This window comes from Eleutherodactylus coqui, chromosome 2 (genome assembly GCF_035609145.1).
Source record: "Eleutherodactylus coqui strain aEleCoq1 chromosome 2, aEleCoq1.hap1, whole genome shotgun sequence".
In the NCBI taxonomy this organism is placed as follows: Eukaryota; Metazoa; Chordata; class Amphibia; order Anura; family Eleutherodactylidae; genus Eleutherodactylus; species Eleutherodactylus coqui.
Window position 1 is genome coordinate 289,271,852 of NC_089838.1, and position 109,659 is coordinate 289,381,510.

The 109,659-nt window shown below is 45.4% G+C and overlaps 1 protein-coding gene across 4 annotated transcripts; it reads left to right on the forward strand.

The window, feature by feature from the left end:
• Window positions 1-39,777: 39,777 nt before the first annotated feature.
• On the forward strand, window positions 39,778-77,328 carry LOC136612685 (uncharacterized). 4 transcript variants are annotated; one of them, XM_066593201.1, is made up of 5 exons: window positions 39,778-39,900; window positions 56,138-56,293; window positions 69,120-69,198; window positions 70,361-70,407; window positions 72,150-77,328. In XM_066593201.1, exons 2-5 carry the CDS (start codon window positions 56,149-56,151, stop codon window positions 77,012-77,014), a joined length of 5,136 nt encoding a protein of 1,711 aa, XP_066449298.1. In that variant the 5' UTR covers window positions 39,778-39,900; window positions 56,138-56,148; the 3' UTR covers window positions 77,015-77,328. The 4 variants fall into 4 exon arrangements, with proteins under 4 accessions (XP_066449298.1, XP_066449299.1, XP_066449301.1 ...); XM_066593202.1 differs by having other exon boundaries at window positions 39,817-39,905; XM_066593204.1 differs by lacking the exon at window positions 39,778-39,900 and adding an exon at window positions 42,121-42,140.
• The last annotated feature ends 32,331 nt before the right edge of the window (window positions 77,329-109,659 follow it).

The following is a 109,659-nucleotide window of genomic DNA, read 5'->3' on the forward strand; positions in this document are numbered from 1 at the left end:
CATAATCATTATTAAAACATGCATTAGAAATATTTAAAAGGCAGCATAAAGTCAGCTGCCGGCTTGGATATACATAACTCAATGAATATCGTGATACGGTAAGACATTATGGGAATCCTAGACTTGGGTGGTAATATCATAGTTTACTATATCTATGGCTAATTACTACCCTATGCTATGACCTCTGCCATGAAATGTATATCCAAACGGTCTGCGGCTGTTTGCTGCATTATATCTTTCTATGGAGGTTCTCGACAAAGATTATAAATTTACTGCTATGTGCTTTATACTAATTTGTAGGTGCGGTAAGTCACAGTAAGGGTGGATTCACACGAACGTATATCGGCTCGGGTTTCACGCCGAGCTAATATACGTTGTCCTCATGTGCAGGGGGGGGGGAGGATGGAAGAGCCAGGGCCAGGAACTGTGCTCCCGCCCCCTCTCTGCCTCCTCTCCGCCCCTCTGCACTATTTGCAATGAGAGGAGGCGGACAGGGGCGGGGCTAATTCCTGGCCTTTAGCCCCGCCCCGCCCCGCCTCTTCCCATTGCAAATAGTGTAGAGGGGCGGAGAGGAGGCGGAGAGGGGGCCGGGAGCTCAATTTCTGCTCCCGGCTCTTCCATCCCCCCCCCCCTGCACACGAGTACAACGTATATCGGCTCAGCGTGAAAACCGAGCCGATATACGTTCGTGTGACTTCACCCTAAGGGCTCATGTCCATGGGCGTTTTTTTTTTTACCCCTGTGACAGTGCAGTAGCAAAAATGGCCTGTAGGGGGCCTATGAGCACAGTCACTGCTACACCATTTGAATTTCCCCTCCCTCACAAACACAGGGTCCTTGAAGCTGTCAAGCTTAGGTCCATGGAGGCCTGTGGGGCCTGAGGTCTATGGAGACCTGCTGCTGGTCTGTGAGGGACCTGGAAGCATAGAGCGAACAGGGGGTAGTCGGCCCCTCGCTCATCGCCTGTCAGGGAGAAGTCACCTTCCTGGAAGGTCTGCTGGAAGAAGCGGTGTGCGTTGCTGTGAGCACTGTGGTGGACAACAGTGTGCAGTTGCATGTTGTATATGATGTGCTGGACTGTTTGTAAACTGAATGCCTATGCTGAAATAAACGCTGGAGGAACCAGCATTTGGACTTTACCCAGTTTCTGGACATCATTGCGGTGCTGCCACCCCTGGGCAGGGGAAAATAAGCATGAGGTCCCGGGCAAGTAACCCCAACATGCCACACTGCGTATTACATGTGTATTGCATGGACGTATGATACACGGTAAATGGAGGCATTTTCATACGCAACAGAGTGTGTGATACACGGGTATGTGCAGTACACTCGCAGCCATAAGCCTGGGTTCACACAGGGCGGATTTGCTGCAGATTGCCGTTACATATCCGCACTGCGGCAAAACCGCTGCGTTTGCAGTACAATGCAGCACAAATGAGTTTTGCAAAAAAGCTGTTCTCACAGGGCGGATTTTTTCCGCACAGCCGCAGTGCAGAAATGCAACTGCGGCGCGGTTTTCAAAGATGCAGCATGTCCATTCTTCTATCTTTTCCGCGGTGCTTTTTTGTCCATAGACCTCTATGGACACAACAAAATCCGCGGCAAAAAGTAAAAAACGCTGCGGAAAAAAACGCTTGTCGGCTCTCTGCAAGGGAAGGAGGTGGGACAGGGCGGGAGCTAGTGTGCTGAGCTCCCGCCCCTTTCCGCTGTTGTCAATGGGAGGGATGGGGGTGGGGCTTAGCTCTGTCCCTTCCATTGCAAACAGTGGCAAGGGGTGGAGAGAAGAAGAGAAGTGGGATGGAGTTCAGCAGTGTTGACGTTTACATTGCAGGGGTCTAATGAAGTCACAGAGGGAGCGCCCTCCCTCTGTAAACCCTTTAGATGCCACGTTCTACATAGATCGCGGCATGCATTGGGTTAACACAAGGGGTAGCTGTCCTCATGCAACGGTAAGAGCCAGTCACCTGCTGCCGGATGACTCACTTCTCATCCCGCACCATCCACAGGACGTAACCTTACGTCCTGTTGCGTTAAGGGGTTAATATATGCAGCATATATGCATGTTACATACATATTTGCTGGGTACTGAGCATTTTACGTGCGTGAAAAATATTCTCGTAACACGTGGGCGACATTCCTGTATGAGCCCTGTGTGCTGATATACTGTATGTAGCAGGGTTGGTTCACCAATTCATGCTGCTCCCATCGAATTCTGACCATCAGCACGGTGCAACAGAAATCTGGATCCATCTGATCAGGGGATGTTATTCCACTGCTCAGTGATCCACTTTTTGTGCTATTTTGCCCCCTGGAGTTTCGCCTTTCTTTTTCTCTCAGACAGCAATGGCGCCGGTTCTGGTTGTCTGCTGTTGTAGCTCATCTGTGCTAAGGAAAGATGAGTTGTTTGTTCGGACACGTTAGATGGAGCTCCAACGTTGTGTTCAGCTTCAGTTTTCCAGAATGATTCCTGACATCCTCCTCGGACCACCTTTGCCGATGAGTTGTTTATAGAAGTCACCCTGCTATATCTACAGAGTATGAACTGTAAGGTATGCATGACAATATATCTAGGCAGATGAAGGGTGACAATGCTGGGCATCAGCTGTAATCTCCTGGATGGGTGGGCACGCTGCCATGTGGTCCACAGATACATCATATGATATATCATGTTGGACTTGTTGCAGTGTTTAGCACAATGAACACTAGGTAGGAGTCACAGATGTCCCCTGGGGTAAACTGTTGTTACCCGAGGGGCTATTAACAGATGCAAATCCCTGTAAACAAAACCAAGTGACGCAAAGTGAACCTCGGATTAGTAACAGTCTCTAACAACCAGTTCCACGTAATCTAGCACTGCTACCAATTTTCTAGTGATGTTCCTGTTTACCTATTAGTGTAAGGGGACTTGTACAGAGCGAGAAATCATTCACCGGAACGAATAAGCAAATGATGTCACAGTTTAAACACAAAGATCATTCGTTATTTATGTTTTACAGGATCATTCAGTTTGCCGCATTAGTGAATGAGAACAACTCAACGATCGCTGTTTAACCCGAACAATTAGCAAACGAGCCAAAGATGATTTTAACGCTTACATGAAAAATGAATAGTAAGTGAACTAATTAGCTTTCATCGTTTGATCGTTAGCTGTGTTCGCACTAAACAATTATTATTCAAATTCGAACAATCTAGAGATATTTTCGTTTCAATCAATTTTTATTAAACGTTTTCAATTAGTACAGCGCGATATTTCACAATATTGATCTGCCTGAGTTTTTTCAGTCAGTATGTGACCCGATCACATCTCTGCAGGTGTTATTATAATTATAGTAGATTATACTAAATTTTCATAAAAAATAAAAAAAAAGATAAAGAAAATGTGAAAGAACGAACACCTAACTGCGGGGGAAACGGGGGGGGGGGGGGATAGGAGGAAAGGGAAGGTAAGGGGGGGAGGGGGACGTCCTTGCTTTCTCGATTCAACGGACCTCTAGGAATCCAGACGACCTGTATTCAGCTAATTCTCAAAGGCCGCTGAGCCTCTCATGGCAATCCACGGTCTCCACAGTTCGTAGGATCTGGCTCGCTCACTCTCCTCCACTGATCCCTCCACTTCATATCTCATGAGTGTGTTGAGGTTCTCTGTCCATATAATCCTTGTGGGGAGGGGGGGGGGGATGATGAGCGCCACAGGCCAGGAACAGACATCCTAACCGCCAAGAGAACCAATCTCAGCAGTTCTGACTTGATCTTTGCCAAGGACCCTGGTAGCATAAGTAAGAGGGCCATCTTAGCTGTCAGGGACACCGTCGATCTGGTCATGTGGTTATAGAGAAGTTCTACGTTTTTCCACAAGTCTCTAACTGGGGGACAGTCCCACCAAATATGGTGCATTGTCCCAGGACTGCTCTGGCACCTCCAGCACAGAGGTGAGACCTGGGTATCCATTTGATGCAGCCTCGACGGTGTCCTATACCAGCGTGTCAAGGTTTTGAAGTTCTGTTCCTGAATTCTGCTGAATTTGGTACTCTTGTGGCACAAGCAGAAGGCCCTCTTCCAGTCTTGGCTGGTACATTCCACTCCCAGTTCGTGTTCCCAGTGTCCCGTGTAGCCGTGGAGGCTGTCCTCTGTCCCGTGGGTTATCAACAATTTGTATATTAATGAGATCCCGTGTTCCACGGGGGACGACACCATGCATAAAACTTCAAAGCGTGTCAGTGGCAAGGTACAGCATCCTCTAGGCGCTAATGACTCCACATAACCCCTCACCTGAAAATAGTTCAGCCAAGCCCCTGGGGGATGTCTAGTGTCAGTGTAAAATTCTCTTAAAGGCTTTACCCCTGATTGAGTGACTACATCTCTTACCCGTGGGATTGTGACGGTAGGCAGGGATAGGACTGTATCTCTGCCCTTGGAGGCCGGGAACTGGGGGTTGGCCACCAGCGGGGTTAGTGGTCCCTGAACAGATATCGGGCCCATTTTGGGAGCGAATGTGCCCCACGTTCTAATAACTCCCAACAAAAGTGGGGATAGGGTGCGGACCTCTTTCAAGAGTTGCCTCGGGATCCAGGGGGCCCCCTGTATTGTTGCGGAATCTGGTCCATGCTCCATCTCTACCCATAGCTTGGAGCTTCTGCCCTGAAGGAGAGTTAGCACAAAGTTAGCCAGACTTGCCCTGTAATATAGGGTGAAGTCTGGGAGACCCAATCCTCCCCCCTCCTTAGGGCGCGTGAGGAGTGTGAAACTGAGACGAGGTCTACGTCCCTTCCATACAAAATTGATGATCAGGGATCGGATGCTCATCGGGTATTGTCGAATAAGGTGGACAGGCAAAGTCTGGCACAAATACAGGAACTTTGGCAGGGAATCCATTTTCACTGCGTTGACTCTGCCTGTCCAGGACACATAAAGAGGGCTCCATTTTTCAAGGTCTGCCCTGAGGTTGGATAATGGCTTGAAATTTAGCTCGAAAATCTGGGCGGGGTCTGCGGGTAACTGTACCCCTAGATATTTAATAGATGAGGATCTCCATTTAAAGGGGAATTCCTCTGAAAGCTCCTGGGCTTCGTTTTGGGGGAGTGTTACGTTGAGTATTTCAGACTTTTGTAGGTTAACCTTAAAATTGCTCACCCGTCCGTATCTCGCAGATTCCTTCATCACCACTGGTAAACCCACTCTGGGGTTTGACAGGAACAGGAGGAGGTCATCCGTGAACAACGTCATTTTATGTTCCAAGGTGCCTTCTGTTAAGCCCTTAATTTAGGCGTTTTTCCTAATGGCATTGGCTAGAGACTCGATCTAGAGATATTTTGGATGATAACTAGGGATGAGCGAGTATACTCGCTAAGGCACTACTTGCTCGAGTAATGTGCTTTAGCCGAGTATCTCTCTGCTCGTCCCTGAAGATTCGGGAGCCGCTGCGGCTGACAGGTGAGTCGCGGCGGGGAGCAGGGGAGAGCGGGCGGGAGAGAGAGATCTCCCCTCCGTTCCTCCCCGCTCTCCCTTGCAGCTCCCCGCCCCACGCCGGCCCCCGAATCTTCAGGGACGAGCAGGGAGATACTCGGCTAAGGCACATTACTCGAGCGAGTAGTGCTTTAGCGAGTATACTCTCTCATCCCTAATGATAACACAACTTTTGGTGCTTAAAATGTTAGAACAGTTTTTGGATATTTCTGAGTCGTAGATTCTGACAATGGCTTTCGTTTTTTACCCATCAGGTCTCCTTTTCACTACAAACTATTTAATTTAAATATTATACCACCATTAACTATTATTAACTAAGTATGAAGCTTGGAAAATAAACTACAAACAAAAGATTCTTCATTGGGACATGTCACTGAAGCCTTGTTTCTGTGATTTCCTATGATGGACATTCGCGATGGATGCTCCAACAGTAGTCTTCCATCATATGTGCATCCCATCATCCACGGGACCATTCTTCCATGATCCTTATTTCCCAGTGAAATCGTTCCCCCTGTTCGTCGCTGACACCACCAAGACACAATGGAAATTGATCCAAATGACTGTACACATTGATACTTACTCATCATAGTATGTAAGGCAGAAAAAAGACATATGTCCATCCAGTTCAGCCTGTTGACCCTAAATGTTGATCCAGAGGAAGGCAAAAAAAACCAATGGGGTAGAAGCCAATTTTATGAGTGCCCCGTGGTTAGCGGCCTTTTTGTTTCTAAGAAAATTCTTTCAAACCATCCAGAACGAAAACCACGCACGTGCCTCAATATTGTTCAAAGTATCTTAAAAAAGCTGGTCCCTCACTGGCAGTCCATCAAATATACCTGCTTTTAGTTTCTCCATGCTTAGCCCAGGAAATTTTCCACATACGTTTCATCTCTCCTGAGAGCCTTTACAAATTGCTTCATCAAACCAAGTTTATTGTGCAATGGTGGCAATATGACCTTTTCTCTGTCCATCAAAGGTTCTGTGATGATATTGTTCTCTCCAGGAACCATGTTTTCTCTCAAAGCCTACTGTCTTCTCACCCAGTGTTGTCTTTAGCTCTTCTGACCCACAGACATAGAAAACATGGGTACCTTGTGTACCCCCTGCTGCCCTAGGGGAAATCCACACAAATGATCCATTGGTGATTGCGATATGTTATCTTCTGTAGGACTGTGACTATTGTTGCCTGATCTTCCCGCACACTAACTGAGTGACCAATAGGAATTGACCTGAATCTGTTCCAGTTATGTAAAAGTACACACTTTAGGCTACATTTGGAGCCATCTAAGAACAACCGCCATTCACTTGGTGTGTATCCGCTCACATACATTTCATGAGTAACCCTTGCACGTTGGTGCAGAAAACAAAATCTTTTTTTTTTTCGTGAAGAATGGCAGAAACTCTTCTCTGTTGTGGTAAACTGTGATTTTAGTTCACGGTAACAGTAAACTTTTTTCTGCCAGCCGGGAAGTTGACAACAAGTTAACAAAGACACTTTCTTTGGAAGATTTAGGTCTCTTATTAAGTCGTTCAATTTTATTTGATTTGAATTTGATGAAGGTCCATCAAAATTCCTGTCATGTTGCTCAGCATAGCTTTCTTTCTCACCAGCCCGTTCATCTGTTTCTTTGGAGAGCTGTGGAAGGCTGCTACGTGTTGGGATGGGTATAACTTCTGAATGTGGTATAAGGCTAAATCCGGATATGTCCACTCACTCTGTTTTTTCCCATTAATGCCCTTTATATCCACCAAACATCTATCTTTCATTATGTGTTTCTCCTGGTACCTATAGTTCTATGGGTTACAAGGACCATACTTCTACAGGTGTGGGATGATTGAGCTGGCTGGGTGTGTGGATTGCTCAAACCAGCCAATCACCATTGGTCTGTGCAGATATGTTCCAGACTCTTATGCTAGAGGGTGCTGGGCATTTATCCATTTACATCATTCCCTTTCTGAACTTTGGTAGTTTGTGTAATGCATGCTGCTTGTTTGAGTTGCTTCCCCCACCTTCCCTGAAGATGGTCTGGACAATTGATCTCCCTGTCTGTATGTTCTGTGGGCTTCTTCTCCCTTTTATCAGGTGTGGCCTCCAGATATCTGATGTCCTTTGTTCTGTCAGATGGGTGATGTCTGACACCATGTTCCCTGCTGCCGTCAGATGGGTGATGTCTGACACCGTGTTCCCTGCTGCCGTCAGATGGGTGATGTCTGACACCGTGTTCCCTGCTGCCGTCAGATGGGTGATGGGTGACACCGTGTTCCCTGCTGCCGTCAGATGGGTGATGTCTGACACCGTGTTCCCTGCTGCCGTCAGATGGGTGATGTCTGACACCGTGTTCCCTGCTGCCGTCAGATGGGTGATGTCTGACACCGTGTTCCCTGCTGCCGTCAGATGGGTGATGTCTGACACCGTGTTCCCTGCTGCCGTCAGATGGGTGATGTCGGACACCGTGTTCCCTGCTGCCGTCAGATGGGTGATGTCTGACACCGTGTTCCCTGCTGCCGTCAGATGGGTGATGTCTGACACCGTGTTCCCTGCTGCCGTCAGATGGGTGATGTCTGACACCGTGTTCCCTGCTGCCGTCAGATGGGTGATGTCTGACACCGTGTTCCCTGCTGCCGTCAGATGGGTGATGTCTGACACCGTGTTCCCTGCTGCCGTCAGATGGGTGATGTCTGACACCGTGTTCCCTGCTGCCGTCAGATGGGTGATGTCTGACACCGTGTTCCCTGCTGCCGTCAGATGGGTGATGTCTGACACCGTGTTCCCTGCTGCCGTCAGATGGGTGATGTCTGACACCGTGTTCCCTGCTGCCGTCAGATGGGTGATGTCTGACACCGTGTTCCCTGCTGCCGTCAGATGGGTGATGTCTGACACCGTGTTCCCTGCTGCCGTCAGATGGGTGATGTCTGACACCGTGTTCCCTGCTGCCGTCAGATGGGTGATGTCTGACACCGTGTTCCCTGCTGCCGTCAGATGGGTGATGTCTGACACCGTGTTGCCTGCTGCCGTCAGATGGGTGATGTCTGACACCGTGTTCCCTGCTGCCGTCAGATGGGTGATGTCTGACACCGTGTTCCCTGCTGCCGTCAGATGGGTGATGTCTGACACCGTGTTCCCTGCTGCCGTCAGATGGGTGATGTCTGACACCGTGTTCCCTGCTGCCGTCAGATGGGTGATGTCTGACACCGTGTTCCCTGCTGCCGTCAGATGGGTGATGTCTGACACCGTGTTCCCTGCTGCCGTCAGATGGGTGATGTCTGACACCGTGTTGCCTGCTGCCGTCAGATGGGTGATGTCTGACACCGTGTTCCCTGCTGCCGTCAGATGGGTGATGTCTGACACCGTGTTCCCTGCTGCCGTCAGATGGGTGATGTCTGACACCGTGTTCCCTGCTGCCGTCAGATGGGTGATGTCTGACACCGTGTTCCCTGCTGCCGTCAGATGGGTGATGTCTGACACCGTGTTGCCTGCTGCCGTCAGATGGGTGATGTCTGACACCGTGTTGCCTGCTGCCGTCAGATGGGTGATGTCTGACACCGTGTTCCCTGCTGCCGTCAGATGGGTGATGTCTGACACCGTGTTCCCTGCTGCCGTCAGATGGGTGATGTCTGACACCGTGTTCCCTGCTGCCGTCAGATGGGTGATGTCTGACACCATGTTCCCTGCTGCCGTCAGATGGGTGATGTCTGACACCATGTTCCCTGCTGCCGTCAGATGGGTGATGTCTGACACCATGTTCCCTGCTGCCGTCAGATGGGTGATGTCTGACACCATGTTCCCTGCTGCCGTCAGATGGGTGATGTCTGACACCATGTTCCCTGCTGCCGTCAGATGGGTGATGTCTGACACCATGTTCCCTGCTGCCGTCAGATGGGTGATGTCTGACACCATGTTCCCTGCTGCCGTCAGATGGGTGATGTCTGACACCATGTTCCCTGCTGCCGTCAGATGGGTGATGTCTGACACCATGTTCCCTGCTGCCGTCAGATGGGTGATGTCTGACACCATGTTCCCTGCTGACGTCAGATGGGTGATGTCTGACACCATGTTCCCTGCTGACGTCAGATGGGTGATGTCTGACACCATGTTCCCTGCTGACGTCAGATGGGTGATGTCTGACACCATGTTCCCTGCTGACGTCAGATGGGTGATGTCTGACACCATGTTCCCTGCTGACGTCAGATGGGTGATGTCTGACACCATGTTCCCTGCTGACGTCAGATGGGTGATGTCTGACACCATGTTCCCTGCTGCCGTCAGATGGGTGATGTCTGACACCATGTTCCCTGCTGCCGTCAGATGGGTGATGTCTGACACCATGTTCCCTGCTGCCGTCAGATGGGTGATGTCTGACACCATGTTCCCTGCTGCCGTCAGATGGGTGATGTCTGACACCATGTTCCCTGCTGCCGTCAGATGGGTGATGTCTGACACCATGTTCCCTGCTGCCGTCAGATGGGTGATGTCTGACACCATGTTCCCTGCTGCCGTCAGATGGGTGATGTCTGACACCATGTTCCCTGCTGCCGTCAGATGGGTGATGTCTGACACCATGTTCCCTGCTGCCGTCAGATGGGTGATGTCTGACACCATGTTCCCCGCTGCCGTCAGATGGGTGATGTCTGACACCATGTTCCCCGCTGCCGTCAGATGGGTGATGTCTGACACCATGTTCCCTGCTGACGTCAGATGGGTGATGTCTGACGCTCTTGTCCCTTTCTCATAGTGTGGACAATTAAACTAGCTCCTGTTTATCTTTGCATGATGTTCTGAATGGGGTTTCCTTCTGTTTGTGAGATGAGCAGACTTTAGGGATGAACAATGACTTGTGTATTGCAAACAAAAATTTAGGGGGCTCAAGGGCCCACTAGGGTTAAATTGTAACCAATTCCACCACAGCCTTTCGCATAAGCTGAAATTCACAGTTCGGTCCCCTCAAAAAATAATGTTTATTGCTATGTAGTAGAATATATTACAGCAACAATGAATTAAAAAAACAGAGTCTCACGTAGTCTATCCTGCTAAGTATATTTCATCTGGCATCTTATCATGCATGCTGGCAGTTCATGCAGGGATCTGTTTTTAATACATAGCAGTGTATGGCTGGATTCACATGGGGTGGAATTGCTGCGGAATTTCAGTGCAGGCTTTCTGCATGCATTCTAAAGTCCGAGCCTAAGCAGCAAAGTGGATGCGCTGTGAACAGTGTGCTGCAGGCAAGTTGCACATAAATGGACATGCCTCGCGGAATTAAAATCTGCGACATGTCAATTGTATCACCATTCCCGCTGCGGGCTCTCCTCTCTATGGGGAGAGATTCTCGCAGTGGAACACAGGCGGACGAGCTGCTTCAAACCCGCGCCAAACCACGCTAGTTTTGAAGCTGCCTTTCCGCTGTGGAAATCTTGTGGAATTGCCGTGCGGTCCCGCTGCGGACATTCTGCTGGATTTCCGTCCCGCGAGAACCGGTCTATTGCTGTATGGTAGCGCCAACCGATTGCAGCAAATCTTACAGTCTTGACCCTGATGTTTGTATATAATTGTATATAATTAGCAAGGCAGGATAGTGTCTCTCTTAAAGGGGTTGTCCCGCGCCGAAACGTTTTTTGTTTTTTTTTCAATAGCCCCCCGTTCGGCGCGAGACAAACCCGATGCAGGGGTTTAAAAAAAAAACCGGATAGTACTTACCCGAATCCCCGCGCTCCGGTGACTTCTTACTTACCTTGTGAAGATGGCCGCCGGGATCTTCACCCACGATGGACCGCAGGTCTTCTCCCATGGTGCACCGTGGGCTCTGTGCGTTCCATTGCTGATTCCAGCCTCCTGATTGGCTGGAATCGGCACACGTGACGGGGCGGAGCTACGAGGAGCAGCTCTCGGGCACGAGCGGCCCCATTCAGAAGGGAGAAGACCGGACTGCGCAAGAGCGTCTAATCGGGAGATTAGACACTGAAATTAGACGGCACCATGGAGACGAGGACGCTAGCAACGGAGCAGGTAAGTGAATAACTTCTGTATGGCTCATAATTAATGCACAATGTACATTACAAAGTGCATTAATATGGCCATACAGAAGTGTATACCCCCACTTGCTTTTGCGGGACAACCCCTTTAAGGCCTTTTACACACAATGATAATCGTTGTGTGTAAATGCTACCATCGTGCATTTTTCGTTTGAACTATGAACTATGACCGCATGCTGGGAGCAGGAGATAACATTGTATTCTCTGTGCAGCCCATGAGAGAAGGATTACATTTGGTGAGAACAATGACTTGTTTAGTGTATCATTGAAAGTGTGGACTACACTAGGTGTGAACAAGGTCCTCTCCAGTTTATGTTTGTAGGTATGGACTACATTTGGTATAAACAATGTCTTGTTCAGCTTATGTCTGTAGGTGTGAACAATGACTTGTTCTTTGTGTTGTTCCCTTCATGTTGCAGTCACTTGGTGTGAACAGAGTCATGTTCTGTGTATGTCTGTAAATGTTGACTACATGTATTATGTTGTATTTCTCTTGTCTGGTGTTCCTGCTTATTACCATCAAGGGCGAGATAATTGTCCCCTAGATTCCAGTGTGGAGCCGTACCTAATGGGATGATTGCCCCGCTTGTAGGCAGGATCCCCCTTTCCTTTGTTGTAGTTGTCTTGTTAGTGTAGGGACTCACAAGACCACAAGGACCCTTGACGTGGGCTTGTGAGCTTACATGTTTTGGCCAAAATACAAACCAATACCTCATACTTACTTATAGAAATTTCCACCTGTCGAGTTGCTTAGTACATTGGTAAGTATGAGGCCATCCAGTGTGTTGTTGGGTCTTATGACATCTATCTATCTTAAAAGTTACCCTTACAATTAAAGCAGAGAAAGCACCAGATGTAGTGAGTGTATAGAACAAGGTGATTTGTAGTCAGGATCCTTTTATGGCCCAGAGTCTGTCTATATTGCCCCATATCCTAAATGTGTTTATAGGGAGTGAGGCTCCCACTAATGAGTACAGCTACATTATATTCAGACATATTGTCCAACCAGAAGCTGGACCTCTGGGTGATAAGTGATATCTCCCGGATGTGCATGAATAATTCACTTAGCTAATTATTTAAAAGAGGATCTATTGATTATGTGTCCCATAAAGATGTGATCACTGCATTCCGCAGCCCATTTTTCCATTTATTTTATGTTGCCCTTCTTGCAGAGACTAAGAAAAGCAGTGGTGTCTTCTACCCATAAATGGTGTTATATGGCTTATTACGATATAGGATTTATTACTTTGAATTCAAATAACTATATGTCAAATCCATTCAGAACCAAGCCATTTCTGACCTCTAGAACCACATGCATTTTTCAGCTTTTTATTTCAGCCTCCAGGAGCAGATTACTTTTTTAGTTTTGCATTTTCTACGTGCATTATTTTGGGATACATACATGTAATAGTTAAATTTTTATTCCTTTAATTTTAGTGCCTAAAGCAAAAGCAAAAACATATAACTTTTTTTTTCATGATATTCAATGCTGACCTAAACTTAATGTAGGGTATATGTTTATGGTACACCACTGAAACAGCAATAGAGATACTGTACCAAGTATGTGCGGTTTATATAAATGTACATATGTTTTAAAAAATGTATTTTAGATAAGAGAAAAATTGGGCCTATTTACTAATACTATCTAAAGGTTAGAAATTGCAAACTTAAGGCCCTTTTACACGCAACCATTATCGCTCAAAATTCGTTCAAACGGCTGAACGTGAGCGATAATTGTTATATGTAAATGCGGGCAGTCGTGAACTATTCGTTCTATTGCCGTTTTTACACGCAAATGAAGCTGAAAAAGTGTTAATGGACATTAGTGTCCATTAACACTTTATGCAAAACGATCGCTAAAACTGTCAATCCTTCAATTGTTTGAAAGATTGTCTTTGCGTATAAATGGGCCTTTAAGGATGGATTTGTTTGCCTTGCATACACAATGAGTGCAGGTTCTAAAACCCTATTTAGACGAGAAGAATGTCGGGCAAAGGATGCCCAACCCTCGTCCCCACATATACACGCTCCCGTGCTTCTGCATGGGAGCTTGTATCGCTGGCTCACAGCGGGCAGGCAGGAGCAGATTTCAGTTCTCACTCCCCCCCGCCCCTCTCCATTCAGTTAACATAGTGGCCGTTCAATACTGAATGGCTGCTATTTACACTGCACTGTCATAGTTAAACTCATCGTTTATGCTGCAACAAGACGTACAGTTATGCCCTGTGGATAGCGCAAGATCAGAAGAGATCTTGCGCTGTCCAGGAATGGGAGATGGCTGTCACCAATAGCCAGCCTCTCCCTGCAACAGCAAGGGTGCATTGGGACAGTGACCCCTGCTGTTAACCCCTTCTCTGCCACGATCTATGTGATGTCATCAGACCCCTGTGTTGTAATCACAGGGGGACGACAGGTTGCCATGGCATTGCCAGTGCCTATGATTGCTTATACAAGTGGTAAGGCATTGCAGGGCATAAGTCTTGCAATGCTTTTTTATAGCGATCAAAGCTGCTATTGTACAAGTCCCCTACAGGGACATAAAATAATGTAAAAGAAAACCAAAAAAAACACACCTTTTTTGTGCTTTTTCCCATATAGGCATCAAAAAATTTTTAACAGTTAAAATTCCACACATTTGGTAACGCCATATCTGTAACGATGCGTACAATAAATTGAACATGCTTTTTATCCTGCATGGCAAAAAGCACAAACCCCCCCCCCCCCCCCCAAAAAAAAAAAAAGACAAAATGCTTATTCTTTTTATTTTGCCTCCCAAAAAACGCAATAAAAGTGATCAAAAAAGCCATATGTAACCCCAAAATGGTACCCATAAAAACTACAGTTCATCTCGCAAAAAAATAAGACCTCACAGAGCTCCGTCCATGGAAAAATGAAAAAGTTATAGGACTTTGAATGCAGCGATTTAGAAAAAATAATTTCCAAAAAAAAGGTGTTTTATTGCTGAAAAGGGAAAGACCTAAAAAAAAAATAACAATTTCGGCATCGTTGTAATCTTACCGTCCCACAGAAAAAAGATATTGTGTCATTTATGCTGCCTAATTAACGCTGTACAAACCCCCCCCAAAAATCTATGGCAAAATTGATGCGTTTTCTCTTCCTGCGATCATTAAAAAATTAATAAAGGTTTTACAATATAGTCTATGTACCCAAAAAAGGCACCAATAAAAACTACAGTTCGCCGCGCAAAAAACAAGCCCTTTTAAGGCCATGTTGATGGAAAAATAAAAAAGTAATCGCTTTTGAAAAATGGAGATGAAAATCCACAAAAAATCGTTGTGCCTGTAGGGGTTCTATAGACAGTTTTTATTGATGACATATATTTTCAGGATTGGTCATCCATAGTAAATTGACTGTGTTCGCCACTCAGGACCTTGACCGAGCAACTTTTGGAGTGGAAGTAGATAGCGCCGACCTCTGGCCGATGCTATAGGTGCAGCTGTCATTGATTTTAATGGGACCCCAGCCTGCAATTGACAGAGTTGTCCGATATGCAGGGGTCAGAGGAATCTTCTTCCACTCAGTACCTCGTGTTTCGCCAGTGACAGCGGTCACTGGAACCGTTTGTACGGTTAGGGTCCTGAGCTTTGGACCCCCGGTGATCCACTATTGATGACCTACCCTGAGGATACGTCATCAATAAAAATTGCCCTGAAAATCCCTTTAACTTTACACTACTATTTAAATAATGACATTATGGCATACTTCTGTTTCTTACTACACTATACCTGCGACTATAAATCTGCACAGGCAGTGACACGTTTCAATGGAGAACTTGAAGAGAACTTGTTGCTTGAATCGTGTCAGCAATCACTGCGTGCGTTTTTAAGCGTCTCACTAAATAAAGCTTCACTTTTATTAGAAGCCTGTGCCGTGCCAGATTTTCCTTCTAAGATCCATGTCTTTGATGTCCCCTGCATATCCGGGCACGCACACTGCCAGCTGTGCATAATAAAGGTGTAAATAAGGAAGATGGAACAATACCTCTGCAGCGCCACCTACTGGATGACAGATTTCCTGCAAATCAATGTCCGACCCTTTATACAGGTCTATGCAACAATGATTGGGAATTGAAATGAAGGTGTTGTATATCCTTGCACTCTGCATTTGTTACTGTACTAGCAAACACACAAGTGTTGGATGGGCAAACCTACTGACGGTAGAGTGATGGGACCGTTGCGTGGAGTTGTGTCATCCCCGTGTTTGGTGGGCTTCCTTTGGGCACTTCCTATTTCCTTACAGCGTCTGTAAAGAAGTTGATAGCATTAGTTTCCCTTTTTTTCCTAATATATCTTATAGCATGCAAATATTATTATGATACAATCCTGACTGCCTGCTTTTCGCATGCCTATACAGCCAACTCAATTTTAAACCAGTAAGTTGCAAGCCAAATACAACGCATTTCGACTCAAGACTCGTGTCTTCATCAGAGTTCGTCATGTAGTCAGGTTACTAGTTGTCAGGTTCAGCAGATGTAGAGCCACTGTGCTACACACAAGGGCTTAGGGCCACATCCAGAGCTGTCACCTGAGAAACCCAGATCTTCACCCTTAAACCCCAGCAGTCAGAATGTGGACTTCACTGTGGGGTCCCCAAGCCTCCTCTTTGGATGAGTCGATTCTCATTCGCACGAGCAAACGACATCACTGCTGGAATGTTCACTCTTGTGCAGCCTGTTTAGATGTGCAAATTCATAGTTGACTCGTTCAACAAGAATCGTTCAGTCTTTCACATTTGCTAATGTGAAAGACTGAACAATCAGTGTTTAAACTGAACAAAAAGTAAATGAGCCAACGATGATTTTTATGCCTGCATAAAATCTACGGCTATTCTTCTTCGTCATTTAGTCATTGGCTCGTGCTTAGACTGAAGGTTTATTGTTCCGTCTTACTCTTACTCTGGAGGTGACTCCTGTATTGTGGCAGCTAACGCTGCAATAGACAAACATAATAACATAGTATGTTAGGCTGAAAAAAGACAAATGTTCAGCCTGTTTCCACCCCCTACGTTGATTCAGAGGAAAGCAAAAGGTGGGGTTCCTGAGGGTCATCAAAATAGTAAGCAGTGTCAGCAGCAGAACCACGTATCAATATCAGGGAATCCGTGTATCGATGCATACTCAATAGAAGGATTTGGACCCAGAAATCCACAACAATGTCCCAAAGAAAGGCAATACAAGCAGCACATGTCAGGTGCAAAAACTCTTCACATCAGAAAGGATAGATCTTTATTATCTCCACATCACAAGTGACGTTTCAACCAAACCTATTGGTCTTTATCAAGCCAGGCAAAAGGTGGGGTTCCTGAGGATGTGACAATCCAAGCCGGGGTAGGCAGCACAACTTCAGATTGAGGAACAAACTGCGCATCAGAACACACCGAATAGGTTCAGCATGGTACAACAAGCCAGAGGTCAGGACAGGCAGCAGACAAAAGTGTGGTCAGTGTAACAAGTCGAGGTCAAGAGTGGAGAATAGAGCAAAGTGAGGAATAGCTAAAGTCAGGAACTGGAGAATCAGAACACATTTAAAGGGGTTTTCGAGGGAGAATACTATGGATGACCTATCCCCAGGATAGGTTATCAATAATTGATTGGCTGGGGTCCGTCGCTCGGAACCCCAACTGATAAGCTGATTGTGCGCCCGTTGACAGTGCCGCAATTACACAGAGGTCGGAGCAGATGCAGCAGAAGTCTGCGCCGACCTCTATGAAGTGGCCGGCACTGGTAACTGCAAGTGCAGCTCTCATTGAAATCAATGCGAGCCGTGCCTGCAGTTACAAGTGCTGGCCGCTACACAGAGGTCGGCACAGACGTCCACTGCTTCTGCTCCAACCTCTGCGTAATTCTGGAACTGTCAGTGGGCGCACAATCAGTTGATCGGTCGGGGTCCCCCAACCGATCAACTATTGATGACCTAACTTGTGAGGACAGGTCATCCATAGTATTCTCCCTGGGAAAACCCTGTTTAGCAGGACCAAAAGATCTCAAGTAAGGCACCCTCCATAGGAAGGGTATAGCCATGGGTAACACATGATTGGTAGGGAAATAATTTGCAAGTGTGCACTGGCTTTTTAAGAGCGCGGACATGTGCCTGCGTGTCCTCCGAGGCGTTGTCATAGATCGGGCAGACACCAGAGCAGGTCATGTACTGAAGTAAGCAACAGGTCACTTGCCAAAACCGCCAGGAGAGGTAAGCCATGCCCATAACACTGGTTTTATGTCAAAATGTGTTCTGCTGCTATTTGATCCAATAACAGTACCAGTAACTGCCCCTGCAGCAGCAGCGACACTACACCTCCACCTTTCAATCCATCAAATTGGTTGACAGTGACATGTCCAATGTTAAAACGTTAGAGTACGGTTCAGATAGTGGAGACTCGGTGAACATGATTGTACCGGTGCAGGTTGACATGGTGTCCTCTCGTCTTCACCTCATACAATCAGCTGCTCTTTACACCAGACCGTTCTCTGTAAACCAGACTCTGGAACCAACATGTCAGATGATACGTCAAGTTCTGGGCTCATAGACTTTTAGTATATTTGTCTTCTTTCCAGCCGTACAAGATCAGACCTTTTCCCATGCACTGTGAGATGTCACTAGAACTAACTCCACCTGCTAATTTTCTTAATTAATGAGCATCTTCTCTAGACTTCCATGTATTTACACAGCATGTCAGATACATGGTTGTAATTACTTTTATAGTATACCATTAGCAGTAATTATTATTGTTTACCAGTGGGTGCATCTTGCACTGGGAAGTAATAGGAAGTAATGGGATATCACTAGTGTACCAGGTTGTATTTATAATTAATCACAATAGTCTACAACTTTAAGTGCTTTTCTTCTCCTTATCGTGATCCACTTGGCAAAAAACTTCCTCTACGCCTTGCTATGAGTCCCGAAGTGCAAGCAATCAGGGCTCCAGGAAATTGTGAGGATATGCTGCCATAGTAGTGGAATGTATGAGTTGTAGGGGAGCACGATAGATCCGCTTAAGTGGTCTTACAAGGAGCATATCAGTGTGATGAAGGTCAAATACCCTGAAACAGCTGTCTGAGCATGGAGTCTGGCTTTGCTTTCAATTCTCAGTCATTGTTACAAGGCTTTTATAAAGAGTCTAACTTTGGCTTGATGGAATGCTGCCTTCGAATAGGTGGTGCTGTGGAGGTATTTATTATTCCATCTCCCTTATTTGCATATTACCCAGAGGAGCATGAACGGCCTTTTGAGTCTCCTCACTCACCATCTAGGTGCTCTCCCTAAGGAGAAAAGATAGCGATTCTGACCCAAGGATAAATCTAGTTTGGGAATAAAAGGAGTACATATTTTAGAAACTGTGTCACGGCGCTGACAGTGCCAACAGGGACTGGGAGCAAGCGCAGGCCTGGACCATATGATGCAGCTGCCAGCACATACACAGTGTCATCTAGCGCTGGAGAGAGAAGCATTGTCCTTCTGTCATAACACTGGTAGGCTGGCTGAGCTGTCTATTGTCACAGTCAACCTATCAGTGGTTTGCTTATAGTACAAGGTTATTCATAAAGAAGGAGCAGATGTGGGGCATTTATTACAAAAGTCAGGTACACAATCCACACATCACTGAAAAGAGGAAGGTTCAAAGTTTATTTTATGCCATACCAATATGTTCCATTTTCTGCCACACCGCAGCACTGTTTCTTGTTGTTTATAGGAAAATGGCAACAGCACAGAATAAATTATTTTTCTGTGCCACCCGTAAATTTGCTTGCGGCGAGGCAGTTGTTTTGGGAATTCATGCTGCACTTGAACAATGGATTCACACTTGGAAAACTTAGGCACACAAAACAATTTCTCTTATCGCGTCGCCATTTTTCTATAGACTGTAAACAACAAGAAGTAGCAGTGTGGCAGAAAATGGAACTTACTGGTGTGTCCTAAGAAGGACTTTGAACTTTCCTCTTTTCAGTAATGTATGGATTGTGTACCTTTCTTTTGTAGTTTTTAATAAAATCCCCAACTCTGCTCCGTCTTTTTGCATAACCCTGTATTTATTCCAGCTCTTCTTTGCAGAGGATGCTGGTGCAGCGTCTCAGAGGGTAACTCCAGACACAGGGCATACGTTCAGGAGTTTGGAGGGTAGAGTGATCACTTGTCACGGTGGTAATTACCAGGCTTCCCCCCGGAGGGACACACGTAGCCTCAGCCAGAGCAGCGCTAGACCTCTTTCCTAGGAGAGGTATGGCCAATAAGCATAAGAACAGGAGATAAAGTTGTCACGGGTGACGCCAACGTTCCTTTACCCATTGGTATGATCCTCGGTGGTAATAAAGAAGCTTCAGACAGTGTTAAAGTACCTCAGACCCTGAGAACAGTCAGGGCCTGTCAAAACTTTACTTGAAGAAAATTTGGTACAAGGCACAAATGCAAAAGACGGCCGTGCAGGCAAAACAGCAGATATGAGGTCAGGGAGGAAACAAAGGATGACACAGGTCCTGCAGTCTAAGTTATCTGACAGGAACCGCTCCTGGCAGGGGAACTCTGCAGAGGAGGATAGGGGTAGGGTCGCTCCACAGACACTCTTGCAGTGCAAGATCTTGGCCTTTCCTTTTCACGCTCACTCTCAAACTCTCTCTCTCTTACTTCTCTTGCTTTCTCTTCCTCCATCACCTCATCACATGAGGGTTTAAGGTACCCCCATGTGACTCTCTGCTGAAGACTCTATGATGGAACTCTCACTCTAGACTCACTACCACACCGAAATCACTCATATTTATAATCTCTCACATACCACGTGGTAGGACATGAATTGATACATATACAGACATCTCCCAGTCTCATGCAAACATTAACCTCTCACTTGCTGCAGTTGTGCAATACACATAACAAGAGACTAGACAATTTACACAGTAAATCTACAAAAAAGACATGACATGTATGACATTTATGGAGGGGCCACGAATATACATTCTGGGCCACTACACTGGTAATACATTTTGTATAATGGTCTTGCTCAAGTGGTCTTTGCCTAAGTGCTTCTGATGTTTCTTCTTGTATCTTCCTTTTACAGACTTTCAGATTATGTTGTTTTGGTTGTTTGTTTTGCACTTTGGAACCGACTTTTCTTGCTATTGAATCATTTGTTTGTCTATTCTGTCCTCATATATTTCCTCTTCTCTCTATCACATCTAGGAATGTATGGGGTATCTATTTAGGGTCCAGCCGTGGGTGTCGCTCTTTTAGGGGCAGGTGCTCTGCTTTCTTGGCAGGTCCAGTCAGAGCAGGTCAAGGGAAAGATCCTAGGTTTTGCCTCCGTTTCTACCACCGTCAGTTATATTTCTTTCGCCTAGTAAACCAGAAAACCCCTCCCTTTAACACTGTCCTCTGTCTCTAAATTGGTTGGTTGGTTTCCCCAACAGCACCGGATGGATGTGACATGCATCTTCTATCGGGTTCAAGAATAGAGGAGAGCAGCCTTAGTTGGACCATCCCTGTTGCGGGAACTGAGTGGCAAAACCTTGTGCTATAATGAGCAATCCATTTTGATAATTGCTATCGGTCCCTGTCTTCTATATACGCTATGGCTGCAATTGGTTGTATTCGTATTTGAACGATAATTGGTCTGTCAAAAGCAAACAAATGACTGTCATTTCTACACTTCAACGACTTTTCTGAACAATAGTTGCTCTGTGTAAATGTGCTTTTATATGGTCAGCCCATTGATCTCATGTGATGCTTCATTTGCCCTATGGTGGCACTGCAATAGAATTAGACACTTGCTGCCAGGTTCCACTACTAAATCACATACACTTCAATGGCTTATGAAATAGAGTAGGAGAGCAAGTAAATGTCTATGTAAGAAAACATTGGTATGGAATACTAATGTAGTTACATCTTTTATACTTTTGGTAATTTGAGTGTTTTATTTCGGGTAACCATTGAAAATAAAAATAAAAAAACCTTAAGACCCAATGTCTGCGGGCGGGTTCGATTTGTGGAATTCCCCGCATGGAAGATCTGCCAATCAAGTCACCCATAGGAAAACATGGGCGTCCGCAGATGAAATAAAGCTTGCGGATTTGACTTGCGGACCTTGTGGTTCGGGAAAAAAAAATTCCGCAGCGTGCTCCATTTCAGTGCGGATCCCGCATGGGCATCTTACATTGAAGTCAATGGAAGCCGTCCGATCCGCTATTGAATTGCAGATGGGCCGTGGATTCCTCGGGAAAGCATGCGTTTAAAAAAAAAACTCCACTGCGCATGTGTAGCGGCACACGGCCGGCGTTCCGCACACATCCGCAGTGAAGAAGATAGAAGACCCGGATGGGTAAGCAGAAGACCTGTAGTGTCCTTGGCCATGGGCAGGTTCTGATTCTGCTGCAGGCTGCTGCATGCGGAATCCGATCTGCCCGTGGACATGGGGCCTAAATGCATCACTTTATTTTGACTGTTTTTTTACTGCTAATTTGAAAAGTTCCAAAAACTCATCAATTTTTCACATATTCGTAGAATTTTTGTAACATAATAAAAACTATACTCTGCCCTTTGCTAATAGATATCTGGAGAGTGGACTTGTGCCATTACCTGACTTACAGAAGGTCATAAGAAGCTCTTTGCTTCTGTACATTACAACAACAAAACAACCACAAAGAGAGTCGAGGTCTGGAGCCGTTTGTCATAACAGCATGAGTTATGTTTTAGTGGTTGTAGTCTCAGCCCAATCATAGCAATCAATGCCAGGCTGCTGTTCAGTAATTACTTTTAACCCCTATGACGGACAAGAATGAAACGCGTGGAGAGACAGATGTGAAGTGAAAAGAGACTCCAAATGATTACTATCACAAAGTACAGCAGGGTAGCAGTATTGTGCAAAGAGTGTCTAGGCCCCTACACCAAAAATAATTCATTACATACAAGGGTGAGTCAAAAATGAACCGCACTCTGGCTGTAGAACTAATTTTAATCGACTTTTAGAAAAGACAAATATATAATTTTTCTACATAATCTCCCAGTTTTTCAATATATTTTGTTCATCCCGTCAACAAGCTTTCGTTTATCCTCACTAAAAATGTTTTAGGCTGAGCTGTGAGCCACGAATGCACCTCTTCATCAGACATGAATCTTTGTCCTCTTAGGGCTTCTTTCAGGGGACCAAACAGGTGATAGTCTGATGGGCAAGATCAGGACTATAGGGAGGATGCTTTAACACCTCAAAACAAAGTTTTCGGAGGGTGTCAGCAGCATGGGCAGCGGTGTGCAGACATGCATTGTCATGCAACACCACAACACCCTTGGATAGCAGCCCTCTGTGTAAAGGTTGGGACATCGAAAACCGATATATCGAAATATCGATATATCGCTATTGCTTTGGCGATACTTTTCATCGATATTGTTATGTCCGATATATCGGTAACATCGATAGTTTAAGGCGATATATCGATTTTTGTAAAGAAGAAACGTGTCTTGCGGTCTGGTGACCAGATTTTCTTTCTTTACATTCTGCCCTTTACTTTGTGTTGGCACAGAATGTAGTTTTGCTCGAGGCAAAACGACTCTTAGAAAAATTGGGGTCTTTGGCCCCTCCTCCACATGCGTTTGTTCATCGCGTTAGACGCAGGCTCTGAATGCTTGCGTCTAACACGATGGCTGTGGGCAATGCTTTCTAAATGAAAGCATTTCCACATGTAGATGGAGGGCTGCGCTGAACACACGAAGGTTGCGTCCAGAAAAGGAGACGCGATATGTCGTGCGTTCAGCATCTAACACGAACGTAGTGCCCATAGAAAAGATAGGAGACCCATCTAACACAATTACAATTGCGTTCGGGGCACTGCGTTCGCGTTACCAGGGCCTGCATTGTTTACAAGTTGCCATGGAGACTATTAGTCCCTCAGCGGCAACTTGAAAAAATGCAGGGCACGCAGCCCCACAAACACACAGAGATCACGCTCACATCCTGTAAGGTCCAGCGGCCATCTTCTGGCTTCCTTGGAGCTGGCAGGACCTTGTTTCAGTGTGTTTGTTGGCTCATTAGATAACGATTATTGGGGCCAATGATAAAAAAACTTCTTTCCATATACCTCATTTTATTATATGTTTCATCTGTAATTTTTTTATTTCCATTTGTAACTTTAATCTATTTTCATGTTATTAATAGATAGAAGTTAATAATAAATTCAACAGTTTAAAGTTTTAAAAGAAAACTATATATTTTGTTGATTGTTGCTTTATTAACCCGAGACCTGTTTTATTTTTATACAGCATTTAAAAAGTCGATATATCGAAATATCGATAGTTTTCCACCTATATTTTACAATAATCGATAGTTTGTTCAGCGATAGTTGATACTATCGATATTTTTGAGTCGATGTCCCAACCCGACTCTGCATTTCATTTGAATTTTAGGCTTCAGCTCTTCAGTGAGAATCTTACTCTTAGGCCGGCAGCACACAAGCGTGATTCGCTGTGTGCCGCCTGCAAGTGACAGTTGCACATCACGTAGCATGTACGCAATGATATTGTGTACTTGCTGCAGGTTGCCATTTGCCATGTACTATGTTGGCGTGTATGCACGCGTAATACGCTCCAAGGTACAACATGCTGCGATCTTTATTACAGACATATATGTCTGATCGGCAACATGGCAGGTAGGTACAGCATATTATGCGTACAAAATCGTGCACAGAACATGCTCTGACAACATGGTCGTGTTAAGTAGCACTAACGAACACTATTGATTGTTGACCCTTTTCTCTGATAATATTCGAGCTCATTTACTAGCCCCATGTAAAAATTCAGATAAAGGCTCGCTTTTCAGGCGACTCACGCAAGCAAAGTGTGCCCTTATCCTTACAAACTTAGGAATAGTGCGACAAATAGTTAAGCACCTATATGTTACCCCAGAACAGACACTAAAATAATATCACATACTATATACAGAATGTGCAAATACTGTTATAATTGATACTACCTCCATACTGTCACTGGACAAAACCCACTATACCAAGATCGCTGCAGTCATTCTCCAGCCTCGGTGTTAGCGAGGCCAGGGAAAGTCTGCAGCGATCATGTGCGTGTCATATGATCTCACAACCCGTAAGTCAGCGGGGGACAGTGGTGCCAACTACAGCGGCCGGGGACAACAGGAGGAGGCGAGTAATCGGAGTTTAAATAAAATTAAAATCATGGGGCCCAACTTCTGTGCCTTACCCATCAGCCCAGGCCACCTCCCCCCCCGTGCAGCTGAACTGGCCATACATGTGGTATGTGCGCCCCTGCTGTTGGGCATGTGCATGCATGCTACTCTTCCTGTAACTACAGCTCTGGTTGATATCAGTGTAAGTTCAATAAATGACCAAATCCATGAAGCAGGCTATAAATTGCTCTCATGTTGGTACTACCGGTATGTACCCTCTAGGCTAAATAAAATACATCCTTCTTCATCCCCAATATGTTGGCACTGTTTTATATACAATTTGGGATTGCCCACACGTGAGGGACTTTTGGAATGATGTTCACACGACCATTTGCAAAATTCTCCACCTGCATATCCTCAATTCTCTAGCCATGTTCCTCATGGATCTTTTTGACCTTCTGCTACAGGTCTACTGTAAGTCAATACTCGGTCTTCTATCCCAGCTAACTGGAAATCCGCCTTGCCACCCTCCCTTGCCCACTGGATACATAAAATTAAAGATATCAAGTGGATGGAGGAGCTTACTGCCTCATAGTATGACAGATCTGTTCCGGGTCTATGTGGATAGCCTTCAATGCTCATATGAGTATAGACCAATCATTGGTTCTGGCTAGGTGTTCCTTGGCTTTCCCAGCTTTGACAGGAGTGGTCTTGGCTGAGGCCTCTAGCTACCCCTTTCCCTCAAGTGTTGCCCTCCATCCTCGTTGTGTTTTTTTTCTTTTCCTCTTTGTATCCTTGCTGACCTAATTGGTTAAGTTATATTATCAGTGGTGACCTCCGAAGTTGCAGACCTCTGAAGTATTAGCTTCGTTGGTAAAATGAGGTCCCTTCTTCCTTTGTTCTGGTATCATTCTTGGACCTTTGCAGTTGTGATGCTAGTTCGGATCTTTAGAAGATGGTTTCAAACATGGAAGCTCTCTCTTTCTACTAAATAGCAAAACCTCTTTGAGGCCATTTTTTTAATCAAAGTTTTTATTCGTTTTTCAGTCTTACATCATTAGTAATGCACAGGTCAGCAAATACAAGAACAATATAACAAAGAAAGGAATAGAGTCGGGGGGGTAGAGGGAGGCACTTCCTTATGGGGCTCTTTGCTTCGATTTTGATTAAATTTGACTTGTTGTCTTCTGTAGGTTTTATTGCTCTAGTTGTGATTTGTTCTTCTGGAATAAGTGTAAAACTGTGTAACGTAAAGAATTGCAAAAAAAATTCCAATCCCAATTCCAGCAATTGGGATAGTCTTTATATACAGAACCAGCCTATATCATTCTAGCTGTATAATCCGGTATCAGAGATAGCTCCATGAGTCACAAGCAATCAGTATATTCTGCAATATAAAACATTGTCCCATTCTATAACCCCCAAATGTTCCTAACCGCAGTGGGCTCTGTGCGCACACTGCCATAGAGATGAATGGGAGTGCACGCACTGGCGTAACTATAGGGGATGCGGTTGCAACAGTAAATGATACAAGTGAATAAAATATTTGAATTTTTGGCCGCGTTTATACTAAGAAATCATTCCATTTCTCATGAGCCAACGATTACCTGAACGCACTGGCATAACTATAGGGGATGTGGTTTACACCCGGGCGCAGAAGCCTTAGGGGGCCCATAAGGCCTGTCTTCTCCATATAGGGAGCCCAGTATTATGAATAAAGCATTATAGTTGGGGGCCCTGTTACAGGTTTTATATTGGGGCTCAGGAGCTTCAAGTTACGCCTCTTCGTTAAGGGGTTAAGAGACATTCGGGGGCCCCAAGATAAACTTTAGCACCCGGGCCCATGAGCCTTTAGCTATACCCCTGAGCACGTACACAGCCTTCTGAAAAGAGTTAAGCTGTCTGCACATGCCAGGGGGACACCGCAAGAATGCAGGTCTGGGTGAGTACCAGACACAGCTCCTCGGACTCTATGTCACCTAAACTTTAATGGCAGATTACCATTAAAGATGAATATATAATCAGAGAATGACCTGTTGTTTAAATCAAGATTTCAAGTTAAATATTTTGGATTAATTTTTTCAGATTTTCCATGTCACAATCTGTAATAAAAAATTCCAATATCTTTGTATTGTCACATAGGGCAATGTGCCGGCATGCTGCGCTATTTTGTTTGCTTTTAGAAGGAATTCAGCAAGGGAGGTTCTGACACTGATGAGAACTAGCCATCACATTCTGCGGCCACCAAAGTGCAGATATGTATTGCTATAATAGAAATTCATTGTGTGTATCCCTCGTCAGATACTGTACCACTGATTCCACATATTAGCCAGTAGGTGTCAGTATATACTAAGCTCTTTGTGATTGTTCTCAGTAAGAGAAACCAAGTAATCTTGTAAATATGAGGCCTTTTAATGGCTAATAAAAATGCATGATGTTACAGCGATCTTTCAAACTTACTCAGGGTTGTTCTTCAGGTTCCCCTGAAATAGATCCAAAGAGGCATGCATATATATACACACCTACATATAAAAAGGCACAGACATGGTGGGTTTAATTTGCACTTAAAACAATACCAGAACAGGATGAGTAGAGAAGTGAATATTTAATTAGTCCACTAATACGGGGTGTGAAAGTTTTATGGTCTGTAAATTGGTGTTAGGGGGTCACGAGGCCAGCATGTTATCTCTGCTCCAGACTTCTCATATTCTCCACTGATGTAAGAAGCCGCCTCCAAGGTGCTTTCCCTTCTGGTTATAAACTTGTACTCCCAAATTCTTCTGAGAGTTGAAATTGCCTTTTAATATAGTAACTTTCATATGTTCTATGTTTTGTTCGTGACTGGAAAAATGCTCCTCCACAGATAATTCTGTCTTTTGCTCTTTAATTGTGTGGCGGTGGGACCTCCTCCTCACTTTAAATTTTTGTCCTGTTTCTCCAACATAAAGTCCCCTAACAAGACATTTACTGCACAGGATCAGGTACACAACATTGTGCTAAGCTCTTCACATGCCCAGAAAAGGGCTGAAAACTGAGCCCAGTAGCATGCACAATGGACTTTCATGTATTAACCCCTTAGGCCTCATGTCCACGGGGAAAATCAGGCCCGCCGCGGATTCTCCATGCAGAATCCCACAGCGGGTCCCTCCTTTCCCGCGGACATAAGGCTAAAAAGAAGATTAAACGTACCTGTCCGGACGCTGCAGATCTTCCCTCCGTCGCGGCCGGATCTTCTTTCATCGGCACGCCGCCAGCATGCCGCGTGCATGCGCCGGGCACTCCATTTTTTTTTTAACTCCTGCTCTCCCGCGCTACCGTCCTTGGTCGTGAAGGGGTTAAAGAGGATCTATCAACTCTTGTGTAGTGCAGAGTGTTAAGGTAGCAGTATGCCGTCCTAAGCTCTCGCTCACTACCTGAAGGTTGCAGGTTCAATCCCCACTTGGTTCAGGTAGCCGGCTCAAGGTTGACTCAGCCTTCCATCCTTCTGAGGTCAGTAAAATGAGTACCCAGCTTGCTGGAGGAGTAATAAATAAACTATCCAAAAGCGCTGCGTTATAAGTTGGCGCTAAACAAATAAGTCCCCCTCATGACATTTCTGTTTTAGTAAATACAGTTATTACTACAAAAAAAAAAATCAATTCTGGGGCATCTTTTTTAGTACTCTAGGTTGTGCCGTTCTGTTAATCTTCCTGGAAAGATATGAATGAATTCACAAGTGGGTGTTACCGTTTCGTTTATCAAAGGGGTGTGTTCCTACACTCTTATTTTCTGAAGAATACAATTATCTACTAAAACCGATGGGTTAGGAATGGTGACAATCCCTCTTTAAAGGGAACCTGTCACGTCACCGCAGCACTATAAACTAAGTTATGGTGTTGTTAGTGGACAGGACAGGGAACCGTGTTAGCCGTGTCGGCACAAAAATGTTACTCTTTTCGCAATCTATGGGAGGACGCAGGCATAGGACTCTGAAAAGAGTCAGATTTTCGTTTGTCGCCAGGACTTCAGAGGGGACTCCACTGGATTGCGGAAGCAGGTGAGTATAAAAAATACATCGCCCGGCTCCCGGTTATGTCCCCTAACCATGCAATAACTTAGTTTATGATGCCGCGGGGACGTGACAGGTTACCTTTAAGAGGTCAGCCTGATTTCCCTATTATGAACAAACCGAAATTGCATATTTTTTCATCTCAATGGTGGAACGATCATATTAGAGTCAACCACGTAAAATCCGTCTTGCCTGGTCCATGTTAGGATGTATACACATGACCGATAGCAAGTTGTGCCTAAGATTCTCGGACGCAACTTGCATCACACAGCACATGGGCACTCCATACATTACATGTCCTATTCTCATATGAGACTCACACAAGAATAGGATGGGCAGCGATATTTCGAACCATCCGTCCGAGTGAAAGATCACCTGTGTGCATGAACCCCTTCAAATGAATGGGTTCTTTTCCCCTACAAATTCTGTCCATATCACAATCGGATGGAACTCATGCGGGAATATCACCCATGTGAATTAGCCTCCAAGCCACTCAGTTGCACGACAGCTCTGAAGCCAATGAATGAGAGATCTCCTCTCTCTGAATATACATTCACACATCTTTGTGGTCACATGTATGGCCCACCGCCAGGGTAATACAGGACAGCAAGTCCCATAAAGATGCCTTCTGCATTATGTGAACCAAGCTGAAACTCATGTTAAGTGTATCCTTGGGTTTCATTTCCGTTGGCCTCATTTATTCCATGCTTTGTGAGTTGGCACATGCATTCTTTTATACGTGGCGATTACTTTGCACTTCTCTCATTCTTTGGCTTACTGCCAGGACTAAGGATTTACCTTGTCACTTTAGACTTAAAGGGGTTATTCCATGTCTAAGGGCGTATTCTCACTGCATATTATACTCGTGATACGCAGTAAATATGCATGTAACGTGTATTTTCTGCATATTTCAGGCTCCCATAGCAATACGCACTAAAATAGGACACGAAGAAATACACATGTGAGAAAAACACAGGTATAAATGGCCCAATGTAAATAATACGCAGTGACAATACACCCGTGTGAGTGCGCTCTTACTATTGATGACCTATCCGACAATGTACCAAGCTTTTGTGTTGCTGGAAGCAGGCATCTCCGTACATTGTGCAGTGGCCTGGAGTGGTACCACTCATATCAATGGGGGAGAGCTGCACTACCATACAGGGCCACCGCAGAAGGGTCAGCATTCTGAGACATCCGACTGGCCACAAGCTCCTTCACATCAGCTGACCCCCGCCAATCAGGGAGCTGTTGTATTGTATAGAGCAGCTGTATTGCTGGAAGCCGACATGTCCATACATTGTGCAGTGGCCTGGAGCAGGACGAATCCCATTCACTTCAATGGAAGAGAACTGCTCTACCATACAGAGCTACTGCAGAAGGGATGGGGTTTTGAGACTTTTTGCCAGCCGCAAGCTCCTTCAAATCAACTGATTGGTGAGAGTGCCCTGCTGATCTACTATTGATGATGGGGAAAGCTCATCAATAGCTTTAGATCAGAAAATCATTTTAAGTTGTACACTCTATGGCCAAAAGTATGTAGACACCCCTCTTGACTATTCAGTTCGGAAGTTTCAGTACACCTATTGCAAGAGGTGCATAAAATCAAGCACAAATCCATGCAGTCTCCATAGACAAACAGTAGTATGGGTCGTATTGTAGAGCTCAGTGACTTTAAACATGGCACTGTCATTAGATGCCACCTTTGCCTTGTCACTTTGAGCAATCTGTAATCTGCTCCAGTCACCCGTAAGTGCTATTATTGTGATATGGAAGCGCCTAGGGCAGGGGTACCAAACTCATTTTCACCGAGGGCCACATCAGCATTATGGTTCCCTTCAAACGCCTGTATGTAATTGTATGACTGTATTTTAAAGGACATATTAAAAGGTGTGTGGGCCTACGGGGGACAGACAAATCAGAGCAAGGTTATAGTCCAGAAAAATTGGGGCACAAGTCCTCCACCACAGACACTTGATTCTAAACTACCAAGTAGTCAGACAAAAGGAAAAATTATGGGAGCTAGCCAAACTTGGTAAAAGGTTCCCAAATAATTTCTTAGGGCAGATGTTTACTCACTGGGTTGAGCGGCAATATAACACATCCTCTATAATCCGTGTAGCAGGCTCACAGGATATGGACAGGCAGGCTGGAACAGACCATTCTCTGTACAATGGTAGTGAGGACCAGCCAGGATGTACAAGTTGTCTCACGGTCTCAGCCATGGCAAGTAGCCCTGTACTGCAGAATAAGCTCAGCGGGAGAAGCAGACAGGGGTGTGCACAGTAAAGGCTTTGGGGGCTGCAGTAACAGCCTCAGTGCTCATTCCACATGCACCTGATATCGCAGTGTAGGACCAAGATGGCAGCAGATATCCCAGTACCCAGTGGCAGCCCGCAAACGAGTCCACAGTGCGCCAGAGGGTCTTCCTGGCACAGCTGAGGACCCTCCCATCTAGAAGAGGCTTTTTTGGGGTCCAGACCTCGCGGACTTCATAAAATGACGTTGTGGTCTGGATTTGTAATGCGTACTGTTAGTTTTCACAAGTGGACAAGGGGTAGCAGTAGACCACGTAAACTCACAGAGAGGGACCACTGAGTGCTGAAGTGTTTGGAAATTAATATTGCCTATCATCTCTTGTATCACTCTAAACTACCTCTGGAATTGACATCTGTACAGAAACTGCATCGGGAGCTTCATGAAATGGGTTTCCATGGTCATGCAACTGCACACAAGCCAAAGATAACTATGCACAATGCCAAGTGTCAGCTAAAGTGGTGTAAAGCACGTCATGACTGGACTCAGGAGAAGAGGAAAGGTTTTCTCTGCAGTGATGAATCATGTTATATTCTTCCAGTCTGGTGGATGATTCTGGGTTTGGAGGATGCCTGGAGAACGTTTGCTATAGGAATACAGGGGCAGATTTATTAAAACTTGTTACATTAGGTACTGGCGTAAAAAAGTCACAAAATGTCTCTGCAAGCAGGTATTTCTGCAAATAGTTGGAACTTTTCTTTTCTACTTTTTGAAAAGTGGGTGGAGATTGTCGGGAGGGGATCATATTGCCGACCGACCGATTTATTTATAATTTACGCCAGAAACTGGTGTGAATTATACCAGAAATGTATGGCAGGTTGGACCTGGCGTACATTCCTGAGAAAGCACACAGAGATACCGGGATGCGCTCAATAATGAAGAGGCGCGGCTAGGGGAATCATACTAAGCCTGGCGTCGAAGATGTCGCGTTTAGCAAATTCCCCACACAGTGTCTTAGAGACCTTTTACATGGGCCAATAAATCATTCAGATTCCTGCATCCAGTGATGATCTAAATGATTAGCGTTCAGTTTAAATGCCCTGACCGAACGAAGAACGAGAATTTGCAGTCTCTGCATACATAAAATTGGGCGAAGGATCGGCCCGTGTAAGCAGACAGCCGTTCATTTATGGATGACTGCCTGTTTAGTGTGAATGGGGGTGGGCAAATTAGAATGATCCTTGGCTCGCTATGCCTCCCTTTATTGAACAATGCTCGTTCATGTGTAAAAGCATAGGAGCGATTGTTGGGGTGACCTGTCGGGCATCTGCATCCAACAGGGCATCCTGTGTAAAGGCACCCTTATTGTAAAACTTGGTAGAGGTGGTATAGAGGTATAGGGCTGTTTTTCTGGGTTTGACCCGTATTTCCATTGACAGGTGATCTACATGTACAGCATACAAAGACATTTTACAGAATTGTCACTTGCAACTTTGTGAGGAATACAGATTGTGACCCCACAGGGACAGAACTCTTAATATCAAGTGATTTACAGTGTAATACGCATTGGCTATATAAATAAAGGTGGGGGTTTTTTTTGGGGGGGGGGGGGGTAACAGGACCCTGGCATGTATATGTTTACATATGTTCATGTTACAAATACTAGGGTTAGGGCGCCCACCCACTGGCGATTTTTTTCCCTGCGAAATTCGCAGCATTTTTTTCTCTGCAGGGGTCTATGGGACTTGTAATGTTAAAATCGCGATCGCGCAAAATCGCAATTTACCGCGAAATCGTGATTTTGCGCGATCGCGATTTTAACATTACAAGTCCCATAGACCCCTGCAGAGAAAAAAATGCTGCGAATTTCGCAGGGAAAAAAATCGCCAGTGGGTGGGCGCCCTTATAAGGCTGTCATGGGATGATGAACAACAGATTGCGGTACATGCATTGTTTGCAGTGAGTTTGAAGCAAGAACTAATGGGGCAGAAGCTCACAAAAACCCATGGGGATTACAACACACTTGTCATCCCTACTTTACGGTGTACAATGGGGTCCTGGATTCCAGGCTGACCAAAGCAACACCTGCAGAGCGCTTGCAGAATCTAGATGTTAATCAGTTGCTGGCAGTCATGTTGTGATGTGTGAGTGGCCCAAATAGCATTAGGGATGATGCGTTAGGGCTTGGACATCCCAGTGTGCAATAGTCTGAGAGATTAAGGGACCTTTCACATGGGACAAAATTACGCAGCTGCGGAATTACACACTAAAGCCGCAGGTTCTAACTGTAAATTTTGATGCAGAATTGCAGGCAGGTTTTAAGCTATTTTCAATTCCGAATCAAAATTCACGGGCGGCCTGCGGATTCTGCTGCGGAATTCACCGCGGCTTGTGGTGCGCCGTGCGGCCTATTCTGTCCCTTCTGAGAGCTTCCCAATACAACATGCGGCCATAATGAAGGCTGGCTGACTAATACACAGGATTATTAAGACATCATGATCACTATTACAACCTACCGTACTAAGGAAGTAGGTTACTGGCCCAGAAAGTGCATAGAAATATACAAGGATGAGCAATGGATGGGGAGGAGCTGCAGAGTATTTGTTGGTACCTAGGCATGTCATCACTGAGTGACAATGAAATGATGAAAGGGATTGCCCAGGCAGGGGCGGGTGTGCCGTTGGTTTTGGAGGAAAGCAGCCATGTTTTTCTAATCATGGAAAACCCCTTGCAAGGCTAGTTTCACAGGAGTGCTCTTAGAGGTGAGTTTATACGCTTGTAATACGGACAAGTGTCCTGACCTGTGAGGGTCAACTGGCCCGCACCCTCAGCATTATGTATTATTTATAACGATGTACATCAGATGTTGTGAAGTCATAACTTTTGCACTAAAACTAGCCACTTTTTACTACTTTAGCCTCTTTTGAAAAGGGGCAAGAAAAGTGTGTTGGGTTGGGATAGAAGACTGGGGCCACCATCGGTATATTAGATTTACTATAATTTATGCCAGATATCGGGGTAAATTATAGCGCATATTTCCATCCCTGGCATACAAAAAGCAGAGATGTGACTCTTAATAAATATGGGGATTTTACTCCAAAAAACTCTGTTTTGACACTGGCCAATCATAGAAAATTTCCTTCATTAGATAACCGGATATATTAAAGGGGTTGTATCAGGATCACAACTTGCTGATCAGTGGGGGTCTCACCATTAAGACCCCTACCGTTCTCAAGAATGGGGGTCCCGTGTGCCCCTCTGCTTGTTACTATTGGGTCACTTCTCTTCCTGCAGTGACTTCAGAATGAAAGGAGTGATGGCAATGTGTGTGCAGTCGGCGCTCCATTCATGTCATTGGGGCTGATGGAAATACCATATAAGCAGAGAATTGTAACTGTTTGAGAGGATTGTTTAGAATCTGTTAGCATTATTTGCTTTTTTTGGTACACTGGACTTAAGGCTGCTTTCACACGGGCGGCCTGAATTTTCTCGCGATGCGACTGCGCTACAAATCGCATGTATGTGAAGCCCGTGCTTTCCAATAGGTTCTTTCACATTAGTGATGTTTTGTAGCCTGCGATATTGTGAGAATACAAAATTGCAGAATGCTGTATACAGCTGCGATTTGCGCTGTTTTGTAGCCCATGTTTCCCTATTTAGTGTGATGCAACTTTTACAGTTGGAAGTCCTACTGTTTGAGCCCTAAAATAAGCCCTGGCTACATTGGCTACTACCTAAGAGGCGCTGTCTGCTCCGCCACACTTCTCCCAAAGCTCCGGCACTTGTCTGTAGTCTTCTGTCAGCGATTCCTGGTCAGGAGTTTCAAAAACCCCACCTCCAGGAACCGCTGTCTCTGATTGGCTCTCAAGTGCCGCGGCTCAGCCAATCACTGCAAAACTTGATGAACCAATCACAGCCATGCAATGGAAAACTTTGGCCCTCCTGCAGTACCCAGCATAGTGAGATTCTGCAGCTCAGCTCATTCAAATGAGTGGGGATGACCGTGATTGAGCTGCAGTACCAGTCAGAGCCACTCTCCAAGAAGCATTGCTGCCCCATCGTTCTGTCTTTCATTGTGGGTCTCAGAGGTTGAACACCCACCGCTCATGTATTCATGACTTATTCTGAAAAACGTCTTTTTTTTTTTTTTTAAACTTTTGACATTTCAAAGCAACGTGTCAAAAGTTTTAGGCCCAAAAGTCCACATGCGGATTTGATTTGCAGAATCCTTGCGGGAGATCCGCAGTTCAAGCCACCTATAGAGAAGCATGGGGCATCCACACTTCATTTAACCCTTTGCAATCCAATTTTGGATTCAGGGTTTCCTAGGGGGTTTTCTCTTTCTGCCATTATACAATGGCGCAATCTGCTGGCTAGAGCCAGTACAGCGGTATGGGACCTGCTGGAGAGGCTTCCGACAACAGAGCGGCCAGTAATGTACAGTAAGAATAGCCTGCCGGACGTCTTCCGACATTAGAGCTGTACAGCCCACAATCAGAATATCTTCAGACGTCAGACAGTGGATTGGAAAGGGTTAACACCTGCGGATTTGATTGTAAATGGTTTGCGGATGTCACATGCGGATAATAAAGCGCAACATGCTCCATTTTACTGCGGATGTGGCTCCATTCATCTCTATGGGAGCTTACGATCCACAGTGCATCCGCAAATACATTTGAATACATTTGCGGGTTCACTGCAGATTTGAAGGTTAAAATCAATTAAGGAGGTGGGGAACAGGCTGGGAGTTGGGGTTGCAGATTTTTTTCCGCGCAGAAAAAAACCACAATCCGCGATCTCTTGCAAGCAATAAAAAATCAATTTACTGATGACTCGCAGTGCATCCGCTGCGGAAATCCGCATGAAAAATCTGTGTGTGCCATGGACATGAGGCCTTAGGCCTCCTGCACACGACAGGGTCAGATCTGGCATGCGGGATCCTGCAGCAGGATCCGACCCTGTGCCCGGCCGGTGACTTCGCTCACCTGTCCGGATCATTCTTTTTCTGTACCGGCCAGCGTGCATGCGCAGTACAGATAAAGCCACACCATCGCTAGGCGATGACGCGGATCCCGCGACCCTTCTGCAGTGCTCTCTGCGGAAGGGCCGCAGGACGGACAGCTTCCATTGACTTCAGTGGAATCCGTCGGTGTGGAAAAACCACACAGAATGGAGCATGATGCGATTTTTCTGCCACGAGTGGAAATTTCCGTTCGTGAGTAGGAAGCAGCGGGTCTCCCTAGGAGGCTATGGGCGGTATTTGCTGTGGAATCCAGGATTCTGCAAATCAAATTCACCCGTGTGCAGGAGCCCTAAATCAGTTGAGGTCTGGGTGCTGAAACCTCCCTCTGATCACTGAAATCAAGGCAGACCCCCAATGATCAAAACGTTTGACACATCACTCTGACATGTCAAAACTTTTTTTCTTAAAGTGCAGTTACTCTTTAAGGCTATCCCTGCTGATCAGTTTTGTCCTGCCCAGTCCACTGGTTGCTCTCGTTGTGCCATTGGCGAGTGGATGAGTCAGAAAATGAGAGAAGTGGTAGCCGATGGCACCAGGAATCGCGGGGCATGGAATAGGCCGAGGTTAGTGATGATAGTTCCCTGTCGTTTGATATGTGCATCCACCCTGTCTGCCCTCTAGTCCTTGTATAACTGAAACAGTCACACTGTCCTCTGGGCATCTGCCCGCTGCGGGCACTGGCAACATATTAGCTCTAGTAGAAAAGAACAGTGAAGCCTGCAAAACAGCAGCAGCTGCAGCAGGAAGACAATGTATACAATTAGCATTATACCAGCCTGTCCGGGGGCACCTTCCTGCTGAGCTGGTGGATCTAATCCCATCAAGGACAATAACCTGAAGTGTACCCAACAGTACTGCCCCCCTGCAAGAAAATGGGCTAAATCCTGCTATAAATTCTGTTCATTTACATTTTAATTAGTTCTGTAAATTAAATATTGCATTTGAACAGCCTTTGTGGGAAGGGAGATATATGAACTAGTCTTTCCTGCTCTTAAAGGAATTTAGATGGCATGAAAGTGATAACGTTTATAGTCATAACTTTCCATCCAGTTGACTCAGTGATAAAAGGCATAGTGTTGTAGTACATTAGTGCTGTAATGCATTAGATGTAGCAGAGCGAAGAGTATTAGATGCAGCAGAGCGGAGCGTATCAGATGCATTAGAGCTCAGTGCATTAGATGTAGTAGAGCAAACAGTCAGATGCAGCAGAGCGGAGCGTGTCAGATGCAGCAGAGCGGAGCATATCTGATGCATTAGAGCTCAGTGCATTAGATGTAGCAGTGCGAAGAGTATCAGATGCAGCAGAGCTCAGTGCATGAGATGTAGCAGAGCGTATAAGATGCAGCAGAGCTCAGTGTATTAGATGTAGCAGAGAGCGTAGTGTCAAATGCAGCAGAGCTCAGTGCATTAGATGTAGCAGAGCGGAAAGTATTACACGTAGCAGTGCAGAGAGTATCAGATGTAGCAGAATGGCGAGTATCAGATGCATTAGAGCTCAGTGCATCAGATGCAGCAGAATAGATAATTATAGCGTTAGAATTATAGCATTTTCAATGGGGTAGCAGCAGTGAAAACAATGGGAAAACATCATTATCCCCCGCTGCGGCTGTGACAGCCATGCCAGGGGATTCCTTAATCCCTGCGGGGAATCCCTTCAAATACAGCGGGGAAATCCCTTCAGCCACAGCGGGGGTGAAAGGATTCCCCACAGTCACTGGCGTAACTATAGGGGATGCAGCTGCACCCAGGCCCAGTAGCCTTAGGGCACTGTTGTATCTTGTCTCCACCTGAAATATAGGTGGAGACCTGTAGAGTGACAGGTCACGCCTTGTACCACCCCCCAAAGCTACGGATTGGCTGACATTCTGCTGGAGGGCAGAGAGGGCGTCCAGAGCTTCCCTATGCTGCTACCCTTGGAGGACAGGGCCGGCGCCTACGCACATCGGGACATGGTGCTACAAGGCCCCTGTAAAGCGGCACTGCAGGAGGACTTTAGCGCAGCAGGGGCGAGAGTGTTCTGGCAGGAGCGCCAACAGAACCTGAGATAGCCATCTAGTCATGCTGCTACCGGGGCCCTGTAAAGCAGTGCTGTAGCGGCACAGCAGGAGGACTCACAGGCGACAGTGGCAGCGCAGGAACGGCGATGTGGAACAGGCAGAGCGTCGGGGTGGGTGAGTGACAGCTGTCGGCCGGAGAGTATCAGCGCAGGAGCGGCGACGGGACGAGGCAAAACGCCAGGGGTGAGTGACAGCTGTCGGCCGGCTGCCTGGGGGAAATTATGGCACAGAGAGCCTCAGGAGCGGCATCTGCACATCTCCCAGTCGGGCAGTGCCTAGCAGCAGGAGACAGTCAGACACAGCGGGGAGCAGGGGGCCGGAGAAACTGAGCTCGCGGAGAAGAACATACTTGCCAGAGGTTTCGGTCCAGGTGTGTGTCTCCGGCAGCCAATCTGGAGCTGTGGGTGTTCCCTCTAGCTCCAGCAGCACAGCCCATGTCTCCACCCATAACTGTGGTGGAGACAAGATACAACAGCACCCAGCCTTGGGGGCCCCATTATAGTTGGGGCCCTGTTACAGGTTTTGCATTGGGGCCTAGGAGCTTCAAGTTACGCCTCTGCATTAAGGAGAAGTTGAGGGGCCCTAAGATACATTTTTGCACCCGGGCCCATGAGCCTTTAGCTACGCCCCTGCCTACAGTGATATGAGGCTGTTTTCACATGAAAACACTTTGCATCCAGGGATTTCACATGGATTGCGAGGGCGATATCTCGCCGGGAATCACGGCCCAATATCGCCCTCGCCATAGCAGCAATAGCAGCCCTAAGGCTAGTTTCACACGGGTGATCGTGATTTTGCTGCAAGGAAATCGAGGCAAAATTGCGTTTTTGTTCCTGTGATTTTTGAGCGCCAGCGATGCTTTTTCTTAAAAACCGTCTCGCATAGCTGCCGCCCGCGCTAACAGCACACGTTTTTTTATCGCAAAAGTCAATAGGACTCTTCAAATGTTAAAAATGTATCGCACAAAAACTACACATTTGCGATAAATTTGCAAATGCGATAAAAAGGAGGAAACATGGGCGATAAAAAAAATCACACATCGCAGAAAGATTTTTTTTCTCTCGCAACATCGCATCAGTAAAAAACATCTCAAATGCGAAGGAAATCATTGAAAATCATTGGTTTCATAACTCTGCTTTTTTACTCACTCTCACATCGCGCAATTTTATTGCCCGTGTGAAGGCGGTCTAAGGGTGCATTCATACGGGCAATTTGCAGGTGAGTGCGTTATCACACTTGCAAAGCCACGAGTTTTATGTGAGTGCGCTGCGTTTTGCGAGAAACTTACGTGAAAATCACATGTTGTTCCAATCTTAAAAATAGCAAAAGATTTTTGTAAAGGTCCATAGAGAATAATGGGCAATATCTCCCAAAAATTGCAAGTCATGGGTTATTTTCCAATGTAATCTATGTACATCTTGCAACACACAGAAATGGTTCGGGGGAAATCGCCGGAGCAAATGCAACCTGAATCCCAGGAAGGATCGCTGACCCTAACTAAACAGACTATTTCCCTGGAGCCTTATCAATTTCTCCTCCTGCCCATTATATGAGGCGCATTGCCATGGAGATGCAAGGTGGGGGCAGCACAATGCTCTGCAGGGGTTAATGATCACATCTGAGACATGGCCTGACAGTAGAGGACAGCACTGCCACCTGCTGGCTACAGACAGGAACTACCATGCCTGTCACCTTGAGCAGGGAGGGACAGGGTCTGTAGATTATGGGTTACTCCTGTGTGTGTCATTTTTGTCACCGTATGATATAAATGCCAACATGATGTGACAGGTTGTGTAGCTGAGCCTGTTGTGTGACCCACTTCAGCCATAGGTGGAGCTGAGGGGAAGACGTGCCGTTGTGCTCGCCGTACCTGAACGCTGTTTACCTGGAAGGTATTGCAGTATATGAGGGGGAGCTGATGATAGGGTTGGAGGAGATCAGTGCGGTGGGAGGGGGTGACATCATGTCTATATCTGGTGGTGGCACTGGGAGTGGGCGGTGGTTCTGTGTCTTTTATTACATGACATATTATTTATCTGCCTTATTAGTATGTCGTATACGATTGGACGTGTTACTGCAGTCTACATTTTCCGCTGTTGCCCTTGGCATATTTTTGTTCGTCTCACTTATATATATTTTTTTTCTTAATGCATTCCATTTCTTGATTGACACAGTATACAGTGGGGTCCGGGGATCCGTAGCGCTATGTCATAGGTTTTATTTTGCACTATATGTATGTAAATGTCATAAAATGTTTGAGGGAAGTCTGTCTTACCTTTAGGCCGCTGACGAGCGATCACATTCTGGCGCATCCGTAATACAGAGGGGTATCCTGCCTGATAGCGGGTCTCCTGAATCTGGGGTGCTAGTCGTTTGGGTTGGGATACCCGCAGTCCGGCCGGGACACTTATCCGTATTACAGCTGCGCCAGAATATGATTGTTTGCCACCGGCCTTACATATATGCTGCCATATTGTGACTAATGACTCCTTCTTTGGAAACTGAAGGCAGTTGGTAACTGGGGGGGAAATATAATGTGGTGCATTGATAATATACAGCATATTTCAACCTAATTTTTACACAATTTGCTTAAAGGGGTTGTCCCGCGAAACAAAGTGGGGTTATACACTTCTGTATGGCCATATTAATGCACTTTGTAATGTACATTGTGCATTAATTATGAGCCATACAGAAGTTATTCACTTACCTGTTCCGTTGCTGGCGTCCCCGTCTCCATGGTGCCGTCTAATCTTCAGCGTCTAATCGCCCGATTAGACGCGCTTGTGCAGTCCGGTCTTCTCCCTTCTGAATGGGGCCGCTCGTGCCAGAGAGCGGCTCCTCGTAGCTCCGCCCCATCACGTGTGCCGATTCCAGCCAATCAGGAGGCTGGAATCGGCAATGGACCGCACAGAAGACCTGCAGTCCACCGAGGGTGAAGATCCCGGCGGCCATCTTCACAAGGTAAGTAAGAAGTCACCGGAGAGTGGGGATTCGGGTAAGTACTACCCGTTTTTGTTTTTTTTTATCCCTGCATCTGGTTTGTCTCACGCCGAACGGGGGGGCTATTGAAAAAAAAACAAACCTGTTTCGGCGCGGGACAACCCCTTTAAATAGTGTGGAAATTATTGTAAGGGTTTACAAATTGTTTTTGCTGAATTTTTTCCAAGTCCATTTCGCTGTGGTTTTGGCTAAATTGCTGCAAGGACCTCGATATGGCAGCAATGTGCGAATAAGGCTTAAAGGGGTTATCCCAAAACTGGCTTATCACCTATCCACCGCTGAGACTTTCACCAGTCCTTAGAACAGAGGACTTATGTCCCACTCCTCCTCCTTGCTGGTTCATGGCATTGCCTGGAGATGGAATGGAGCAGCGGTCGAGCATACATAGTGCTGCTCCACTAATTTTCTATAGGGCTGCCGGAGATAGCTGAGTGCTTGGACTCTGTCTGATTTCTCTCAGTTCTATTTCAGGGGCTGGAATGCCACATTACAGGGCAAATTGCTGAGAAAACTGTGGGAACAGTAATGGCGGACAAATTTGTTGCCACTCAACTTTTAAGCTTTTGCTCCTTCCCCCCTTAGTGTATTCAGTACGGTGTTCTACCTACAAATCAGTTGACTTTTAAAGGGTTTACTCACTAGAAAACAAAAATTCTATACTTACCTATTCCTCCCCCGTCAGTCTTCCTACCAAATCTTCTCCTCACCGATCTTCTCCTGTCTCCTGCAGTCCCCCGGGTCACATCACCTCCAGACGATGGATTCTTTGTCTTCTGGTGACGTGACGAAGCATCCATTCTCTGCAGTCTCCTTCCTGCAGGGCAATGTACCCAGTAACTAGTGACATAGCGTTCATAGCCTAGCAGGGAGTGCCGAGCTGTTGCCAAGACTGTGCATCCACATTGTCTGTCTGCAATCTCGGCAATAGATCGGCATTCCTTCCTAGGCAGTGACCGTTACGTCACTAGCGGCGTAACCTACACTGACTGACCTGCCGGAAGAAGAATGCAGAGAACGGACACATCATAACAAGAAGAAGAGGATCCAGCCGGCTTGCAGTGAGGTGACCTGTGGGACTGAAGAAGATCAGCGAGAAGAAGATGCTTGAAGAAGGCTCCCTGGGGAGGAATAGGTAAGTGTTGATTTTTTTTTTACATGACAAAACCCCTTTAAGCTTGGGTGACTACTATTATTGTGGCCATACATGTAAGACAAAGTAGGTTGATGTGTGAGAGCTGGCGTGGGGGGACGTCCAGCTCACCATGATCGGCTTATGGATGTTGTGATCTCTGCGGGGTAAGGTGCCTATCTGAAGCCTGGGTGTCAGGCCTTCCAGGGAGAATCTTACATTTTTGTCTCCCGCTGTTACCAACTGGTCCTCATTGAATTCAATCTCAGTACCGTGGGAATGAACGGAGATTACATCCATAGTCCAATCAACCAGTCTATTAACTTAATGCGGATCTTGCTGTCTTCCTGAGTGCTAGGGGAACAATCAGTGAACCTCAGCAGCACGTCTCTGCTTCTCTAGCTGGAGGCTTTAGGGCTCCTGTCCATGGGCGATTGTGCATTGCGTTACTTGTGGCGATAATCCGTCCGCGGGTGCCGCAGGGCACGCTTTCCATAGCAACGCTATGGAAAGCGCAGTCTTCTGTCCACGAGCGGAGAATCATAGCGATTCTCCGCTCGTGGGACTCAAATCGCGGCATGCCGCGATTCTCTGCGGTGAGCCTATCTGCCAAAGTTGCAGAACCACTCACACACCTTCCTTATGTTGAGGGGTGGCTACTTAGTACTATTCTTGGACAAAAAGGCATATAAAGGGTGTCAGGCCACATAGTATGTGTAGCGCACCATGCAGGCTTACAACCTATTAATATTTAAATCCAGCAGGCTGCCCTCCACCTCATAGGTGAACCACACTGGGACCCCGGTTTCTCCCAGCGTTCAAAGGCGCACTGCATGTTACTGATAAATACGAGATATAAGTTAATATTTTGGCCAAAATACACAAGCTCACAACCCGCGTCAAGGGTCCTCGTTTACCTGCGAGTCCATACACTAAGGCCGGCTGCACATGAACGGGTTTGAATTGCGGAATCCGCGATTAGCACCAGTGTGAACGATCCGTGGTATTCCACACACATTACGAGAATAGAACATTCACATGAGCGGAGAGCGATTGCGATTTCCGCGAACGGAAATAAAATCGCAGCATGTTGTATTTTTGTGCGGGTTCTGCACAGACGGCTTCCATACAGCAAAGGCGAAAGCCTGAACGATTTCTCGTCTGAACAAGCCGACGATGTATCTACCCGCCTCAGAGAGGAAAGCGCGGTAACGCAGTGCGTACGTATGTGGATGGATCTGGAGGTAGCGCAGAGAATACTCAGCAATGAATAATCTCGTAATGTTGAATGCTGTTACTTGTTGCTGAAGCGATCCTGCCAAGGGTCAAGCGCCCTCAGTGCCAGTCTCCTGTCTTCCCTCTATACCAGCCCATACCAGAGTTTGAGTGCCACTCCACAATAGGGCACATTATGGCTGCATACAACCTGTGAGGTGGACTGAGCATATTGGCCCCATTGTTCGTCCAACTTCATATGGGGGCTTTTTCTATCAGACTCTATACAAATGCGAAAAAACAGGTGTTGTAAGTGGCTTATGATACAGTAGGTGGAGGCACTATTACAGATTTGGGATTGGGGCCCAGGAATTTCAAGTTACACCTTTGACAAATTATTTAGGAGCCGTCATAGGCACGCAGAATTTTAAAGCTCTTGAGGAAGTGAGAATGACTTGTATAAGGTGATTGTTTTTAACTTAAGTGAAAAGTTTTAAAGACTGTGACACATCACTTTCAGGCTCGCTCGGTAACACGCCCGATGGGTCACTTTTAGATTTCGGGCTTTTAAGTGTCTGTGATCAGTATATTCAGGGTTGGGCATCAGTGTTTTGTTCCCCAAGGAGACACCCATAATGGTTTCCCTCCCATCCTTTATACAAACTACCGGTATGTGAAAGTCCAGTAAATATAGGAGTAATGGAGGAATCTTCACCTAGTAGAGCCCTGATCATCCAACTAATTTAAACCAGATAGTGAAACATTTCCATTTTTCTTCTGCTTTTATTTGTTTGTTATTCTGCTGTCTGTACATGACTATGGTGGCGACCATCTTATCTGAGATGCTTTTAACAGCGTTTAGAGATGCTTTACAGCAGAAATCATGGGACATTCACACAATGGACAGGAGGGGACGCATTGACTTCTAAGGCAGGGTGTTATGGGCAAGCTGTGTGACATGTACAGAGGTCATTGTGCAGGGGAGGGCAAGAGCTGATTTCTATATAGGTGTTAACCTTCATTGTATGGGTGATTTTACACATAACTATCGTCATCTCATTTACTTTCTGGAGCAGCATGTTTAGACAGGCAGATTCGTCCTTGACTTGTTCAGTGAGAATCGTTCAGTCTTTCACATAATGAATGTGAAAGACTGAACGATTACCATTTAACCCCTAAAGTACTAGGTTATTTGGGTTCTAAAGCATCAAACACTTTTTATAGATTTTACCTATGTGGTGTTTTTTTTATATCTTTTTTTCAATTACTTTTTTCTCGCTTTTTTAATTTAATGAGAGGTAAAAAGCTAAAAAAATTATTTTAAAAAATTTATGGTTGTTTATTTGTAAAATTAGTATATTTACACCAAAATAAAGTATGGGAATGGGTTCCTCGTTTTGTTTTGGAAGTTTTTATATGTAATTTGCATAGTTTTGGATTACAGGGTGCATATGGCATCGGTTCTGTTTGGCGTCGCGGGGGGGTCATTATCTTTTTATTTACACATATATATATAAAAAAAAATTTTTTGAACAATTATTTTTATTGAGTTTTCTTTTATACATACAAAGGTACAGCAGTATGGAAAGGTTTCCGGTTCTAATACAAGAATGTAGTCACAAGCCTTGTATCTTCTGAAAGGGAATATAAACTAAATAATAGCATTCCATTGTTATTTTATTTCACAGCTTTCAGTGCTATTTTCAGGAAGAACATTATAAAATGAACAACAATGGCCTGGCCGGGGTCAATTAGTATTTCAAAGGGGGAAAAAGAAGGGTTGGATGGTGGGGTGGGGGTGGGGGGTATTCCCTCTCTCTCAGGACCGCCGCCCCCAAGGGCAGAGGCATCAGGTAATCCTGTTTAGGTTAATAGACTCATCCCCGTCGTAGGAAGGGCATAATTTATCCATGGGGTCCATATACTAAGAAATGTATCATTTTTATCTTCTGCTATAGAGGTTAGCCTTTCATCTATCAGATACCAGTTCATGCGGCATTTAACTTCAGAGAAGTCCAGAGAGGCTTTACGCTAGGTCTGGGCAATAGTTTGTTTTGTGGCTAAGAAGAGGAAAGAAATCAATTTTCTAGAATTTGGGGATATGTCCTTGATCTTTCTGTTCAACAAAGCTTCCCATGCATTTTTGCGTAAGTTGTGATATGTTACTGAGTAAATTAGGGAGTATGTTCTTATCCAAAGTCTTTTGACTCTAGGGCAGGACCACCATATATGGAGCATGTCTCCAGGGGAAGAACAACCTCTGAAACATTCTTTAGGGTAGCCAGGAACCGCGTGTGCAATTCGAGTGGGGACCAAATACCAACGAAGAAGGATTTTATATGAAGTCTCCAACATTAGTATGTTACGGACCCCTTGATTGGTAGAACTCCAAATCTGAGACCACTCCTCCTCACTTAGAACGTCCCCCAAGTCCCGCTCCCACCTGGTTACATATGATAGTTGTGTGCGATAAGTAGTGTGAACAAGGTTGGAGTATATTTGGGAGATGAGGCCCCTTGCCTGTGGGCGTTTAAGGCAGAAGGATTCAAAGGGGGTAAGGGTGTGTGGAGAATGTGTATTTTTCAATAAGGATGACAGCCAGTTTTTTAATTGTAAATAGCGGAATATTTCCGAGGATGGTATGTCCTTATTTTTCTGTAAGATGGGGAATGCAATCACACCCTCCCGAGAGAGTAAGTGGGGAACTTTAGTAATGCCTCTTTGTGTCCCGACTTGAAAAGCTAAAAGGGAGTCATGACCTGCTGGAAATAACGGATTATGTAAGAGTGGTAGTAGGAGTAGATGAGGGGAGAGCAAGTTCCCGGAGTATTTTATGGAGTCCCAGACTCTAAGGCAATGTTTTATGATTGGGTTAGATATTGCAGGCCTACGAGTTGGGGGGATCCATAATAGTGAATCTACTGGGAGGGGGTGGATTTCCATGGCCTCTATCGAAAGCCAAAGTGGGGCATTTATGGTGGAATGCAGGGAGGCCACCTGGGCAATCTGGGCCGCCTGGTAGTATTTTGTAAGCTGTGGGGTTCCCAAACATCCTTGCCGCCTGTGTCTGTACAGAGTGGAACGAGATACTTTAGGGATAGAGTTATTCCAGATGAAACGGAGGGTTATCTGTTGAAGGGTGTTCAAAAAATGCCCAGGGACCTGAACTGGAAGAGCTCTGAAAAAATAGAGAAGTTTAGGGAGAAACGACATCTTTAAGGAGTTCACTCTCCCAATCCACAATATGTGGTATCGGTCCCAACTTTCTAACAGTAGGCGGAATTTACGGAGGGGTGGTATATAGTTTTGTGTGTATAGCGTATCATAGGAGTTGGTCAGACTCACCGCCAAGTAGCCCAGTGACCCCGTCAACCATTGAAATGGGAAGTTGGATTGTAGCAAGGAAAGTATGTGAGAGGGCAGGGTGAGATTAAAAGCTTTTGATTTTGTTTTGTTAATTTTCAGGCCAGAGATTGACCCAAACCTGGACAGCTCCGCCATGAGATTTGGGATTGTTATATATTTTTAAAAAAAATTTTATTCTGTAATTTTTATTCACTTACCGTATATACTCGATTATAAGCCGACCTGGGTATAAGACGAGTCAATAAGTTTTACCACAAAAAAAAAAAGAAAAAAACAATCGGTAAAACTTATTGACTCAAGTATAAGCCTAGCTATACTTGAGTATATAAAAAAAACGCAATACTCACCTCCCAGCCGACGTCTGTGTCCCCAGCTCGATGGTCTCCCCGGCGCTGCAAAATTCTCCCCATTGTCATCTCCCTGTTCAGCTTTTTGAATTCCCCCACCATCAGCGCTGTGTAAGTAAGCTCTGTGATTGGATTGAGCAGCAGCCAATCACACCCGGCGCTCGATAAACCAATCACAGCCATTCAGTGATGTCAGCGGGTGAATTCAAAGCCGAGCAGGTAGATAACAGAGGGGAGAACTCTCAAGCAGCTTGCCGCACCGCTGGGGAGACCATCGAGCTGGGGACACAGACGTCCACTGGGAGGTGAGTATTGTATGTGTTTTTTTTTTTACCTCACTCGAGTATAAGCCGAGGGGGCTTTTTCAGCATAAAAAAATGTGCTGAAAAACTAGGCTAAGGGTGCCCACCCACTGGCGTTTGCGATTTTCGTGCGTGAAAAACGCCGCGTTTTCCCGGCGTTTTTTGCCGCGTTTTCGCGGCTTTTCCATTGACTTTCATGGGTGCATTAGGAGAAAAATAAGGACACATATGCAACTGACAGTTCCTATGTTAAAAATCGCAACGCAACGCAACAAAAAACGCCAGTGGACAGGAGTACATTCAATTCTAATTGCTCTTGAGAAAAAACGCAAAACGCAAAGAAAAAAAAAATCGCCAGTGGGTGGGCGCCATTATACTCGAGTATATATGGTATTTTTGTACCTGCTTTTTTTATACCATCTATGTCCCCCATGACATCACAGATGGGGGACATTCACATTTTTTTTTTTATTTCACACTTTTCTACTTTATCTAGAGCATCCATAGAAGCAGCATTCATAGGAGCCCCAGTTACAGGGGAAAACGTCCCCCTGTAGTGACGTCAGTCATTAAAGGGGTTGTCTCGCGGCAAACCTCAAAATTTTACCTTACCCCATTCCCCCTGTCACCCCCCTGGCATAAAATAGCAAATTAAAGCAGTTTTTAAACCGCTTGCTACTTACCGATCCGACGAAATAAGGACTTTAAAAAATCTTCTCCCTAAGATGGCCGCCGGTCCTTTCCCAGGGATGCACTGCGGTTTTCTCCCATGGTGTACCGTGGGTCTTCTCCCATGGTGCACCATGGGCTCTGTGCGTTCCATTGCCAATTCCAGCCTCCTGATTGGCTGGAATCGGCACACGTGACGGGGCGGAGCTACGCGATGACACGTAGAAGGGGGCGGAGCCAGAACGCCGCTCGTGCCTGGACCAAGCAGAAGGGGAGAAGACCGCACAGCGCAAGCGCGTCTAAAAAAGCAAGAAGACATCAGAATTAGACGGATCCATGGAGACGGGGACACCAGCAACGGAGCAGGTAAGTGAATAACTTCTGTATGGCTCATATTTAATGCACGATGTACATTACAAAGTGCATTAATATGGCCATACAGAAGTGTATAACCCCACTTGCTGCCGCGAGACAACCCCTTTAACAGAGTTGATTGGGGTCTACTAGGACCCTACAGCTCTGCTGTGACAGATGGCGCCCGGCGATCATGTGATCTCCAGGTCGCATAGTGGAACAAACAATTCCGGTTTCCCTTTTAAATACATTAAGCTCATTGAGTGCTATGTAGCCTGGAAAGGAGAACATAGATGTTTGCGGAAGGGCCGCAGGTCAGACAGCATCCCTTGACTTCCATTGCCATTGCAAGCTATGGAAGGCATTTGCTGCGGAATATGGAGGCAGACGCCCACTCTGGATTCCGCAATGCAAATACGGCCTTACTGTAGTTGCCAGGCCTGGTATTGTAGGCCAAGTTCTAATTGGAATGCATGGGAACTTTGCTTGCAATACCAAGCCTGCCCACTACAATAAGAACAGAGCTGTCTGCTTCCTGCAAAAATTAGCTTGGTGCAGGAAAGACTATCAGTAATTTACAACCAGACAACCCCTTTAACATATAAACTTGATTGATAGAATATGTTATTTTCCGATGATACATTTGTCACTGACATATTTAGGGTGTGGCTGCAGCACATAACTTGTTTAGTTTTTGAATTTACATATATATTGCTACATTTTTACATTTTAACGCCTTAACAACCATCTATACGTCTTTTGGCGGCAGCCGTTAAGGGGCTTTATTCTGAAGCATACACCGCTTAGATAACAGCCTGGTACTTGCTCAAACAGAAAAACCGACAAACCCTGCTGCTTAACCCCTGTGGTATGTAAAGGGCTGACAGAGGGACGGAGATCCCTCTATCACCCATCAGACCCCCGTGATATGATTGGGGGTTCCCAATTAGTTGCTACGGCACCCAGAGGCTTTCATTTGGCTTCTGGGTTTGCCAGCTACGGTGGCCTATGAGGCTCAGCCTATGTTCTCAGTTGCTACTGCAGTGAGGATGAGACTGAATGGAGCACTGGTTGCACCATTCACTTTCAACAAGACTGCGGAGATAGACGAGCGCGTGCCGCTTGACTATTTCCATAAACCCCAATAAAATGAATAGAGCACTGACCTGGGGGAGAAGCGACCCCCACAATGGCAGGTGAGTTCTGGAGATTGTGGGGGTCATTGGTGAGACCCCACTGATCAGCAAGTCATCCCCTACCCTATGGACAGGAAATAACTTGTCATTGTGGTTTTGGTAAGCAAGAAAATGCTCGCTGATCGGTAGTACATCTCCCCAACAGGAAGACCTACAGCTGCCTTACAGGAACGAACAATTCAAGTAACGATCATTTGTCCCCAAAAGCCAATTCTCGTCCCGTGTAAAAGAAAATGTAATGAGCGCCAATCGGTGTGTGTCAGTCGGCGCCCATTGCATCAGGCTAGGAACTCAGATTGCGTAAAACGACCGTTAGTCATCGAACTTTCACAGAAACGAGTATATCTAAGAAATTGTATAATAAAATGTCACAGAGCTTGGCAGAAGGCGACTTCTATTTACGGAGGCTCATTAGTGCTTTCCAATACAATCAAAATGATTGAAAAGGATATCTTCTCCGAGCAAATATGGAGATGTTGGCGATGTCATCCGAATCAATATGTCTTCTCCCGAGGCTTTCATTTACTTATTATCCCTCTGACACTTTATTACTGTAGTTCATCGCAGGGAAATCAATAAGCTTTGTGTCTACGCTGAATATAGATAAAAGCTCTTTACTTCCTCTTTATAAGGGTGCTACAAACACAGGAGTGCGGAGAGGAAGCTGCCATGCAAAGTACCCAATTCAGAGCGCCCGCGTGTTAGTCCAGTTATGCAAAGCGTCTGACAATACCCTCAGTGTAATATATGTCTAGGGGACATGTGCCTTTTGTGTGCATTAAAGGGACACTCCACCTAAAGTCAGCAGGTTATAAAAGTACAGCAATGTTATAAGGCTGGCAGCCGATGTCACCCTATGTATATATGTATTTGTGGGGTTTGACAGCACAAGACATAGGGAAGATCACGGGAGCAGCAGGTTTACTGAACTACGTGTCAATTATTGCATTGAAGACCACTGGAATAGCTGGGAACTGGGAACAATAAAGTTCAAGCTTATAGTTGCTTTAAAATACAAACTTTTCCTAGTGATGACTAAATAAGAGCCCGAGTATGAAATCACTGCAATAACATACAAAAATGTTGCAATTTGATCAACTTTACACATGTTCGACGGCCAGCCATGACAACCATGTGCAGTACAGCGAACTGGAAGTGGAGAAGTCTGCGCAGATGCCACCGCCGTAATGATAATACAAGTGCGCAGGGCTCACTGGCCGCAGGCAGGGTTGTATTCCCTGCACGGAATCAGACCTGCCGTGGACATTGGGCTTTAGACACATTTTTTTTCCCTTATGTTCGCTCATGGGTGACTTACAATATTTTTAATGTTTAGTAAGATTAGCACGTTACAACTCATCTAGGTACTGCCAAGCGGAGTGTATAATGTACTGTATGCATAGTGTGTATAAACTTCCATATAACCTTTTTCATATATCCTGCTGGGCCATAAGGAAGTAATAGATGGAGGCCTCCTGGATGCAAACCCCTCACTAGCCTATGTAGGAGGGTCACTGGAGTTATTACATTACACCAGAGGGATAACATAAAGGGAATCTGTAAGTTAGAGCATGTTGTCCAAACTGCCGGCCTTGTGTTTTATTCATTTATATCTCTGCGCATTCTGAGCTGAACAGTCCAATGGGCGGAGCTATCAGTGACTGACAGCTCCCCCTTTATATACAGTTATACATAGATACCTGTCAATCACTGATAGGACCATCCATTAGACTGTTCAGCACTGTTGATAGCTTTATGGATATAAGTGATGAGTATAAATTGTATTCTATATTTGATGGGCAACCAGTGTAGTGACTGGCACAGTCTACAACCCCATCTAACACCCGTGGCCTCAGTTGCTATGGATACAGCAGTACTCAGTTTAGCAGTTTGTAGCTGGTTGTGAGACTGCAGCATACCTGTGTGGAGAGTCCAATAAATGACACCTCACAAATGTCCACATACATAGCTAGCAGTGCATACTGACCAATAACATTGAAGCATAGTTTTTCACCACTATCTTCACATCTCCTGACCGTGATATCATGTCATCTCAAGTGCTAATGCCGCCAACACCAGTCCAGCCTTCATCTAATTGTGAACTGTTGTCTAGTCCTGAAACAAACCATTGCTGTTCTGCAAACATATCACCACAGCGACAAGCTACGATTTCACCTCAGCGAGCAACTGAAGTTCGTAAAACACATGCAGCTCAAATGTGAAAGCTACAAGATAACATGTCTCCTCAGCGAGCTGCTGAAGTTCGTAAATCACTCTTTTCAATGTTCTGGAAAATTGTAAAAAAAATTCTAATAGCTTACTATTTGCACAGAAATATTTGTACCAGCTCAAATTGCTTACAGGGCATATTAGTCAGTGGCACATTGTGCCACCAGAAACATTGGTACTATTAAATACTAATAACTAGATAGCTATTCTATGATGACAACAAAGACAGATATTCATAGACAGTGTCAACCTCGTTGACAGTATGCTTACATATAAATTCCCAGGCAGAACTCAATGCCCATGAATTGCCCTCTTACAGAGAAACATGGCTGCAATAAAAACAAGGCATAGCAGGGTGCCCATTAAAATCAATTAAAACAATGGACAGCAAGAACCGCAGTGAACAGGTCCCTCAGCTCCAACAAAAGGAGGGACACGTCTATTGGCGACAAACAATCCTCTCACCAGCTTAACTTCTCCTAATAGGACTTTGGACTTGTGTTATCACAACTGACATGAACATAACCAATAGCCTTTATTAGTTTAGAGGCCCCAGAGCTTTCATCCAAGTGTAATGTCACTAGATGCTTGGCTGCCCACTCGTACTCCTGCATGGTGTGACTACAGCCCCCACCGTCCTTTCTCTGCTCAGTGGCTGGGGGGACTATTTACCATATGTATTGTGTAGGATGAGACCTCCTGGGGATGTTTTAGTAGATGTATTTAGTAGGTTATCCTTAATGAGCTCTTATCAAATATTGGTCTGGTGTTCCCGACCCTTGGGTCATCGCCTCCTATGGTTGTCAGACAGATGGGTTCTATGTAGTTATGCACATTAGGTCATTTTTGACAATATCCATCAACTCGCACATAACTGGGCATGTTTATAATAGGGGGTACAATGGATCAGATGCGTTGAAATCTAATCCTTGCCCTCCCCAACAGTAGATGTTGCCCAGACCTACCAAAATCATCATCTGGTACTCTGTTTTCCCGATAAGACCTACCCCGATTTTCGGGGTGGGGGGAATATAAGCCCTAGCTAGAGTACATGTAAAAAAAAAAAAACAACTCAAAACAATACTTACCTAGCAGCCGGCGTTAAGGTCCCTCGCGCTGGTCTCCGTCGCTGCTGCAGTCTGCTGTGTTCGGCGCTCGATTAACCAATCACAGCCATTCATTGACGCTCGTTCACCTAACAATTGGGCCATTTAAAAGAACCAATTACCAGCCAACAAATGAGCCAATGCCTAACTGGAACACTGCCTATAGCATCTGACTAAATAGTCTGATCGTCAGAACCTGCCACACCATCCTCCAGCATTTCACATGGAGAAAAGCTGTATGACTGTCTAGCTGTGTTCTGAGTAATAACGGTGACCCAAAGGGTTAATAGCGTGGGATAACAATGCCTGCAGTCTAATACTATTTTAAAAGGTAGAGCAGAGCTCCCTTAACATGTTTCACCACCGAAGTGGCGTCTTCATGGGAATATAGGAGCTACAAGCTATATTTTGGGAATAGCATATAAGCAATGGGAGATTTTGTATTCTCACAGTTCTATGGAATTGCTTGGTTGCTATTCATTAAAGGGGTTGTCCCGCGAAACAAAGTGGGTCTATACACTTCTGTATGGCCATATTAATGCACTTTGTAATGTACATTGTGCATTAATTATGAGCCATACAGAAGTTATTCACTTACCTGTTCCGTTGCTAGCGTCCTCGTCTCCATGGTGCCGTCTAATTTTCAGCGTCTAATCGTCCGATTAGACGCGCTCGCGCAGTCCGGTCTTCTTCTTTTCTGAATGGGGCCGCTCGTGCCGGAGAGCGGCTCCTCGTAGCTCCGCCCCGTCACGTGCCGATTCCAGCCAATCAGGAGGCTGGAATCGGCAATGGACCGCACAGAAGACCTGCGGTCCACCGAGGGTGAAGATCCCGGCGGCCATCTTCACAAGGTAAGTAAGAAGTCACCGGAGCGCGGGGATTCAGGTAAGCACTATCCGTTTTTTTTTTTTTTAACCCCTGCATCGGGTTTGTCTCGCACCGAACGGGGGGGGCTATTGAAAAAAAAAAAAACGTTTCGGCGCGGGACAACCCCTTTAACTAAAATCATAGCGCATTTAAAGCGACTCTCCGGTTTCGGGACAAAATTCTGTCCAAGGACCAGAGGGTGAGGATAGTGCATCTGCAGTTGTCCTTCTCTGCTGTCTCCCTGATCCACTGGTTCCAGTTTCCATTTTTAGTCTTCCAAGATGGCTAATGCAATCTTCAGACTATCTAGTGCCCACAGTGCATTGGTAGTGTTCGATTACCAATATACTTCACCTACCTGTTCTCTAATTGGCCAGAGCTGCTCACGGGATCAGCACTGACCAATCAGCAGTGCCCAGTGTGCATTAGGTCATTAGAAAATTGCTGCAGCATCTTGGACGCCCAAAGACGGGGCCCAGAACAGGCGGTTTAGAGGGGCGGCACAGGAGAAAAACTGCTGGTAATATACCCCCTACTACTTATGTCCTGGGTCAGAACTTTCTCCCAAAATCAGAAGTTCGCTTTAAGCTGCAGTTACTGCAAAACAGATACACTTTGTACTCGGGATCCCAATATAGAAATGAAGAGTACAAGTCTCTATTCTTCCTTCATAACTAATCCTATTGTATAACTTCCCTGACTCATGCCTTATACCCGCTAAGTATCATGTTGGGGGGGTTGGATGACCAATTCCCTCTATAACGTAAGATAGAAGCAATACGTCCCAATCCGGTGGGGGAGTCTATATACATCCCAGACGCTGGCTGCCTGCTTTTTATACACAGCATCATCAATGCAGACATCATATATGGGGACAGACACTTCCAGACACTTTCTCCCCCCCCCCCCCCAACCCCTTTCGAGAAGGAAGGACCCTTCTTTGTGCCAATTTGTTTCACATGAAATTAAGCTTGAATGTGAAATTATTAAAGTCAATCCTCTTATTGTAGACAGACAGACGACTGTTGCCAGGCAGCCTGGTATGGGGGTGGATGGTAGAGAGCAGCACACAGGGTGGGTATATTGGACGCGGCGGGCTATTCTGCACTTGTGCGGCATAAAACGCTCCAGTGTACATTGTGTGCCGTGTAGTGTTGGCGTACACAGGGCCCCCTCTATCTGGGCTCTGCACGGTGTCAGCGAGGCTCCTCCAGCTGCTGCTGCTGGTCCTTTGACTAAGTGCACAGGGTATTGTCGTGTAGTAGAGGAAGCTTTATTGATCTCCTCAGCCGCCTCTTTTGGCGGATAATAGAAAGCGTTAATCTCCCCCTGGGAGGGTATGAATATTCAGATTCCCTCCAACAAGGGAGAGTGGGGGGAGTATGTCCAGGAGCAGCTTACCAAAAGCTCAGCTCGCCTCCCATTGGACTCTTTCATTATCCGTGGTACCCTGTTCCCATCTATCACCTCTTCTTCTTCCCCTTGTGACACTTGTGAGGAGGGACGGAGGGAGTGACTCACAGACACACTCAGAGACACACACACCCGAAGAGCGGAGAGAGGTGAGTACAGAGGTGCAGTATTGTCTTACAGCACATGTATGTAATATATATATATATATATATATATATATATATATATGTGTGTGTGTGTGTGTGTGTGTATTATATATACATATACACACGGTATACGAGTAATCGCAAATCTATGAATATACTGTCATGAGTTTATTGTTGCATTATGTTATTTTGCATTGAACCTTTGCACAATCTATATATATATATTACATACATGCAGAGCATGATGCAAGTTTCCGAGGCAGCCTGGGAATCCCAGTTGAGTCCTGTGTCCCAGGGTTTTGTGATGAAGAAAGGGGGGGGAAGGGCGCACCCATTCAAATGCAAACTACTTGAATTGAAATGAGGGTCTTGTTCCAGTCCTGACACTTGTGAATATGGGATTGTGTTGAGTGTAGGCAGTGATTTCTATTCTGCATGCAGCAGCCCTCCCTCGTTTTGTGCACACAGACCTGTCATACACATGTATCTCTGTGGCGATGAGGATGTAGGAGTAGGGATATCTCAGCACATTGGTGAGTAGATGACTGTGTGGGAAGTGTATAGGAGGCTGGGGCAGCATCTGGCTTTCTCTGCATAATTAATACCTCTAGGACTAGGACTGGGTTATTAAAAGGAAGATGAGATGCACTGGTGTCTGGAAGACCTCTAGGTAAAGGGGGTAATGATATCAGAGGGTCACGGTTCATCCGAAAGAAAGGAATAATTAGTCTAGAATCAGATACATGTTCTTCGTTTAAGTAAATAATAACCATATATTTCCTCCTTACAGGCTAAATCACAATGGACACCTCCGCTAGTGTGAAATCCAAGGGGGGAACCCCAAACAGGCCTCTAACTTCTAGACCTTCTTTGTCTAAAAACACAAAAACCGGAAGCCCAACTCCCAAAGTAGCCACAGAGAGCCCCCGGCCAGCAACCTCCAGGGGTGAGTGACTGAAACGGCTCATTACGTCTTATTGAAAGGCAATGGGTCTGCAGCATTAAAACAATTGGACATGATGAACATAAATTGTGAAGTTGAGGAAATGTAACAAACTTTAATTTTTTTAACATTTTTGAATGCAATTGTGTAATTTGTGATGTACGTACGAATTATAATTTACTGTGAAGTACATTGAATGTTATGTCCTCAGTGCCATTCACTTCAATGGAGCTTAGCTGCAATACTTCACACAACCCATGGACCGGGGTGGCGCTGTTTTTCTAAGTCTGTACAACCTCTTTAAAGACTATAGTTGTGACACAGCAATAGGGGTACAAAGACTGGGCTGTAACGGTGTCTGGACCCTACTCATAAGATCCCCTTTGCAACAACATAGGAGAACGGCAGTGCCATAGGGTATATGTTATTGCACAATGAGGGATTTGTCTGATTATGCAAATTAGTACATTTATTATAGTCTAGTTGATGAATTCACAAGATCCTTCTGATTCATGCTCACTATGGGCTCTATAGAACCTCATTATGCAGTTGATTTCATATGGCAACATACAGAGGCTTTGTTTTAAACTCACAAAAAAGTTGTGCGATGTTCCATCGGATGCCGTATGTATACAGGCAGTGTCTTTTATTGCTTCTATGCGAACATGTTTTCCCAATATGGCAGGCAAAGTGCCTGTATACCTCCATGCAGGGTGTCTTGTACAAGAGGTCTTAGATTAAGTAGAAAGACCAAGTTAAAGGGGTTGTTCAATTGAAAACTATTGATGACCTATCTGTAGGATAGGTCACCAATGGTAGATCAGCACAGGTCCACCACCTAGGATCCCAGCTGATCGCCAGACCAGTGTGCTCATACACTGTAGTGGCCCAGCTTGGTATTTGAGCTGTGTCCCCATTCATTTCAATGGGATTTACGCCTGCAATACTAGGTCAGGCCACTTGCAGAGAATGGAGCTGTCTGCTTCCTGTAGAAATCAACTTAGTGCATAAGTACACTGACCCGGCAAACAGGTGATCCCGGGCGGCAGCCCCCAGCTGATCTACTATTCATGACCTATCTTGGGGATAGGCCAACAATTGTTTACAACTGGACAACCCCTTTAAGGACCATTCATTAAGCATTTTAGAAGGACTGATAATTAAGCACAATGCAGACCTACTTTTATGCTGGTCATACAGCAGCAATTTTAGGTGGTTGACAATACAGATTTCTGATAACTATCAGCAGGGCTTCAGGGAATAAAAGAATATGGCGGATACTGGCCAAAGGCAGATATTGGTTTTCTCAATTGTTTGGGTGAACCCATCAGTATTGTTTGAAAGTCACTCCTGGAAAAATAAGAGCTGCACCAACATTCACGGCTTCCATCCAGAACAAGGCAGATACACTCTTGTGCATTGTGGGCTCCAAAACAACAACCTTCTCTGACACGTCATTAACCGTATGGCTGGTGCCTATTACTCGTTTATGGCCAGCTCTACTCCTTGAGGGCTACTGTAGTTGTCTAATGTCAAGTCTGTATTAGGGCCCTTTTACACAGGACGACTGTCGGGCAAATGATGCCCGACACTCGTCCCTGCACATACTCGCTCTCATTTACCTGCACAGAGCTAGTATCGCTGCCTCACAGCAGGGAGACTGCAAGAAATTTCTCTCCTCTCGCTACCCCGCTCCTCTCCATTGACATAACACAGTGGCTGTTCAGTACTGAACGGCCACTATGTACGCTGAAACGGCCATTCAGTACTGAATGGCCGCTGTGTTATGTCATTGTTTATGCTGCATAAATGTTGGACGATGAGCTGCTCGCTGTTCGTTCAGTATAAATAGCGGCTGTTCAGTAGTGAACGACCGCTGTGTTATGTCAATGGAGAGGGGCGGGGGAGCAAGAGGAGAGAACTCTCCTGCACTGCCACGTCCCCCTGCTGACCGCTCTGTGAGCAAGCCAGCACTACTAGGTCCCGTGCAGGAGCACGAGAGCGTGGAGACACAGGGACGAGTGTCAGGCATCGTTTGCCTGACATTCGTCCCGTGTAAAAGGGCCTTTAGATATTGCTGGGCCTGTGGGACAGAACATATAAAAACGGTCTCTTCGTGGGCATAGAAATAAGGATTTTCTCCGGGAGAGTCAATCAATCAGATCAGCACTCATCTACCAGACTGGTACACAGGCCGATTCTGATTGTATGAGAGGACAAACGATTGTCCATATGATTGTTTGTCCCTATAGAGGTGTTATTGGTCAGCTGTACATAAGACAAGCGAGCACTTATATGCTCGCATAAAGGAAACAATCAGCCAACAAACGTTTGCTCATTTGTTGGATAATTGTTTCTCCTTGGTGGCGTTAAAGGGGTTGTCCCGCGCCGAAATGGGTTTGTTTTTTTTTTCAACCCCCCCCCCCCCGTTCGGCGCGAGACAACCCCGATGCAGGGACTTAAAAAAAAAAACAGCACAGCGCTTACCTGAATCCCCGCGCTCCGGTGACTTCTATACTTACCGGTTGAAGATGGCCGCCGGGATCTTTTTCCTCCGTGGACCGCAGCTCTTCTGTGCGGTCCATTGCCGATTCCAGCCTCCTGATTGGCTGGAATCGGCGCGTGACGGGGCAGAGCTACACGGAGCTACACGGAGCCCCATTGAGAAGAGAAGACCCGGACTGCGCAAGCGCGTCTAATTTGGCCATTAGACGGCGAAAATTAGACGGCTCCATGGAAACGAGGACGCCAGCAACGGAGCAGGTAAGTGAAAAACTTTTTATAACTTCTGTATGGCTCATAATTAATGCACAATGTACATTACAAAGTGCATTAATATGGCCATACAGAAGTGTATAGACCCACTTGCTGCCGCGGGACAACCCCTTTAACTAGAAGCTCTTGGGCCCCAAAGCAGAACCTGTAACAGGGCCCCCTACCTACCATGTACCATTTATAATAACAGAGTTTTCCTATACAATAGAGGGGCCTTTGGTCCCCTTAAGGCTCCAGGGCCTGGAAACGACTGCTATGTCTGCACCCCCTATCGCTACACCCCTGTCTATGTATTACAAATGAAGCTAGTAGATGGTTTCAAACAGAACATATTATGACGATCAACCAAGCTAAAGGTACCACGCTATATCTCCTCCCTGATCTGTCTATATCTCTTACCCGTGTTCTCCGTTCCACTAATCACAATAGACTTTATGCCTCCTTCATCTAAATTTCCCACTCCAGTCTCCAAGATTTTTCCTGAGCTGCACGAGTTCTTCGGAAGGCGCTACCCCAGGCAATCAGATCAATTTCCAAAGGCCACAGTTTTAAACGTGCCCTAAAATTTCATTCCTTTAGGCAAGCCTATCATATCCCCTAATTTAACTCTTCTCCATTTACCCCTCTTCTACATTCTCCTTCAGAACACGATCCCTTTCATCCCGCAGTATACACCACATCCTTATACATCTCGTGTGATGCAGAGTGTAAGCTCTCGCCTGCGACCTGAAGGTTGCAAGTTCGATCCCTGCGTGATTCAGGTAGCCGGCTCAAGGTTGACTCAGCCTTCCATCCTTCCGAGGTCGGTAAAATGAGAACCCAGCTTGGTGGGGGGTAATAAGTAATAATTACCTGAAAGCACTGCGGAATAAGTTGGTGCTATACAAATACCGAGATTTATTTATTTATGTAATGCACTTCATATTTGTGCATACAGATCTACCTGCTGGTGACCGTTTCATAAAGCTCTATGTATAAACTATATAGAAAAAAGATGCAGACAGACATACAGGGTGAGGCCCAGGTTTGGACACAACCATTTAACTGGTGTAATAATGAGACAATCGACTTCCAATGTGTGAAAGTATTAACTTGGCGGAGAAGATGTTTTTGGTGGCCATTTTGAACTCCACCATATTGAATTCAGCTCAGGTTTTTCAAATGGGAAGGGGATGAATCTTGGCTAGAATTTACTTAGAAACACACTGGAAGTGTCAGTTTTGCCCCATATCTACTTGTTTAGGAGACGTTTGCCTCACCCTGTATAGTAAAAATATAACCACTTTTTTAATAGTCCTCAAAATACTAAAAACAGATGAAATGGAAGAACACCTCTTCATATTATGTTAAAAGCATAAGAACACCATAATGATTGTAGATAATAGCATGTGCCAGATAACATTTCATTCTCTCAGGGGGACAGGAGCCCCATTCTGGTGATCGGTGTGGGAACCAATCAACTAGTTACCCCCCTCCTGCATATAGGGGATAACTTAAAGGGAACCTGTCACCTACCTAAAGCACCATAAATTAACTTACGTTTATAGTGCTTTAGGCAGGTGACAGGTTCCCTTTAATATCACTGAAATACTCATGTCATGCTGTAATATTACTAAGCAGCCTGGAGATAATGGATCAGCCTAACTAAGCTCTGGAATAGAAACTACATGTCACTGCTTACTGAACTGTACATGACATGTAGGGGTTAAGTGCATCCTATTTAATTAGTGAATTAATGTTGTGCAGTGTCCATGTAGACTGGAGTGAATGGGTGAGTCTAGTGGCACCGGAGTTCTGTAAGGAGCACTAGCTGTTGCTCACTGTCACTTCTACTGTACAAGGCTCCTAGGAAGGAGGTGCCGGATATTTAATTAGTACCCATTAACCCATAGAATACACAGTAACAATTAATCAGCTCCCATTGTCTTCTCGCTGTACGGCGGCCAACTACTGAACGTCTTGTGAACCCTCCGTCATCTGATTAGACTGCGCCAGCTCCTGAATTACTTTTACCGTAACATAACTCCCGAACGTTGTAATAACTCTGTTACATATTATCACGCTCATGAAATGTTATTATGCCTGAAATATCTGACCGCAGGAACTCTGGGATCCTCATTTTCCTACAGATGGAACATTTTATTATTGTAAGCAGCCGAAGTATCTCATATATTATGTCCTCTGTACGGCTTCAGAACCCAATTTCTGACCTGTCTGTTAGAAATATAACTCCCGAGTCTCTTATTAATCCTGCAGTATCTAATTACTGCTCTGTAGATCCCTGATATCCTAACCCTTACATGGCCAGGGGTCACTGATGTTTCGGTGTTCAGGTCCCATTCTACAGATCTGGTATTCCCACTTTCAAAATATAGTAAATTTTGCATTTTTCCAGTGACATATCTCTGCAGGTTAGTTTTTTTGCGGGACAAGTTGTATTTTTCAATGGTATCATATAATGTATTGGAAGACTTGTAAAAGTGGGGCGAAATGGGGAAAAGTCTACAATTGCACCATTTTGGGAGGGTTTTTTTTTTACAGCGTTCATGATACAATAAAAAATGACGTCTTTAATCTGTGGGTCAGTGCAATTACAATAATACCAAATTTATATAGGAATTAAAAAAACCAAAAAAAAACTTGTATGTTCAAAAAGTTTTTAAGACAGCAGTTTCTCAAATATCAGTTATGTAGACACGGTTATCATCACAAAAATGTTATATTATCCAATCCCTATTGGGAAGTGCTAATATATGCTTTGAGAAATACCATTGTCCAAAATTTTTTCAATAGGTATAGACAATGAAAAATAATTAAAACTAAACCCAATGTATGGGGAAAAAGGAAAGGGAAGGACAGGGTGGGGATAAAAGCAAGAATGCTTTCAGAAATAGAAATGTTAATAGTTTATTTTTGTCAATTAACGATTGAGGGATCAAAATCCCCACGCCCAGGAAGGGCTGGCTGTGATTGGTTGATGAGCTCCGTGGCTCAGCTAATCAGAGCCAGTGCTCATTGAACCAATCACAGCCATTCAATGAAGTGCCGGCAACGATTGGCTGAGCCAGGTTGCTCATGAAACAATCACAGACAGCCCTTCCTGGAGGCAGGGATTTTGATTCTCCAATCCAGGAAGGGCTGGCAGAAGACTGAAGACAAGTGCGGAGGTGAAGAGGAGACCCGGGCCGGAGATGACAGCGCTTCTTAGTTAAGTTATTTTTTTTATTTTCTGCAGCTAGGGCTTATATTTCATTGCAGGCTGAGTCCCATTCACAGTGAAACAGCTCTGAACACTGACCCCAGATTGAGTGAACAGCTGATTACCAGGGAACTTGACCAGTGGATCCCTGCTGACTTCTTATAGATGACCTATCCTAAGTCAGACATCCCCTTTAATTATTTAACAGGAAGTCCTCATAATATAAAAAAGCCTTCTGTCTTGTTGCATCATATTATGGAAATCTTCTTCTCTAGAAAATAGAGGCGTAGTAGGGATTTGTATGAGTGCTTTATCCTATTTAAAGTGACCCTCCGGTTTTGAGACATAATTTTGTCCTGGGAACAGAGGGCAGTTATATTACCTGCTGTGGGCCTTCTGTGCTAATGGCCCTCTAATCTGTTTGGTTCTGGGTCTCATTTTCAGCTGTCCTAGATGGCCACTGCAGTCTTCAGACTACCTAATTCACAGTGCATTGGTTGTGTTAGACTACCAATGCACTATACCTGCTCTCCGATTGGCCAGCACTGCTCAAATGATCATTGCTGGCCAATCAGAAAGCAGTGCACAATGTGCTTTCTGTAGCTACAGAATTGCACCTTGTGGATCGGATGAACATCGGCATAGAAGACTGACAGCAGGTAATATACTCTTCCCCCTTCAGCCCAGGGACAGAATTTTGTCCTGAAACTGGAAGCTCACTTTAAGGGCTAGACATGAAGTCTGCAGCAATGACCAGTGCCATAAAAAGCTAGGTAGATGACAAAAGAATAGAGTGTCACAATCTGTTAACGTTGCATCACCCAATGTTGTTCCAGCTTCATTATTTTCACACTATCTTATTACAATTCCCTACTCTGTTTCCAAAATAATCCTTGTAACATTTGGTTATAGAGTACTTGTACTTCCAATTCGGACCGCTCATGCTCTGGCGGCTGTTTTCGGCAGCTGAAGTCAACTCCATATAACGGTATATGGGGCAGTCCTCAGCTTCTGGATGGAGCAACAGATGAATACAGACAACGGAGCAGGAGCACTTCAAAATGAAAGTTCAAGTACCCTCTATAAGGCTTCAGATCCAAAAATGCCATAGGGCAATAATCTAGCTCCAAAAACTATCTGCCCCCTGTCATGTTGTAGCCAGCCACCCAGCTCATGTATATTGTATTACCTCTGTAACATCGTATTAGTACTTTAAGGCATCTTATTAATGTAGCACGGGTGTCTTATTAGTTCTGTAGCATCCTATTACATATTATGGATTTTCTCTGCATCATGAGGAGGTGACTGTCATACTAGGTCAGCAGCCCGAAAAGTGAACGGTGCGCTATATACATTTAGTTGGAAGCGTCTGCTCGGAAGAACAGCCACGGCTCGAGATTAACTCTTCTTGGACAGCGAATTCCTACTCTATGAATATCTATCATCTTCTATGATTTCAAAATATAGCTCAATCTCACAGGGACGTATACATTGACTATAGGACCACGTTACAAAACTCACACCTCTACTGAGGACTACCCCAAGTTGCAGGTCTTCATCAAAGTAATGTCCACCATGATTTCATAATACAGGGCGTTCGCAGAAATACTTATCCCAGAGTATAAGCCATTGTTCCAGCATTGCAGAAGGGGATGTGGGTGGAGCTGCTTGTTCCAAAGAACAGAAGAGAATTAATTAAAGACGAATTAGTATAACAAGTAATCTCTATCTGTAAAGGATAAAGACAAATGCAGGACTGGAAGCAATAAAGGAAGCTTTAATATCTTACAGAAAAATGTTCAATATAAGCGCCGTCAGTGGCTATACAAAGATGTCCACGGTTGAGCATTTCTGGCATCACCATTTCACAAAACAGTCACATTTGTCCTTCCAGTTTGCTAACATCACGAGGTGTGCTGAGTATCAGTCAGACAGGTGCCATAAAGGGAATCTGTCACCTACTTTTAGCCCTATAAGATAAGCTTACAGGTTGAGAGTAGGTGACCTGCTGAGTCCGGGGATGTAAAGGCTCATTTACACGCAAAGACAATCTTTCAAATGATTGAAAGTTTTAGCGATCGTTTTGCATAAAGTACTAATAGGCACTAATGCCCATTAGCACTTTATCAGCTTCATTTGCGTGCAAATGAGCCTCCAGCAGCTGTTTGCAAATCCCAGCTTGTGGTCTGGACTTTGCACTGAGCTGCATTGTCGTCGCAAGGTGTCAGCTGAATACAATGTAATCAGCTGCTCTCGTGGATAACACAGCGTGTGGTGCCTGCCATCTTTCTCTGGCTGAAGGATGGATTTTATGCTCACCTAAAAATCATCATTCAGCCGAAGAGCGAAAGATGGTAGCATTTACACACAACAGTTATCGCTCAGAAGCCATCCTTTGAACGAATTTTGAGCGATAATTGTTGTGTGTAAATGGGCCTTTAGTGTTATACATATATTCCCTATCATTTCCCCGATGTCAGCGCTGAAAGCTGTCGCTGAATGGACTGAGCGGCGCTGCTCAGTAGTCCGCCCTTTATAAAATTATAAAGGGCAGACTACTTAGCGCAATGCTCAATGCATTCAGTTACATACCACGGGAACTTTGGGGGAGGCAAGTAGAAGACCTATATTCCCGGACTCCACAGGTTACCTACTTTCAGTCCATAAGCTTAGCTCATAGGGCTAAAAGTAGGTGACAGATTCCCTTTAAGCTGATCCCACAGGAAGAAGTCCAGAGGGGCCCAAACCGAGCTGTGAGTCCTTAATGCACGTCTCTCAAAGTGAGGTGGACCACCACTGTTGTGGTATCAAATCAATTGACAATGCACCAGTAGCAAGTCATCAAGCCATTTGTCAACCATCTTGTTGAGAATGAGCAGATATTGGCCACCATTCAGGGTACTGTCAATGCACATGGGAGCAAAGAGCTGAATTCTGCACCAGACATTTAGGACAAAATGCCTTTGGGGTTGTGCTGGTCATGGGCATCGTGGAGCACGCTTTGCTCAGTGGTGCAAATTGTGTTGGTTGTGCGCTCCATCCTGTGTAACCAAAGCCTCATGAGTCCATAAGATGGTGGTTTGTCATGCTATACATTCAATATAATCTTTCACCAGTCAAATCACCGTGTGCCATCCTCTGCATGCTGGAAATGGCAATGGGGATGGGTGCATATCTTGGTAAGCTTTTTTGCCACTGCATAGACATTTCTGTGTACACCCAGTATATCTTGACAGGGGTCGGAGCCATAAATACATCTCTAAACATACTGCTTCTATTCACTCAGTCACAGCACAACACCAGCCTGAGGTCATTCTCACATAGCAGTACTTTGCATTAGTATTTGCAAGCCAAAATAAGATGTGAACTCCACAGTGAGAAAACTGAGAGAAAGCTTCGCACCTCTTCCGTGTTTTGAATCAACTCCTAATTTTGGCTTGCAAATAATGAAGGACAATATTGGCCAAAACACTGCCGTGTGAAAGTGGCCAATAGGTTGCAATCAGCCGCCATAATAGGAACTTCATGTTGAGTGTCAGGAATGGACTTGGATCCATCATTTTTTGCCAGGGAACATTTCATAGCCTTTAAGGCTTCCTACACCCTTGTGGTGATCTCCACAAGGAGAAGCATTACCCCCTGAATTCTCATAAGGACAATGCATGGAAAACGTTGTTGTTTAGGAAAGGTTCCTCTGTCCCAGTTGGATAACATCATGTCCTTGGCACTAAATGTATAGGTCATGTACATAATGTAGCCCTAGAGTAGCTTCACATTTCATGGTGGTGGTGATGGTGTAAAACAAGGTCTACAACCGTGATGGCGAACCTATGACACGCGTGTCAGCACTGACACGCGTAGCCATAGTCGCTGACACGCGGCCGCTCACCCCGTTAATGAATACCGGCAGGGGCCGTGACTCCCCTGCCGGTATTCATTAACCAGCACTACTAACCAGTGCTGATCCCGGCGCACACTGTGATGTCAGTGTGCACCAGGATCCTCCTTCCCCCGTCGTCTCCTACCTGTTGGTTCCGTCACAGTGTGCGCGGGAGATCATCGCTGCTGGAGGGCGCCGGGCACAGGAGGAGCAGAGCATCCACAAGGTAAGTACATGGGTCGGGGGGGGTCCGCTGTGAGGGGGCAGTTACCGCTGGGGGTCCGCTGTGAGGGGGCAGTCACCGCTGGGGATCCGCTGTGAGGGGGCAGTCACCGCTGGGGATCCGCTGTGAGGGGGCAGTCACCGCTGGGGATCCGCTGTGAGGGGGCAGTCACCGCTGGGGGTCCGCTGTGAGGGGGCAGTCACCGCTGGGGGTCCGCTGTGAGGGGGCAGTCACCTGTGGGCGGCATTCACCGCTGGGGGGCCTCTGTGTGTGGGGCAGTCACCGCTGGGGGGCCACTGTGGGGGTAGATAATGCTGGGGGCCTCTGTGGGGGGCAGGTAATGCTGGGGGCCGCTGTGGGTGGCGCTGTCGCTGCTGGGGGGCCGCTGTGGGTGGCGCTGTCGCTGCTGGGGGGCGCTGTCGCTGCTGGGGGCCGCTGTGGATGGCGCTGTTGCCGCTGGGGGCTCGTCATTACTGACATAAGTGAGGGGGAGGCTGGGAGAGGCGAGGGCCTGTGCTATGGGTGTTTTGGGTTTATTAAATGCAGTTATACATTACAATTATACATATTTGTTATTTAAACTATAAATATCGTGAATTTATGGATTTTTTCTCGAAGTGACACACCACCAGAGTTATGCTCGTTTTTTGGCGAATTTTGACACACCGAGCTCAAAAGGTTGCCCATCACTGGCCTACGACTTTGTAGTAGCCCATCTGTAATCATGCTCATACTTCATTTATATAAGTTCTTTAAGGAGAGCCAGCAGATTTACTGCCGATGATTCTTAATATGTTCAAATATCTTAGTGTCAATAAATGACTAAATCATGATTTTAAGTTCCCAAATGCATGAGAAATTGACCAAGAGGACAGCCATAGGAACACAATTTCTATGTCAGTTGTTATCCTGTATGGAGGAGGGAACTAAGTGGCTGCATAGGACGGGTCTAGTAGTGTCCAGTGAGAGATCAATCTGGTGTATTCATGAGGGTCTGACATTTTTCTGTCTATAACCTTGCATATTGCGAAAAATGTAAATTGCGGCGGGTGTGGCGAGCGGAACCTCATGATTACGCCGGACCGATCTCTTGTTGGACGCTGCTAGAGTCGGACCTATTCTGTGCAGGGATCTGCTACTTGAATATGTGCAGAAGTACCCTGTTTCCCTGAAAATAAGACATCCCCTGAAAATAAGTCATAACATGATTTTCCAGAATTTTTGAGGATGCAAAATGATTTTACAGGCTTTTTGAGGATGCTTGAAATATAAGCCCTACTCCAAAATTAAGCCCTGCTAACAGTTAATTAAAAAAGTCAATTTAAATAGTGTCCAGGCAGCTATACATGTAAAAAAAGTTAAACCTTTTTGAACAAAAATTAATATAAGACACTGTCTTATTTTGGGGGAAACACGGTACTACACATCATTGCCCTGTGAGCGACGGAGCTCTGCAATCATCATGTGTCACTACCTTGTGTCGCCCTCGGTGAGAGTGTAAGGGGGTTCCAGTTACAGTGTACCAGTACTCTACATTCTATGTTCTGCTTTGTAACTCTTGTTTGTAACGTTCACATATAGCACTGCTGGGTTTTGCGGAAGGACACTATGCTTTATGCCACATGTACTGCATAGAAAGTAGTTTTGGGTATAGATAAAAATGCAAATAGGGATGATGGAACAATATGTCTGCAGCGCCACCTATTGGAAGGCAGTATTCCTGCAAGTTAATGTCAGACTCTTTAGACAAGCCTTATAACAATGACTGGGAATTGTGAGTCAAAGCCAGAATAACCATACTCAGACAACTGTTTCAGGGTTCTTGCCCCTCATCAGTATGCAGCAGGTTTCTGGCTTGGCTAGTGAGAGGCCTATAGATGTGGGTCAGGAAGGCTACTGTTTCTCCTTAAGGAGAGCGCCTAGAAGGTGTGTAAAGAGACACTTACCTATCTGCATATTTTCCAGAGGAGCATGCATGGCCTTATAAGTCTCCTCACACACCTTTTAGGTGCTCTCCTTAAGGAGAAACAATATCCTTCCTGACACATGGGTATAGATAAGGATATGTGTGGACAGTTCCAGCAGCGAGTAAAACATTTGTTCCTTCGGGCCTCCGCAGAATCCTTGATGCCAGGTGCCCGGCAAGGTCTGTGACTGCGCGTTCGCCCGATGCCACCTGGTCTCTGGTCACCCTGGTATTTTTTGATGGAGGACATGCTCCCTGAGAAGTCGACTACAAAGAGCTGGGCTGATGCCGTAGACGAGGCCTACCCCCTGGGACTCGATTCTACAAGAGCAGCATAAAGTTTCAGGAAGGACAGAAAAAAAGACCTTGCACCATTTTTTGTGTTCTGTGTAAAAGGCCCCCCCCCCCCTCCCCCTCCAAAAAACCAAAATTTAATAACTGTATCTCTGAAAGTGATGCAAGAATATGGTGTGAACATAATTTGCATTAACATCGCAGTAAGGTTTGGCTGATGGCCTCCCTACCTTCACTCCGTGCCACCAAGTTCCTATACAGAAACTCCTTTTACCCAGAGCTCCCTTCTCTTATTGTGAACCGTAGTAGCGGTCCTGATGATCTCGGGCTCTCCTCAATTTCCACAAAGTGTTGTGGTTGGAGAGCAGAGAGGGTAAAGGAATGTATTAGTGATAACTAATCTGGTCTTGATCATCAGCACAAGTGTTAATCCAGGTAGATCTATTTTATCTGGAACATTCTGTAACACTTTTAATTGTGTTCCCTCATCAGGGCCGACGTCCAAACCTACCACGACTAAAGTGGCCACAGCCGTAAAGGAAGCAAATGCTGCAAAGAGCAGCACCGTCAGGTAAGACGTTCTGTAAGCTGATGTGATAAGGGACAATGCCAGGTGGGTGATTGGTACATACCGTACTTGTGCTCAGTGAGAGTGAGGGCAGATACAACAGTATTATTTGAGGAGAGATTGGTTCTTAAAGAGGTTTTCCACTTTAGGCTGCTTTCACACGAGTCAGAATTAGCCTGCAGTATGCACCAAAGCCTGCAGCGAAATCCACTGGTCTAACTGCAGAATTTGATGTGGAATTGCAGGCCAATTTATGACAATTTTCATCAAAATCTGCAGGTAGCGCTGGGAATTTTGGTGTGGAATTTACCGTGGCTTGTGGTGCATCCTGTGGGCTAATTTCGCTCGTGTGACCGCGCCCTTAGGGCGCTTCTTTTACACAACAGTTTTTATGTTCAGTTTTTTGCGAGCCAAAACCAGGAGTGGATCCAAAATACGGAAGAACTGCAAATCTTTTCATTATACTTCCTCTCCACTCCTGGCTTTGGCTCACAAAAAACTGAACATAAAAACTGTCGTGTGAACGCGCCCTAAGCCTGGGTTCACACAGGGCGGATTTGCCACGTAAATTCCATCTGGAATTTTGCTGCGGCAAATGCGCCTGCTTATTCTGGAATTAGCCGGCCATGTGGACGAGATTTCTCAGAAATCTCGTCCACATAGGATGGCGAATCTGTTGCGGCAAAGCCGGCGCTGCGGCACGGATTAGCCGTCCGCATGTCCATTATTTTGTTTTTATGTTGTGGCCACGCTGTCCTCTATGGGAGCACTGGCCACAACGGAAAAGCATGCAGCCAAGCCACTCCAAAACCCATGGCTAAGTGCCGCGGGTTTTAAAGCAGCGCTTTCCCGTCAGAGGTCTTGTGGTTTTACGCCTGCGGCCGCTAATCCCTGTAGGTTCCCTTAGGCTGGGTTCCCACATGGCGGATTCCCGGCGGAAATCTTGCGGTTTTTCATCGGGAAAGCGCTGCTTTAAAACCTGGGGCACTTAGCCGATGTGGCTGGCGCTCCCATAGAGGAGAGAGTGGCAGTAACGAAATCCACCCTGTGTGAACCCAGCCTAAGAGACCCTTCACACGGATGGAGTATTTCTGCAATACGCACCTATTTGATAAACATGTATGACTGTATAAACAGTATTCTAAACACTTTTTCTATGTTGCAGGACTGCAGCTGCTTCACCTAACAAACCCAAGACAGTCACAGCTAGAGGTAAATCAGTGTGAACTACAAGACATTACTCTAGAAGTTCTGGCGCTACCGACACAGATTACTGACATGAGGGGGCTGCAGCGATCACTCAAGCGCTGTGCCTTCGGAAGTCTTCGGTGTTTGTCGGCTGCTCTTGGCAGCTGAAGGCAAACGCATAGACTTCTATGGACATTTAATTGTCTGTGTTCAGCTGCTAAGAAGAGCAAACGGGCAAAGAAGACCGCCGATGGGGCACAGTACTGGAATGAGCACCGCAGCCTCTTCATTTCAGTGATCAGCACCCGGACCCCACTGTTTAAAACTTTTGACATTTCGCTCTGCAGTTACTGTCAACCCGCGCAGGCAGCTATCAAGTCAAATTGATATATAAAACTGCACTGCTACATCAATTCCACTTGATAGCAGCCAGTGCGGGTTGACAGCATTGGTAACCTTTGACCCTGCTGCCCCGTGATGTCCGCGCTCTATTTCCTATAATTATGGCCCGATGGTGAAATGCATAGACAGATTATTACCGTTTCAAGTAAAGCATTTACACTTACCTTCGCGGCTCCGTTTGGCGCTGTTCTGAGTTCCTAGTATATGCGGCGAGTGATTTGGTCCTGAATAGGCGAAGAATGGGCAGCTGCCGAATTATTGTGATCAGTATTGTCTCTCACAGTGCTGACAGGTGAGCAGATTTGCACATTCAGTTCACTATTATATGGCTAGCAGATACACACGAGGTGCTCTTCTCTCATATTTTATTAGATTAACCCCTTTATTAAATGGGGCTTTCTGGTCAATTACTATTGATCACCTATCCTGAGGTCATCAATAGTTAAAAGCAGGCGATGCACTGCTCAGGATTCCCGTCAATCAGCTGATCGTCGTCCTACTGTCAGTGCAGCGGGGCTGGACATTGTCATTAGGGTCGTAGGCGGAAGCGTCATGGATGGCTTCACTCACATTGAAATCAATGGAAGCTGAAGCCGACTATTACACTTCCAGCTCTTACACTGGGGTCATATGTGGAAGCTGATCACGGTGGGTTTGACTTAAAAACCTCTGGCAATCAGCTGCAATCTCCAGGTGAAGCACAGGATGGTCTGCAGGGGAAAAATGCTGTATTACATGGAAGGCATTCAAAATAATGCATGGGTGGGCTGAGTCCTCCAGACATATTTGCAGCACCTCTCTTATGTGGTTCACAGAGGGGTGTCACAATCAGGGCACTCCCTCTATTTACGTCTGTATGCCCTAACAAGACATACTGGCAAGGGTTTTCCAGATGAGACAACCTGGACGCCTTTCTTGAGTGATACATTACCTGTTATACTAACTGAATACTTCAGAAGGGTTGGTGATCCGGGGATTATTCTGATTGTCAGACTTTGAGCCGGGAAATAATTTTTCCCTTAAATAAGGAAAATTGGCTTCTATCTCATTGTGGTTTTTTGCCTTCTTCTGGATCAACATTCGGGGGGGGGGGGGGGGCGATAATAGGCTGAACTGGATGGACATATGTCTTTTTTGGCCTAACATACTATTTTACTATTAGCTGAGACAATTTTATTAACTCCAGTCTCTAACCATGTAAATGTCATGCTACGAGAAATGTAGGACATTTTAATGTTTAAGATAAATTAAAGGTCATTCCTAATTCGTACTGATCCGGTGAAAATGTGTAGACAAAAGCGGCATGCCACCCTACCAGACGTTTCCTTGCAAGTCATGTGAAAATGTAATTGATTTCTTTACAGAATCAGCATCTCCAGTCAAACCACCAGCCAAGCAAACAACTCGCCCCCAGAACGGAGAGAAGGGAACTCAACAGACGGCATCTCTATTAGTCACAAAAAATGAGGCTGCCAAGAAAACTGCAGAAGGGGCCCAGCTCAATAAACCAAGACCTGCACCGGAAGGAGGGAACACTACACCCTCAAAACGGAACGGAATGGTTAAAAGGGAAGTGGGCAAACCTCCAGAAAATGGATCAGTGCCAAAAGACAAGACATCGTGCCTTCGACCAGAAAGTTGTGTATCTGTGCCAACCAAGCCACTAGCCACTTCAACAAGCCCAACTAAAACTTTGAAAGCAAACCCTGCATCTCATAAGCCGAAACAGATTGTGCCTCCATCGGAAAAGCTTGTTAATACCACATCATTATCAACAAAAGCAACTAAAAGCCCAATGGCATCTACTAGACCAGGTGCCACAAATTCAACAGCAGCCAAACCCGCTAAAACAGCATCTCCACTGGTGAAAGCTTCAAAGCCTACACCAGTTTCAACCAAAGTAACTAAAATACCTACATCACCTGTTAAGCCACTGAGTACATCATCTGCTTCAACTAAGCCACGCAATGTTACACCTGTAAAACCACCAGGGAACTCCATGTCTACAACCAACCAGGTTAAAGTAGGCAAGCAACTATCAACGACGACTAAAGCAACATCTGTGTCAGCTAAACAGATAAACAATGTACCTACTGCAATAAAACCTGTAAAATCATCTCATAAAACAGTAATGGAAGAGCGTGCTGAAGCCACACCAATAGTAAATGAAATTACTCCAGTAGCAAATGAAATTAGTAAGGAGTTAATCATTGATTTAGAAGCGGAGAAAATAGAAATGAACAAAACTGAAATACTAGCTGAATTACAGAAACCTCTTGATCCACTGATTGCAGAAGAGAAAGTAGTTGTTGTACCCATGAATGTCATAGATAATACCACAATAGATGACCGCAAGACGGCTGGAGAACTCTTAAAAGAGTCTGAGCTGCCCCAAGACACAAGTAAAACCATAATACCGACTGAACAATGTTCAACAGAAACACATTCACAGGACAAAGAGAGACAGCTACCATTGAACCAAGAAGCAAAGTCTCTCCGAAAACAAGTTACGCCTCTAGAGGAGGAAGTCAGTCATTCAGTTAGAGAACCACCAATGTCAGAATCTTCAATCGTATCAGCCAAACCTTTATATGAAGAGCAAAAAAGTAAAAAACCTTTCAAGGAACAACTGAATGTTTCTAGTGAACATTTACAGGAAGAACAAAGGTCGCCTCTTGAAATACCTCTTGCAGATCCAGACAAACCTTTGGAGATAAAAGAGGAAACTGCAAAAGAGCTGAAAGATGGAGCTGCATCTTCAGAGCTTGCAGCCAATAACGTAAACGAAGGAGTTCATGTTCCAATTAAAACATCAGATGATGAAGTTGCATCCACCAACGAGCTCTCAAAGGAGACAGTGGAAGAAAATAGATCCTTAGAAGAGGGACAAATAGCTTGTATGGATAGGGACACCCATTTAAATCAATCAGAGAGAATGCCAATCAAAGCCTTAGATGATGAAACCTTTACAGCAGAGTGTGTTGAACCATTAGAAGATGTAGCGACATCATCTTTAGAGCAAGTTACACCATTAGAAGAAGAAATTGTACTGTCAGAGGATGAACCTGTACAACAAAAATGTATAATGTTAGAAAAACATAGAAATCCATCAAAGACTTTAGAACAACTAGAAATATCTCCTATAGATCCACACAATCCGTTAGAACTACTTACATCTTCAACTGAAGAATTAACACCTTCAGAAGAAGACCTAGAACTTTTAAAGGATAATAAAGAAACATTACAGGAAAGACCATCATGCGCAGAACCTCTAGCTATGGGAGAAGTGGCATGCAAAATCAATCTACCCAAGCTAGCAGAGACAGCAACATCTTCAAAGGAAGAAATCGTCAATCTAGAAGAACCTTTTGGAGAGACTAGAACAAATGAAACATCAGAAGAAATGCCAATCAATGAAATACTACAGTCATCAGATGAAATAGTTAAACATTCAGAGGAAAGAAATATTGAGGCATTGTATCCATTACAGTCTTCAGTTGAAGAAGGTAGACTTTCAGAAGAACCACCCATATTGTCTGAGGACACACAACAGTCTTCTTTTGAAGTAGTCAAACCACCACTAGAGTCTTTGGTTGAAATAAACAAATCTCCTCAAGAAAACCAATTAGTGGAACCACAGCAGGTTTTGTCTGAAGATATGAAATCTTCAGAAGAAGAAGCAATTATATCATTAGAACCCTTGCAGCCTTTAATTGAAGAAGTTAAACTTTCAAAGGAGGAACCCCTGCGGTCAGTGGGACCACTACAGTATTCAGCTGAAGCAGACCAGTCTTTAAAAGAACAAACGATATCAGAAGAATCACAACAGTCTGTAGAAGTGAAATCTGCACCAGAAGAACCAGGTTTGTCGAAGGAACCACTACAGTCTTCAGTTGAAGCGGACAGATCTTTAGAAGAAGAACAGACATCATCATTGTTATTGCTAAAGTCTTCATTAGAACCACTGACTCCTTTAGAAGCGAACATACTTTCTTCATTTGGCACACTAACAGAAATGAAAGAGGGGATAATGTCACTGGAAGAAACAAAATCAGAAGGGTCACGATCTCTAGTACAATTGCCAGAGCAAAGTCAATCTCTCGTAAAAGAAAATGACAATGAAGTGCCACAAGAACACACCGAGAAAGAAGGTAATGCTTCTTTAGAAAAAGAAGATGAAATCGTATTAATGGGGCAACAAAGACCTCTAGTAGAGCAGTTTCATTCAATAATAGAACCAGAACGACATGATGCAGAAATTCTTGGTGCTTCCATTGTAGAGTTATCGGAGCAGGTAGAGCAAGCAAACATAACTGCAAACATGGATCCAAAGGGAATTCATGAAAAACTTCCAATTGGGTCAGAGCAATATGAAGAACAGTTAAATATGTTGCATGAAATTGACCACAGACCACCAGAGCTTGTGACTGCAGCACAAAAACAGCTAGACCCGGCTACAACAGAGGTCAAGGATATAAGTAATGCAATACAGCTAGGCCAATTCGTCCAGGAATCTGTGCTCTTCCCAGAGGAACCATTAGCATACCTAGATGATGGAAAAACGACTTCTGCGAAAGCAGCTGACAACCCAAATACGTCAACAAACTTCTCATTAGGGCAGGTCAAACGTGCAGATTATGATGAAGAGCTTACAGAACCATCAATACATGATTTTACAGGCTATCCTGAAGATCTTACCACATCTTTAGACAAATCACTGGACACAGCGATGTCTACAAGATCAGAAGACACACATGTATTATCATCAGAGATAGTAGCTAGCAACACTGTTGCTCCGAGTTCACCAAATGACCAAGGTCATTTTGGAAAATCGGAATCAGCAATGCCATGGACATTAGAGTACAGTGCGTTTGATGAAACCTCAATTCAGCCACAAGTGAACAAGCCATCAGTGCATGACATGACCCCACTGGATTCATTAGAATCAATTGAACCAATAAACCATAAAGTACCAATACAGCCAGAGGAACCCGAAGATAAAACAAAAATACTGACTCCAAGAACAGAAGAAATTAATCATTTTCAAATAAACCAAACTGAAGAGCCAAGGACATCAGAATCTTTGACTGCAATGGAGAATCAACATGGCATTGCGGAATTAGAGCCGGTTACCGCTTTAGAAAAATCATCACTAGATTCTAATTACTACGTGACTATGGATTCCATAGAACAAGTAAGCGAGCTCTCCATGAACCAAGCCATAGAGGAAGGTATAGAAGAAAAACCACCAACCACAGAAATATTTTATGTTTCAGAAAAGCCAATTTCATTTACCGATGAAGAATCTTTGGAACCATTAGACAATAGTACTAATGTTGTAGAGCAAAACCATCCAACAGGAATTCTAGAGCAAAACCATCCAACAGGAATTCTAGAGCAAAGCAAGTGCACCGAAACTGTAAAGCAAACTATTCCTGTTGAAGGAGGAAAACCCACCACAGAAGTAAGCTTTTCAGATGAACCTACCAGCATTTCACATCCCGAGGCTTCATCTCTACAATATACATCTTCTCTAGCAACAAATACTATCTCAGTTATGCTGGTAGAGCAGGATGTTGAGGTTAGTAAAACAAGCAATTTAATACACCCATTGCAGAACGCAAATCCCTTGGATCACCCACAGGAAGCAGAAAGGGAAACATGGGTGTTCGTGAAGATGGATGAGCTATCAGATTATAAAGAAGAGTCCGAAGAGAAACCACTGAGGCCAGCAAGTTTAAATCAAGATGCCGAGGCACAGGATGAACAGAAGGTAGAAGAAGATCTGGTGGAGAGGGCTTCAGTCTGCAGCACACTGAGTGATCCCCAGCTGGCCGCAAAAAGTAGTAGTGAGACCAGTACTCCCGAAGAGCTGAGAACTTATGAAGATTCTAGTTCTGGCGTGGAGTCCCATTCGGATGACGCTGCCACGTCCCCACAAACCACCCTCACGCCTGACCCAGATTTAGGTATCCACATGGGACAAGAAGAAGGGACAGAAACTCCAGCCGGTACACCAGCTTCAAACAACAAGGGGGAACCTCCGTCACTTCAGATTGTAGACATTGAGGGGCAGTCTCAAAGTACTTCGCCATCTAGTATTTTTGACCCTTCGGAAAATAATCAAATTGTACGGAAAAAGGAAATGATGGCTTCTACCGAATCGAGAAAACATGATTATGAGGAGAGCGCAAAAGAAAGAGGAGCCCAAAGAGGTAATGATGACTGACTGTGTAGTGCTTGGAATAAGATACAGTAATTCTAAGGAAAACAGGGAGTAATTTAGAGCGGCCATGAGCATCGCTAGTTAGTGCAGGTCATTATGGACCATACCATGCTGAGACATTGACACAATGTAACACTGAACAATACACATCATTAGGCACATTATCACTTCATCTATCACCTTTTCCTCCCACATTTTCCTCCACGTATTTCCGCTCACAACCCCCACCCCCACCCCAGTATGTTTTGCCTTCTCCGTTAGATGTGTTTTTTTTTTATTTTACAAATATTATAATAAACATTGATTTATTTTGTACAACTGGTGACCTCTGTTTTTATTTAAGCATGTGTCATACGTGTGTCTCTTATTCAGTGTAACATGTAAAGGTCATTCTTCAACGTGTCATCTGTGAGTAGTTGTGTGCTGTGCATTACTAGATCTGTATGTGTTGTTGGTATCAAGTCTGCTTTGTTCATACATGCATCGCACCATTGTAGCTAGTCACCCAAGGAGTTGAGAATGACTGCCTTTACTTTACATTTTTTCCTGGCACCCAACTGAACCTCATTCACAAATGAACACTCAGTCTCCAGGTTCTGCGCAGTGAAATCCAATCTGTTATTGGTTACTAAGCCATTTAAGGGCGAGGACAGGAACTCAAAACCCCTACCTCCATGGTCAATACCTTTTCTCACAAGTTTATGGAGGTTTCGAGAACTTCCATAAACTTTATGAAGGCTACGGCCACCTATAGCGGCAATTTTTTTCACTTAAAGGGATACAGTCATCTGGTTCGTGCTGCTCGAATCATGGGCAGCATGAACCTGATGACAGAATCCCTTTAAATGCAAGCATATTGGGCTGGCAATCATTTATGCAGTAAGGTTTAGTTAAAAATGTAGCAGTTTGTCTTCTACATATCACTGTTTTATGAATGACAAACTGCTTACTGTGAATGGATGCGGCTGCCCGCAAGAGATCCCCCTACAGCTCCGCCTCCATTAACTGACCAATGATCGCTTCTGTGTAAAAGCAAAGGAGTGATTATTGTTGTGATAACTGTAGGGCAAACAATAATCCGATGTAAAAGGCCCTTAAGTCTCAATAGGAGATCCGTAAGTGAGGCCGGACTGACAGAGCAGAGGGAAACTAAACTATCTTCTGAACATTCTTATCAGCTAATTTATGACCACGACAAAGTTTATATCTTTGTTGTGGTCATAAATTAGCTGATAAAAAGTGCAGGAAAGACGGGGGCTAAGGGCAGAAAACAGTCAGTCTAGCCTCACTGACGGATCTCCAACTGGGACTTACACTGCAGTGTCTATATACAGTGATATGTGGAAGCTGCAGAAGACAAATGGTGCAAAAATGTTTAATTAAACCCGATTGCAAAAATGATTGTCAGCACAAAATACATGCATTTCAGTGAAAAAAAATAAGTTTGACCCACAAAAGGTGCCCACGGCCTTTAAGATTTTTTTAAGCATAGAATTTCAAGAGCATCTGTGTGCCCAAATCAATGACTCTACTGTGGCCCATGCGCTAAAGTGTGGCAGTAGTGTGCAAGAGGACGCAGGCCCTAGATATATGAATGAAGGCCAGGATGACCATGTAATTGTACCAATATTTGCATACGTTCATAACTTTGCATTATTATTCGACTCCTCTTTCTGCACAGCAGACAGTCATAATCAATGGAACATGTTTTTAGTCGGCACCTTTGTCATTTTGCTCTACAAATGCTTTGACTTTGGCAGGAATCTAGGAGCACTTCTACAATGTGATGCCAAGGCATGACACACTGCCCCTCGCAAGAGCCCGTGTGCTGCATTGTAAATGAGGTCCAGGTCTGCTTTTTCTGCATTGCTTTTTAGAATCTTTTCTTTTCTTGCATGCCCTTTTGTGTTATTCAAGACTATTATCCCAGTTATTACCTCTTTCCTATATATACCTTACATTACTATGGGCACTACATTCTCATCTTATCCATATATCCAGGGTCACCACTACATTCAGAACCTCTTGTAAATACTGGGAACAATTCCTTCTACTTTCATACATTAGAAAAGTTACACCACTATATTATGCTGCTTATTCAGTTCATTATATCCATATTGATATTGGAATCCTGCAACATTTTATCACTGACCTTGTTCACAAGGCTATATAAACAGTTTGCATCTAACTTGCACCACCCTGCCACTTGGACATGTAATCTCTTTCCCTCACTGTGTATTCCTTGCACCATTCTAATAACTCATCATCCTCCATTGCTGTTCACATCTCTGGCATCATGCACCACTGTTCATTGACTAAACAATGCTGTTCAGATGAGGTGTGATCTGCGCTCACATGCTTCTGTGACATTTGGTTACATACATCTGTGTCAGTCTTTGCACTTTAACATGCATGGAACTTGTAGGAGTTGGTTATTAACCCGAGTCCTTGATAAAGTGAATGTGTGAGAATGCTTCTGCTCAGCACTTGGTTGGAGTTCTATAGGAGGTAGAAGACGCATTCGTGTATGATAAATAGCGCTGGACGCGTGCACATTTCATGGTAAATGTAAAAGTATATAATGTCTGAAGGAAAAGCATAAGCGTGTGCAAACTAGCATCTGTGCACTTCCCTTTGAGGTCTTATAAACATAACAAAAGTTGTGGGATATACACTCATCGACAAAAATAATGCACCTCGAAGAAGTTGTTGGAATGGAATGAAACTTTATATGTGTGATTGTGATGATGATATGTGGAAGTAATTACAATATTAGAGCAAAAGGATAACATTTATTGAGGAGAACTGTATAATTCAGAGGAGGTTCTAGTAGCCCGCTGAGCCGCCTCTAGCCTGGATACATGATGGGATGCGGTTGGACATGGAGGCTTACAGGCTCTGCATGTTCTCCTGCGGCACATTTGCCCATAGATGTTGTAACTGGGCCTCTACATCCGGCACACTGGTAGGCTGCCGAAGCTGGCATCCCAGAGAGTCCCATAAATGCTCAATCGGGTATTAATCTACTGAGCGGGCCGCCCATGGAGATGTGGTAACCTGGCAGAGGCATTCCTGGGAATCCTGCATGTGGGCGAGCATTATCCTGCCTGTTGGAAGCCCTGCTAGGAGAGCCAGCATGTGGTTGTAGGATGTCCTGAACATGTCATTGTCCCTCGATCACCACTAGGGGTGGCCGACTGTTGTATATGATGGCCCCCCAGACCATCACACCAACGGTTGGAACAATGTGTCGCTCCACAACAAAGGCAGGATTTAAGCATTCACCAGTAGGCTTCCATACTCAAACTCGACAGTCGGCTCCCAAACAGAACCTGGATGCATCGTGAAAGATGATATGGCTCCAGTCCGTAGCAGTCCAGGTTTCTCATTCAGGACACCCCTACAGATAAAGGCGATGGTGTTGGGGTGTCAATGGCAAGACACGTAATTGGCAATGTGACACCAAGTTTCCTTTTGCTAAGCAACTAGAAATGGTTTAGGCAGAGATAGGGGTCCATAATGAAGGTACCACCTGTGTCTGGATGGTGGACAACAAACTGTTGCTTGTACTCGTCAGCGGATCAAACAATCCTCTCTACTGGCGGTCTGTCTGGGCCGCCCGGAGCCTGTTCGCCATATGTGTGTGCCCTCATGTAACCACTGCTCCCAACACCTCCTAACAGCTTGGTCAGAACAGCTTAGATGGCAGGCATATTATTAAAATGTCCATCCAGCTTTTCACATTCCAAGGATGCGCTCCGTTCAAAGTCTCTTAGTGCGTTGTAGAGGCATCTAGTGGACAACGATCTCATCAAGAGGTATACAACACAAAAGTAGCCTCTGAGCAACTTTTCATAGGGCAACGGGGAAGCACCTTTATTGCCTCTGGTGTCAAGACCCCGTGTCTAATCAGACCACAGCTGTAATCATATACATATCTGCCTGAGACATAACTGCATGCAGAGTTTTGCAGCAATCCGACATTTCTATTTCGGTGCATTATTTTTTGTCAAGGAGTGTATATATTATCTAATACATCCTTTATAAGGACATATTACATATCCTCCAAAACTTTTATTAAGTACTCTCTGACTACTGAAAATAAGTGCAATGCTCTTGCAGGAGGTATTTGGTCGATTAGGTTCACTTGACAATATATATTGAGGACAAGACTGTATGCAATATTGACAAAAGCTTGGTAACAGAAAGTAATTTTAGGCCTGAAATGACCTATTTAGGTGACAGTTGAGTTATAAGCCTGAAATCCCATATGTGGTTTGAACTTTTCCCCTTGGATCTAAGGTTAGCTACTAAAAGTTACAGTCAAGTTATGAGAGATTTGATGTCAGATATTACATAGCATCACACAAGGAACTATATTCCGTTATGTTACTATAGGTGTCCATAAGACAGCGTATCCCAAGTCACTATGTAGTCAAAGCCTGAAGGTGTCCATACACCTTCAAAAACCGTTGTCCGAACGAACGTTTGGTCAGTTAAACTCTAATGTGTATGAGGGCCATCAGACAGAGCAACTCTATCCAAATTAGTGTCTAAAATTACCCAATGCAGTTATTAATTTTTTTCTCTTGGTACGTATGAAAATGGTTTTAGGATGCGAGAATAAATGACAGCCATTGAATTGCTTGGATCACTTGATCAAAAAATAGACCCTAAGGGCTCCAACTCACTAGCGATAGGTTTTCTTCTAGTGGGTTGGAGCCCGTATGTGCAGAAGCTATATGTTTGGTACCAATAATGGAATCATATCCCATCTTCTTAGCTTAGAAAACCCCTTTTCTAAATAGATGCTCTTCAATAGGCCTTCCTGATCTAATTGGATGAGATCTAATCCCATCACCATATTCGGCTCATGCATGTCAACCACCTATATTTTATAGCTGGCGGGTCCTCCACTGTATGTTTAAAGGTTTCTGCCCATTTTGTGTTGTAAAGAATAGCACAGTCCCCCGCATTCTTTTTTTTTTTTCTGGCACAAAATGCAGATCTAGTGGTCTCAGTTTCGGCAGTTTTCATTAATGGCCAAGATAGGTTCCATTCAGGTCCTGGCCAGGGGTGTTGTTTTTAAATGCAAACCCCAACGGGACCCCCTGAATGAAGGCCATAAAGAGCCAAAATCCAAGCAGCTAATAGTTCATAAAAATCCAGTGTTTATTGATCAGTTGCCCAATGGTGCATTTAGATTGTCCTAATTCAAAGCTGGCTAGATGGGTAGCCAACTATAGGCTAATAGATCGGAGGTAGCTCTAGATTATGTGCCAGACATTACATTTTCTTCATACAAATATTTTTCCAATTTATCCAGTTCTAGAGAAGCAGATTTTTCACTAGCAAATCCAGTTTCTTATCAGTGGGGACTCTTACATCAACAAAACACTCATTCCTAATCAAAACCTATGCGTAATAGCCTAACCTGCTGTGCCTGGGAACGAACACAGAGAGTGGGCATGATGTTCTCGCCTCAAACATGCTCAAAAATGCTGCGGTACGCACATTAAAAGAACATAATGAACAGAAGAAGAGGGGCGACGCTAGAAACAGCAGAATGCTAAAGAACCGTTCTTTATCCATCTACTGCCACTATCAACTATCAATAATGGTCTATAAGGCCAGATATGACATGGCACAGTAGGAGAAGTATATGGCTATATAATTGTTCAAGGACCCTAGGAGGTATATAGCAATACAGTTGGCAAAATGATTAATCAGAATAGGTTGCATTGTATGAAATGACAGATGAAAGACAACAGGGGGCAGTATATTACTTTGCAGAGTAAAAATAAACATCAGGTGGAGCAGATTATTACAGACAAACCAACGTATCAGTTGCAACGTCCTTAAAAACTCACCACATGAAGGTAATAAAATCACAGTAAATAATGATATTTAGTTTTCCCTGCCCCTTTTTCTAGGTGAACCCTTCCCCATTGCTACTCCTTCAGATGGGTTATACACAATCTACGAGTCAGAGCGCGGACCTCAAGAACGCAACCCAAGAGGGGCAGAACTGGGGCTGGTGGAGCAGATCATCGGAAGAACACTGTTACTGGCTGCCTCAGAAGGGGGGATAAAGGGAGGTGTTCGTGGGGCAGAATTGGGAAAATGGGCCGAACTGTTGTCTCCACTGGACGAGTCACGTGCTAGTATCACATCTGTCACCAGCTTCTCTCCTGACGGTGATGCTATTCCACAAGGTGACTGGACAGTTGTTGAGGTGGAAACATTCCACTAAGTCAAGCTCCGACTGTGGGCAGCAGGGCTGAATGTGAAATGCAAGGTTTCTGGCCATGCAGAACATTGTGCTGTATGTATAGGATAGTGGCTCCATCCATACGAGACACTGCAAGAAATGTGATTGATTGTGGCAACTGTGTGGTTGTGTGGCTCTAAATGCTGCACATAAAGCATTCTTCCAACTGAGGAGGTGGCTCCGCCCATGCAGAGCATCTTCCTGAGTATCTCCACCCATGCAGAGCATTTTCCTGAGTGAGAGGTGTTTCTGCCTATGCTAGGTCGTGTGCTGTGTTTGTGACAGTGGCTCCACTAATGTGTGGGAATGTGATGAATGTATATGGCGGTGGCTCCACTCATAAGGGGCCTTGTGGTCAGGAGTTGTACAGTACAGAAGAAAACTGTATGCATTGATGTGCAATATGTGTCTATGAGTGTGGAGCTTTGCACTATTGACAAATTCTCAAGATCGCGTGGATCAATGTTGTGAACAAGGACTGTTTTTTCATATTAAAGCTTGGGACCATCCATCTGAAAAATATATAAAAGTTGTCCACTGAGGATTTTTACAGGAATGTTAGATACTGACAGGTACGGAGATTATGAGCATTGGATAAATGGATGTCATGGCATAGACAGATTCCATTTTCACTTTAGGGTCTACCGGTGGTCACCTATGGCCTGAATATATCCAAATTGTGCATATCAAGAGGGATCTGTATAAGACTCATGGTCCATTTACACAGGACAGCGATGCCCAACACTCGTCCCAGTGATACTCGCTCCTGAGCCGTTACATAGGAGTGAGTATCGCTGGCATTGCTCAGAGCGCTACCAGCATGAAAGCGCTACCAGCATGGAGGTGGGCATGAGTTTTCCAACCTGCCCACCTCCATTCACAGTAAGAAGACAATTGTTCAGAAGTGGCCAACTGCTGTTGACACTCAACGGCTCGTCGTTCATTTTTCTGCATGCAGAAACTGAGCAACTGCACAATTCTCGCTCAGTTGCTGCATGCGTTTACATGAGACGATTATCGTTCAAATTCCTACGTGATTCTAAATGATAATTGTCCCGTGTAAAAGGGCCATCAGATTGTCATAGTATCCATTCACCTGACAATATGGAGTATCAACTTCCTCAATTATCATCCTGGGGGTGCCTTGAGAAGGCACCTTTCCTTATGACAGGCTTGTGTAGATGAAGAACTGTTTTTGAATGGTACTACCACTAAATGCTAATCTCAACACAATGACCGCTGGTTAGCAATAGAAAGCCAAATGTCATTTAGAGTACGTGGAGCCCGTCTGGTTGTTCCCACTTCCCAACAGGTAATTACAAATCCAGGTAAGCAAAGAACCTGGAATACAGCAGTAATCCCTCTTAACCATCTGCTCCCAGCAATGAAGCTACTACAGTGAAGACACCACTGAAAGCCTATACGGTTAAGCCCGTACTCCCATCAGCGGCAGCCGACTGGTGTCCTTAAGCCTACAACGTCTACGCTCATGAAGTGGTGGCTTATATGTTTGGACTTGTTTTGCACCAGCAAAGATGATGTCAATTAAAAGAACATAATGTTAGTAATTTAGGAACGATGCCAGCATTTTGGAAAACAAATACAATCGCAGATGAAACTCCTCCGCAAGCATGCCTGGGCACCTGCTGATCAGAAGCTCAGACAGACCCCTGCAGAGATGGCATCATGTCTATTATGCTCCAGCTGGGCACCACTCTTATTAGCCACCGCCTTCCAGAGCAGCAATCAGATAACCGGCTACAGAGAACATACACACCTAAACCATCATACGATTAGTTCACGTGTGATTTCAGCCTTATACAACCTGGCTACACATGTCCACATCTGGACTGTACTACCTCGCTGCATGTCTACACAACAGGAAAATATACAACCGCACTACAACCATGTAAGGCCCTTTTACATGGGCAGAGAATCTCATGATTCTCGTTTGCCCGAGTGAACAAGCTGGTGACATCATCACCAGCTCGTCTGCGCTCATGTAGCCTGTTTAATCTGCACATTTCTCGTTGAGAATCGTGTTCTAGTCTTCAGTGTTTCATATTCCTATGTGAGTCAGGAGGGGTATCATCACTCCTTAAGGAGAGCACCTAGAAGGTGAATGACGAGACTTATAAGGTCCTCTGGGAAATATGCAAATAAGGAAAAAGGAACAATTCCTCTACAGCACCACCTATTGGATGGCAGCATTCCTGCAAATCAATGTCCGACCCTTTATACCGGTCTGTAGAGCAATCGTTGGGAATTGAAAACCAAGCCAGAATCTATACACAGGTGTTTCCCCCTCAGTGTGCGGTAGGATCCTGGCTTGGCTAGTGAGAGGCCTGTGACGTGGGTCGGAAGGGGTTACATCATTCCTTAAGAAGAGCACCTGGAAGGTGAGTAAGGAGACATCTTCTAGGTGTTCTCCTTAAGGAATGATGTTACCCTTCCTGACCTTCGTCAAAGGCCTCTCACTAGCCAAGCCAGGATCCTACCACACACTGATGAAGGGCAAAACCCCCGAAACAGCTGTCTGTGTATGAATTCTGGCTTGGTTTTCAATTCCCAGTCAGTGTTACAAAGAACTGTATAAAAAGTCAGACATTGATTTGCAGGAATGCTGCCATCCAATAGGTGGCGCTGGAGAGGTATTGTCCCATCTTCTTTACTTGCATACATTCCTATGAGCAAATAAGGAAAGATGGAACAATACCTCTACAGCACCACCTATTGGAAGACAGCATTCCTGCAAGTCAATGTCAGACTTTTTAAACAGGCCTTCTAACAATGACTGGGAATTGCAAGCCAAAGCCAGAGTCCCCAACATACCCTTCCTGACCTATGTCTATAGGCCTCACACCAGCCAAGCCGGAAAACCTACTGTACACTGGTGATGGGTAATCACCTCCAAACAGCTGTCTGTGTATGATGACTCTGGGTTGGTTTACAATTCCCTGATTTTATGCCAACTGAAACTGAATGATCATCACTCAGTTTTGCCCATTTGAACGATAATCATTCCGTCTAAACGGGGCATAAGTTCCCCCAGAGTCGGAATTATGACCTAAAACCATTGCTTAGCCATCTAAGCTCCCATAACACTCTGTAACAGGATGCAGATGAATTCTGAATTTGAGTCGAGAAGAAAACATGGAGGTAATGCAAAATCGGAACGAGATGAGTATTTCCAGAGTTACACTTTATGTAGATGTGAGTCGTTCAGAAGCGGAGCTCTCCTTTAATTGGCTTGAGGGCTGACCTATCTGCTCTCTGTCCCTTCTGACCGGAACCACAACTGGTTGGAGCCAGCAGTGGGACCTAAAATCTAGAGAGGAGTGGGATTTTGATTCGTCTGTCTTGCTTAGTATCATGTAATGGCCTTTCCCGATCAAGTTAAAGGGGTTGTCCCACGAAAAATATTGTTTCTCCTTGAATCCAACTCATAAAATCTAAACATTTTTTGTATTTTCACTTATTGAAGTTTTCATCCACAGATCTTCCTGGACGAAGGGCCCCATTTAAACGGGACGAGCTGTAGGGGGGAGATGCCGGACGAGTTGTCGCAGCGATAACCGTTCCTGTGCGCTTACATACGAACAATCATCGCTAGTGAATGGAGGCGGAGCGGCCGGGGATCATTCCAACCACCCGCCTTCATTCACAGTAAACCGGCAGTCATTCAAAAGTGATAGTGCCTGTTTACACGGAACGATGCGTCTTTCAGTTTTCTGCATGCAGAAACTGGACGGCGAACGAAAGGCGAACATATTCGCGTTCAATCAGTTGGTGTTTGCATTTACACTGAGCAATAATCGTTCGGATTCTCGCTGGATGCAAGAATCTGAAGGATTTACCGTCCCGTGTAAAGGGGCTCCAAGATTAGAATAGCGCCACCTGCTGTTTCTATCTTCTAATGTTAGAATAGTGCCCCCTACTATTTCTATTCCCTGTCCACCTCAGTACTTGTTCCACCTGCTTTGGAGTTTGATCTCTGGGGCCATTTGAAGTCCCTTGTGTACGAGGAAAAAATAGACAATATGTTTCACCTGAAGCATCGGATTCTACAGTCCCTCAGTGGGTTATCGGAGACCGGGTTAAACATTTAACCATGTGCATCCGGCAGACACATCGAACACTTCATCTACAGCACTTTGTGAAACGTTGCCCCCGCTGAAGGCTTGTGGCACACGAATGTATTTGCACAGCGTTTTGTACGCACAAAATTTGCGTGCGCAATACACAGTGAATAGAAGCATTGATTTCAAAGGGTCTATTTAAGTCTCATGTCCACGGGCGGGTCCGATTGCGTGTGGGGAATCCCGCATGGAATCCGCTTGTGCCCGCAGCCGGTGAACCCTGCGTACCTGTGTCTTGCACACTGCCGCGTCCGTGCGGACATCGCTACTTCCAGGTTCACTATACTGTGCGTGGTCGCCATGTGCAGTACAGGTTTTTGGTTTTTTTTAAATCTCCTTCTTTCCCGCAGTGTCAGCTGCAGGCGGGTCGCACGGCATCCATTGAACCGCACAGAAATGGAGCATACTGTAATTTGCTTTCTGGACCCAAAAGGTCCACAAAGCAAATCTGCATGCTTTAATTAATTTGCGGATGCCCATGCTTCAAATCTGCCCGTGGACATTGGGCCTTACATAGGCATATTTTGTGCACGCTTTTCGTTTATGCAAAAAAAAAAAACCGCAGCATGTCATATTTTCCTGCATGAAATTAGTGCAAATTGAACTAATTATCTCAAATGCCCATTTAAATGAACAGGTGTATGGTTGCGTGTTTATTTGCGAGTGCAAATGTGCACAATTTGCATGCGCAAAAATTTCATTAAAATGCGCACGCAACGCCTATTGCTCAAATACACATTGCAAATGCGCACACACGCTGGTGTGACACTGGCCTAACTCCTAAAGATGGGGCAAAACGGACCCTTCCAGTGGGCTTCTGCGTAACTTCTAGCCAAGGTTGATATCTCGCATGACCCACTACGCATATGGAAAACCTGAGCCGAAGTCAATATGGCAGATTTCAAAATGGCCACCAAAGAAGTCTCTTTCGCCAAAAAAATTCAACCTCCCTCTCAGTTATTAGTTTCACACATTGGAAGTCAATTTTCTCCTAATTACACCAGTTAATTGGTTGTGTCCAAACTTGTGCCTCACCCTGTAGATTTAATTTCCTTTTAAGAAAAAGTAATCTGGTTAGATCCTGCCGCGGCACGCCTCGCACTAGAGCCGCAGAAGGCCTGAAGGGGTGCATAGTTAAGAACATAGAGCTTGGAGTTCACAGAATTACATCTGATAAGCGAGCCTCCACCTTCTGTCATTTTTAGGTAATAAAAAAAAATTATGCGATTAATTTCTTATTACATCTTTAAGTTCCGCATCACTGGACTGGCGGGCGCAGTGCTCGCTAGCGGTTGCTGGGTGAGGACTTTCCTGTGCGCTGCAGGGAGGGGCGGCTGATTACGAGGTGATGCAGATCCGCACCGGATTTAGAACTAAAATACATACCAATGATGCAGCATGTCCTATTTGGATGCGTAATATGTACCAATATAGGCTATGGGGATCTAACATGCGCAGCAAATAAATGCATAATTGCTCTGTACTGCGCAGGTGAAAAATACGTGCGTAATCAGCGGGCCACATCCATCCGTGTGAGTGAGCCCTTATACTGTGTCTACGTTGGTCCTGATATCTATAAATACCATGCTATATTGGCCTTATGCATGTTAATTCTCTCCTCATTCTTTATATGGCAGTAACATATTCCGCAGTGCAGTACACAGGTGGCCATCACTTACCTCAGTCTCATCCGCAGTGCAGTACACAGGTGGCCATCACTTACCTCAGTCTCATCCGCAGCGCAGTACACAGGTGGCCATCACTTACCTCAGTCTCATCCGCAGTGCAGTACACAGGTGGCCATCACTTACCTCAGTCTCATCCGCAGTGCAGTACACAGGTGGCCATCACTTACCTCAGTCTCATCCGCAGTGCAGTACACAGGTGGCCATCACTTACCTCAGTCTCATCCGCAGTGCAGTACACAGGTGGCCATCACTTACCTCAGTCTCATCCGCAGTGCAGTACACAGGTGGCCATCACTTACCTCAGTCTCATCCGCAGTGCAGTACACAGGTGGCCATCACTTACCTCAGTCTCATCCGTAGTGCAGATCACACTATAACATCACACAGGCCAGTTTTATAGAAGTTAACGTTTCAGTCTTTGGCGTATAGAAAAAAACTGGAGAATCTGAATTAAACACGAGGAGAACCAATCACAGAGCAGAACATAACTTTAACTTGTTGATCATAAAAACAGACAAGTAGCCAAAAGACAAGGAAATATTCTAAACCTGACGGCATAAACAAATATATCTGACATCACATGAAAATATATGTCACCAGTGTGATTTCAAAGTATTGGGGGGAGATTCACCCCTGTCATGATGGATTTATATGAGCGAGGAGCGATAGATTCATAACCCACCTCGCAAACACAACAGATTATAGTTGTTCAGGCAAGAGAATATACCGCTAAAAATCTTAGCACACCCCAATATATTCGGTTAATGTGCAACGCAAGATCCAGCAACAATGAGGATACAAGGAAAATAAAAAGTCTGATATATTATACTAGCAAGGTCCAAAGCCGGTTAGGACCACCAAGACTAAACTGGCAGAATGGGATATATGTGTCCCTAGTTCTAAATCAACCTCGGAAGTATGAATGGAGCCTGCAGCCCCACCAGCCAGACTGCAACTGACTTGGTATTCTACATATATCCCTAGATGTCTACATATCCCTGGCTCATTCTACATAGATGCCTACATATCCCTGGCTTATGGTACATAGATCCCTAGATGCCTATATATGCCTGGCTCGTGGTACATAGATCCTCAGATGCCTACATATCACTGGCTCATTCTACATAGATACCTACCTATCCCTGGCTCATTCTACTTAACCCTGGCTCATTCTACAGAGATGCCAACTTATTCCTGGCTCGTGGTACATAGATCCCCAGATGCCTACACAACCCTGGCTTATGGTACACAGATCTCCAGATGCTAACATGTCCCTAGCTCATTGTACATAGATGCCAACATATCCCTGACTCATGGTACATAGATCCCCAAATGTCTACATATCCCTGGCTCATTCTACATATATGCCTACATATCCCTGGCTCATGGTACATAGATCCCCAGATGCCTACATATCCCTGGCTCATTCTACATAGATCCCCAGATGCCTACATATCCCTGGCTCATGGTACATAGATCCCCAGATGCCTACATATCCCTGGCTCATTTTACATAGATCTCCAGATGCCTACATATCCCTGGCTCATTTTACATAGATCTCCAGATGCCTACATATCCCTGGCTCATTTTACATAGATCTCCAGATGCCTACTTATCCCTGGCTCATTCTACAGAGATGCCTATATATCCCTGTCTCATAGTACATAGATCCCCTGATGTCTACATATTATGGGGGAATAAAAGAATGCAGGCTATCTATAAGCAGATATTAGAGACGGTGCGGGAACACTTAGCTAATAAATGAATTTAAGTCTCAAGGTCCAGATGAATTGCATCCTAGGATACTAAAGGTAGCAGCGGAGGTAATTGCTGAACCATTCACCATAATCTTTGAAAATTCCTGGAGAACAGGAGAAGTCCCAGAAGATTGGAAAAGGGCAAATGTCCCTATCTTCAAAAAAGGGAAGAAGGTGGATCCAGGAAACTACAGGCCGGTAAGCCTGACTTCTATACTGGGAAAGATCTTTGAACAAATTAAAGTACTTGAAAAAAATGGAGTAATTCACCAGAGACCGCATGGGTTTGTAACAAACAAGTAATGCCAGACGATTCTAATTTCCTTCTATGACAGAATCACCGATTGGGTTGATCAGGAAAATGCGGTGGATGTAGTATATCTTGACTTTAGTAAAGCATTGGACAAAGTATCTCATACCATACTTATTGAAAAAAATGATCAAATATGGGATTGACAAGGCAACTGTTAGGTGGATTCACAACTGGCTAAGTGACTGTACTCAGAGTGGTCATAAATGGCTGCACATCCAAGTGGAAGAATGCATCAAGTGGGGTACCACAAGGCTCTGTCCTAGGCCCAGTGTAGTTCAACATTTTTATAAATGATCTGGAGGAGGGAATTGATGGGAAACTGATAAAATTTGCCAACGACACAAAGATAGGAGGGATAGCTAACACTAGGGAAGACAGAGTATTCAAAAAGATCTAGAAAAGCTTGAACAGTGAGTGGTGAATAACAGAATGGTATTTAACAAGGAGAAACGCAAAGTCCTACATCTGGGCAAGAAAAATGAAAAAAGCACATACAGAATGGGAGGAATTGAGCTAAGCAGCAGCACATGTGAAAAAGGCTTGGGTATACTAATAGATCATAGTGTGAACATGAGTCAACAATGTGATTTAGCAGCAAAAAAGGCAAACACAATTCTGAAATATATTAAGAGAAGCATAGAGTCTAGATCACGTGAGGTAATTATCCCCCTCTACTCCTCCTTAGTCAGACCTCATCTGGAATAGAAAGACGAGGTGATCAGCTTCAACACGTCGATCTCCAATAATACTTTATTTCATCTTCATACAGGAAAGTGAAATATAAACTTTAAAATAGCATTCCGTTAAGCTACCTACTCGTTTTAGTGAACTTAACTCCGCTTTCTTCAGAGTCTTTTTTGTTTAAAGTTTATATTTCAATGTCCTGTATGAAGATGAAATAAAGTATTATTGATTGGAGATCGACGTGTTGAAGCTGATCACCTCCTCTGTTTGTCAGCTGCATGAGCTAGCAGTCTACCAAGTCTCCACATCAGATCTCCTCAACACATCCCATTGGAATTATCAAGCCGCAGAACGGTGAGCCCTTTCTGATCTGTTTTTCGGATTTATAATTTGCACACTCATCTGGAATACTGTGTCCAGTTCTGGGCACCCCACTTTAAAAAAAGACAGACAAACTGGAGCAAGTTCAGAGAAGAGTTACCAAGATGGTGAGCGGTCTGCAAATCACATCCTCTGAGGAACGGTTAAAGGATCTGGGAATGTTTAGCTTGCAGAAGAGAAGGCTGAAAGGAGACTTAATAGCTGTCTACAAATATCTGAAGGGCTGTCACAGTGCAGAGGGATCAGCCCTATTCTCATTTGTACAAGGAAAGACTAGAAGCAATGGGATGAAACTGAAAGGGAGGAGACACAGATTAGATATTAGAAATAACTTTCTGACAGTGAGGGTGATCAATGAGTGGAACAGGTTACCACGGGAGGTTGTGAGTTCTCCTTCAATGGAAGTGTTCAAATAAAGGCTGGACAAATATCTGTCTGGGATAATTTAGTGAATCCTGCACTGAGCAGGGGGTTGGACCCAATGTCCCTTCCAACTCTACCATTCTATGATTCCTGGCTCATGGTACATAGATCCCCAGATGCCTACATATTCCTGGCTCATGGTATATAGATACCTAAATATCCCTGGCTCATGGTATATAGATCCCTAAATATCCTTGGCTCATCTTACATAGATGCCTACATAGCCAGGGGCTCATTGTACATACAGTATATTGCTAGATGTCTATGTATCCCTGGCTCAATGCGTTTTTATAATAACATTTCTCATCAGAAGCCAATAAAAAGCAGCAAGATATTGGAAATCAATACACAGAATGCCAAACCGGCAGCCAGCTAGTGCACTAATGCTGGGAAGAAGATGGGAGATCCCAGATTTATATGCACAACCAGGGTGTCACTATATAGAGGGTAAAGTATATATATATGGATATCTGGAAGAGATCAAGTAAGTCATGCAGCAGTCCACCACAAACATATCTAGGTAAAAACGTCACTGTGCATAAATAAATTTCAGATATTGAAAGGCATGACAGAATGATATCCTACAGCCAAAACAATTTAGCACCCAGATGCATCAAGGTGACCACAATATATGTGAAGTACAGATGAGCGAGCACCAAAATGCTCAGGTGCTCTGTACTCGAGTCGAACTTTTCGTAATGCTCGAGAGCTCGTTTCGAGTAACGAACCCCATTGAAGTCAATGGGGGACTCGAGCATTTTTGTACGGGACCGATGCTCCGCATGGGGGAGGCTGTGTGAAACACCTGAAAACATCAGAAAGTCATGGAAACACCACATAAACAGATAGGGAAAGGCAGGGGCAGCATGCATGGGTGCATCTGAGGCTCCCAGGTTGCACCATGGACCCAAATTGGGGGCAAGAGCCTGGCGGTCACAACAATTCACTTGGGACAGACCCTCATTAGCAAGGCACACACGCTGGCACATCTTAACTAAGCACCACACTAGCTGCAACCAAGGACAATCACTGCTTGCGGGTGACACCACTGCCTCTTCTCCTGGGTTACATGCTGGCATTGCTGTCCAGCCCTCAGCACAAACCTGCGTCCACAGCGCACACAAAATTTTCCCTGCGCAGTGTTCAGCTGGCCTCATGCCACACGCTCGCTTCATAGCCACACCACCCTCATGTTGATTTATACGTGCGTCTGCGATAAGGAGGAACCGGAGACACACACTGCAGAGGGTTGACAGGGCCAGGCAGTGACCCTCTTTGAAAGTGTGGGCGATAGCCCACAATGCTGATGAGAATTGATGATAAATTGACGTACGATCATCATTCCAATCCTGTGCCACCTCCATCACAAAATTGTCAGGAGACGCAAATGTGGGCATAAAGGGGACTCAGGTGCCAGCACTTCTACACAACTCCACAATGCAGCATCGCATACTAACACCAAAAATTGATTTGAAGCAGGAGGTGTCGCAAAAGTAGCCACCACAGGTATACAGTGACCCTGTGAAAGTCTCATGAAATCACTAACGCTTCCTGTGAATGCTCCAATCCTGTATCTCGGATAACTGTGGTAATTTGTAGCACGAGAAATAATACATGGCGACCAACGCAGATCCCCAGACCCCAAGCAGGAGGAGGAGGAGGTGGCATAATAAGCCTGAGAAACCATCACTGAGGTAGGACCTGCAATACTCTGTGTGGGAAGCACGTGAGCGGGCCCAGGATCAGGCTCGGTCCCAACCTCCACCTTGTGTGACCCAAGGTGCCATGAGTTACATAGCTATGGGAAATCCATGTGTCCCCACACACTTCATTCTGTGTAGGTGTCAGATGGCTGAACAATGCAATGGGAAAGCCGTCTGCACCCTACCCAAGTCATTCAGTGTACTTATACCAAACAGCTGGACACCGCGCTGCAGTGTACTTATACCAAACAGCTGGACACCGCGCTGGGAAACCTTTGTGCACCCACAGCATAGGCGAACCCATGAAACCCAAGGAAAGTCATAAACATGAAGCAATTACAGTGCCCTAACATGGCAGAGTTCCACCCCGCCCAGGACCTCGGCCTCTGCACATACCCTCAGCAATCGTGGGAATAAGGAGGACTCGGATGCTAGTACAGCTGTGAACGACTCCTTAATTCAGTTACGCTTCTTTTGATTGGTCCAAACCAGTGTCTCAGATAACTGTGGTAACACGAGATCAAATACATGTTGCCCAGCGCAGATCCACAGACCCCAAGCAGGAGTAGGAGGTGCATAATAAGCCTGAGAAACCGTGAACAAGGTAGGACCCGCTATATTCTGTGTGGGAAGCACGTGAGCGGGCCCAGGGTCAGGCTCGGTCCCAGCCTCCACCTTGTGTGACCCAAGGTGCCGTGAGTTACATAGCTATGGGAAATACATGTGTCCCCACACACTTCATTCTGTGTATGTGTCAGACAGCTGGACACCGCGCTGGGAAACCTTTCTGCACTCACAGCATAGGCAAACCCATGAAACACAAGGAAAGTAATAAAGATGAAGCAATTACAGTGCCCAAACATGGCAGAGTTTCACCCCACCCAGGACTTTGGCCTCTGCACACATCCTCAGCAATCGTGGGGATAGGGCGGACTCGGATGCTAGTACAGCTGTGAACGTCTCCTTAATTCAGTTACGCTTCTTTTGATTGGTCCAAACCAGTGTCTCAGATGACTGTGGTAACACAGAAGCAAATACATGTCGACCAGCGCAGATACCCAGACCCCAAGCAGGAGGAGGAGGTGGCATAAGAGGCCCGAGAAACCATCACCGAGGTACGACCTGCAATACTCTGTGTGGGAAGCGCACATGAGTGGGCCCAGGGTCAGGCTCGGTCCCAGCCTCCACCTTGTGTGATCCAAGGTGCCGTGAGTTACATAGCTATGGGAAATGCATGTGCCCCCACACAGTTCATTCTGTGTATGTGTCAGATAGCTGAACGCCACGCTGGGAAAGCCGTCTGCACTGTGCACCCTACCCAAGACATTCAGTGTATTTGTGCCAGATAGCTAAAACACCGCAAAGGGGAAATCTTTGTGCACCCACTGCATAGGCGAGCCCCTGCAACACCGAGTCAGTATTAAATATGAAGAAATCATAGTGCCCACACATGGCAGAGTTACACCCTGTCAAGGACCTTGGACCACACTTCTGCTCTAGTCAGTCAGTGTATTTGTGCAATATAGGTAAAACACCACAATGGGAAGTCTTTGTGCACCCTACCCAAGTCAGTCAGTGTATTTGTGCCAGCAATTAAAACACCGCAATGGGAAGTCTTTGTGCACCCACAGCATAGGCGAGCCCATGAAACGCAAAGACAGTATTACACATGAAGAAATCAGAGTGCCAAAACATGGCAGAGTTTCACGCCGCCAAGGACCTCGGCCCACACCTCTACCCTAGTCATTCAGTGTATTTGTGACAGATAAGTAAAATACCGCAATGGCAAAGCCTGGAACCCAGGGACAGTATTAAACAGGAAGAACAGCGAGTGCCCAAACATAGCAGAGTTTCACCCCACCCAGGACCTCGGCCTCGGGCCACATTTCTGCCCAATTCATTCTGTGTATGTGTCAGATAGCTGAACAATGCAATGGGAAAGCCTTTGTGCACCCACAGTATAGTTGGGCCCCTGGAACCCAGGGACAGTATTAAACAGGAAGAAAAAAAAGTGCCTAAACATGGCAGAGTTTCACCCCGCCCAGCACCTCGGCCCACAGTTCTGCACAACTCTTTCAGCGTTTTTGTGCCAGACAGCTGAACACCACTATGGGAAACCTTTGTGCACCCACAGTATCGGAGGACCCCTGAAACATTTCTGTAGCAAGAGAATAGGCGAACCCCTCAAACCTTTTAGTAGCAAGTGTATAGGCGGACCCCTGAAACATTTCTGTAGCAAGAGTATAGGCGAATTCCTGAACCATTTCTGTTGCAAGAGTATAGGCGAACCCCTCAAACATTGGTGTACCAAGAGTATAGGCAAAGGCCGGAAAAATTAGTTGCCTAAGAGTATAGGCGAGGGCCTGAAAAATTGGTGTACCAAGAGTACAAGTGTACCCCTGAAAAATTACTTAACCCCGAGGGCAGGTGAAACCCATAAACATTTTTTTAAAGATACAACTCATTCTTGCTTTATTTGTAACAGAGCCTGGAGGCAGCCCTACAAAAACATTGGTTTTAAAAGAGCCTTTTGGCCCGCAGAAAAATTGGTGGTGCAGCGTGATGACATGCTGTTTGAGGAGGAGGAGTAATATCCGAGAGGGATATATCAAGCTACTTCTCACCTTTTTTGGTGTTAGAGAGAGGATGCGTATTTCTCCTGTTGCAGCTAAAAGAATCTTTAGGATCCGCTGCTTTCCACTGGTGGAGAAGAGAAAAGTCTGGGGAAATCCAGCCTTTGTTCATCTTTATGAGTGTAAGCATGTCGGCGATGACAGTTGACAGGCGGGTACGCTTATCCGTGATGAATTCCCCCAGCTGCACTGAACACCCTCTCTGACAAGACACTAGCGGCAGGGCAGGTCAGCACCTCCAGGGCGTACAGCGCAAGCTCGTGCCACGTGTCCAGCTTTGACACCCAATAGTTGTATGGAGCAGAGGCAACATGGAGGACGGTGATACGATCGGCTATGTACTCCCTCACCATCTTTTTACATTGCTCCCTCCGACTCAGCCTTGACTGGGGAGTGGTGACACAGTCTTGCTAGAGAGCCATAAAACTGGCAACGGCTTTGGAGAGTGTTCCCCTGCCTGCGCTGGACATGCTGCCTGATCCCCACGCCTCCCCTGCTACTTGCCCCTCTGAACTGCGTCTTCTGCCGCTAGCGCTACCACGTGAGAACTTTAGCATCACTTTTTCCACCAGAGCCCTGTGGTATTGCATCACTTTCGTACCCCTTTCTTCTTCGGGAATGAGAGTGGAAAGGTTCTCCTTATACCATGGGTCTAGAAGGGTGTACACCCAGTAATCTGTGTTGGCCAGAATGCGTCTAACGCGAGGGTCACGGGAAAGACAGCCTAACGAAGTCAGCCATGTGTGCCAGGGTCCCAGTACGCAACACATCGCTGTCCTCACTAGGAAGAGGACTTTCAGGATCCTCCTCCTCTTTAACCCATACACGCTGAACAGATGAGAGGCAAGCAGAATGGGTCCCCTTTGCAGTGTGGCCAGAAGTCTCTTCCCCTTCCCCCTCCCCCTCCAAAACGCGCTGAGATATAGATGTGAGGGTGATCTGGCTATCAAGTAACATACTGTCATCCCCCGTCCCCAGTTCCAACCGCAAAGCGTTGGCCTTTATGCTTTGCAGCGAACTTCTCAGCAAGCAAAGCAGCAGGATGGTAATGCTAATGATGGCCACATTGCCGCTCACCATTTGGGTAGACTCTTCAAAGTTTCCGAGGATCTAGCAGATGTCTGCCATCCATGCCCACTCCTCTGTAAAGAACTGCGGAGGCTGACTACCACTCCGCCGCCCATGTTGCAGCTGGTATTCCACAATTGCTCTACGCTGCTCGTACAGCCTGGCCAACATGTGCAGCGTAGAATTCCAGCACGTGGGCACGTCGCACAGCAGTCGGTGCTTTGGCAGATGAAACAGACGCTGCAGTGTCCTGGAGGGTGGCAACATCCGCGGTGGACTTGCGGAAATGTGCGCAGACGTCTGACCTGCTCAGCAAGGTGCGCCACAAGTGGGGGGAGTTTTTCAGAAACCGCTGAACCACTAGATTGAAGACGTCGGTCAGGCATGGCACATGTGTGAGGCTGCCAAGCTGCAGAGCCGCCACAAGGTTAAGGCCGTTGTCACAGATGGCCATGCCCGGTTGGAGGCTCAGCGGCGAAAGCCAGAGGTCAGTCTGCTCTGTCAGACCCTGTACCAGCTCAGGGGCCGTGTGCCTCTTGTCACCTAAGCTGACTAGTTTCAGCATGGCTTGCTGATGCTTGCCCACCGCTGTGCTGCCATGCGCTACCGACTGCTGGCGACGTGCTCACACTTCTTAATTGAGAGGTAGAGGTGGCGGAGGAAGGGGGGGGGGGTTGGAGGAGGTGGTATAGTACACCACAGATATCAGCGCCGAGGTAGGACCTGCTATTCTCGGTGTGGGTAGCACGTGAGCGGTCCCAGGCTCTAACTCAGTCCCAGCCTCCACCAAGTTCACCCAGTACTTATCCACGTGTCCGTCGTTAAGTGGACCTTCCCAGTAACTGCGTTGGTGAGGGCACGGTTAATGTTGCAGGTGTAGGGCGGGGATGGCACACAGGTAAAAATAGTGGCGACTGGCGACCGAGTAGCGCGGGACTGCCACCGCCATCATGTTTTTAAAAGCCTCCATTTCCACAAGCCTGTACGGCAGCATCTCCAGGCTGATTAATTTGGCAATGTGCACGTTTAAAGCTTGTGTATGCGGGTGGGTGGCGGCGTATTTTCGCTTTCGCTCCAACGCTTGTGTTAGCGACAGCTGAACACTGCGCTGGGAGACACTACTAGAGGCCGTGGAGGTGAGGGTGCGGGTGCATGCTGGGAGGCGCTTGTGCCTGCACCCTGGGATGGGGATTGGATCTGTGTTCCAGGTTGTGGCACAGGAGAAGAGGCAGTGGTGTGACCCGCAGGCGGTGAACGGCCTTCGTCCCATCTTGTGGGGTGCTTGGCCATCATATGCCTGCACATGCTGGGGGTGGTGAGGCTAGTAGTGGTGGCTCCCTGGCTGATCTTGGTGCGGCACAGGTTGCACACCACTGTTCGTCGGTCGTCCGCGCTTTCACTAAAAAACATCCACACCTTTGAACACCTAGCTCTCTGCATAGAGGCTTGCCGTGAGGGGGTGCTGTGGAAAACAGTTGGCTCTGGGCCTGCCTCTCCCCCTGGCCACCCCACTGCCTCTTCTAACCTGTCCTGCTGCTGCACTTGCCTCCCCTGTCCTCAGTAGGCTTAGTAAACCAGGTGGGGTCAGTCATCTCATCGTCCAGCTGCTTTTCCTCCGAATCCTCTGTGCGCTCCTCCCTTGGACTTACTGCCCTTACTACTACCTCACTGACAGACAACTGTGTCTCATCATCTTCATCCACAAAAAACTCTTGAGACAGTTGCCGGAAGTCCCCAGCCTCATCACCCGGACTCCGGGAACTTTCCAAAGGTTGAGCATCGGTCATGACAAACTCCTCAAGTGAGAGAGGAACCATTTTTCCTACTCATGGCAGGGACCCGAGAACAGTTCCTGGGAGTCTGCCTGCTCAGAATATGTCATTATCATGGAGTGAGGAGGCTGGGAGGAAGGAGGAGCAGCCAGAGGTACAGGCCCTAGGCCGGGAGTAGTGGACTGCGTAGAAGACTGGCGGTTCGATACATTGCTGGACGCGTTATCTGCCATCCACGACAGGACCTGCTCGCACTGCTCTGCTTGCAATAAAGGTCTACCACGCGGACTCGTAAATTGTGATATAAAGCTAGGGAGCCAAGAAACTTGCCTCTCCCCTAATCCTTCAGCAGCCGTCTGTGATTCACCCCACCTAGGAACTCGGCCTGTGCCCACAACCTCACTTGGACGCCAATGTGCTCGACCCTTATCCCTACTCCTCATCATGGCAGATTAAGGATAGAGCAAGGCCCAAATAAATTACCCTACTGGACAGCGCTGATAACTGTGGCTAACTCACCGCACACAGAGACTCTATGCTGTGACTTGAAAAAATTAAACCGCTGTCTTGCGCTAATAAGGGTATTGTGAGACGCTCTGCACAGGGGCAAAAAGCTATACAGGCAGTAGACAGTGCTAACTGCGGCAACTTCACTGCACCCAAGGAAAGGGTATTATTGTGAGACGCTCTGCACAGGGGCAGAAAACTATACAGCCAGTGGACAGTGCTAATAACTGCGACAACTTCACCCTCCCCCCCCCCTCCCAAAGAAAAGGGTATTGTGAGACGCTCTGCACAGGGGCAAAAAGCTATACAGGCAGTAGACAGTGCTAACTGCGGCAACTTCACCGCACCCAAGGAAAGGATATTGTGAGATGCTCTGCTCAGGGGCAGAAAACTATACAGCCAGTGGACAGTGCTAATAATTGTGGCAACTTCACCGCCCCTAAGGAAAGGGTATTCGAAGACGCTCTGCACAGGGGCAGAAGACTATACAGTCAGTGGACAGTGCTAATAATTGCAGAAACTTCACCGCCCCTAAGGAAAGGGTATTGTGAGACGCTTTGCAGAGGGGCAGAAAACTATACAACCAGTGGACAGTGTTAATAACTGCGGCAACTTCACTGCACCCAACGGTATAACTGAAATGGTTTGCAGTGTCCCAGGAAATATTAAAGTACTGTTTTGCGGTGAGACCTCTGCCTAATGCACTGCAGACATAGAACGGTATAAGTGAAATGGTTTGCAGTGTCCCAGGAAATATTAGAGTACTGTTTTGCGGTGAAACCTCTGTCTAATGCACTGCAGACTGAGAATGCTATAGTTGTAATGCTCTGCACAGGGCTAGATGCTTTAGAAAAAAAATGGGTGCACTACTGCTCCCAGCCAGCCACAACTGTAATGCACACAATGAGGAGTAGCCCTAAGAAGGACCGTTGGGGTTCTTGAAGAGAGGATTCCTCACTTTCCCTATCTCAGCAGCTCTTTCCCTAACCTCTGTCTTATGCACTGCACACTGAGAATGCTATAGCTGTAATGCTCTGCACAGCGCTAGATGCTTTAAAAAAAAAAAAAAAAGGGGGGGGGGGTGCACTACTGCTCCCAGCCCGCCACAACTGTAATGCACACGATGAGGAGTAGCCCTAAGAAGGACCATTGGGATTCTTGAGAGGATCCTACTCTAACACTTTCCCTAACCACTGCCAGCATGTGTCTGAGGCGAGACCAGTTTAAGTACTCGGCGGTCATCTGATCTCGCCAGCCACTCACTGCTGTTGGGGGGGGGGGGGGGGGGGGCTGGCAGGAAGTGGTAATGCCTTCCCCGCATGTTTATTGGCTAGAAAATGGCGCTAAACATGCGGGGAAGGGAAATGAGTCACTCGAGTACCGCGTGGTGTTCGACTCGAGTACCGAGCATCTCGAGTACCCCAATACTTGGACGAGTGTGTTCGCTCATCTCTAATGTGAAGGTCAAATAAGTACAAAAAGGGGGGAAATTAAAGGGTTTCATTCAAATCGCGTGGGTGACAGCAATCAATTTGGAAGAGCTACTCAAGTTTCCTGTCACATCAATTTTTGATCAAGGTCCCCCCCTCTGTCCACTCAATCTGATCATCCCGATACCCTGAAACGATGTTTCAGGATCATGGTTATAAAATTGGCAAATATGTGTGGCCAGAGTTGTATCTTCCTCATGAGTGATGTTAGCTATGTGGGCAAGGATGTGTCTGCAAAACTGTTGCACCATTTTGCCTACATAGTCTAAGGGTCAATTACAAAAGGCAATTCATGTACTCTCGATTGAGGTAAGTTTGTCCAGTAGACGCACTTGTAAATTTGCTACTTTTGAAAATATATTTGCAAGCTTTGCAACCAGAGCACCAAGCCTAGTCAGACCAGATCCAAATCAAGTCTGGGGACCAGTCAAGGGACCAAGCTGGCTACTTGATTACATCACTCGAATAGCCTCTAGATCGAGATCTTTTTGACGTTTAGCCTTCATTTCGAAATCAAGGGGGTTACAGCAGTTCTTCCTAAACACCAGCGTGTGGGAGCCCTAATGTGGAGGTACTGACCCTAGGGATGCCCCTCTGCAAGGATTTAGGATGGTAACTGTCCCAGTGCAGAAGGCTATTGGTTGCAGTAGGCTTATGATATACAGTTGCAGAGATGGTAACATCTGCCATTTTGTTGATTATAAGATCCGAAAATATTCAGAGAAATTCAATATGTGTTCATGAAGTTCCGAGGTGAAATACAGGCCTAAGGAGTTAGAATTTAGATGTTTGACAAAATCAAGGAAGGTCTCAGGTGTTACCAACCACAAAATCAAGATGTCATCTATATAACTTGGCCACAAAGATATGTTGTTGGTCCACAGTTCATTAATGTCCACAAAAACACAGCATGCTTCCCACCAGCCCAGGTACAAATTGGCATACGTGGGGGGCACAGGGGCTCCCCATCACCAAGCTCCTGCTCTGGTGCCATTAAACAAAAACACGTTGTGCTCTAAAATGAATAAGAGGAGCCTCAACATAAAATTATTGTACTGTCGATGATGCAAAGCCCTCTGACCCAGAAATACTTCACAGCATTGCAACTGCCCTGATGTGGACGTGAACTATAATGAGCCTCAATGTCCGAACTAGCCAGCATAGTCTCCTTCGTCACAGCTAGCCCATCCAGTCTGCGTATAACGTCCATAGTGTGCTAAACTAATGAGGGTAGTATGTCAACAAACAGGCGAAGAATTCGATCAATGTAGATACTAACACCCTTTGTAAAGCGTCCAATTCCGGACACAAATGGTCATCCTTTTAGTGGTGAGAGGCCCTTATGGACTTTTGGCAAACAACTTTAGGCTAGCTGTGGCCTGAAAGGTACTATAGAGGAAAACTCATTCTGGCTGAGGAGGTCTAGAGCTTTCGCTACAGATAATATCTCGGTAAGTGCTCTTGGAAAGGTATCAGTAGGGTCATAAGTTAGGAGAACATGCAGATGTTGTCCACCATCAAAGTAGAATCCAGGACCCTCCTGCTGCATGTAATAGCGGTAACCACATGACAAATGTTTAACACCGTACAGAACTATGGCCGATACATTATTAACAATGGATACCACCAAAGACCAGCATAGGACTGGCGCTGCTGCACTCAATCCTTGAAGACCCCTTTAGGACCTGGGACAAGTGGTACGGCTGTGCTCTGAGGAAAGGTGATGTCCAGTTCCAGGAAGTGAGCTGTGGCACTCACCACATTCTGTCCATTATTCCAAAAATTCAGGAATTAATGATAAAAACTGATCAACTATTGATGACCCATCCTGAGTGGGTCATCAATAGCTGAGTGCTGGAAAACCCTTTTAATGTATTCATCTAGGGGTATAGCAAGTGTATTGAACCCAACATTGTCTATCTTAGGAAATGGCGGGAGTTACCTCAGAGAATGTAGGTATAAGTTTTCTTCAAATTCTTAATATATTCACATACAAAAAGTGAGGGGGAAAAAAAAACAAAAACAAAAAAACAACTCGTAAAGGGGTTGTCCGGTTACTGGTTGTTGCCGGGATCCAGCGCTGCTGCCCCACTGTCCATTGTGACAACTGCTGTCACTGCTCATTCTCTTGCCATCTACACTTACATCCTGAGCACCATGGTGCCAGAAGTTCGGGAACGTGACTCTGCAGCAATCTTATGACTTCCGTTGACGTCAGCTGTCTCAACAAACGCTCACACCACAGCCGGGTTGCAGTGCTAAATCCTGATGGCAGCAGAGGCGCAAGTACAGCGCAATTATTTTACTGCAGTCGGCCATATTAAAGTGATGTTGCTTGGTAATCGGACAACCTCTAAGTATTGATATCCTATCCTCAGGACAAGCCATCAACAGAAGATCATCAGGAGTCCTTTGCCATGTAACCCCACCAATCACTTGCTCTTTGGACCAATGTGCTCATGCACGGCCTGGATTCCTGCAGGAAGCTAACAGCTCCGTTACTGCTGTAGCAACTGAGTATTGCAGGCCAAGTTCTGGCAGGCAGAAGAAACGTCATCCAGTGCCAACCATGTAATGGCTTTCCTCTCATCTGCCAACTTTGCAAACTTGTTGAGATGTGCTAGTTGAGCATAGCCACCCTGGCACTCTTCCCTCTATTCCTCCTTCTGTGATCCAGCTAGCTGACTGATCATCCAGGCCTTCCATACTTCCATCCACCCCAGCAAGTATCTGCTCAGGCAGCAGCAAACTCCTTTCTATGTCGTCATTGGATTTTAGTGTTCATTTAGATTCAGGCTCTAGGCGTCTAAATGTGCAACGCATGCAAAAATCTTCTGTACAGCAGTATACATCAATGTTTAAGGACTGCATCCATGGCACAAGATGTGCAATGGACAGCATTATCAATCATGGAGCACATCCATACAAGTGAAAAATAAAAGTAAAAAACATATAAAGGACTCCCTTCTAAAGTGCCGAATCTGAAGTCACTTGATCTTAAGTCATTCAAACAGATTACATTAAAAAAAGGCGCCACGCTGCAAGGGGGCAAAGTAGCACTAATGCATGATAGCAGTAAAATCTTTATAGACTGCACTACAAATTAGGGAGAGGGAGGGGAGGTGGAGGGGGAGAGGGAGATCAGTCATGTGCCATGATCGGTGCATTGTAACGTAAATCGATAAGCGAGGAGAGAATCTCCACCTACAGATTGAAACGATCATGGAACCTAGCCATAGAGCCTAACGTGCATTCCGATTCTTCATTCAACTTTATTAACACGTTCTTTTAGGACAAAGAACACCAATACTAATACATGTATTACAAAGGCACAAATTTGTAGTGCCAAAACGCGTAGCAATAAAATCTTTATAGCCTGCACTATCGTGGATTAGTGCTACTTTGGGCCTTTTGGAGTGCGGTGCCTTTTTATGTAATCTGAATACTTGTGTGAGCACCTGGACCCCAGACTGCTCAACAGCTGCGGACGTCTCTCCAACCTTATTGAATAGGGAACAAAGATATCATTTATACGCCATCCAAGATGGAGGGTGCTGATGGGATTTAATAACCAGGGTTACCCCAGTATCTCCTCCAATGAATCCTCCTGTGTACTCATTCAGTTTTCATTGGGGAGAGGTCTTACATTCTGTAAAAAAGGCATATTTTCGACCATTAGGTGTCAAACTTGTAGGCAAACAGGAGATTGTACAATGTCTCTGCAGCTCCACCTATAGGAAGGTGGCATTACTGCAAATCAATATCCAACCTTTTAACAGACCTTGTACAAATGACAGGAATATAAAGGCAAGGCCAGAATCTTCCCCATAAGGAAAAAAAACAACCATGTATAGACAGGTGGGTTCAGGGTTTTCGCACCTTAGAAACCTAATGCACATTTACATCGGTGTTCTCTACAAGGAGAAGCTATACCCCTCTCAACCCACTTCATAGGCCTCTCACACAGAAACCTACTGCACACTGATGAGTGGCGAACCCCCCCAAAACACCAGTTTGTGCATTAGGTTTCCCTTCTGGCAGAAACTCTGGTTTTTGGCTAATATTCCTAGTCATGGATACAAGATTTGGTAAAACAAACAAACAAAAGATAAGTTTGGTCCGGTTTTAGCCAGTAGAGCAATTGTGCCATCTCCTATTTGCATAGTAAACTTCCCAGAAGAGCATTGCACGGCCTTAGAAGTTTCCTAACTTCTACTTGGCAGCCTCCACAAGGTAGAAACTGTATCCCTTCTGCCTGGTGCTAGTAGAAGGAATTGCCATTGCTTAGTTTATGTGAAAGAACACGGGGTGCAGAGCGCTATATTGATGCGGGTACATCACCTTGGGATTGAAGCCTCTTTCACACGGGCTACAAAGTGGCGAGATTGTGTAGCGGTGCACCATTGCTACAACACGCATGTATGTGAAGCTCATGGTTTCCAATAGGTTCTTACAGGCTACAAGACATCGCTCATGTGAAGGAACCCATTGGACACCCTGGGCTTCACATACATGCCATTTGCAGCGATCTCGCATCGCTACACAATCTTGCTATTTTGTCGTCCGTGTGAAGGAGGCCTTAAAGGGGTTGTCTCGTGAAAGCAAGTGGGGTTCAGCACTTCTGTATGGCCATATTAATGCACTTTGTAATATACATTGTGCATTAATTATGAGCCATACAGAAGTTATTCACTTACCTGCTCCGTTGCTAGCGTCCCTGTCGCCATGGATCCGTCTAAATTCGCTGTCTTCTGGCGTTTTTAGACGCGCTTGCGCAGTCCGGTCTTCTCCCTGGTGAATGGGGCCGCTCGTGCCGGTCCTCGTAGCTCCACCCCGTCACGTGTGCCGATTCCAGCCAATCAGGAGGCTGGAATCGGCAATGGACCGCACAGAGCCCGCGGTGCATCGTGGGTGAAGATCCCGGCGGCCATCTTGGTAAAGGAAGAAAGAAGTCGCCGCAGCGCGGGGATTCGGGTAAGTAATAAACTTTTTTTTTTTTAACTCATCCCTTGGGTTTGTCTCGCGCCGAACGGGGGGCCTATTGAATAAAAAAAAAAAACGTTTCGGCGTGAGACAACCCCTTTAAGGTACAAAGAAGCATAATGGAAAGAGATACGGCTGTTGCTCTGTGGGGTCACATCCAAGCCCGTTTGTAACATTTATCCCTGAAGTTTTGGAACAATAAGGCCGTATTCACACAGGAGAGCGAGAGTTGGACATGACTTACACCCAGAGCTGGGCTGCGTAGGATATTGCACATTACAAGTCCTATTATCGTGGAAGACTCTCGCGAAAGCAGGACATGCTGTGACTTTTCGATCACACACTAGTGGTGCAAATGATAAATGGCTCATGTACAACTATGCCATGCGCTCTACTAGGTCATACATCCCCCACATCCCCCACCTCCTCCACTCCCCAATGCTTCCAATAATCTGTCATTGCTTGAAACCTCGACCGTGTGGGGAACTCCGAGAATTCTCTCATTCACCACATAACAGCGACAGACTCTTGTAGACACCATCGCCTTAAATCGGTTACCTGATTTATTTTCTGTCTTAAATCCAAATTATTATTATTGCAGGAAAGTAATGACTTCTTGTGGACTTAAAGAAGACAAATCTATGCGAACAAGTAATTCAACGTATCACTTCTGTTAGGGACCTGCCTGTCCCATTCTTTATGGCCTCTTCCAGCTCTTTCCACCTGAATGAATGTAACCTGCATTTCCATTCTGTGATACTCAAAATAAGTTTTTTTTATTTAAACAGGCACCACAATAACGGGTTATTACAGGACAGATATCAGGTGTTATTCTTGCCTGTAAATATAGGAATAATGGACTGAGTGTGGCAAGTGGCACAATTTTCTTCAGAATTGGGCTCATCTATTCATCCTCCAATGGCTCTGCTTGACTTATGTGTCAGTCCTTACTGTACTTCTGTCATTCTATTCCTGAATAAAGCACAAGAGGTCATATCTAGACGTTTCATACCCTTCTAATAGTGCATGTTAGTGATTAGCGCCTAACCGCAGTGGTGGGCATTGTCTACTGAACGCTATAGGGGCCAGGAATAACATTTTTACGTGTGATCAGGGCTCATTTTAGCTCCTTCGTAAAGCTTTCTATTTTAGTTGATCTGCGGCACTGTCAAGGGCATCGTCCTACCTCGAAGTTGAGCTGAGGTTTGACATGGTGATATTTGATCAGGAAGACACCTGTCTGTTCCAGTATTTCTCGCTGAGTTTTGATCCAACAAGACCCAAGTAAGCCTTCCGTTTTCCTTGGAGTTATCGGATAAGAACATGAATTGTGTAGATTCTGGTACAGGTGAATAGATAAAGCCGTGCTGTGTATGTAGGACCTCCACAATTCCATGCGCTGCCAAGTTTTCCTGTATGTGCCACAGCACCGTTCTTCCTGATCCGCCTGATGCACAAGAGATCATCCCAATATCACAGTGCCGTACAGAGGCCAGAAGTTAGTACCTGATCAGAGATACAGAGTTTGCATGCACACATGACAAGGGCTCTTTATTACAGTCTACTCCTTTCATAGCCAAAATGGAAAGCCCTGGATGTGGCACAGGCCAGAGCTTACAGAAAGGCCAAGTGCCGTGCGACACTGTTTCTGCAACTCTCATTCACGTCAGTAAACACTACGGTAACAGCGCTCGGTTCCTTCCAACTGGTGGTCAGAACAGAGATTCCAGGTTTCCACATCCTGGGCATGAAAAGCTGAAATGGGAATGCCCCTTTAGCCCCTGCAGCTTTTTTTTGTTTTTGAGTTTTCATTCTTGCTTCCCCACCTACAATAACATTTTCTCTTCATTTTTCTAACAGCTACATGAAGACTTGTTTTCTGAGAGACGAGATGGATTTTTTAATGGTACCATTTAACATAGTGGAAAAATAAAAAGGAGAAACCGTCCGCCACCCTCCCTCCAATTTCACCAATTTTGTGGGGTTTACGGTCACAATGTTCGCAGTACAGTAAAAATTACACACCATCTCTATTCCCCGAGTCAGTACGATTACAGAGATATCAAAATTTATAGTTCTATCAGTTTGTAGAGTATGGCACTATTTTGGGATATATATGACTTTTCGATCACTTTCTGTTGAACTTTTTTTCTTGGAGTCCACGTGATCAAAAAAAACAAAAAAAACAAAAACACAATTTCAGCAATGCATATTTTTCCAGAATGGCGTTCACATTGCGGGATTAATTAATGTGATATTTTAATAAAATCTGAACTTTTCCAGAAGCGGTGATACCAATGTTTAAAAATGTGATAACTGGGGAAAAAAGAAGGAGGGGGGGGGGGGGGTTTAATTTATCCTAGTTTTCGTCTTCTGAGTAAAAAATAAAATAAAATGTAAATTAAAGGTTTACAAAATTTTTTGCAACGCCTATAGGGGACTTGAACTTGTGATAGTCTGATCGCTTATATAGTATAATGCAATACTGCAGTATTGCATTATACTGCATTCTGATCAGTAAGAATCGCATTCTGGGGGAAAAAAAACAAAACAAAACAAAACAAAAACTGGATCACTGAGCAGTGGAAAACCATTGCCTGGTCATAGTAATCCATATTTCTCTTGCTTCATACTGACAGGTTGTCAGAATTTGGTGCAAGCAGTATGATTTAAAAAGCCCCTCCTGTTGGTTGTATAAAGCATGCCAGTACCTCCATCTAATTTGTGGCATCTAGAAATTCCTGACCACATCGGCCCATATTTACGATTCCAAAACCTGGTGGAATCCATGCCACAAAAAAAAAAAAAAAAAAAAAAAATTTACCGAAGGGAGGTC

What these genes read in the sequence shown, in the direction of transcription:
- LOC136612685 (XM_066593201.1), top strand. Translation starts at nt 56,149, where the DNA reads ATGGACACCTCCGCTAGTGTGAAATCCAAGGGGGGAACCCCAAACAGG. An exon ending in CCGGCCAGCAACCTCCAGGG is followed by an intron (nt 56,294 to 69,119) that starts GTGAGTGACTGA and finishes TTCCCTCATCAG; the next exon opens with GGCCGACGTCCAAACCTACC. An exon ending in CAAGACAGTCACAGCTAGAG is followed by an intron (nt 70,408 to 72,149) that starts GTAAATCAGTGT and finishes ATTTCTTTACAG; the next exon opens with AATCAGCATCTCCAGTCAAA.